The sequence below is a fragment of the Coregonus clupeaformis genome, chromosome 1 (genome assembly GCF_020615455.1).
Source record: "Coregonus clupeaformis isolate EN_2021a chromosome 1, ASM2061545v1, whole genome shotgun sequence".
Lineage (NCBI taxonomy): Eukaryota > Metazoa > Chordata > Actinopteri > Salmoniformes > Salmonidae > Coregonus > Coregonus clupeaformis.
In genome coordinates, this window is record NC_059192.1 from 77,079,123 (window position 1) to 77,201,628 (window position 122,506).

The 122,506-nt window shown below is 43.0% G+C and overlaps 2 protein-coding genes, 1 non-coding gene and 1 pseudogene across 3 annotated transcripts; all 4 read right to left on the reverse strand.

Moving 5' to 3' along the window:
* Window positions 1–3,394: 3,394 nt before the first annotated feature.
* Window positions 3,395–26,155, reverse strand: LOC121576016 (tripartite motif-containing protein 16-like). Its single transcript, XM_041889317.2, has 7 exons — window positions 25,109–26,155; window positions 14,418–14,513; window positions 11,202–11,282; window positions 10,883–11,035; window positions 10,007–10,178; window positions 4,308–4,397; window positions 3,395–4,116 (listed from the first exon to the last, which is right to left on the reverse strand). Exons 1-7 carry the CDS (start codon window positions 26,075–26,077, stop codon window positions 3,476–3,478), a joined length of 2,202 nt encoding a protein of 733 aa, XP_041745251.2. The 5' UTR covers window positions 26,078–26,155; the 3' UTR covers window positions 3,395–3,475.
* A 426-nt stretch (window positions 26,156–26,581) lies between these two features.
* On the reverse strand, window positions 26,582–26,634 carry LOC121585138. The gene has a single exon (XR_006003801.1). It is a non-coding gene; the product is annotated as a U7 small nuclear RNA (small nuclear RNA).
* Window positions 26,635–34,720: 8,086 nt separating this feature from the next.
* On the reverse strand, window positions 34,721–58,602 carry LOC121576025 (fatty acid desaturase 6). The gene is made up of 6 exons (XM_041889325.2): window positions 58,097–58,602; window positions 54,669–54,835; window positions 53,915–54,095; window positions 47,336–47,523; window positions 46,563–46,742; window positions 34,721–35,318 (listed from the first exon to the last, which is right to left on the reverse strand). The coding sequence occupies exons 1-6, from the start codon at window positions 58,428–58,430 to the stop codon at window positions 35,169–35,171; spliced, it is 1,200 nt and encodes a 399-aa protein (XP_041745259.1). The 5' UTR covers window positions 58,431–58,602; the 3' UTR covers window positions 34,721–35,168.
* Window positions 58,603–61,708: 3,106 nt separating this feature from the next.
* Window positions 61,709–85,938, reverse strand: LOC121584362 (annotated as a pseudogene).
* Between the last annotated feature and the right edge of the window lie 36,568 nt (window positions 85,939–122,506).

Sequence of the window (122,506 nt, forward strand, 5' to 3'; positions counted from 1 at the left end):
CGAAAACTAAAGATATTGAATTTGGGACCAATCATTCCCTAAACCCTAAACCTCAACTAAATCTTGTAATAAATCATGTGGAAATTGAGCAAGTTGAGGTGACTGAACTGCTTGGAGTAATCCTGGATTGTAAACTGTCATGGTCAAAACATATTGATACAACAGTAGCTAAGATGGGGAGAAGTCTGTCCATAATAAAGTGCTGCTCTACCTTCTTAACAGCACTATCAACAATGCAGGTCCTACAGGCCCTAGTTTTGTCACACCTGGACTACTGTTCAGTTGTGTGGTCAAGTGCCACAAAGAGGGAGTTAGGAAAATTGCAATTGGCTCAGAACAGGGCAGCATGGCTGCCCAGACCAGAGAATCTTGTTTCTGATGGTCTGAGAGTCTTTAGGTGCCTTTTGGCAAACTCCAAGCTGGCTGTCATGTGCCTTTTACTGAGGAGTGGCTTCCGTCTGGCCACTCTACCATAAAGGCCTTATTGGTGGAGTGCTGCAGAGATGGTTGTCCTTCTGGAAGGTTCTCCCATCTCCACAGAAGAACTATAGAGCTCTGTCAGAGTGACCATCGGGTTCTTGGTCACCTCCCTGACCAAGGCCCTTCTCCCCCGAATGCTCAGTTTGGCCGTGCGGCCAGCTCTAGGAAGAGACTTGGTGGTTCTTGGGGACCTTCAATGCTGCAGCAATTTTTTGGTACCCTTCCCCAGATCTGTGCCTCGACACAATCCTGTCTCGGAGCACTACGGACAACTCCTTCGACCTCATGGCTTGGTTTTTGCTTTGATATGCACTGTCAACTGTGGGACCTTATATATATATATCCCGAGTGGCACAGTGGTCTAAGGCACTGCATCGCAGTGCTAGCTGTGCCACTAGAGATCCTGGTTCGAATCCAGGCTCTGTCGTAGCAGGCCGCGACCGGGAGAACCATGGGGCGGCGCGCAATTGGCCCAGCGTCGTCCAGGGTAGGGGAGGTAATGGCCGGCAGGGATGTAGCTCAGTTGGTAGAGCATGGCGTTTGCAACGCCAGGGTTGTGGGTTTGATTCCCACAGGGGGTATGAAAAATAATAATGTATGCACTAACTGTAAGTCGCTCTGGATATGAGCGTCTGCTAAATGACTAAAATTTAAAATATATACAGGTGTGTGCCTTTCCAAATCATGTCCAATCAATTGAATGTACCACAGATGGACTCCAATCAAGTTGTAGAACCATCTCAAGGATGACCAATGGAAACAGGATGCACCTGAGTTCAATTTCGAGTCTCATAGCAAAGGGTCTGAATACTTACAGTTGAAGTCGGAAGTTTACATACACTGGCGTCATTAAAACTTGTTTTTCAACCACTCCACAAATTTCCTATTAACAAACTATGGTTTTGGCAAGTCGGTTAGGACATCTACTTTGTGCGTGACACAAGTAATGTTTCCAACAATTGTTTACAGATTATTTCACTTATAATTCACTGTATCACAATTCCAGTGGGTCAGAAGTTTACATACACTAAGTTGACTGTGCCTTTAAACAGCTTGGAAAATTCCAGAAAATGATGTCATGGCTTTAGAAGGTTCTGATAGGCTAATTGACATAATTTGAGTCAATTGGAGGTGTACCTGTGGATGTATTTCAAGGCCTACCTTCAAACTCAGTGCCTCTTTGCTTGACATCATGGGAAAATCAAAAGAAATCAGCCAAAACCTCAGAAAAAAAATTGTAGACCTCCACAAGTCTGGTTCATCCTTGGGAGCAATTTCCAAACGCCTGAAGGTACCACGCTCATCTGTACAAACAATAGTACGCAAGTATAAACACCATGGGACCACGCAGCCGTCATACCGCTCAGGAAGGAGATGCGTTCTGTCTCCTAGAGATTAACGTACTTTGGTGCGAAAAGTGCAAATCAATCCCAGAACAACAGCAAAGGACCTTGTGAAGATGCTGGAGCTAACAGGTACAAAGATATCTATATCCACAGTAAAACGAGTCCTATAGCAACATAACCTGAAAGGCCGCTCAGCAAGGAAGAAGCCTCTGCTCCAAAACCACCATAAAAAAGCCAGACTACGGTTTGCAACTGCACATTGGGACAAAGATCATACTTTTTGTAGGAATGTCCTCTTGTCTGATGAAACAAAAATAGAACTGTTTGGCCATAATGACCATCGTTATGTTTGGAGGAAAAAGGGGGTAGCTTGCAAGCCAAAGAACACCATCCCAACCGTGAAGAACGGGGGTGGCAGCATCATGCTGTTTGGGTGCTTTGCTGCAGGAGGGACATCATGAGGAAGGCAATTTATGTGGATATATTGAAGCAACATCAAGACATCAGTCAGGAAGTTAAAGCTTGGTCGCAAATGGGTCTTCCAAATGGACAATGACCCCAAGCATACTTCCAAAGTTGTGGCAAAAGGGCTTAAGGACAACAAAGTCAAGGTATTGGAGTGGTCATCACAAAGCCCTGACCTCAATCCTATAGAAAATATGTAGGCAGAACTGAAAAAGCATGTGGGAGCAAGGAGGCCTACAAACCTGATTCAGTTATACCAGCTCTGTCAGGAGGAATGGGCCAAAGTTCACCCAACTTATTGTGGGAAGCTTGTGGAAAGCTACCCGAAACGTTTGACCCAAGTTTAAACAATTTAAAGGCAATGCTACCAAAAACTAATTGAGTGTATGTAAACTTCTGACCCACTGGGAATGTGATGAAAGAAATAATTCTCTCTACTATTATTCTGACATTTCACATTCTTAAAATAAAGTGGTGATCCTAACTTACCTAAAACAGGGAATTTTTACTAGGATTAAATGTCAGGAATTGTGAGAAAATGATTTTAAATGTATTTGGCTGACGTGTAAACTTCCGACTTCAACTGTATATAGTACCAATCAAAAGTTTGGACACACCTACTCATTCAAGGGTTTTTCTTTATTTTTACTATTTTCTACATTGTAGAATAATAGTGAAGACATCAAAACTATGAAATAACACATGGAATCATGTAGTAACCCAAAACGTGTTAAACAAATCTAAACGTATGTTATATTTGAGATTCTTCAAATAGCCATAGTGGGAACTCCTTCAAGACTGTTGGACAAGCATTCCAGGTGAAGCTGGTTGAGAGAATGCAAAGAGAATGCAAAGAGTGTGCAAAGCTGTCATCAAGGCAAAGGGTGGCTATTTGAAGAATCTCAAATAAAATATATTTTGATTTGTTTAACACTTTTTTGGTTACTACATGATTCCATCGGTGTTATTTCATTGTTTTGATGTCTTCACTATTATTCTACAATGTAGAAAATAGTGAAAAATAAAGAAAAACCGTTGAATGAGTAGGTGTGTCTAAACTTTTGACTGGTAGTGTAAGTATAAGTACACTGTGTGAGGCCGGCCAATGTGTTTCCTTGTCCATTACTTCTTGCATTCTGAAACTTCTTAGACTTGACATGGTAAATGTACTACTGACACATTGATCACTGATCAACAACAGAAGACACTGTGAAACGGCTGGAGGGTGCTACATCGGTGTTTGGGGGTGAGTTAGGGGGAGAGGAGATTTTCGGTGTCAGTGGCTCCCCAGGTCCAACAAGTATTACCACGTTCTCCTTCTTTGACAGCCAGAAGGCTGGGTAGAGGGGCTCTAGAAACTCAGCCTTGTATTTGTGGATGAGGGTCATGCCGACGCCATCATCCACCCCATAGAAGGCCAGTAGGCCACAGCTGTAGTCCACATAGACCCCAATACGTGTGAACTTCTCCACTTTCAGAGGGGTCTCCACATCACTGTGCCAGGCAGAGAAGCTGCGGCCATTCCATTGTAGACACCATGAGAAGTCATTGCCGGTAATGCAGCTGTTGTTCTTTGGGCCCTTGCGATCGATACTCTTGTAGGTGAGTCCGACGTGCGTGCCCTCACCACTCATTTCCACCTCGAAATAGTGTCGACCGACATAGAAGCTCTCTGTGGCCAGTACCTGGCGCCAGTTCTCAAAGCGCTCAAGGACATTGGGGTACGGTTGTTGCCAGGGTGTGGTGTTGGTCACCTTCCTGTTTTCCTCAGTCAGACGCAGGAACTTATGGGCTGTGTCTGCGTCAAAACTCACAGGAGCGGCATCTGCACAGTGTGGAAGAGAATAACAACAACATAACAGTAATGAGAGAGAATAGCAAAACAGGATCAACAACTTACGCAAGGCTAACTTTACAGATCCAAAACAACAATACTGACATAAAATATGAGCGTTCAAGTGATTTGAAGCATTGTTTTGTTTCTGTATGGACCTGACTGTGATAGAAGAGACTTACACTTTAGGAAGTCATCCCGCGTCTTTGGGTCTGGCACAGTCATGTGTTTGTCTGCAATTATTTCATGGACTGTGGTTTTTATAATCTTGTCTGATGAGTAGAGAGAGAGAAATGTAAGATGTTTTAGGGTAAATAATCACATTGGCCTACTTCACTTTTTAACTCCCAGGCAAGAAGTTTCAATTTGAATGTAGCAATTTTTTTTTTGCAAGGACCATTTTTTAAATATTTTTTTTATTTAACCTTTATTTAACCAGGTAAGCCAGTTGAGAACAAGTTCTCATTTACAACTGCGACCTGGCCAAGATAAAGCAAAGCAGTGCGATAAAAACAACAACACAGAGTTACATATGGGGTAAAACAAAACATAAAGTCAAAAATACAACAGAAAATATATATATATACAGTGTGTGCAAATGTAGGAAGTTATGGAGGTAAGGCAATAAATAGGCTATAGTGCAAAATAATTACAATTAGTATTAACACTGGAATGATAGATGTGCAAGAGATTATGTGCAAATAGAGATACTGGGGTGCAAATGAGCAAAATAAATAACAATATGGGGATGAGGTAGTTGGGTGGGCTAATTTCAGATGGGCTGTGTACAGCTGCAGTGATCAGTAAGGTGCTCTGACAACTGATGCTTAAATTTAGTGAGGGAGATAAGAGTCTCCAGCTTCAGAGATTTTTGCAATTTGTTCCAGTCATTGGCAGCAGAGAACTGGAAGGAATGGCGGCCAAAGGAGGAGTTGGCTTTGGGGATGACCAGTGAGATATACCTGCTGGAGCGCATACTACGGGTGGGTGTTGCTATGGTGACCAATGAGCTAAGATAAGGCGGGGATTTGCCTAGCAGTGATTTATAGATGGCCTGGAGCCAGTGGGTTTGGCGACGAATATGTAGTGAGGACCAGCCAACAAGAGCGTACAGGTCACAGTGGTGGGTAGTATATGGGGCTTTGGTGACAAAACGGATGGCACTGTGATAGACTTCATCCAATTTGCTGAGTAGAGTGTTGGGAGGCTATTTTGTAAATGACATCGCCGAAGTCAAGGATCGGTAGGATAGTCAGTTTTACGAGGGCATGTTTGGCAGCATGAGTGAAGGAGGCTTTGTTGCGAAATAGGAAGCCGATTCTAGATTTAACTTTGGATTGGAGATTCTTAATGTGAGTCTGGAAGGAGAGTTTACAGTCTAACCAGACACCTATGTATTTGTAGTTGTCCACATACTCTAGGTCAGACCCATCGAGAGTAGTGATTCTAGTCGGGTGGAAGGGTGCCAGCAGCGTTCGATTGAAGAGCATGCATTTAGTTTTACCAGTGTTTAAGAGCAGTTGGAGGCTACTGAAGGAGTGTTGTATGGCATTGAAGCTCGTTTGGAGGTTTGTTAACACAGTGTCAAATGAAGGGCCAGATGTATACAAAATGGTGTCGTCTGCGTAGAGGTGGATCTGAGTCACCAGCAGCAAGAGCAACATCATTGATATACACGGAGAAAAGAGTCGGCCCAAGAATTTAACCCTGTGGCACCCCCATAGAGACTGCCATAGGTCCAGACAACAGGCCCTCCGATTTGACACATTGAACTCTATCTGAGAAGTAGTTGGTGAACCAGGCGAGGCAGTCATTTGAGAAACCAAGGCTATTTAGTCTGCCAATAAGAATGCGGTGGTTGACAGAGTCTTAAGCCTTCGCCAGGTCGATGAAGACGGCTGCACAGTACTGTCTATTATCGATCGCGGTTATAATATCGTTTAGGACCTTGAGCGTGGCTGAGGTGCACCCATGACCAGCTCGGAAACCGGATTGCATAGCGGAGAAGGTACGGTGGGATTCGAAATGGTCGGTGATCTGTTTGTTAACTTGCCTTTCAAAAACTTTCGAAATGCAGGGCAGGATGGATATAGGTCTGTAACAGTTTGGATCTAGAGTGTCACCCCCTTTGAAGAGGGGGATGACCGCGGCAGCTTTCCAATCTCTGGGGATCTCAGACGTTACGAAAGAGAGGTTGAACAGGCTAGTAATAGGGGTTGCGACAATTTCGGCGGCTAGTTTTAGAAAGAAAGGGTCCAGATTGTCTAGCCCAGATGATTTGTAGGGGTCCAGATTTTGCAGCTCTTTCAGAACATCAGCTGTCTGAATTTGTGTGAAGGAGAAGCGGGGGAGGGGCATGGGCAAGTTGCAGCGGAGGGTGCAGAGCTGGTGGCCGGGGTAGTGGTAGCCAGGTGGAAAGCATGGCCAGCCGTAGCAAAATGCTTGTTGAAATTCTCGATTATTGTAGATTTATCGGTGGTGATAGTGTTTCCTAGCCTCAGTGCAATGGGCAGCTGGGAGGAGGTGCTCTTATTCTCCATGGACTTTACAGTGTCCCAAAACCTTTTGGAGTTAGTGCTACAGGATGCAAATTTCTGTTTGAAAAAGTTAGCCTTTGCTTTCCTAACTGCATTAGCATCAAATAGCCCCCGCGATATGCAACTTTTGGTTCCTAACTTCCCTGAAAAGTTGCATATCGCGGGGGCTATTTGATGCTAATGCAGTACGCCACAGGATGTTTTTGTGCTGGTCAAGGGCAGTAAAGTCTGAGGAGAACCAGGGGCTATATCTGTTCTTAGTTCTGTATTTTTTGAATGGGGCATGTTTATTTAAGATTGAGAGGAAATTACTTTTAAAGAACAACCAGGCATCCTCTACTGACGGAATGAGATCGATATCCATCCAGGATACCTGGACCAGGTCAATTAGGAAAGCCTGCTCGCTAAAGTGTTTTAGGGAGCGTTTGACAGTGATGAGGGGTGGTTGTTTGACCGCGGACCCTTACGGACGCAGGCAATAAGGCAGTGATCGCTGAGATCCTGGTTGAAGACAGCGGAGGTGTATTTAGAGGGTAAATTAGTTAGGATGATATCTATGAGGGTACCCATGTTTACGGATTTAGGGTTGTACCTGGTAGGTTCGTTGATAATTTGTGTGAGATTGAGGGCATCTAGTTTGGATTGTAGGATGGCCGGGGTGTTAAGCCTATCCCAATTTAGGTCACCAAGCAGTACGAACTCTGAGGATAAATGGGGGGCAATCAATTCACATATGGTGTCCAGGGCACAGCTGGGGGCTGAGGGGGGTCTGTAGCAAGCGGTAACAGTGAGAGACTTATTTCTGGAAAGGTGGATTTTTAGAAGTAGAAGCTCAAACTGTTTGGGCACAGACCTGGATAGTATGATAGAGCTCTGCAGGCTATCTCTACAGTAGATTGCAACTCCACCCCCTTTGGCAGTTCTATCTAGACAGAAAATGTTGTAGTTGGGGAGGGAAATTTCAGAATTTTTGGTGGCCTTCCTAAGCCAGGATTCAGACACTGCTAGAACATCAGGGTTGGCGGAGTGTGCTAACACAGTGAATAACTCAAACTTAGGAAGGAGACTTCTGATGTTAACGTGCAGAAAACCAAGGCTTTTACGGTTACAGAAGTCAACAAATGATAGCTCCTGAGGAGTATGAGTGATACTGGGGGCTGCAGGGCCTGGGTTAGCCTCTACATCACCAGAGGAACAGAGGAGGACTAGAATAAGGATATGGCTAAAGGCTTTAAGAACTGGTCTTCTAGTGCGTTGGGTACAGAGAATTAAGGGGGCAGATTTCCGGGCGTTGTAGAAAAGATTCAGGGCATTATGTACAGATAAGGATATGGAAGGATATGAGTACAGTGGAGGTAAACCTAAGCGTTGGGTATCAATGAAAGAGATAGCATCACTGGAGGCACTGATTGAGCCGGTCTCGGCGTGTATGGGGGGTGGAACAAAGGAACTATTTGAGGCAGTTTGAGAGGGACTTGGGGTTCTACAGTGAAATTGTATAATAAGAACTAACTGGAACAGCAATAGGCAAGGCATATTGACATGGGAGAGAGGCATAAAGCAATCACAGGTGTTATTAGAGAGAGCTAAGACAACAACTGGTAATGGCGATAAAGTTTGGGCTGAAGCTAAACAGAATAAACAGGACAGGGTACCGTGTAAATGAACAGTCCAGCAGGCATCAGCTGTGCAGCTGAGTGATCATAAGGTCCAGTGAACAGCAATATGTGAGTCCGAGAGCAGTTCAAATTGGTGCTTCAGCACAGCGAGCAGGAAGCACGGTTGTAGTTTGTGTGTGCTAGCGGGCCGGGGCTAGCAGATGGATCTTCGTGGTCGTCGCAACAGGAAGCCTGTTGAAACCACAGACGATTACGTCGGCAGACCAGTCGTGATGGATCGGCAGGGCTCCGTGTCGACTCTAGGAGGTCCCGTCCGTTTGACAGAGAGGTAGATAGCCGGGAGATGTGCTTGACTCAAGGCTAGCTCAAGGCTGATTAGCCAACAACAGCGTTCATTTGGTTGCAGCTAGCTAGTTGCGATTATCCAGTGTTAAAGGTCCAGTGATTCAGTGATTCCGGCAGAAAATCTGATAGGTTCTGGGTCGATAACTCGCTGTGCAGACAGTGCAGACTGGCCGATAATAGTCCAGGCTAGAGCTGGCTGGTAGGTAGTGCAGGCCACGGACAATGGAGAAAAAGCCGCTAACGGTGGCTAATAGCAAGTAGCTAGTTAGCTGGTTAGCTGGCTACTCCCGTCCAGTAGACAGAGAGGTAGATAGCCGGGGCTAGCTCAAGGCTAACTGGTGCTACGGGGACAGTGGTGATTAGCCTACAGCAACATCCATTCGACATCCATTCGGTTGCGGCTAGCTAGATCCGGTGTTAAGGTCCAGTGATTCAGTTATTCCGGCAGAAAATCCGATGTTCTGGGTGAAAACCGCTAACAGTGGCTAATAGCAAGTAGCTAGTTAGCTGGCTGGCTAGTTTCAACTGGAGATTCTAGATAAAGGTGAGTAAATAATAGAATCCGTTCCACATTGAGTGAGGCGGGTTGCAGGAAAGTATATTTAGTAGAAGGATGAAAAGTGTGATAGGGAAATATATACGTAAAATACAAAAAAAATACAAAAAACAGGCTATTTACATGGACACACAAGAAAACACGACCGCACTGCTACGCTATCTTGGTTACATCTATATGACATTGGGCAAGAAAGAACACATTGCTACATATTCACTGTAATACTCATCTCTTTCAGGCGACATTTTTTGTCCTTATGATGTGGTGACTCACACAGCTCACAGCTGGGCTTCACTCTAGCGATGGACAGTCCCAGATTAGACACTCTCAACTGTTTTTATCTTTCTGAGACTTCAGTCTACCTGTTGTTACCAGAGCTCTACACCTATGACACACTGTCTGAAGTATTCCTCAGGTCTGTAGACAAGTATGAACACATACGATGTCCCTGGCTATCTGGAGCGCAAAGCTGAAGTGTTATTCTTCCTCTTGTAACACTGTCACTTCCTGTTTACTTACTCCTGTCTGTATGACCAGGGTGAGGGATGCCGTGGTGTGTTGACCACAGGAGGTTGGTGGTACCTTAACTAGGGAGAGCGGGCTCGTGGTAATGAATGGAGCAGAATCAGTGGAATGGTATCAAATAAATCAAACCCATGGTTTCCAGGTGTTTGATGCCATTCCATTTGCTCCGTTCTGGCCATTATTATGAGCCGTTCTCCCCTCAGCAGCCTCCTGTGGTGTTGACCCTTCCCAGCAAACAAGCATAGATCGGGACTTGCAGAGGCTTGCCACCAGCCGCCATGGCAGTTTTTTCCACTCACCATTGTTGCAGCTCTCTTTGAGTGTTTCTATGTAGTTGGACAGCAGCTTCTCACACAGCTCCTGTGTGGAGGTAACAATCACTCTGCTGAAGGAGTTGAGCTGGTCCATGAGGCCGATGTAGACCCCAGGTAGGGTCATGTCAGGGCTGTCCTTCTTCCACTCAGAGTACTCCTGTAAAACACACAACACAGCTCCGTTCACTATTTTGTACCTCGTTGGCAATTAATTATGAAGTGTCATTAATGGCGCCCTGTCCATGGGATATACATCAAGCTGCCTCGCACTACAGAAACAGGAGATTTGCGCCTGTCCCTATGGGCCATTCTGGCTTGTCCAAGGCTTACATATTTACTTATCGTTAATGGCAGCCCGAGTGAAAACGAATGATGAAACATGGCTCGGGTAAAACTTTAGATTAGTCATGTTTCATGATTAAGTTAATACGTAAGATAGCAGCGCTTACGCAGCACATACGACAGTTCAGGTTTGTGAATGAATACGGAGTCATTTGGCATTGTCTACACAACCATCTCAGAATCCACCAGACCGGAGGGAACCACCTTACCTGTAGGAAGTCATGTTTCATGATTAAAGTGTATACGTATGATAGCGGCACTGTGGCTTGAGTTAAGGTTAGTGAATAACACTGCTGAGTCACTTGGCAGTGGCACCACAACCTTCTCAGAGTTCATGATTAACCACCAAAGAGCTCTTGGCCCCTGCGAGTAACTGTATGTGCAGCCACTACTTCAAAGCTAACCACCATGAGAACCATGAATGAGTGAATAACACTACCGACTCCCTTGACACCACCTCCATCTCAGTCTCCATCATAAATCATCATAAACCCCCAGACCAGGTGAGAACCACCTTACCTGTAGGAGGTCCACGTCGTTCTTGTTCTTCGAGAGCTTTTTCAACTGCTCTTGTGTCTTCTTCAGCTCAGTGCACTTCTTCTCCAGGTGTACCTTGATCCCCTCGGCCTGTCTGAGAGCCTGCTTCTTCTCTCCCTCCAGGATCTCTGTCACCTTTAAGTTTAGGTTCAGGTTTAGGTTTATTTGAAAATCTTGGTTCATATGCAAAAACATACATAAAGTGTTATGTCATACAATATATATTTTTAAAGCAGGTAAAAAGAGTAGATCAAATGCATTCAACAGATAAGCATACCACTTAATCAATAAATAGGGTTACCTCTCTCTTGGCCCGCTCCACCGCAGCCTGCAGCTCCGTAAACTGGCAGTCAATCACTTCACGGACCTCCGTCACCGAATTCTAGATGGGGAGATGCCAAAGATGTTTTCGGGTCAGTTTCATAATTGCGTATGTATTATCAGGTATATGGGCGTAAGGGATGAGGTGACGGCTGATTAGTGTTAGATAGATAGAGGTAATAGATTCAATCATAGCCGTGGGAGGAAGGGGTGCTGAGGGTGCTACAGCACCCCTGAAAAATCAGAATAAAAAAATGTATTATTATTAGAAAATATTGTTTTTCACAAAAGTATTGCACTGACCTTTACTAGAATTAGCGGACGATATAGACATCTGTAGCACGAGCCAAAAACATTTTTCAACATCTTCACTTTGGCAAAAAAGATAGTTGTATGATTAAGAACAGTATCTTGCAGGATTCAACAGTTGGAATTGTAAGAGTTGTTGCCCTGTCTCTTTCTCTGCTATTGTCATTCTAATGGAATCCAGAAAGAACAAAACCCTGTCCTCAAATATTTACATCAAAAGGTGCGAAGTTATGGGCAAAGACACAAAACATCCACATCGTTAAATATTTTATTGATCAAATAACATGGAAAACTACCCCTTTTTGTGCAGTATTAATTTACCATCCATACAAACCACTTAATGTAAATGTACATTACTGTATTGTACATAGGCTGGTCATCTAGGTTTGTACCTGTAGACTTTCCATCACCATGAAGAAAAACAATGCACAATACAGTAATTGAGTACATTGAGACATCAAGTGGTTTGTGATGATGTGGCTCAGTTGGTAGAGCATGGCACTTGCAATGCTAGAGTTGTGGGTTCGATTCCCATGGGGGATCAATATAAAAATGTATGCACTCACTACTGTACATTGCACTGTATAAGAGTGTCTACTAAATTGGAAAAGGAATGAATAGACCATTTCAGTTTTTACATAGAAATAAGTTGCATTTGGAAAAGTATTCAACAAACTGGAAAACATATATCAAGCAAGTATTTTTATATTCCACAAGTATTATCAGATTAACTGTTTTGTACAGATAATTATCAGACTCAAATTACAAATGCTGGTAAACACTCAAATACATTTAGTTAAAAATTTTCACTAAAGTAGTGCACTGGGCCTTTACTAGTCCTGTATTAGCGGACCAATATAGACATCTTCAGCGCAGGCTAACATTCTTTTCTAGCAGCACCCCAACCCCAAACTACTTCCTACGGCTATGGATTCAATTGGCTTTGTCTGTTCTTGTAATTATTTTTCTATGCTTCAGGTATGTACTGTCCGCTTACACAATCAATCCCTGGGGACAAGAAATGTTACTCTGCATGACTTGAGTTTCAAGTTTTATTAGTCATATGTACGGGATAGGCATGGTATACAGTACATCATCCAACAAAATGCTTACTTGCAGGTTCCTTCTCGACAGTGCAACAACAATAAGAAATAATAAAAGATAAGAATAGGAACATAAAGTAAATGGCTCAGTAGAATAGAATAAACATGTTAGCATCAGTATAATACAGGAAGGCACAATTTATTGTATCGTCCAATATTTACACTTGTATTGGGTAAGGGGGGAATGGGGAGCTGTGTATCAACTGAGCAGTATAATAAGAGTCTGGTAGCAGCAGCTGTGATGTGTGTGTAGCATGAATGTATATGTGTGTGTGTGTATATCTGTGTGGGTGTGTGCATCAGTGAGTGCACATGTACTAAGGTGTGGAGAATCAGAGCAGGTGGTGTCAGTCCAGTTCAAGTGTTCAGCAGTCTGATGGCTTGTAGATAGAAATGGTCTCTGAGCCTGTTGGTATCAGACCTCATGCTCTGATACCGTCTGCCCGACGGTAAGGGAGTGAACAGCTCGTGGCTGGGGTGTGAGGGATCCTTGATACTGCGTGCCTTCCTCAGGCACCGTTTCGAGTAGATGTCCTGGATGGGTGGGAGTACGGTCTCAGTGATGTACTGGGTCGTCTTCACCACCCACTGGGAGGGCCTTGCGGTCGTGGACAGAGCAATTCCCTTACCAGGCCGTGATACAACCGGTCAGGATGCTCTCGATGGTGCAGCGGTAGTATTTAGAGAGGACACGGGCGGCTTACCGAATTTCTTCAGCCACCTTAGGAAGTAGAGACGCTGTTGCGCCCTCTTGACAAGAGTGGTTGTGTTCTTGGTCCATGTCAAGTCCTCTGTGATGTGGACACTGAGGAACTTAAAACTCGTGACACTCTCTACTGCAGTCCCATTGATGTGGATTGGGGCATGTTCCCTCCTCTGCTTCCTGAAGTCAATAATCAACTCCTTTGTTTTGCTGACGTTGAGGGGGAGGTTGATGTCATGACACCACAATGCCAGTTCACTTACCTCCTCCCTATAGGCTGACCCGTCGTTGTTGGTTCTCAGGCCTACAACCGTGGTGTCATCAGCAAACTTGATGATGGAGTTGGTGTCGTGCAAAGCCACGCAGTCGTGGGTGAACAGCAGAGGACTGAGGACACTCCCCTGGGGGGCCCCTGTGTTAAGAGTCAGTGTGGAGGAGGTGTTGTTGCCAATCCATACAGCCTGTGGTCTGCCCGTCAGGAAGTCTAGGATCCGGTTGCAGAGGGTGGTGTCCAGACCCAGATCTCTGAGCTTGGTGTTGAGCTTGGAGGGAACAATAGTGTTGAATGCTGAAAAGTAGTCAATGAACAGCATTCTCACATAGGTGTTCCTCATGTCCAGATGTGTTACGGCTGTGTGAATAGTGATGGAAATGGCATATTCTGTGGATCTGTTGGAGCGGTGGGCAAATTGGAGTGGGTCCAGTGTACCTGGCATGCTAGCCTTGATGTGGGCCACACAAAGCAGTGGATTTCCTTTACCACGCCTGGGTAAACCTGTTGGGTTGGGGTGGGTGGTTCCGATACCTGGGGACTTATAGATCAGAGGTTTTTCTCTTTCTCGTTCATCAGTGTTGTTTACTGCCTGTGAGACATTGTGACATGCCTCTGTTTGTGTGTCACACACTGTGTGGGTTACCTGGAATCTGCAAACACTCTGATGAAGCAATGCTACATAGCACTTTGTTGACAAGACAACAGTCAACAGACACATCTATCAGCAGGATTGTCAGGGGTCGACATAGTCTTAGCATTTGACATCATCCTTTAAACAGGTAACAAGGACACTGCAGCATACTGTACCTCAAAGAAGACAGTGTTGACTTGGAGTTGGTTGATGGCATTCTCTGCTGCTGCCACTGTTTTCACCATCTCTGTTTGTTTATCTCGTAGTTCCCTCTGCCAGAAAAAAGAAGGACAGGAAGAAGGAGAGGAAGACAAAGAGAGGAAAATTCAGTAACTCATTCAGCACAAATATGTCAAATTGTTATGTGACTCTTATCAGCACCTCACAATCCTTTTAAGTTGCACCCTCCACTCGCCATCCCCCAGAAGCGATGCTTGAGAGTCTACGGCAGGGGTCGGCAACAGGCATGTACAGTGGGGAAAAAAAGTATTTAGTCAGCCACCAATTTTGCAAGTTCTCCCACTTAAAAAGATGAGAGAGGCCTGTAATTTTCATCATAGGTACACGTCAACTATGACAGACAAATTGAGGAAAAAAAATCCATAAAATTACATTGTAGGATTTGTAATGAATTTATTTGCAAATTAAGGTGGAAAATAAGTATTTGGTCACCTACAAACAAGCAAGATTTCTGGCTCTCACAGACCTGTAACTTCTTCTTTAAGAGGCTCCTCTGTCCTCCACTCATTACCTGTATTAATGGCACCTGTTTGAACTTGTTATCAGTATAAAAGACACCTGTCCACAACCTCAAACAGTCACACTCCAAACTCCACTATGGCCAAGACCAAAGAGATGTCAAAGGACACCAGAAACAAAAGTGTAGACCTGCACCAGGCTGGGAAGACTGAATCTGCAATAGGTAAGCAGCTTGGTTTGAAGAAATCAACTGTGGGAGCAATTATTAGGAAATGGAAGACATACAAGACCACTGATAATCTCCCTCGATCTGGGGCTCCACGCAAGATCTCACCCCGTGGGGTCAAAATGATCACAAGAACGGTGAGCAAAAATCCCAGAACCACACGGGGGGACCTAGTGAATGACCTGCAGAGAGCTGGGACCAAAGTAACAAAGCCTACCATCAGTAACACACTACGCCGCCAGGGACTCAAATCCTGCAGTGCAAGACGTGTCCCCCCTGCTTAAGCCAGTACATGTCCAGGCCCGTCTGAAGATTGCTAGAGTGCATTTGGATGATCCAGAAGAGGATTGGGAGAATGTCATATGGTCAGATGAAACCAAAATATAACTTTTTTGGTAAAAACTCAACTCGTCGTGTTTGGAGGACAAAGAATGCTGAGTTGCATCCAAAGAACACCATACCTACTGTGAAGCATGGGGGTGGAAACATCATGCTTTGGGGCTGTTTTTCTGCAAAGGGACCAGGACGACTGATCCGTGTAAAGGAAAGAATGAATGGGGCCATATATCGTGAGATTTTGAGTGAAAACCTCCTTCCATCAGCAAGGGCATTGAAGATGGAACGTGGCTGGGTCTTTCAGCATGACAATGATCCCAAACACACCGCCCGGGCAATGAAGGAGTGGCTTCGTAAGAAGCATTTCAAGGTCCTGGAGTGGCCTAGCCAGTCTCCAGATCTCAACCCCATAGAAAATATTTGGAGGGAGTTGAAAGTCCGTGTTGCCCAGCGACAGCCCCAAAACATCACTGCCCTAGAGGAGATCTGCATGGAGGAATGGGCCAAAATACCAGCAACAGTGTGTGAAAACTTTGTGAAGACTTACAAAAACGTTTGACCTTTGTCATTGCCAACAAAGGGTATATAACAAAGTATTGAGAAACTTTTGTTATTGACCAAATACTTATTTTCCACCATCATTTCAAAATAAATTCATTAAAAATCCTACAATGTGATTTTCTGGATATTTTTTTCTCATTTTGTCTGTCATAGTTGACGTGTACCTATGATGAAAATTACAGGCCTCTCTCATCTTTTTAAGTGGGAGAACTTGCACAATTGGTGGCTGACTAAATAATTTTTTTCCCCACTGTATGTCTTTCCTTATCATATGTAAGACTCAATTATTTTTGTAATTTGTTTTGGTGCAGATATGCGTTTAATATACTATCAGGGTAAAAAAGTGTCTGATCACAGAAAATTCCATAGAATTATAGAAAAGTACCATCAGTCACTAAAACAGCTGTTCATTCTTTAGGAAGTATCAGAATAGAAATGCATTTTACTGTGAGTTATAATTTCCAGAGCTTGCGTTGTAAAACAATAACTTCAAAAGATGCCATGATTTTGACTTTCATTATAATCTTGTTTACGATCTGTTTATTATGTTATGTAAATAAGTGACGAGAAATTATGAAGAACGACCACAACCTTTCATTTCATCTGGTTTCTGTATTTACATTCAACAGAAAACATTCCAAAATGTGTAATTCAAGAGTGTTCACTCATTAGAAAAATTTAAATGAGTTATACGTTTGCAAAATGATGAAATATACTTTGTGATGATACTGAAGATTATACCATGGGCCTCTAAGTCTCGGAGGCCTAACACAGCTTAGTATTACTTACTGTGTTTGGCCTCTGAGACGCAGAGGCCTATAGTCTGCCCTGTAGATAATCATGGCATTCTGCAACGAATAGACAAGGTATAGGCCAGGATTGTCCACCATGCTAACAGGCTGTTCTTGCCATGCATCTTCTGGTGACCTATTGAAAACAGTACAATGATATACCAAATTAAGATGTGTGATGTATGCCTTTTGTTTTGATGATAAAACAAAAGTAACCTACACACCTGTGGAAGTTTGTTGCTTTCAGGGTCCAGCTCCAACTAACAGGTTGAATACCATGTGCCTTTGTTGTTGTTTTTTTGAATGGGTAAGGGGCTCTAGATGATTCTAACAGCCAATCAGGGCTGTATGTAAATATATTCAAATTTCTATCCCCATGCCCACACAGTCAGACTGAGCATTTCAGTGGCTCAAGACGGCTCAGGGAAATAAATTATAAAAAATATACAGTGATTTATTGGACATAAAGTGATGATTTAAAAATGAAATTAGAAAGACTGCATGGAGGCTTTAATACCTTAGTTGCTCTACTTGTGCTAGTGGTTATTGTATTGTGTACAGTCAATTCATTACCTCTTTTTCGGTCCATTACAGAACCACTACCATTCTACGTCTCCGTGCATCCTTTCGTGTGTGAATAAAGACTCCCTGACCAGCAAAACACGTAAAGCCGTGTCTCTCTCTTTCATGGTCGTTTGAGACGGGTTTGTGACTTTGCTGACACCACTACACTCTGGCGGCCCACAGAGACCACACAGGATACTTGCCACACAGCCCACCTGCGGTCCTGTGGAGTATGGCTCCGGGGTACGCAGTGGACTACCACCATTTGTATTATGCCCCCGCCATGGAGCCTGTGGGAGCCCCACACCTGACAACAGCGCAGCATGGACTATTTCCCACGGGGGGCCAGTATGAAAAATAAAAAAATAATGTATACACTCACTAACTGTAAGTCGCTCTGGATAAGAGCGTCTGCTAAATGACTAAAATGTAAATGTAAAATGTATATAGCCCCTCTCCTTTATGTGGCTGATTGTGGGACTCAGACGTCGATCGGCTGCTGCAGGAGTTTCGGGTGTTTCTTCTCCACACCGAACCGTGGAGGCGGAAGCCATTATGCATTTTCCGCCTGCCGTAATCTTGCAGGAGTTCCTGCTACGTTACCATCCTGAATTGTTGGACTTTTCCCCATCCCTGTTACACAAGTGTGTGGCCCAATGTTGGGGGAGCCAGTGGCAGCCTGCAGAGACTTGCAGCCACCCAGGCTCTGCATTGCAGAGCAGCATGCTCTTCCACCCCTCCCAGCTCTAGAGGTGGCCCTGCAGTTCTACTGCCAGCCTGCAGAGCAGTGGTCACCCACGCAGGAGCTAGCTCAGCCAGCACCGGTACCAGCTCCTCTGCCATGGCCCCTGTTGGCAGCACCAAGGCCTGTCCAGCGACCCCCAGGACTACAGACAGTCCAGTCGCCTGGGCTGGATCATCGGCCCCCGGGACTACAGCCAGTTCTTTCGTCCTTGGTGCTCCAGCCAACACTGCAGCCGCCGAGAGAGATGGTACTCCAGCCACTGCCGCAGCCAGAAACCCAACCTGTCCCTGATATATGGGCCCTCCAGCAGCACCTGCCCTGCCTGCTGCTTCCTCCGATGACCGGTCACACCACTGTCACCAGCTACTGACAGCACAGCTCCACCAGACCCAGCCACAGCCCTGGGTCCCATCCGGGATATCCAGGATACCCCTGCCCAGCACAGCTCCACCAGACCCAGCCACAGCCCTGGGTCCCATCTGGGATGTCCAGGATACCCCTGCCCAGCATGCACCACCTGACCCAGCTCCAGCCCTGCTCAGGCCGCCGCTTGACTTTTTGGACATACCACCACTGAGTCCTGACCCGGCCTTAACATTGGGTCTACCACCAGGGCCTGCTCCAGACCATCCTCCGGTTCCTGCACTGCCTCTGTTGGGGAACCACCGCCACCGTGCCTGGGTGTGTAACTTCTGTGAAGCTGACTTATTCCACTCTAACCGGGGGCGGTGTCAGTGGGTCACAGATCAGCAAAACACGTAGAACAGGTCTCTCTCTTTCACCAATCTTAATAATTCATTTCAATGTATTTATTTGACCAATTTATCTAAACATTTACTATGCTGCTGCGTCACATGAACAATGTGTTTTCCTCTCTGTTTCTCTACTATCAGATTATGATCCGATTTCTGTGATGTTTTATAGAAATGGAGCTTCCAGACATTTACGAACATTTATCTACAATTGCTTACAGCCATGAGAAGTATTGTGAGATCTCTAGACAACTTACAGAGGCAATTATTAGGCCATTATCAGACCATAGATGGGCTAAATGCACATTTCAGGTGGATGTGTTTGTGTCAATGCACATTTTCATGAGACTCGCGTCTCATCATTCTAGAAACCTGTGCTGCTGTGCAGTAGGCAGGGTTGGGTAGGTTACTTTCTAAATGTAATCCGTTACAGTTAGTAGTTACCTGTCCAAAATTGTAATCAGTAACGTAACTTTTGGATTACCCAAACTCAGTAACCTAATGTGATTACTTTCAGTTACTTTTAGATTACTTTCCCCTTCAGAGGCATTAGAAGAAGACAAAAATGTATATTACCAATTGAAAGACATCTATTGCAGGATAAATCAATGTTAGAGTTTACATAGCTGGCCATAAATGGATGTTACATTTTACTTTATGGGTTGGTTATGTAGGCTTCTTCTAACCAATTGCTTAATACTACATAATAATATGATTAGGCTATATCTTTACATTAAAAACCAAAGTCTGTCAGATTTCCAGTCATTACAATTAATTTAATACCCCTTGATCTTCAGGAATAGGACTTGGATTATGGAAATATAGATTAGCCAAATTGTGTTCTTAAATTAAACTAGTTTTTGACAATATGAAACACAATACCACAGAGGAGTTTAGAAGGGAACTCCCTCAAACTTTTATTCAATAGGCTGGGATCCGCACTATGCAGCTGTTGTAAGGGCACATTTTTCACTGGTCGCAAAAACAATGATTGATAGGCAGCTTAAGCTTCTTCAATTCAACCATTATTGGGTTAAAATATAGGTCTACATACAGTGCATTCGGAAAGTATTCAAACCCCTTCCCTTTTTCAAAACATTTTTATATTACAGGCTTATTCTAAAATTGATTAAATTGTTTTTTTTCCCTCATCAATTTACACACAATACCCCATAATGACAAAGCAAAAACAGGTTAAATTTCTGCAAATGTATCACATTTACATAAGTATTCAGACCTTTTGCTATGAGACTTGAAATTGAGCTCAGATGCATCCTGTTTCCATTGATCATCCTTGAGATGTTTCTACAACTTCATTGGAGTCCACCTGTGGTAAATTGATTTGAGTTAGACATGAGTTGAAAGGCATACACCTGTCTATATAAGGTCCCACAGTTGATGAGGTCGAAGGAATTGTCCGTAGAGCTCCGAGACAGGATTGTTTCGAGGCACAGATCTGGGGAAGGGTACCAAAAAATGTTTGCAGCATTGAAGATCCCCAAGAACACAGTGGCCTCCATCATTCTTAAATGGAAGAAGTTAGGAACTACCGAGACTCCTCCTAGAGCTGGCCGCCTTGCCAAACTGAGCAATTGGGGGAGAAGGGCCTTGGTCAGGGAGATGACCAAGAACCCGATGGTCACTCTGACAGAGCTCCAGAGTTCCTCTGTGGAGATGGGAGAACCTTCCAGAAGGACAACCATCTCTGCAGCACTGCACCAATCAGGCCTTTATGGTAGAGTAGCCAGACGGAAGCCACTCCTCAGTAAAAGGCACATGACAGTCCGCTTGGAGTTTGCCAAAAGGCACCTAAAGATTCTCTGGTCTGATGAAACCAAGATTGAACTCTTTCGCCTGAATGCCAAGCATCACATCTGGAGGAAACCTGGCACCATCCCTATGGTGAAGCATGGTGGTGGCATCATCATGCTGTAGGGATGTTTCTCAGCGGCAGAGACTGGGAGACTAAACATTTATAAAACCTGTTTTTGCTTTGTTATTATGGGGTATTGTGTGTAGATTGATGAGGATTATTATTTTTAAATCCTTTTTAGAATAAGGCTGTAACGTAACAAAATGTAAAAAACGTCAAGGGGTCTGAATACTTTCCGAATGCACTGTACATTTGTGAACAGCCATCCACAACAACCACAATCTGTAATGCGCAAATATTTAAATGAGAGAGCAGCAATGGATTCACATCAATGCGCTATGTAGATATCAATAATAAGTGATATCCATATCGCCTGTAGGCTACACCACTGCTGTCGTCCTTACCTCCAAGTTGGATAATTGTGGGATGCCGACAGCAGTCACATTATTGGAAGACATAGCTTGGACTGTAGCCTACAAAAGCTTATTCCTGCTCTTCTTTTATTTTTCAAATATTTTTTTGCTATTTTCCCGCGATCCATCAAACGCATTTGGTGTGTCATCATAGTGGTCTCTAACTTGCGGTCAGACTCGCTCAGGTGGAACAAACTTAAACTTGCAGCTTTTTTCAATGCTGATTTGAATGTCATTGAGAAAACAGAAATGTGTCAAATAATCATCCTTTCTGAATTTAAAAGTAGTCCTAGAAGTAATCTAGTTTTCAAAAGTATCTAATCTGATTACACTATCTTTGCTGGTAATGTAACTAAAGCTAGTTTTTTGTAATCCGTTACTTCCCAACCCTGGCTGTAGATATGATGTGTTATCATTATGAGCACCCTTTTGAAAGGCAACATTTTGAAAAAAAACCAGGCAGCCCAGTGTGTGATTGTTAATTTTGCATGTCCCTATTCCTGCCTCAGTCACTCAAGAGCTAGCCTGGTGCCAGATCTGTTGTGCTGTCTTGCCAATGACCTATGGTCATTGTCAATGATGGAGTTAGCAAAACAGCACAAACAGATCTGGGACCAGGTTACTCAACATCTGCTCTTGTGTCTTTCCCTCAACCTTCCCCTCAGTAGATTCCTGTTCAGGTCTGAACAGGCTCTCATTGCTCTGAAAAGACACCATATCTTGTTCTAAAGATAGGAACAGCAAAGCCACTCAACCTCTTTGGGCTTAAACCATTTGTAGATTATGCGTGAATTTGAATTATGTCAAAGACAGGGCCATGGTTCAGTCCAGAATGTTGACACCTTTTCCTGAAGGGATTTCCATTGTCCTACATTATCTCATCATTTGGCACAGAGACGCATATCTCATTTCACAAAACATTACTTACAGCTATTCATCTTTTGTGTCTTGTCATGTTGCGAGACAACAGTTAGAACCCTTGAAGGGAATCTGAGTCCAAAATCGTGTGTCTCAAATGTCAACCGAATGATCTTGTTTTGATGTTCCCTGAGCCAGCATTAAACAGTAACTCAACAAAGATAGTCAGATACAACTAGATAAATGGCACATACTGTTGTAGAATATCAGCACAGACAAACGACTCTGCCTCCTATTCCATAGTGTGTAAAATCAAACAATTCCACCCTTATTCCATTGAGTTATGTAATTCCTCAAAAATAGGTATTTGCTCATGAACACACAAGAAGAACATGAGGAATGAGCTGTAGACGAAGAGGAGCTTTTTTGTTTTGCAACAACAACAACAACAACTCACTGTGCAAATAACAGGTGTGAGCTACACTGTCAAGCCCAATGTGCTGTCATTACTTAAAACTTTTGAGGAAATCCATTGCACCTACTATGCAGTATCTGAGTACAGTTAATTAAAGTGATTTTGTATTTTTACTCAAATCTATAGAGTTACTGTTTTGAGTTGTATCAGCTTGACATTTTTGAGTAACGCACCCACTTGCAGGTAAGGTTGCAAAATTCCCAGGTTTTCCAGAAATCCTGGTTGGAAGTTTCCTGGAAAAGGAAGCAGAACATCTTGGAATTTTGTGAAAGTTACTGGAATTTTGCAACCCTAGTTCCAGGCCTGATGTGGCCTGAGGTATGAACTGGGGTACAATTATGCACTTATAACTAAAGGTACAAAGGATGACCTTACAGGGTACCACTACAGTGATAAGTGTTTGTACCCCTTCAGGAACAAATCTAAACCCATTTTTCTTAGAGTGTAATACAATAGCCTGAAACTCATGGTTTACAGGCCACATCAGGCCTGCCTGTCATATTATGCTGTCTTGCAATTTGATGTGTAATTTCTATTGGAATCCAGCCAGTGTGGTGATGTCCAACTTTTGGAATGTATATGCACAAACATAGATATTGAAACAAAACAATTCTAAAAAATCAACCTGCAATAGAGCATGCTGGGAAATATAATGATGTTGTGTGGTTTTGGTTCAAAGTTATGGGTATGAGTTTCAGGCCTCCTGTATTTGAGGGCCTACTAAAACTAGGCCCTCAAAATAAGGCCTTATGAAATACGTATGTCATTGTGTTAATGATAACATATTCACTTAGGATCTCACTTGGTGAAGTCCATAGTACTGAAAATGGATGAATGCAACAATGACTCTGCCACTGACAAATACAGTCATGGATGGTAACTCTAGAATTTACTCAAAAGTCAAGGCACTGGGAAATATTTTAATAATGCTTTACACTAAGCAGTTTAGAAGGTTTAGGTAGTCTCATATCTTAGTCTTCCCAACCCTGCCAGTCAGTCTGAATGCAGGTTGCGGGTGAATAAAAATTCACAATGTTGGATATCCCCACTCTGAATTACACATTACTTTGCAAGCCAGCATAATGTGACTTACTGGCCTGATGTGGACTGTAAACCAGGAGTTTCAGGCCACTGTATTAGGGTAAAACTAGGCCCTCAAAATAAGGCCTCATGAAATATGTATCCTATTGTCTTAAAAATATACATTTTAATGATAATATAGTTGCTTTGGATCTCACTTGGTGAAGGCCATAGGGCAAAATATGTATGAATGCAACAACCATGTCTCTGTCATTAATCAATACAGTCATGGATGGTAACTCTACAATTCACTCGAAATGCAAGACAACCTGGGAAATATGCAAATAAGGCTTTACACAATGTGTTAATTTAACACTGAAAAGTGTGGACCCGTATAGACATTGGAACAGTGTTAATTTTAACACTCTGTGTTGATTCAACACTGGAGAATTTGCTGTGTTGTACCAGCAGGGGTTGAAGCTCTCTCTGTGACAGAATGCACTAAGAATGTCAGTCCATATACAATTTTAGTCCAATTTTCCATTCTGTTTTGTTGATATGCTGTCTCCTTGTGTTAGCTTTTATTGTTGCTTGTTGTTTTTGTTTGAGTCCTGGACTATATATGTTAGTCCAGAGTTTCCTGAATGTACTACTGTACTGTGAAACCTAGACAATAATCACACAGTGATATAGGACAACCTTTATATGGGAATATCCCAGTGGACAATATCCCTGTAACTGAATTAAAAGTAATCCTGTCTTCATTGCAGTTGATATGAAAAGTAAACTTTTAAAAAGGCAGTGCGTCCTTACAGTGACTATAGACTGAGACCAAAATGACAGAGTTGGACTCCATCCTTCTCCCTGTCCTGGCTGACAGAAGTGCTGACATAACCCCTACTGTTAAGACCTACAACCAGTCAGACACTACTATATATAGCCTAGCTGTTGGCAAATGTGTGAAGGCTCTAGTTGATCCAAGTTCATTATTAATTAAGAGCAGCTGCCATTGATGCAGGCCAAATTCATTACGGCATAAGACTTGGGTAAGATATTGTGGACTGATGAATGACATCTTCTTTATATACCATGGATAAATCATGAAGTTCGTCATATTCTCATTAAGGATACTAATACAAGCTCAGTGCAGGCTACCATGACACTGGCCAATTTATTACTACACGTGCTCGTGCTGGTGAAATGTTCCTGGATGTTTTAAACTTCCACACCTGTTGTAGTGCTTTGGATGAGTTTGTGAACAAAACATCTAGAAACTTAGGTGAACCTTTACTTACAAACATGAGGTGGCCAATTTACATATATAACAACACCACACAATTGATATGGTGTTCTGTAATTTGAGAATGGTGTGGTCCTATGCACAAGGTGTTTCCTTTAGATATCAAATCTATGCAAATGTTTGTTTGTGAATGTTTATCAAAGAAAGTGAGAGAAAGGGGGAGGAGTGAGTGAGAGACAGAGAGAGGGAGAGAGAAATAAACTGAGAATATGAGAGAGGGTGAAAGTATGCACACACGAGAGAAAGTGCAATACCTCTATGGTTCTGCGCGCCTCTACCACAGGCACAGTGTTGTGTCCCCTGTGGTCTTCTGTCACACAGTCCTGACAGACACACACAGCATCAGCACAGCAGAACAGCTCCAGGGGCCACTTGTGGCTCTCACAGGTCCGTCTCTCGATGTCCCTCAGCGGCTCCACCAGACGGTGGTTCTGGAACTTGGGGTTCTCCAGGTGGGGCCTGAGGTGGGCCTCGCAGTAGGACACAAGGCAGGTGTGGCACGACTTTAGGGCCCTGCACGGGCTCGTCTCCATACACGAGTCACACACAACATCATCGGACCCCAAAGGCTCTACTTTCACCTCTTCTTCCTTTGCGTTCTCCTCTTTTGATTTCTCTTCCTTTGATTTCTCGTTCACCCCATTCTTCACATCCTCTTTCAATTCCTCTGCAGGCTGTGGAGGGTCACCCTCTTTCCTTTTCTCTTCCTCTGTTTTTTTAGGGTCCTCTGCTTCCTTCAGGTCTTCCTGTATCATTGTCTCCTCTGTTTTTTTAGGGTGTTCTGCTTCCTTCAGGTCTTCCTGTATCATTGTCTCCTCTGTTTTTTTAGGGTCCTCTGCTTCCTTCAGGTCTTCCTGTATCATTGACTCCTCTGGTTTTTTAGGGTCCTCTGCTTCCTTCAGGTCTTCCTGTATCATTGTCTCCCCTGCGGTCTTTGAATCCTGGGCTTCTATGTCCTTTTCCTTTTCCTCTTTGGTTTTGATCACCGGTGGAGACTCGGCCACTATTCCATTCATCGTTCCATTCTGTTCCACAGGTGCAGTTTCAGGCTTGCCAGAGCTCTGTAGACACTGAGGACAGCCTTTACCTTTCTCCCCCAAGCAGGAAGCACAGACTGAGTGGCCACAGGTAGCGGGCTTGTCCTTCTTGAGAACACTGGAACACACAGTGCAGCAGAGTTTCTGGACTGGTTTGGATTTTGACTTGGATTCTGTGTCTGCCATGTCTCTCTCTCTACAGTAGTTTCCTCCCCTCTCTTACTCTCTCTCTCTCTGACGAACTCCCTCAGCCGCTCCTGTTCCGTTCTGTTCTGCATCTGTCTCTGGATAAACTGAGTTAGTTTCTTCCTGGATCCCTCTGGAGAGTCTCCCAAGCCACACCTTAATTATGGGAGCGTCAGCCACCTCTCTAATAGTTTCAGCCAACTACACACACGAACACACTATCCACACACACACACACACCTACATGAAAAAATACTATAGGTATACTATGGTACAAATCCTATAGTATTCACTGTAGTATTTTTGCAGACTAATGTTGTATATACTGTAGTATTTACAGTTAACTAACGTATAAATACTGTAGTAAAAGAAAACTACAGTATATACTATAGTATTTACTGTAGTGTTTTTGTGGACTGTACTAAATTGTAGTATTTACTGAAGTGTTTTTCCGGCATTACTGTAGTGTTTACTATAGTGTTTTATTATCTTTGACATAGAAGTGGTGGTTTTCTCCTTCAGGAAACCTACTGGAGAAATACTAAAAGAGCACATTTTCCATAACCTGTAGGTAGGTACAGTGGCCTGTAATTTTCATCATAGGTACACGTCAACTATGACAGACAAAATGAGAAAAAAAAATCCAGAAAATCACATTGTAGGATTTTTTATGAATTTATTTGCAAATTATGGTGGAAAATAAGTATTTGGTCAATAACAAAAGTTTCTCAATACTTTGTTATATACGCTTTGTTGGCAATGACACAGGTCAAACGTTTTCTGTAAGTCTTCACAAGGTTTTCACACACTGTTGCTGGTATTTTGGCCCATTCCTCCATGCAGATCTCCTCTAGAGCAGTGATGCTTTGGGGCTGTCGCTGGGCAACACGGAGTTTCAACTCCCTCCAAAGATTTTCTATGGCGTTGAGATCTGGAGACTGGCTAGGCCACTCCAGGACCTTGAAATGCTTCTTACGAAGCCACTCCTTCGTTGCCCGGGCGGTGTGTTTGGGATCATTGTCATGCTGAAAGACCCAACCACGTTTCATCTTCAATGCCCTTGCTGATGGAAGGAGGTTTTCACTCAAAATCTCACGATACATGGCCCCATTCATTCTTTCCTTTACCCTTTGCAGAAAAACAGCCCCAAAGCATGATGTTTCCACCCCCATGCTTCACAGTAGGTATGGTGTTCTTTGGATGCAACTCAGCATTCTTTTGTCCTCCAAACACGACGAGTTGAGTTTTTACCAAAAAGTTCTATTTTGGTTTCATCTGACCATATGACATTCTCCCAATCCTCTTCTGGATCATCCAAATGCACTCTAGCAAACTTCAGACGGGCCTGGACATGTACTGGCTTAAGCAGGGGGACACGTCTGGCACTGCAGGATTTGAGTCCCTGGCGGCGTAGTGTGTTACTGATGGTAGGCTTTGTTACTTTGGTCCCAGCTCTCTGCAGGTCGTTCACTAGGTCCCCCCATGTGGTTCTGGGATTTTTGCTCACTGTTTTGACCCCACGGGGTGAGATCTTGCGTGGAGCCGCAGATTGAGGGAGATTATCAGTGGTCTTGTATGTCTTCCATTTCCTAATAATTGCTCCCACAGTTGATTTCTTCAAACCAAGCTGCTTACCTATTGCAGATTCAGTCTTCCCAGCCTGGTGCAGGTCTACAATTTTGTTTCTGGTGTCCTTTGACAGCTCTTTGGTCTTGGCCATAGTGGAGTTTGGAGTGTGACTGTTTGAGGTTGTGGACAGGTGTCTTTTATACTGATAACAAGTTAAAACAGGTGCCATTAATACAGGTAACGAGTGGAGGACAGAGGAGCCTCTTAAAGAAGAAGTTACAGGTCTGTGAGAGCCAGAAATCTTGCTTGTTTGTTGGTGACCAAATACTTATTTTCCACCATAATTTGCAAATAAATTCATGAAAAATCCTACAATGTGATTTTCTGGATTTTTTTCTCTCAATTTGTCTGTCATAGTTGACGTGTACCTATGATGAAAATTACAGGCCTCTCTCATCTTTTTAAGTGGGAGAACTTGCACAATTGGTGGCTGACTAAATACTTTTTTTCCCCCACTGTAGGTAGGTAGGTAGGTCTGGAGTCTGAACTAATAGTTCAGCACCTCTGCTCTTTTCTACAATCTGTAGGGAACACAATATGGTCTATACTTGGCATTCAGTACATTCAATACTGTACAATCGTGGTCAAAAGTTTTGAGAATGACACAAGTATTGGTCTTCACAAAGTTTGCTGCTTCAGTGTTTTTAGATATTTTTGTCAGATGTTACTATGGTATACTGAAGTATAATTACAAGCATTCCATAAGTGTCAAAGGCTTTTATTGACAATTACATTAAGTTTATGCAAAGAGTCAATATTTGCAGTGTTGATCCTTCTTTTTCAAGACCTCTGCAATCCGCCTTGGCATGCTGTCAATTAACTTCTGGGCCACATCCTGACTGATGGCAGCCCATTCTTGCACAATCAATGCTTGGAGTTTGTCAGAATTTGTGGGTTTTGTTTGTCCACCCGCCTCTTGAGGATTGACCACAAGTTCTCAATGGGATTAAGGTCTGGGGAGTTTCCTGGCCATGGACCCAAAATGTCGATGTTTTGTTCACCGAGCCACTTAGTTATCACTTTTGCCTTATGGCAAGGTGCTCCATCATGCTGGAAAATGCATTATTCTTCACCAAACTGTTCTTGGATGGTTGGGATAAGTTGCTCTCGGAGGATGTGAAGCCCTTTTTGTGCAAAGCAATGATGACGGCACGTGTTTCCTTGCAGGTAACCATGGTTAACAGAGGAAGAACAACGATTTCAAGCACCACCCTCCTTTTAAAGCTTCCAGTCTGTTATTCTAACTCAATCAGCATGACAGAGTGATCTCCAGCCTTGTCCTCGTCAACTCTCTCACCTGTGTCAACGAGAGAATCACTGACATGATGTCAGCTGGTCCTTTTGTGGCAGGACTGAAATGCAGTGGAAATGTTTTTGGGGGATTAAGTTCATTTTCAGGGCAAATCATCTGATCACTCTTCATAACGTTCTGGAGTATATGCAAATTGCCATCATAAAAACTGAGGCAGCAGACTTTGTGAAAATTAATATTTGTGTCATTCTCAAAACTTTTGACCACGATTGTAGGTTTCTCACTTATAGGTGGCACAAATTGCGATATGGGGGAAGGGAATGGGCAACATATATGCAAATTAAATACTGTAGTATTTACTATACTTTAAAAAGTGTAGTGTTTTTGCGGACTGTAGTGTTTTTGCAGACATTACTGTAGTATTTAAGACAGTGTTTTTTGGGGGGATAATACTGAAGTATTTACTGTAGTATACTACAACATTACACTGAGTATACAAACCATGAGAAACACCTTCCTAACATCGAGTTGCACCCCCTTTTGCCCTCAGAACAGCCTCAATTCGTCGGGGCATGGACTGTACAAGGTGTCGAAAGAGTTCCACAGAGATGCTGGCCAATGTTGACTCCAATGCTTCACACAGTTGTGTCAAGTTGGCTGGATGTCCTTTGGGTGATGGACCATTCATGATACACACGGGAAACTGTTGAGCGTGAAAAACCCAGCAGCGTTGCAGTTCTTGACACACTCAAACCGGTGCACCTGGCACCTACTACCATAACCCATTCAAAGGCACTTAAATCTTTTGTCTTGACCATTCACCCTCTGAATGGCACACATACACAATCCATGTCTCAATTGTCTCAAGGCTTAAAAATCCTTCTTTAACCTGTCTCCTCCCCTTCATCTACACTGATTGAAGTGGATTTAACAAGTGACATCAATAAGAGATCATAGCTTTCATCTGGATTCACCTGGTCAGTCTATGTCATGGAAATATGTTTTGTACACTCAGTGTATATAGCAAGTACTACACATGATCGAGGGATACTACAGAGTATATTATAGTATTCTACAGTATACACCAGTTTACTATAGAATTCTATAGTAAGTAGGGTTGTAATCTATAGTAAACTGTAATATTTTTTAATGTGGGTCGCCCTCCCCTTTCACTTCCTTGTGTGTCAGGTCACAGGGGAAAAGAAGCAACATGGGTGGAACTCTTGTTACAGATTGGTCACAGAGGAAAAGAAGCAACATGGGTGGAACTCTTGTTACAGATTGGACACAGAGGTGTAGTATTGCTCTCGTCTGTGTGTAATATTTTTCATGCTGGAGTTGATCATGACTTGATAATTGATGATAACACTATCAGATAATTATACAAAGGTATCAATCAAGCATTTAATTATTAATTCATTCCCCATGTATTTTCTGATAAGAAAAACTAGGGTATCCTACAAGAAGGATAGGCTTGTCCTTCATATTTTAAAGCGGTTGGTCAATTTCCAAATTCCAAAGTGCAGGGAAGTTCAATTCAAAGGCAAGTATTGATTGAATCTTTGGCCAGGGCCCGTACCCACAAAGCGTCTCAGAGTAGAACATTGGTCATAAGTGCTGAGAATAGAGACATTTTACTCCTACTCCTATGGGTCAAAATAAAAGCTATGCATGAAGCCTCTTTAGTCATAAGAGTCCGACTTCTTTTATTTAATTCCAGTTTGTTAGTCCGTCAGTCAGTCAGTCAGTCAGTCAGTCAGTCAGTCAGTTAGTTAGTTAGTTAGGTTGATAACCTTTAAAGGCAAAACACAAAAATAAATATACATTACTTCAAGTAAGGTCATTTCAAATTAAATATATAATCTCAATGTAGTCATATTATCTAAATTATACTATATATACACTAAATTAGACAATTGGTCTCAATTCTCAACACAAATAAACACCTAACTGGCAACAATTTTACACAACAATGTCCATGTGCCTACCGGTTGAGTCTCCAGAATCCTAAATGAGCTGAATGTGTATGAATGAGTGTCTCCTCTTCCATGAAGGAATTCCAGTGAAATGCTTTTTCACCAAACATTTCACCACCTGCTATCACAAAGGTGCACCAGTATATATGTTCCCCAGGGAAACACAAGCTAATGATGGGTTCCACAATGCATACACTTTTTTGCCCCCTGCTAGTGTTTTATCTTTGAAATAAGTTGAACATGTGAATGCCTTGAATGTGAATACCTGTCTTTTGACGCAACACTATATGATCAACCCATAAATTATAGACCCACATGCAACAATATCTCTTGCGCTTTTGACAATGATTTCACATTAGGCCAAATTCACGATATGCCTAAATACTTATAACGACTAGGCTAATAAATAATCACATTTTTATTTAGATGCGTGATGTATTGTTGTCTCTACCTTCTTGCCCTTTGTGCTGTTGTCTGTGCCCAATAATGTGTGTACCATGTTTTGTGCTGCTACCATGTCGTGCTGCTGCCATGTTGTGTTGCTACCATGTTGTTGTCATGTGTTGCTACCATGCTGTGTTGTCGTGTTGCTGCCATGATGTGTTGTTGTCTTCGGTCTCTCTTTGTGTAGTGTTGTCTCTCTTGTGTTTTGTCCTATATTATTTTTTAACCCAGCCCCCGTCCCCGCAGGAGGCCTTTTGGTAGGCCGTCATTTTAAATAAGAATTTGTTCTTAACTGACTTACCTAGTAAAATAAAGGTAAAATAAAAATAAATCATATCAAGTTATCCCTTCTGAGCGCAATATCACGTTGTTAAAACATAATCCTAAACGTATATATAACTGGGCAATTGAAAGCATCTACGGCCTATGTTAACTTTGATTGTGTTCTTTAAAAATGATAGACCTTTCAAACATTTTATGCAACATTATCGGCAAGTGACCTGATGCCTACTGTGCCAAAGATAATTAAAGTTGTTGAACAGGACTGACGAGTGTGTTGATACAATGGTAATATTATAAAAATTCAGCTTTTCACAACCATTATAGGGGAGAGTGGTGTAAGTTGAGACATTTTTTACATTCAGCATCACTCCGTCAAGGGAAATATAGTATTCTTTCTAACAAAGATATCTACATATAATTCAGGATGTTGTGTATCCCTGGAACTAATCAGAATTCATGTAAACATAACAGTTTTGAAAACATAGCTTGTCCATAAAAAGTGGTCTCTTGGCACAACTTACACTGGGTATACGGTAAATTGAGCATAGGGACAGGGTAAGTTGAGCAGACTTGGGGTAGGTGGGTGATGGTAGGTCAAAGTGTAATTCATGGAATGGGTGTGTGGTATATTGTATCTCTTAAATGTATGCCTACATTCAGATCGCTCTGTTCAATATCACTTACCCTTCCATTTCTTGACCAGCTGTCTGGGACAGGGATGTTGTTTCGATGTGCCAATTCGTAGTCAAGTTCCCTGCATTTAAGGCTACTAAGCCTATGAAACTGGTCCGCGAGATTCTTGATATGTTTAGCAAGCTCAGACTCCATGTCATCAGATAAGACCTTGTGTGCCTCTGCTACTCTATCATTGCCTCTCTTTAGCACAGGTACCCCAGCTAGCATGTGTTTCTTAGAGCTTGGTGAGAGCGTGGTTGTCCTATGGTTATTTTGCATACAACCTTCCCACAACATTCTGGGAATGGGGTACAGGATACCCAGCTAGCACATAACGTTCTGCGAACCATATGTTTCTTAGGTGGGAATTTCAGTACTTAAGCATAACGTTTTCTACAGATTTTCTCATGGTTCTATATAAAGTCATGTTCACAGAACATTAAGGAAACTTTCCATGAAAACCACAAGAAAACATTAGTAACATTCTAAGAATGTTATTTAAAAACATTCTGCTCTCAGCGTCGTCAAAACTCTCTTAATCCTCTATCTTGTTAAGTGTGTTCAGGTATATTGGCCATGCCCATTAATTGGCCACACCTGATCTTAATGAGTGCTTGTTTCCTTTGAAATGGGGTCTGTTTGAAGAGACTAAAAGGAACGGCTTTGTATGATGGCGCAGTGGACTAATTCCATGGATAGAGAACAGAAGATCATACGTTCAAATCTCACTGATGCCACAATAAAAAAGAAAGAAATGTGTTTGCATGGTTAATGCCTAAGCAAATGAATTTTTCCATGTGTCCTATCTGTGCTTGAATTTCAAAACAGTTAACCTAAGCTAGCAGTGTTTTTAAAAGTCTTATTGAAACATGTACTCAGAACGTTATTTAATTACCTTCAAACAACCTACAATTTCCGTTCTTCGAACGTTAATTAAAAAAAACCAGGAAAACATTCAGGGAACCATAGTAAAACGTTCTCAGAACTTCACTGCAACCTACAAATTAACGTTCCCAGAACAGGCTACATTTTCATTTCTGTTCTCAGAACGTTTAAAAAACATTTTAGTTTTACCGGTCAGGAAACGTATGGCTTCATTCCCAGATTAATGGGAAACCAAAAATGTATTGTTCCCACAACTTCTGCTAGCTGGGACATGTGCATTGACAAAAAAGAAAACGAACCTCTTCAGTGTCATTCAGTCTCTTTTTTTCATCCCTTGCTGCTGCTCGAATGTACTTCTACGTTTGTATACACAGTGCATAATGATGTCTGCTCTGTAAACAAAAATGAATTACTTTTAGTTCATATGCATGACATTTTGCAACAATAATATGCATATTATGCATAAAATATTTGTATGGTGGCTATTGGCTCAACTTACCCCAAGGCGAACACTTGGACTATATTAGCCCACACAGCTACAAGGATGCACTTTCATGCTAGGTTTAGGACCTCATATTGTAGCTTAGAGACCCCAACGGATGTATAAAACAATCTACTTTGGTTTAGATACACCCATATCTTCACAGACTGACTCCATTCAATTATGACCTCTTCCTAAATATTTGGTCACATTATTAATTTTGTGTTTCCTAGAAATAACTAACCCTTGGGGTCAATATACCCCACTCTATATAATAACCATCACATCAAAGTAAACTTGGAGTCACGCGATATTGGCCTACCACCACGTTGTGGAAAAGCATGAAAAGTTTATAGGCAGATAAATAAGTAATGATGAACTTCACATGGTGGTTAAGTTCACGGTGATCATGCAAAAATATCAAGGGAAGGCTATTATTTGAATGCTGGTGACATGATCGGTTCTTGGCTGCCAATTATCAAATAAAATGATCTTGCACTTATCCATATCTCATCATAGAACCCCCTGTCCACTTCATCAGCGAAGTCTTGTCTAGAGAGCATGCGCCAAAACCAGATTGTGCAAGAGTTTTTGTAACAAAACCATCGGTAGAGTTGAAATTGCGATGGAAACCCATTGAACTTGTGTTTTTTATTTGGTACATGGGAACTTAACTTAACTTTTATCCGCAACTGGTCCGTTTGACGGAAACACACCTCTGGTGGTAAAATACAGCATATAATTTTTTATGCGGATTTTAGAATATTTGCATGGAAATCTGTCACTAATTGGATGGAAACCTAGCTTATGTTATGTTTTATTGCTATGTTAGATCGTAAACTGGCCTGTATTATAGTGTGAAGAGCTGGTCCCGTGTGGCTCAGTTGGTAGAGCATGGTGCTTGCAACGGGTTTGATTCCCACGGGGGAACAGTACGAAGAAAAAGTATGAACATTTATGCACTCACTACTGTAAGACACTCTGGATAAGAGCGTCTGCTATAATGTAATGAAAATATGTATCCCATAAAGTGCTTTATTATTGTTCCCAATGGGCACAGACATCAATTAGTCTATTCCACGTTGGTTCAACATAATGTCATTAAAATGACGTGTAATCAACATTGATTCAACCAGTATGTGCCCAGTGGATTGTTAGTTTAACTATACACATTGTCTTGAGTAGAGATCATTGGTATAGCTATCATGTTATAGTGTTAGATCGTGCAGATAAATTGACATTGTATTTGTTACAATTCATGTAATAGTTTTTCCACATAAATAATTTATTCATATTGCAGCTATGTTAATGCCAGTTAGTTGGCGTTTGTGTACTAAGGAATTATCCTCCTAGATAGGACCGTGGCAGCAGTCTCTTAATCCAGTGACAGCACACAGCAGCGTGGGTTAGTAGTAGGTATAGTCCCTGTTTCCTGACCTCCGCCTCATCCTCCACCTCTCTCCTCCATCACTGCACCCCCACCAGCTCTGTGATGGGTGGGGCGAAAACCATGAGCTCCTGGTACTTGTGAAAGAAGAGCTGCAGACGGGAGAGGTAGCTATCCTCCTGGTATGGGAGCTCCTTCTCCTTCAGATACTGGGACACGATGGGCTTTACCTGAGACAAGGAAGAAAGGAAAAGGGGTCATATTAATCAATGACATTTATTTTATAAAGCCATTTTTTTACATCAGCAGTTGTCACAAAGTTCTACATAGTTTACAGGTAAAAGTGAATGTCATTTTCTTGAAAGAAGCTTCTGTAACCAGGTTAAAACATTTTTTCACAACAGGCCTGATGGAAACAACACGTCTGTAAACTTACCAAATGTCGACAAAACAAAATACGCTACACAAGGTGGGATCTTTTTGTGTCTGTAAAATGAATTATGCGAGAAATGTCAGTGGAAATGCTTTTTATGCGCAAATATTGATTTAATAACCATCATATTGAAGTAAACTTGGAGTCATGTGATGACATGTTGTGTGGTCCTCCCACTATGACTCGTCGGGAAAGCATGCAGTTTATTAGGCTACAGATTAAATAAATTATGATGAACTTCACAGGGTGGTGAAAGTGCAAGGTGATGAGCTTGATGCTCCATTCCAATAAATATCGAAGGTCTTATTCTGGTGACATGATAATCAATGCTTGATATGATTTGATTTATTAGGATCCCCATTAGCCGACGCCAATGGTGACAGCTAGTCTTACTGGGGTCCGACACATAACGAAAAATACATTTAAAAGACTTTACAATTTACATACAGTACATTTAAAAACATTAATGTGTGTGTGTGCATCTATCAGTTACAAGTACATGTCAGTACATAAACACCACAAGTAGGTCACATGGGGGAGAGGCGTTGTGCCGTGAGGTGTTGCTTTATTCGTTTTTTAAAACCAGGTTTGCTGTTCACTTGCGCTATATAAGATGGAAGGGAGTTCCATGCACTAATGGAGCTGTATAATACTGTATGTTTCCTTGAATTTGTTCTGGACCTGGGGACTGTGAAAAGACCCCTGGTAGCATGTCTGGTGGGGTAAGTGTGTGTCAGTGCTGTGTGTAAATTGACTATGCAAACAATTTGGAATTTCCAACATTAATGTTTCTTATAAAAACAAGAAGTTACGCAGTCAGTCTTTCCACAACTCTCAGCCAAGAGAGACTGGCATGCATAGTATTAATATTAGCCCTCTGATTATAATGAAGAGCAAGACGTGCTGCTCTGTTCTGGGCCAGCTGCAGCTTAACTAGGTATTTCTTTGCAGCACTTGACCATATGACTGGACAATAATCAAGATAAGATAAAACTAGAGCCTGCAGGACATGCATTGTGGCGTGTGGTGTCAAAAAAGCAGAGCATCTCTTTATTATGGACAGACCTCTCCCAATCTTTACAACCATTGAATCTATATGTTTTGACCATGACAGTTTACACCAAGTTATTTAGTCTCCTCAACTTGTTCAACAGCCACACCATTCATTACCAGATTCAGCTGAGGTCTAGAACATAGGGAATGCTCTTAGTTTTAGAGATGTTCAGGACCAGTTTATTACTGACCACCCATTCTAAAACAGACTGCAACTCTTTGTTAAGGGTTTCAGTGAGTTCATTAGCTGTGGTTGCTGATGCGTATATGGTTGAATCATCAGCATACATGGACAAACATGCTTTGTTTAATGCCAGTGGCAGGTCATTGGTAAAAATTAGGGGGCTTAGAGAGCTTCCCTGTGGTACACCACACTTTACATGTTTGACATTAGAGAAGCTTCCATTAAAGAAAACCCTCTGAGTTCTATTAGATAGCCCTGAATCCACGATATGGCAGAGGATGAAAAGCCATAACACACCATTTTTCTCAACAACAGGTTATGGTCAAAAATATCAAAGGCTGCACTGAACAATACAGCTCCCACAATCTTCTTATCAATTTCTTTCAACCAACCATCAGTCATTTGTGTAAGTGCAGTACATGTTGAGTGTCCTTCTCTATAAGCATGCTGAAAGTCTGTTAATTTGTTTACAGAGAAATAGCATTGTATTTGGTCAAACACAATTCTTTCCTACAGTTTGCTAAGAGCTGTCAGCAAGCTGATAGGTCTGCTGTTAGAACCAGTAAAGGCCGCTTTACCACTCTTGGGTAGCGGAATGACTTTGGCTTCCCTCCAGGCCTGAGGACAGAGACTTTCCTCTAGGCTCAGATTAAAGATGTGACCGATAGGAGTGGCGATAGAGTCAGCCATCATCCTCAGTAGCTTTCCATCTAAGTTATCAATGCCAGGAGGTTTGTTATTATTAATCGCAACAAAAAAAATCTGCCTCCCCACACTAACTTTATACAGAAATCTGCCTTTTGGCAATAAAAAATAATCTAGCTCTTTTGTCCATAATAATCTCATAATGTAGGCTATACCCGCACTGTATGTGCGAGCTGTTGGCTAGAGCACGTGCCAATACCAGAGAGGGCACACTCGCTATTTAACGCAACATTTTTGGTGAGAAAACCATCAGTAGAGTTGAAAATGCAATGGAAACCCATTTAACTTGTATGTTTTGTTCAGTACACGGGACTTTAATCGCAAAAGTTATTTTTATGTGCACTACGTCTTCACGCACAGCCTTTTATCCGCAAAAAGTCAATTTGATGGAAACGTCTCTGGTGGGAAAATGCGCATATTGTTTTTTTGCGGATTTTAGAATATTCACATGAAAATCTGTCACAAATTGGATGGAAACCTAGCTAGTGATTAACTTATATTTGACAGAGGTACTGTTATTTCAACCTTCAGCAAGGTTGGGGGCAATTCCATTTCAATTTATTCAATTCCTCATAGCTTTCCAATTAGCAATGTGAAATGAAATTGACCCCAACCCTGACCTTCTGACACATATTTGGCAGACACACTGCTTGTGTCCCAAATAGCACCCTATCCCTATATAGTGTTCTACTTTTGACCAGAGCGTTATGGGAATAGGGTGCCATTTGGGACGCTTTGGGATGCAGACACTTTATAGTACCTTGAGACGCACGTTGTCTGTATCATACCTTGAGACATGTCTGTAGGGTTGGCGTCTATTCCAGTTCAATTCCCTCTCCCTATAAATTCCATCTATTCAATAAAAAATTCCAGCAGGGTTGGTGTCAATTCCACAAATTCAATTCCAATGCAATTCCCTCTCCCTATAAATTCCAGTTCTTCAACTCATCTCGAATTCCAATTCTAAGTCTATTCAAAACTACAATTCCTAATTCAATATTCTGCCACAACATTTCACATAATTCAATTCCCTCTCTAGACCAATTCCATGAATTTGAATTCCTTCACTTCTTTCAACTCAAGCCAAATTCAACCCAACTACCTCAACTCATGGCAGATTTTAAAGACCAATTTAACCTCAACGAACTAAGAGGGAATTTTCCTGGTAAACATCAAGATGTCCCCTGAACTCTGAAAACCTTCTGGAATTGTGTTATGTTGTTTCTGTCTTTTGACAGTTTTATTTTTTCAAAATTTAAATAATAAAGCATTTGATTCTTCCATTCTCTTAACGTTGAAGTATCATTCGACTTCCAGTATTTAATTAATAGCTTCTTCAAAATAAGTGACAAAAATAATATTGTCCAATCCATTGGGTATCTCGCCGCAAACCCAAATGTAATGTCTTGAAATATCCAGATAGACGGATTCAAAGTACATTTACATTGTAAAAGTCCTGTATAGCTCAGTTGGTAGAGCATGGCGTTTGCAACGCCAGGGTTGTGGGTTCATTTCCCATGGGGGACCAGTATGATTTTTTTTTTTTAAAGATGTATGCACTCACTAACTGTAAGTCGCTCTGGATAAGAGCGTCTGCTAAATGACTAAAATGTAAATGTAACATTTCTGACAGCCAGCTTTCTAACTCTGCCCATAACTTTTGGACTTTATCACACTCCCAGAAGGCATTCATTATTGAGTCATTGTTAGTTTTACACTTAAGACATGTGCTGTAAAATGTGTGAATTTTGTCTCTTGTATCATACATTCTATACATTAGTTTATACTGAATTAAGCTTACATTTTCGTTAACTGTAATTTCACTTGTTATGTTCTAACACTCCCTCCATCTTGTGCCAATATCAGTTATTTTTCAAGTCTTGGTTCCAATAGATTATATTCTTTTCTAAGAGATTGTCAGTTGGATAGGCTGTCTGCAAGGTTTGGTATATCTTACCTATCATACGAGTATATTTTTCGGACTCAAATAGGATTCCCTCAACATTGCTCTGATGTCCAAAAGCTTTCGTGATATAAAATGTTTAAGTTGCATATACAGTGGGGAGAACAAGTATTTGATACACTGCCAATTTTGCAGGTTTTCCTACTTACAAAGCATGTAGAGGTCTGTAATTTTTATCATAGGTACACTTCAACTGTGAGAGACGGAATCTAAAACAAAAATCCAGAAAATCACATTGTATGATTTTTAAGTAATTAATTTGCATTTTATTGCATGACATAAGTATTTGATACATCAGAAAAGCAGAACTAAATATTTGGTACTGAAACCTTTGTTTGCAATTACAGAGATCATACGTTTCCTGTAGGTCTTGACCAGGTTTGCACACACTGCAGCAGGGATTTTGGCCCACTCCTCCATACAGACCTTCTCCAGATCCTTCAGGTTTCGGGGCTACACGGACTTTCAGCTCCCTCCAAAGATTTTCTATTGGGTTCAGGTCTGGAGACTGGCTAGGCCACTCCAGGACCTTGAGATGCTTCTTACGGAGCCACTCCTTAGTTGCCCTGGCTGTGTGTTTCGGGTCGTTGTCATGCTGGAAGACCCAGCCACGACCCATCTTCAATGCTCTTACTGAGGGAAGGAGGTTGTTGGCCAAGATCTCGCAATACATGGCCCCATCCATCCTCCCCTCAATACGGTGCAGTCGTCCTGTCCCCTTTGCAGAAAAGCATCCCCAAAGAATGATGTTTCCACCTCCATGCATCACGGTTGGGATGGTGTTCTTGGGGTTGTACTCATCCTTCTTCTTCCTCCAAACATGGCGAGTGGAGTTTAGACCAAAAAGCTCTATTTTTGTCTCATCAGACCACATGACCTTCTCCCATTCCTCCTCACAGTGTGTTACTAATGGTTTTCTTTGAGACTGTGGTCCCAGCTCTCTTCAGGTCATTGACCAGGTCCTGCCGTGTAGTTCTGGGCTGATCCCTCACCTTCCTCATGATCATTGATGCCCCACGAGGTGAGATCTTGCATGGAGCCCCAGACCAAGGGTGATTGACCGTCATCTTGAACCTCTTCCATTTTCTAATAATTGCGCCAACAGTTGTTGCCTTCTCACCAAGCTGCTTGCCTTTTGTCCTGTAGCCCATCCCAACCTTGTGCAGGTCTACAATTTTATCCCTGATGTCCTTACACAGCTCTCTGGTCTTGGCCATTGTGGAGAGGTTGGAGTCTGTTTGATTGAGTGTGTGGACAGGTGTCTTTTATACAGGTAACGAGTTCAAACAGGTGCAGTTAATACAGGTAATGAGTGGAGAACTTCATTCTTAAAGAAAAACGAACAGGTCTGTGAGAGCCGGAATTCTTACTGGTTGATAGGTGATCAAATACTTATGTCCTGCAATAAAATGAATTACTTAAAAATCATACAATGTGATTTTCTGGATTTTTGTTTTAGATTCCGTCTCTCACAGTTGAAGTGTACCTATGATAAAAATTACAGACCTCTACATGCTTTGTAAGTAGGAAAACCTGCAAAATCGGCAGTGTATCAAATACTTGTTCTCCCCACTGCATTTGAAAATGTCTACATTGGTCAGTCCAAAATTGCTTTTTAATTCTGTAATGTAAATAATTGTATTTCCTATTACCACATCATTTACGGTTTCTATGCCTTTAGATTTCCATGTGGACCAATTTATCAGTGAATTCTGAAAAGCTCCATAGGGGTGTTTTTTTAGGGAGTGATATTGGTTCTTGTAGAATCCATTAAATGTTCTTCCATGTTCTTGACTACACTGAACAAAAATATAAAGCAACATGTAAAGTGTTGGTCCCATGTTTCATGAGCTGAAATAAAAAATCCCAGAAATGTCGTGTGGGCGAGCAGTTTGCTGATGTCAACGTTGTGAACAGAGTGCTCCATGGTGGCGGTGGGGTTATGGTATGGGCAGGCATAAACTACGGACAAATACAATTGCATTTTATCGATGGCAATTTGTTGATTGCTCAACACAGAATAGCCGCATGTGCGCACTCCCTCAAATCTTTTGGAGAAAATATCCTTTCTATTTTATTCAGCTATGTTCAATTTTATTCTTCATACTATAAAATAATGCCACGGAATTCTAAGAAAATCTTGTCTGCTAAATGAACTAGTGTAGGCCACAGCCATAATTATGGCATAGCCTGATCAGGGCCTAACATATGGACAACTCAGAATATGCTATTATGTTCTTCTGAAATAGACTACATTTTCTTCATATCATGTTTCTTTAGACCTGTCTAAAATAAATAATGGATTTATTGTGATGGTGTAGGCTATATTGCATGGATTTATTAGACTTTTTTAAATGTAGATGCTCCAAAGGTCTGCATCAGTTGCTTGTAGGCTATGCGTGGAAGCCAGTAGATGCTAAATGTGTTGGTAATTAATGGTGAATTACTTGAGTCCTGCAGTTATTTGCTTGACAATCACCAGCTGACAAGATTACATGACCACCACAGCTCTACCCGCGACCCAAATTGATCACATAAAATGTATATGCCATATCTCACAATCGATTGGACTTCCGGAATTTACACTAAACCAAAATATAAAGTGTTGGTCCCATGTTTCATGAGCTGAAATAAAAGATCCCAGACATTTTCCATACGTACAAAAAGCTTATTTCTCTCAAATTTGTTTACATCCCTGTTAGTGAGCATTTCTCTTTTGCCAAGATAATCCATCCACCTGACAGGTGTGGCATATCAAGAAGCTGATTAAACAGCACGATCATTACACAGGTACACCTTGTGCTGGGGACAATAAAAGGCCACTCTAAAATGTGCAGTTTTGTCACACAACACAATGCCACAGATGTCTCAAGTTTTGAGGGAGTGTGCAATTGGCATGCTGACTACAGGAATGTCCACCATAGCTGTTGCCAGAGAATGTAATGTTCATTTCTCTACCATAAGCCGCCTCCAACATCGTTTTTGAGAATTTGGCAGTACGTCCAACCCGCCTCACAACCGCAGACCACGTGTATGGCGTCATTTGGGCAAGCGGTTTGCTGATTTCAACATTGTGAACAGAGTACTCCATGGTGGCGGTGGTGTTATGGTATGGCCAGGCATAAGCTACAGACAACGAACACAATTGCGTTTTATCAATGGCAATTTGAATGTACAGAAATACTGTGACGAGATCCTGAGGCCCATTGTCGTGCCAGTCATCTGCTGCCATCACCTCATCTTTCAGCATGATAATGCACAGCCCCATGTCGCAAGGATCTGTACACAAATCCTGGAAGCTGACATGTCTGATGAGCATGCCTTGCATACTCACCAGACGTCACCTATTAAGCATGTTTGGGATGCTCTGGATCGACGCGTACCACAGTGTGTTCCAGTTCCCGCCAATATCCAGCAACTTCTCACAGCCATTGAAGAGGAGTGGGATAATATTCCACAGGCCACAATCAACAGCCTGATCAACTCTATGTGAAGGAGATGTGTCGCGCTGCATGATGCAAATGCTGGTCACACCAGATACTGATTGGTTTTCTGATCCACGCCCCTACTTTTTTTTGTAAGGTATCTGTGACCAGTCATGTGAAATCCATAGATTAAGGTCCAATTAGTTCATTTCAATTGACTGATTTCCTTATATAAACTGTAATTCAGTAAAATCTTTGAAATTGTTGCATGTTGCATTTATGTTTTTGTTCAGGATAGTATTTTTGCTGTGACAGAACGTTTATATTTATCGTAGATTTGCGTTATTCCACAAAGTTCTATCTAGCACTGCAGGGGTTGTATAACCCTGTGACGTAGCTCTCGCTCTAGCCTTACCTCGCTCTCGCTCTTCCTGTGAGAGAGGTGCGCACTTTGACAGACAGTCCAACAACGAGTCAGATGGGTTTAGGAACACAGACACATTTTCAGTAGAGTGCAAATGCAGCCCGCAATTCGGGGGCGTTCCTGCATGTGGGCTTTCCTTCATCTACAGGAACGCCCCCCCCTCGAGCATCCCATTGGTTCCATCATGAATAACCACCCCTCGAGCATCCCCCCCCCACACACACACACTTTTACAGTGGGGAAAATAAGTATTTAGTCAGCCACCAATTGTGCAAGTTCTCCCACTTAAAAAGATGAGAGAGGCCTGTAATTTTCATCATAGGTACACATCAACTATGACAGACAAATTGAGAAAAAAAAATCCAGAAAATCACATTGTAGGATTTGTAATGAATTTATTTGCAAATTATGGTGGAAAATAAGTATTTGGTCACCTACAAACAAGCAAGATTTCTGGCTCTCACAGACCTGTAACAACTTCTTTAAGAGGCTCCTCTGTCCTCCACTCGTTACCTGTATTAATGGCACCTGTTTGAACTTGTTATCAGTATAAAAGACACCTGTCCACAACCTCAAACAGTCTCACTCCAAACTCCACTATGGCCAAGACCAAAGAGCTGTCAAAGGACACCAGAAACAAAATTGTAGACCTGCACCAGGCTGGGAAGACTGAATCTGCAATAGGTAAGCAGCTTGGTTTGAAGAAATCAACTGTGGGAGCAATTATTAGGAAATGGAAGACATACAATACCACTGATAATCTCCCTCGATCTGGGGCTCCACGCAAGAGCTCACCCCGTGGGGTCAAAATGATCACAAGAACGGTGAGCAAAAATCCCAGAACCACACGGGGGACCTAGTGAATGACCTGCAGAGAGCTGGGACCAAAGTAACAAAGCCTACCATCAGTAACACACTACACCGCCAGGGACTCAAATCCTGCAGTGCCAGACGTGTCCCCCTGCTTAAGCCAGTACATGTCCAGGCCCGTCTGAAGTTTGCTAGAGTGCATTTGGATGATCCAGAAGAGGATTGGGAGAATGTCATATGGTCAGATGAAACCAAAATATAACTTTTTGGTAAAAACTCAACTCGTCGTGTTTGGAGGACAAAGAATGCTGAGTTGCATCCAAAGAACACCATACCTACTGTGAAGCATGGGAGTGGAAACATCATGCTTTGGGGTTGTTTTTCTGCAAAGGGACCAGGACGACTGATCCGTGTAAAGGAAAGAATGAATGGGGCCATGTATCGTGAGATTTTGAGTGAAAACCTCCTTCCATCAGCAAAGGCATTGAAGATTAAACGTGGCTGGGTCTTTCAGCATGACAATGATCCCAAACACACCGCCCGGGCAACGAAGGAGTGGCTTCGTAAGAAGCATTTCAAGGTCCTGGAGGGGCCTAGCCAGTCTCCAGATCTCAACCCCATAGAAAATCTTTGGAGGGAGTTGAAAGTCTGTGTTGCCCAGCGACAGCCCCAAAACATCACTGCTCTAGAGGAGATCTGCATAAAGGAATGGGCCAAAATACCAGCAACAGTGTGTGAAAACCTTGTGAAGACTTACAGAAAACGTTTGACCTGTGTCATTGCCAACAAAGGGTATTTAACAAAGTATTGAGAAACTTTTGTTATTGACCAAATACTTATTTTCCACCATAATTTGCAAATAAATTCATAAAAAATCCTACAATGTGATTTTCTGGAAAAAAAATTCTAATTTTGTCCGTCAAAGTTGACGTGTACCTATGATGAAAATTACAGGCCTCTCTCATCTTTTTAAGTGGGAGAACTTGCACAATTGGTGGCTGACTAAATACTTTTTTTCCCCACTGTTTATGTGGGTCAAAAGGGAAATAAAAGTATTATCTGAGTTTTTTCGCCCACGCCTTTTGGAGTCCTCCTTGCTAGCTAACCGCTAGCACAGCAGGTGGAAGGACACCATGTGCTAGCTACCTTGCTAGTTAGCGACCCTGTGTGCTAGCTTGCTAGTTAGCTAGCACACGGTGTCGCCCCTGACTACTGCCTGCTGTGTACCAGAGAAAACCGTGACGGACAGGTGGGGGCGAAGGACACAGTCTACCGGTCGCCTCCGCCTCCCGCTGGCACAGCAGGCGGGAGGATGGGGCAACACCATGTGTTAGCTAACTAACTAGCTTGCTAGTTAAGGACACCGTGTGCTAGCAAGCACATTTTTTAAATTTGCTGTTATTCCCCTTTAAGAGATACACCCAAATTACAAAATTACAATGTCATAATTCATAGACTGCTTAAGGGTAAGGAAACCAATATGTAAATTGGGTAATCTATTCCTTTAAATAACCTAACCAGAAATATATTGTATGTCAACTCCTCATTAGTAAACATTTAAAAAATGGGGTATATAATTATATAGATATAATTATGTATATATTAGTAATGTATACAATTATAATTACTTGATCGATTGAAAACAAAGTTTGCATTCAATTTCAATGCTAAATGCATCACCTCCAGTAACTGGGATTTGAACAATTACAACATGATTCCAGTTTTAAAATTCTAAATTCCAATTCCATTCTGAGGATATTTTTATTTTCCAATTCAAATTCAACACAGTCTAAATTCCAATTCAATTTCAATTCCATTCCAAGGATGGTTTTCTTCTTCAATTCCAATTCAATTAATATTCAGACAGTCTAAATTCCAATTCCATTCCAAGGATGGTTCTTGTTCAATTAAAATGTACAAATTTAATTCAAATTAAGACAGTCTAAATTTCCAATTAAATTCCAATAACAAAAATGTAGATTGCTGCAATTCCAATTCAATTCCAATAAAATGTTCCACTTCCTGCTTGAATTCGAGAATTGAATTTGGAATTAAATTGGACTTGATCCCAACCCTGGTTGTCTGTACTGAACCTTAAGACACATGTTGTATTGTACGTTGAGATACATTTACATTACATTTTACATTTTAGTCATTTAGCAGTCGCTCTTATCCAGAGCGACTTACAGTTAGTGAATACATATTTTTTTATACTGGCCCCCCGTGGGAAACGAACCCACAACCCTGGCGTTGCAAACGCCATGCTCTATCAACTGAGCTACATCCCTGCCGGCCATTCCCTCCCCTACCCTGGACGACGCTGGGCCAATTGTGCGCCGCCCATGAGTCTCCCGGTCGCGGCCGGCTGCGACAGAGCCTGGATTCGAACCAGGATCTCTAGTGGCACAGTTAGCACTGCAATGCAGTGCCTTAGACCACTGCGCCACTCAGGAGTACACGTTGATACTGCATTGTACCTTGAGACACATGTTGTCGGAGAGGAAGGGGAACAGGTGGTGTTCCACGTGACAGTTGATGAGGGAGTGTCCAAAGGTCCAGTCCAGCAGGGGGTTTCGAGGAAGGTTCAGAACCCCGTGGGTCATCTGGTAAATCCTCTTGGGCCGACGGGTCGGGGAGAACATAGGCAGGCCGATGTGCTGTACGGAACAGGAGAGGACGGTTTAATGGAAAGGTGTGTGTGTGTGCCCCCTCTGATTCACTTAAAGGGAAAAAGACCCAGAGAGAAACTGTTGGCATGATTCTGCTGCCCTGGACACATTTGCAATGTAGTAGAAGATGAGATGCAGAGTCTAGTGTGATCTGTCTGCTGGAGGTCTACCCATAGACAGATGCTATTCTATCTCTATGGGCCCACCATTCAGTTACATGCCTCTACAATGGTCTTAACAGTACAGGGTCAAATTCACACGTGTATTAATATACACTTGTACATGTGTGAAATAGGACAAATATAAGCGCCCACCCACAGTGGGAGTACCGGGGAGGATGGAGACAAGACTGCTGCCATCAATAGCAACACAAACGGAGAAACAACATATTGGAGGAGATGTTTTTCCTTCATAACTGGTGCTCCACCCTGAATAACATGTACCCCGTCATTGTTTCTCTGCAACAGTTTGACCAAATACTAGCCCAAATAATACTGGCCAAATCGGCAGTTACCCATTGATTCTATACTTTGCTGAGGGTGCGTGCTTGCCTATATCAATGTGTGTACATGCTTTCTCACCTGGAAGATGTTAACGTGTATGTAGGGCAGGGAGAACATGGCCCTGCAGAGCAGCATACAGAGGAGGGTGCTGTAAAGAAACTGGAACCCAGAGACATGAATCAACAGCCAGTACTGAGCGTACAACCCCAGGAACACCATCAGGACTGTCCTCAGGGCCTGGCCTACTGAGTGCTCCTTCAGCTGACCTACAACAGACCGACACAGACAACTCAGTTAGATACAGTCACAGTCAGGGACAGACACAATCAGTTACAACACACCACAGGAGGTTGGTGGCACCTTAATTGGGGAGAACGGGCTCGTGGTAATGACTGGAGCGGAATCAGTGGAATGGTATCAAATACATCAAACACTTGGTTTCCAGGTGTTTGATGCCATTCTATTTGCTCCGTTCCGGCTATTCCAGGTAGCCTCCTGTGCAACACACAAACACTCTAAAAGTGGGATGGTACTGTTGCTCAGCTGAAGGGCTTTTTCTGATTGGTATGATCCAAAAATCACGCTTTGGTTCATACAACATATTCTATTAGTCTGAAATAAAAAAAAATGAATTTGACAGATCAATGTGATTTTATTAATTGAATGAAAGCTTCTAAATTGCTTTCAACACGTCATGCACATTCGCATTGCATAGTGGTGGGTGCAATGTAGCAGCGGCAGCCTATCAGAAGAGTTGGAGGCGTGGTCTATTGGGGGCGTGCCATCCGTGAGAGTGAACGTCATTGCAGGTAATGTGTTAGGTTTTTTGTGTGTTTTTTTAATGATTATATGTTCAGTTCACTTCCGGCACTCAATCTTAAATGATAGCTGCATAAGTACTGTGATACTAAAGAGCTTGTAATCTCTGATGAGAGAGTCACCATTTGGATACAATTAGGGATGGGGAAACGAAGTAATTCCAAAGTGAAAAAAATCTACTTGGTACAACATGAAAAAATGGGTTGCATATACACTGTGTACAAAACATTAAGAACACCTGCTCTTTCCATGACATAGACTGACCAGGTGAATAAAGGTGAAAGCTATGATCCCTTATTGATGTCACTTGTTAAATACACTTAAATCAGTGTAGATGAAGGGGAGAAGGCAGGTTAAAGAAGGATTTTTAAGCCTTGAGACAATTGAGACATGGATTGTGTATGCGTGCCATTCAGAGGGTGAATGGCAAGACAAAAGATTTAAGTGCCTTTGAACGGGGTATGGTAGTAGGTGCCAGGCGCACCGGTTTGTGTCAAAAACTGCAACACTGTTGGGTTTTTCACACTCAACAATTTCCGTTATGTATCAAGAATAGTCCACCACCCAAAGGGCATCCAGCCAACTTAACACAACTCTGGGAAGCATTGGAGTCAACATGCGCGAGCATCCTTGTGGAACGCTTTCAACACCTTGTAGAGTTCATGCCCCGATGAATTAAGGCTGTTCTGAGGGCAAAAGAGGGGCGTGCAACTCCGTATTAGGAAGGTGTTCCCAATGTTTTGTACACTCAGTGTATTAGTTTGTATTTATGTTTTTTGTTAGGTTTAACCAAAAGGGAAAAGTAAGTTGAGTGTTTAAAGAAATATGGGTTGCAACTTGAAATATACAGGTAACTGCCAAAATAATGAAACCCCTTGAGTAAATGAGGGATACAAAGTATATTGAATGCAGATGCTTCCAAAAAGGTTTGGATCCTGAATTAATTAAGCAATTAACATCCCATTATGCTCCATGTCATGTATAAAAATGCTGGGCACACCATTATTTGGGCCATTCATTTTGCTACCATAGCTAAGCTCCCATAGGATGACAATGCCCCCCATCCACAGGGCACGAGTGGTCACTGAATGGTTTGATGAGCATGAAAACGATGTAAGCCGTATGCCAAGGCCGTCTCAGTCACCAGATCTCAACCCAATTGAGCACTTACAGGTATTGATGGGGAAACAAAGCTTCCTGAAGCATTGAGTGTTTCCAGCCAATTGTGTCTAAAATAGGTTCATTACTCCAGGCTTTGATCAACACGTTGTACACTAGTGGCACCTGCTGGTGAAAATAATTTCGAACAGACAGATTATTATAGATGACGTTGCACACGCCGTAGCACGTGCGCAGGGTAGCCTTTTTGTCTTCTACCAAAACCAATACCAAACCAATCAGGTGAAAAACTGCTTACACCTCGATCACACCAACAGCATCATTGCGTTTTGGTACACCAGAAGTACATTCATTTCCAATGGAACGCTGCGTTTGCCTTGCAGCATTGTGTTGCAGAGGCAGTTGCAGTGCGTTCTGTGCAGTGGCGTGTATTCATGGATGCTAAGGGAAGCCAGGCTTCCCCAAAACATTTACAAAGAAAAAAAGAAAAATGTATTTAATCTCTGAATGTATCTCGTAATGTATCTCACCGGAGAAAGCATACGAGTGAGCGGAACAGCGCTCCTCTGTCTCTGGATGTGTAGGCCATCTATCTGATGCGGTCTGGTCATAAAGAGTATGACATTGTTGCCGCCGTAGTAATGAATGCAAGGAAAACCAGAGAGCATTTGGCCTCCCTTGATATATATATATATATATATATATATATATATATTTTAAATAATAGCCAATCTGCGTTGAGCTAAACTGAGTGAGCTCAACTGTGAATGGTCCTGGCGCACCAAAACCAAAAAAAAGTGTCAAGGGAAGCCAGTTTGGATTTGGCTTCAGAGAAATACGTCATTGATAGAAACAACTTGAATTGTTGCATCTCATTGTTTTGTTGTCCTCCAGTAGCTAGCTAGCTAAAATTGGCCCTTTCCTAAATTAACCATGGATGTAGGTAGGGATTTGGACTTGTGGTTTTACTTAATTCTCCATACTGGCCAATGATTATAATGGCGATTCTGATCCAACCATAAAATACATTGTGCCCCTGGACTGAGAGGATGGAAGTTCAATATGTAGCTAGATGTAGAAGGCTATTGTTAACTAGCTAACGTTGCCCATGAAAGGAAGTTAGGCTAGCGAGCAAGCATTTTAGCCAGGTAGCCTAGGACAACAAAAAATAAAAGCGTGTACTGTATGACAGAGTAATAGACCGTTTCATCAACAAGAACGAGAGGAGGATGGCATTGGCGTTTCTCTACAAGTAGGGTGAGTCAACATGTTTTTTTCTACTTGCACAAATGCACACACACACACACACAAATTAGAGCAATTAAATACATTTCCTGTTAATCAATATATTAATTAAGTTCGTTCCATAACATGAAATAATGATTCCAAACACTTTCTTTACATACGACTTTGACATAAACTGGTTACAATATTGATACCGGAGCTCCGGGGCATGTGTCGAAATCGCTAGCAGTTTATTTCGAAGCAGTGTACCGATGCTTGAATCGCATTATCAGAAGAATGTGATCAAAGCTGGCTGGTGTGTTCATGGACATATTCAATCTCTCCCTTTCCCAGTCTGCTGTTCCCACATTCTTCAAGAGGGCCACCATCATTCCTGTACCCAAGAAAGCAAAGGTAACTGAACTGTAGCACTCACCTCTGTCATCATGAAGTGCTTTGAGAGACTAGTCAAGGATCATATCACCTCTACCTTACCTGTCACCCTAGACCCACTTCAATTTGCTTACCGCCCCAATAGATCCACAGACGATGCAATTGCCATCACACTGCACACTGCCCTATCCCATCTGGACAAGAGGAATACCTATGTAAGAATGCTGTTCATTGACTATAGCTCAGCATTCAACATCATAGTACCCTCCAAGCTCATCATTAAGCTCAAGACCCTGGGTCTGAAACCCCGCCCTGTGCAACTGGGTCCTGGACTTCCTGACGGGCCGCCCCCAGGTGGTGAAGGTAGGAAACCACATCTCCACTTCGCTGATCCTCAACACTGGGGCCCCACTGCGTGGCCAAGCACGCCTCCAACTCAATCATCAAGTTTGCAGACGACAGAACAGTAGTAGGCTTGATTACCAACAATGACGAGACCGCCTACAGGGAGGAGGTGAGGGCTCTGGAAGTGTGGTGCCAGGAAAATAACCTCTCACTCAACATCAACAAAACAAAGGAGATGATCGTGGACTTCAGGAAACAGCAGAGGGTGCACCCCCCTATCCACATCGACGGGACCGCAGTGGAGAAGCTGGAAAGCTTCAAGTTCCTTGGCGTACACATCACCGACAAACTGAAATGGTCCACCCACGCAGACAGTGTGGTGAAGAAGGCGCAATAGAGCTTCTTCAACCTCAGGAGGCTGAAGAAATGTGGCTTATCACCTAAAACCCTCACAAACTTTTAATGATGCACAATTGAGAGCATCCTGTCGGGCTGTATCACCGCCTGGTACGGCAACTGCACCGCCCACAACCGCAGGGCTCTCCAGAGGGTGGTGCGGTCTGCAGAACACATTATCGGGGGCAAACTACCCGCCCTCCAAGACACATACAGAACCCGATGTCACAGGAAGGCCAAAAAGATCATCAAGGACATCAACCACCCGAGCCACTGCCTGTTCACCCCGCTATCATCCAGAAGGCGAGGTCAGTACAGGTGCATCAAAGCTGGAACCGAGAGAATGAAAAACAGCTTCTATCTCAAGGCCATCAGACTGTTAAATAGCCATCACTAGCACATTAGAGGCTGCTGCTGCCTATTGAAATCACTGGCCACTTTAAGAAATGGAACACTAGTCACTTTAATAATGTTTACATATCTTGCACTACTCATCTCATATGTATATACTGCATTCTATTCTATAATATTCTTCTGTATCTTAGTCCATGCTGCTCTGTCATTGCTTGTCCATATATGTATATATTCTTAAATCCCAATCCTTACCTTTTTTGTGTGTTGGGTATATGTTGTGAAATTGTTAGATATTACTGCACTGTCGGAGCTAGAAGCACAAGCATTTCGCTACACCCGCTATAACATCTGCTAAACACGTGTATGTGACAAATACAATTTGATTTGATTTGATTTGAATGACGTCCAAAGCTTCGTTGTCGAGACAGAGACAGTTACGGACAGGGACAGATACAGTTACGGACAGAGACAGGGACAGATACAGTTACGGACAGAGACAAGGACAGAGACAGAGACAGAGACAGAGACAGATACAGTTACGGACAGGGACAGGGACAGGGACAGGGACAGGGACAGGGACAGGGACAGGGACAGGGACAGTTACGGACAGAGACAGGGACAGATACAGTTACGGACAGAGACAAGGACAGAGACAGATACAGTTACGGACAGGGACAGAGACAGAGACAGAGACAGAGACAGAGACAGAGACGGAGACGGAGACGGAGACGGAGACGGAGACGGAGACGGAGACGGAGACGGAGACAGAGACAGGGACAGATACAGTTACAGACAGAGACAGTTACGGACAGGGACAGAGACAGATACAGTTACGGACAGAGACAGGGACAGAGACACAGTTACGGACAGGGACAGGGACAGAGACACAGTTACAGACAGGGACAGGGACAGAGACAGATACAGTTATGGACAGGGACAGAGACAGGGACAGAGACACTTACGGAGCAGGACAGAGACAGGGATAGAGACAGTTACAGATAGGGACAGAGACAGGGACAGAGACAGATACAGTTACGGACAGAGACAGAGACAGATACAGATATGGACAGGGACAGAGACCGTTACGGACAGGGACAGAGACAGAGACAGAGAGAGATACAGTTATGGACAGGGACAGCGACAGGGACAGAGACAGTTACGGACAGGGACAGAGACAGAGAGAGATACAGTTACGGACAGGGACAGAGACAAAGAGAGATACAGTTAAGGACAGGGACAGAGACAGTTACGGACAGGGACAGAGACAGAGAGAGATACAGTTACGGACAGGGACAGAGACAGAGACAGTTAAGGACAGGGACAGAGACAGTTACGGACAGGGACAGAGACAGAGAGAGATACAGTTAAGGACAGAGACAGAGACAGTTAAGGACAGGGACAGAGACAGTTACGGACAGGGACAGGGACAGAGACAGGGACAGAGACCGTTACGGACAGGGACAGAGACAGAGACAGTTACGGACAGGGACAGAGACAGAGACAGAGAGAGATACAGTTACGGACAGGGACAGAGACAGGGACAGGGACAGGGACAGGGACAGGGACAGGGACAGGGACAGGGACAGAGACAGAGACAGCGACAGAGACAGAGACAGAGACAGAGACAGAGACAGGGACAGAGACAGGGACAGATGCAGGGACAGAGAACAAAGACAGGGACAGAGAAACACAAAAATATAAACAGAAACAGAAACAGGCAGAGACCAGAGAGAGACAGAAAGAGGGACAGATACAGACAGACAGTTACACCATCACAGCCTGGAGTGAAGATATCAATGTAAATTAGAAGGTGCCAAAGGTCTGAACAACAACCACGTTATTTTGTCAGCCTTGTAAACATGATTCGCTTACGTAAGCACAGGTATATACTGTATCCCGTTTCAAAACAACAGCGATATAACAGCGACAGAGCATTAAGCATCTTAGATAGTGAACAGGTAGACACTACACCTGGAAAAACACACACAGACCCTGGCTGTGCCTCACCTAGTGCCACCAGAGGAGTGATAACAGGTACAGCCAGGGGGGCGATGAACAGGTAGACACTCCGGGGCAGGCAGGGTATCTTCCAGGTGCTGGAGTCACCCAGGCCGATCACGTTGGTATGGGCATGGTGTATCTTAATGTGGCCTGTTACACCTGCCCTCGCTGTGAACGACCCACACACCTGTACACACACACACACACAAACACACACACACACGCACACAGACAGACAGACACACTTGTGATCAAGTTGTGTGATGAAACAACACTAGAAAATGTAGACAAACATGTTTATATTTTCATAGAGTGCTATGGAAGAGAACGGCAGACATGGGGATTGATATCTAGACAAGCTTGTCATGAACATAGATACTTGACACGTTGAAAAAAAACAGGACAAATTAAGGACAAGGTCCAGCAGTTATGTTATTACATTTTAGTAGACACTCTTATCCAGAGCAATTTACAGGAGCAATCAGAGTTAAGATTTTTCACGTAGTCGGCTTGGGGATTCAATCCAGCGACCTTTCCGTTACTGCCTCCCCCATCTGTACTATAATGTCTGCTTAGAAGATAAAATGTAGGGTCAAAAAGGTAAATGAACAAAAGTAACCCAAGTTCAATAGAGATCAACAATCCAGCTTGGTTTGTCTACTGTGGCTGAATTTATTGATGTAACACTTTGGCTAACAGGAAGTTCTCTCTCTCGCTCTCTCTCTCGCTCTCTCTCTCGCTCTCTCGCTTTCTCTCTCACCTCTATGAAGAACACAGCCCAGACTTCGGCCCAGGCTTGGGACTCGCTCAGCGATCCGTGACTGGCCAGATGGGTCCCCTTGATGGTGATGACAGCATGGGACACACCCATCAGCACCATGCCCAGGACAAACACCAGGGCCTGGGATGAACCCAGCAGCAGGAAGGCTGGAGGAGATAGGGAGAGGGGGAGATGGGGTTAAGGAGATGGGGTTGAGGAGCGTGGGAGATGGGAGATGGGGTTGAGGAGACAAAGCAATGAGGCGAGAGGGGGAGATGGGGAAGGGGAGGGAATAGGGGTCAAACGTTGTTCTAAATGCAAATATTCCACAATATGAAGAGTAGCTTAGATCTGTAGAATACATATGGTAAGCATCTATCCATTAGCATTAGCCTAGTCCCAGATCTGTTTGTGCTGTCTTGCCAACTCTTATGGTCATTGTCATGCCAAACAGCTCTGGGACCAGGTTACATAAGCATAAGATAGACAATAGACAATGTTGCCACACATTTCCACTCTACTCTACACCTGCTATTTGAAACACATTCTAGAACAGCTTCCTTGAACATTCTGTTCTGCAGTCAAGCATGTGGTCTCCGTGGATGTTCCTGATCCTTCTCCTGTGGTGGACCTTGTTTGGCCAGATGACTGACATCCGGGATTCATTTACAGCCATAATCCTTCATGTTTTAGTACAGTGGTTTTCTCACTCTCCTTCCTGTGTTTGTATGTGCATGCGGAGAACTCATGCTGGTCTAGGGAGGGGAAGTTAATGCAGCAAGGTCACCCATGATACGAGTCAGTATTCGATGTCCATCCATGTCTGAGGACATCAGGAGATAACATGGAAACCAGCCACTAGGGGCAACAGTGTGCGCTGTTATCTTCAAGTAAGTTTTGGTTTTGCTAGGGAGTTGAGGACGAGGTTGGCAGATGGGCATAAACATCTGCCACTGACTCCAAAGGTTGTAAGTTTGAATCCAGTGTTAGAAAGTTTTTTTTTAAGCCTATCCCAAATGTTAACGCCTAAACTTATCCTTACAACACTTCGATATTTGACTTTGGAACAACTTCGAAATGTGATGAGAAGTTGTTTGAGAAACATGGCTGAACGTCTAATTCTGACATGAGACTGTGAGAGCTGGTAGGTTTTACGGCTGTGTGTTCACAGTGTCGGATGACCTCCCTCTCCCTCTCTCTCTCTCTCTCTCTCTCCTACCACCCAAGGTATACAGTATAATATATACAGTAGGTTGCTCCTGCAAGAAAGAAAGAACTAGAACCAAGATCTAAATGATGGACTTAAAAGACTACGAAGTGACTTACACTAAAATGACTACAGTGCCTTCGGAAAGTATTCAGACCCCTTTACTTTTTCCACATTACAGCCTTATTCTAAAATTGATTTTTTTTAAATAAATCCTCTGCAATGTACACACAATACCCCATAATGACAAAGTGAAAAAAGGTTTCTAAATAATTGTGCATAAAAATAGAAAAAAATAAACGTATTACTTATTTACATAAGTATTCAGACCCTTTGCTATGATACTCGAAATTGAGCTCAGGTGCATCCTGTTTCCATTGATCCTCCTTGAGATGTTTCTACAACTTGATTGGAGTCCACCTGTGGTAATTGTAATTGATTGGACATGATTTGGAAAGGCACACACTCAATTACCTCGACTAACCAGTGCCCCCGCACATTGACTCTGTACCGGTACCCCCTGTATATAGCCTCCCTACTGTTATTTTATTTTACTGCTGCTTTTTAATTATTTGCTATTTGTATTTTTTACTTATCTATTTTTTACTTAACACTTTTTTTTTTAAACTGCATTGTTGGTTAAGGGCTTGTAAGTAAGCATTTCACTGTAAGGTCTACACCTGTTGTATTCGGCGCATGTGGCAAATAAAAATTGATTTGATTTGATTGCCGTTCTATTCCTAACACAGCAAAATCTGTCTGCCGCTAATGTTCCACTTTTCCCCACCTCCTATTTCAAAGAGCCTCATTGGGAGGCGTTAAGTCACAAGGTCAGTAATACACGATGTTGACAGTAATACTCCCCCATGGCAGTATTGGACTTTCCAGTGTGCACAGAGAAGAGTGCTACTAAAATACGATGTGCCAGAGTAAATAGTAGAAACAGAAATGTGGCCCTTTACTGGCTGATCAATGTGTTTAGATGTATGTGTTTTTATTGAGCTTCTCTCTTGGCCAGGTCTCCCTTGTAAAATAGGTATTGGAGAGCATGTAAAGCAATTTTCGAATCCTAAATATAACAGCATTTAGAATCTTAAGACTTTAATTTCCAAAGATAATTAAACCATGAGCCTAGATGAGTGTGTTATCAAGCTGTCAAATTAAGCATAGCCTCTGGTGACATACCAGTCACACTGACCTAGAGAGAGGTCACAGATCCAGATAGGACCAGGGAGTATCAGATATCAAGCATGTGTGTGGTGTGTGTGCAGACTTATTGAAATCAGTATTTAATTGAGGCCATGTACTGGTCTACTTAGAACACGTATATTTCTACTCCCTGTCCCTGTCTCAACATCAAGTTCCAGGTTAGTGCTCAAGATCTAATATTAGCACAATGGATTAATAACATAATGTCCTGTGTATTTTGAACAAATCTGCATGTTACACAAGATGTGGTAAAACTATGCAAACATATTCTTACCTTTTATAAAGACGTTAGCCGATTAAATCAGACTGAATGCTGCTCTCATTATTGATCCTATCGTTCAATCTGGTTTAACCAGGCTAATACCCAGTGAGAAAAACTGTTTGAAAATACTTCATTTCAACCAATTTTTGGCGTTGTTAGACAGGTGTCTTACCTGGGGGTAGGGTGAACTGAATGTGTTAAAACCTCACTTTATAAACATATAATAACATACATGCTATATGTTTACCTTTAAACAATAATATAATAATAATATTATGCCATTTAGCAGACACTTTTATCAAAAGCGACTTAGTTATGCATGCATATATTTTTCATATGGGCGGCCCCAGCGGCAATCGAACCCATGAGCCTGGCATTGCAAGCGCCATGCTCTACCATCTGAGCTACAGAGGACCACTATAAAGTGTGAGACAGGTGTATGTATTGTGGTGTGCAGGTAGATGTCTTACCTGGAGGTAGGATGAACTGAATGTGGTAAACCTACACTATATAAACATATGATAGCATACCATATGTTGACCTTGATAAGGACTATAAGGTGTGTGAGACGGGTGTATGAAGTGTGTGAGAGGGGTGTATGAAGTATGTGAGACGGGTGTATGAAGTGTGTGAGATGGGTGTATGAAGTGTGTGAGACGGGTGTATGAAGTGTGTGAGACGGCTGTATGAAGTGTGTGAGACAGGTGTGTGAGACAGGTGTATGAAGTGTGAGACAGGTGTATAGATTACCTGGGGGTAGCAGGAGAAAGGCGAGGGCCAGGATAGTGATGTCGATGCCTCTCCTCTCCCACCAGCTACTCTCCTTCACTGTCTTCTGAACCAGACGGGTCAGCTCCATCATCAGCGACTCTTTATCCGTCCCTTCCGTCCCCTTTCCCCCTCCGTTCATCATCTCTCCATTCTCCTTCTCACCGTTCTCTTTCCCTTTGTCCATGTCCTGTTTGGAGTTACCGGTGTTCCTTTGGAACAAGGCCTTTCTACCCTCCCATGGTTTAACATGTTTCTCTCTTTCTCCTCCTCCCACGCTCCGTTCTTCCCTCCACTCCTCCGGTACATTCTGCATGACAGCTCCTTTTGTGCTTCCCTCCTGACCGACAACAAACTAAAGTAAAAGCGACAGTGCTCGGTGTGTCTAGTGGCTGTACGGACAGACTCATAGGCAGCGTCCAGACTCTGAGGAAAGCAGCCTGCACATTGTACCCTGAACACAAAGGGTCCGGACTGATGTTAGCATAGCAGGGTACAAAGTTTTATTGGCAGTTTTATCCAGCTGCTCAGGGCCAGGTGCCGTGTTGGCTGCAGTGTTCTTAATGAGGTAGGCGAAATAGGAGGACTGGCTGTATCCTGAGTGGACCGGACTACCACTACAACTGTTCAGCCGAGTTGCAGGGTAGTGTTCAGTGGGGCACACTGTAGCAAAACTCTTTGTAATGGAAAATTAAAATATCTGTTTTCTAATTGGACAGGTATTACCTCCCCATTTCAAAATGTTTTCACTCTAATAGAACACGACCCACGGGACATAAGAACACTAGGCTATCAGACAGACCTTCATTCGTCCCTCTAGTCTACATCAACTCTGTCTTGTTCTATTCCTAACAGGAGCTGTCAGTCATGTTATCACACTGTAACACTAGTGACAGAAACAGCAGGGAAGACCTATCCAGCTGAACCATCGTTGCGGTTGCATTTGCAATTACCAAGATATTAACAATCAGTGTCAAAAAAGTAACTTTCATTAATTGTAATAAAGGTTTTATTATAACTGTTGTGTGTGAGAATACATCCAAACATGACTTATTTTGTTTCCCAAAGGTGGTATTCATACATAATCATTGAAGTTACATACAAACACATTCATGAACAGTCATACACACCAGTCCACAGGCAGACCTCTTGTGAAACACTATACCCCGGGGCTGGAGGCCCTCAGCAAAACCAGATAACAGTTACCTTAGCACAGACAGAATGATTCCAAATGGCATCCTTTTCCCTATATAGTGCATAGGGGACCCTAAGGGCACTGGTCAAAATAAGTGCACTACATAGTGGATAGGATGCTTTTTGGGATGAAGACACAGACAGATAGACTGACTGACTGACTGATAACCTCACAGAACCATGTTCCAGTATCTGCATTAAAACACAAACTATCCTTAAAAACAGAACGTGTATATGTCCCAAATGGCACCCTATTCCCTACATAGTGCATTACATTTGACCAGGGCCCATAGGTATCTGGTCAAAAGTAGTGCACTATATTGGGAATAGGGTGCCATTTGGGACATTGTAGTCTCCTTTTTTTAAATTAAGGACATGGGCAGCCTAGTGTCTTAGCTAACTGTAGTACCACTATTATACATACTAAAGTAACAAAACTGTACAATAATGTCTGTAATAAACAAAACATTTTCTATAAATAATAAATAAATAACATTACACATTTGCACAAATATACAGACAAAAACATTATGAAATGCTTGCTTGCAAATGGAATACAGCATTACATATGGGCAACGTGTGTGCGCATCGGTGAGTGGGGAGAATAATTCCTAATCACAAGGTTGTGTGCCAGTGTTAGTATGTGTGTGGGCACAGTCCCATGGCACCAGCGGCCCTGCCAGACCATCTGGGCGTGTAACTAAAGATGTCCTCTCAGGCACGGCACCAGGACACTGGGGACTCTACCAGACCCAGTGTAATCTTCTCTGTGTCCCCAGGCAGGGAGCAACGTCCCTGGGTAGAGAGGCATCAGAGCCAGGCTCTGTGGATCATAACACCATCTCATAACTAGAGCTGATCCAGACAGCGCAGGACCACATTCACTGCCAAGTCTAGGCCTCCTGTGTCATCTTGAATGACCATAAAGGATCTTTGCTCTGTGACTGAAACAAAATAAAACACGTACAGTATTATATGATCTATGTCCCATCTAGAAATCTACTATAATAGGGTATGCTTATTTCAATAGTAACACAGCTGAAGTCCTGAATGATGTAATCTTGTCATGCTGTGGTGTAGTTATACTGCTCTCCACTAGATGGCCCCATTCATCTACAACCACACACATAGGTAGGAAGTCTGCTAGTACTGGCTCAGAGTTAAAAATAGATAAAAATGATTTCACTCACTGTACTGTCAGTCTGTAGTGTCTGCTAAGTGGCCTATATTATATTATTATAATGTGTTCTATATGTATATTTCCACACTATGAGGTTGGAATGATACTGTGAAACTGTGAAAATGTCCTTTTACATTTAGCAGACGCTCTTATCCAGAACGACTTACAGTTAGTGAGTGCATAATTTTTTTTTTTCATACAGGCCCCCCGTGGGAATCGAACCCACAACCCTGGCGTTGCAAGCGCCATGCTCTACCAACTGAGCTACACGGGACTACAGTGTAAAGTTGTCTGCATACTAGGTTCGGTTTGCTCCTCGCAGAACTCGGCTAGGCGAAGTTAAAATACCTTTTCTTGAAAAACGAGAAAAAAGCGGCAATAGTACTATTTGTTCATCTTGAAACGCCGTAGCCAGTATACACTTCCTCAAAACAGTCAGAATTAATCTACGATAACTCAAGAAATCTGTCATTAATTTTGCCGTTTTTGCCGAGGAGATCTTTTACATTTTACATCTAACTAAGATCTTCTAGTATTTCTCAAGTGAAAAAATGTGCAGGAAAACTAGTCGTCTCTCATTGAATGACAACATACACTTAATTGAAGAATCCCTACTGTTGATCAATCACCGACGAAGGGGTGTAGACTTTGGCTACCAAACTTCAGCTTGCCTTGAGAAAATGTTTTGTGTGCACGAACAGCCGAAAAAAACCTTGCCGAAGACGAAAACCAACAAAAAAGTCACAAAATGTCGTCATAATATATGAATGAACGGTTTTGTCTGGGAAGCATGCGGACACCTTAAGAGCAAATGTCAGCCTGTTTCGGTAGGATGTAGTTTTGGCCTGCCTGGTGGCATCACCAAGCAGTAAATTTGCTAATAGACCAATAAGAAAGAGAGTTCCAAACCTCTGCCAATAACAGCTCGTTTTCAGATTTCCCCTCCCCACTCCCAGACAGTCCTAGAAAAATTGTTCCTAAGAAGCTATTTGTTTTCTTTTTGACCATTTTGATTGAAAATAATCACAGTAAGGTACTTAATTGTTACCCAGAAATGATTTGATATTGAGATTTAAAAAAAGGCATTTGGCCTTTAAAGAGTCTACTGTACTGACCCTCAGAGCTCAGTGTTCTTTATTCCCTCTACTGTTTGAGGCATGTGTAGGCTATCAAAGTAAAGTGCTTTGCCTGTCATAGAATTCATATAGTAATACTGACCTTCAGAGCTCAGTGTCCTCGATGCCCTCTGGTTCCTTCAGGGTGTCCAACCGTCTCTTTCAGGCCTCTAGCAGCCTCTTCCTGGGTCCCAGGGGGATGCGTATGGAGGTCAGATCCTGGTCCGAGTGTAGCCGGCGCGGTCTGCTCGTTGCCGACTACTGCGTTGTGTTCCGGTGCACTGAAGACAAGACACTGGCGTACTTGAAGGCACTTTATTGTGTACAACTCTCTCAATCTGTTCAACATCAAGGAGAGAAAATGTTCAAAACTCTACCCTCGACCAGAATCCGCCTCTCTCAGTCGAGTAGAATGCAGACTCAGTATAATCACATTCAAAAATCCAAGGAATAAAATACAACATAATTGGAAAATAAACATCGCATCTGGTGTATATCTTATGTATGTGTCATATAGCATGTTATCTCTGCCAAAAACTCTGAGCTTTTAGCCTTTACATTAATACTGTGCAACATGACATAAACCATCTTTCAAATAGGTAATACATACAGTAATATGCACGAAGCAACATGTAATCCTTCACATTTTAGCTTTTCAGTGCCATTAAACACTAATCAATAGATGAAAACATTTTAAATGAACACATATTTTTAACCTGATATAGGGAATACATACCTGTTCAACATCAAGGAGAGAAAATGTTCAAAACTCTACCCTCGACCAGAATCCGCCTAACATAAAAAAACTACTGAAACGTGGGCTTCAACACAAGAGGATAGAATGACAATCGCTAACTTACAGCTAAACAAAACACGAGGTTAGCTAAGTTAGCAATTTCTCAAACTCTCAAAAATAGCTAAATTCACGACACAGCTTGATTAAATGTATGTACACTCATCATATAATATACATACAAGTTACTATGTGCACTGAAACGTTTTAGTTTTAACAGGTATATCAAGTTTATATCACGCCGAAGTGAACACATACCTCTCTCAGTCGAGTAGAATGCAGACTGAGAAAAGCATGAGACAACTCCGCATATAACCAAACCAACACTCTAGAGGGCGCACTTACACAACTAACTCTCCCAATATCTGTAAACTACACGAAATGCTGAACAATACAATATTTTGGTGAAATCAACTCACAAAATAAAATAAAAAATAGAAAATGAACGGTTGCAAAAATCTGTAATTCTTTGACCTGTTACATTCACCCCTCTTTCATTTCACCAAAATCCTTCGCACGTCGAGGGTGGAAAATAACCAAAAACATATAGAATAAAACTCTTGTCCACTTGGTCCAAGATAGCCCTGGGACTCCATTTCCCATATACAGCGCATAAAGCTACTTACAAAGTAAGTTAAAAGAAAACAGCAGTTGATCAGGCTACTGCCCCTTCTAGTGAATATGATGCCTTATACACCATATGAGATCTTGGAACACTTTCCCTCCAATATGAACATCTCATGACCCAGGTCATACTACTGGTAATAAAGAAAAATATCTTAATCTCAAAAATGTATCTAAAATAAAGAACGGAAAGACAGTGACCTTCTGACTCCTGTAACAAAACCCTTGGTGAGTGGTTTTTGCACCATGTTCTCTATCAAGCGATCGACTGCCTTAACAACCCTGCCAGTACGTGTTCTGACAACCTGACTTTCAAACCCTTGTACTTGGGAGGGTATCTGACTATCAGTCAGTGTAACAGGTGAATTGACGTCCGAAGACCCTGTCTCATCTAAGTCAGGAACATCAATTGGGGCAACAGAGTCAGTGTCAGTCATGTGCAAATCAGGGGGTCACTGGAATCCGACAAGTCTCTCACAGGTGAGTATTCATTTTCCCCTTGGCCTCTGACCTCTTTAGACTGGGCTCTCGTGGGTGTCAGTTGAACAGACTTCCTGGACAGAGAGTGGGGCATCTCATTCTCCATCTCAGACTCATCAGCTTCTCCAATAGACTCAGAGTCAGAGGATGCGTTTAACCACGAACATGTACGGTCCTCAGAAGCATCTACTGCTAGGCCACTCAAAGCATCAACAGAAGGAGGCTGAAACTCACTGGCCACATCCGAGGCAGCTCCATTCGTCTCTTCATCGCTTAGTTCTGGCATGGGCAAGAAGCTCATGTCCAACATCAAATTCCGATGAACAACTTTTGTTTTCCCACTTTCGTCTCTGACTTTGTAAACGTGAGTCTGAGGGTTCCGGTCTATGATGGTATGCATAGTGGCTTCCCACTTATCCGCTAACTTCCTCTTCCCTCTCTCTGCTTTATTAGCTAACAAAACTTGGTCGCCAACGTTCAAGTGGGTTCCACGAACTCTCTTGTTGTAGCCATCAGCTTGATGTTGCTGTCCTTTCCTCGCATGCTGCTGAGCTATGTCGGCAGCCACATGGAGGTTCGCCATCAGTTTCTCTGCATAGGTCTTATAATTCACCACGACTGGATCCCTCAAGACTTGTTTGAAGACCATGTCTACTGGGAGTCTGGGGACTCGACCATACATCAAATAGAATGGAGGATATCCAGTTGTTTCATGAGTGGTGGCATTATACGCAAAAGTCAAAGTCTGTATCTGTTGGACCCAGTGTTGCTTAGCTGTCAGGGGTAGGGCACGCAACATACTGCCAAGTGTCCTATTGAACCTTTCGGTTTGCCCATTTCCCATGGGATGGTATGCTGTTGTGTGTGTTTTCATAATCCCTGTGAGGCTGAGGAGTTCAGCTATGAGTTTGCTTTCAAAATTGGCCCCTTGATCAGAATGTATTCGCTCTGGGAAACCGTAGATGCAGAATACGTTATCCCATAACTTCTTTGCTATTTGCTTTGCAGTTTGGTTTATGCAGTGAAAGGCATGAGCCAATTTTGTAAAGTGGTCTGTTATGACTAACACATCGACAGATCTTTGCTTACAGTCCTCAGCACTCCAAAAATCAATGCACACCAGCTCCATGGGTGCCGAAGTGCGAATGCTCTCCAAGGGAGCTCGGTCAGCTGGTTCAGGGGTCTTTGCAAGGATACAACGTTGGCAGCATTTCACATATTCCTTGATGTCTCTTCCCATTTGCGGCCAGAAGAAACGCTGTCGGGCGAGGTGTGCTGTTCTAGCCTGCCCTTGATGCCCAGCGAAATCATGCACACCAGCGAGAGCTTTGGCCTTCAAGCTAGCAGGCAGCACAAACTGATACCTCTTCTCTCTGCTTAATGGGTCTTTGGTTACCCTATATAGGACTCCGTCCTGGACTTTTAGATGATGCCACTGCTTGCACAGTGTCTGGGTCGTAAGAGCTAACCTCCTCCTCCCTCGCCTAGGTGGTGGCTCACCCCTCTGAATGAGTGGCAGGACTTCCCTGATAACTGGATCTATTTCCTGGCTGTGCCTCAGCTCGCCGATGGAGAGGGCTGGAAGTGTGTCTTGTTCTGAGGGCACCGCCTGGGGAAGAACATTGAGAAACTGTGTTGCTCTTATCTCTGCTCCCCTTTCCCACTCTACATGAGCTTCACAAGCAGATTTCACATGAGAGGGTTCTTGACTGCCGGCCAGCCTGTCTTGAGTGGGGTCCATAGTTACACAGCACCCTGCATCATGTGCCTGGAGACACTGGGTCTTATTCCGGAAGAGATCTTGGACTTTCTCCTCTTTGGTTCCCTCCGCCTCGGCCAAAAGACTTTCATAGGGCTCACTGATCAACCTTTGGCTCACTGATTTAGCAAACGGATCTCTACTCAGGGCATCTGCCACAATGTTCTTTACCCCAGGAATGTGTTTGATACTGAAGGTGTATGGGGAAAGCTTTGCCACCCACCTCTGTTCGCAAGCGTCAAGTTTTGGTTTGGTCATTATATAGGTCAAAGGATTATTGTTGGTCCACACTGTAAAAGTGTGGCCTTTCAACCAGTGGCTGAATTTTTCACAAACACTCCATTTGAGCGCCAAGAACTCCAGTCGGTGAGCAGGATACCTCTTTTGTGAGCCAGTGAGGGTCTTGCTGGCAAAGGCGATCGGGCGTGCCTTCGTTTCTCCTTCTGGTATCTGGGACAGAACTGCCCCAAGGCCATCAAGAGACGCATCAATGGACAGAACCAAGGGCTTAGTAAAGTCTGGATGGCTAAGGACCACACAATTCAGGAGCTTCCCCTTAAGGCCGGCGAAAGCGGAATCGCAGTCAAGGGTCCAATCCGCAGGTTTGAGCTTTCTGTAGACTCCCGCATTCTGACTGTACTTCCCGGCCTTTCCTCTCCGTTTCTGGCCAGCTGTGAGAGCAAACAGGGGTTTTGCGATGGAGGAGCAATTTGGTATACATTTACATTTACATTTTAGTCATTTAGCAGACGCTCTTATCCAGAGCGACTTACAGGAGCAATTAGGGTTAAGTGCCTTGCTCAAGGGCACATTTACGTCATTTAGCAGACGCTCTAGTCCAGAGCGACTCACAAATTGATGCATTCACCCTATAGCCAGTGGGATAACCACTTTACAATTATTATATATATATATATATATATTTTTTTTTTGGGGGTAGAAGGATTACTTTATCCTATCCCAGGTATTCCTTAAAGAGGTGGGGTTTCAAATGTCTCCGGAAGGTGGTGAGCGACTCCGCTGTGTGTGTGGGGGGGTAGAAGGATTACTTTATGGTATGTAGTGTTGGTAATAAAATACCATCCCCAGGAACGACTTCACTCTGTGAACTGAAGGAGTGCAGCCATCATCTTCCATCAAGTCCCTCTTTGACATTTTGGTGATGACCTCGACCTTCTCTGGGTCAACAGCAACACCGTCACTGTCAACGATGTGTCCGAGAAACTTCACAGATCTCCGCAACAGATGGCATTTTTTTGGACTCAACTTTAGATTGTGCTCCCGTAACCTCTGGAAAACAACCTCTAATCTGCTGAGGGCCTGCTGTTCATTGGGGGCAAATATCAAGAGATCATCTAGGTAGCACAAGAGACTGATGAAGTTAAGATCGCCAAAGATACTCAGCATCATCCTCATGAAGGACGCTGGACTGTTGCAAAGCCCCTGTGGCATTCTGTTATACTCGTGCAGGCCTAATGGTGTTGTGAAGGCGGTATACTTTTTGTCCTCCTCATGCATGGGCAAGTTATAAAATCCAGACGTGAGGTCCATGGTGCTGAAGACAGCATTACCACCAAGGGCAGCCAAGCAGTCCGATTGATGGGGCAAAGGATGAGCATCCTTGATAGTTCTTGCATTCAGCCATCGAAAGTGTGCATATCCGGAGGTCGCCATTTTTCTTCCAAACCATCACGAGTGGAGAAGCATATTCACTCATTGATTTCCGTATGATTTCCTGTTCCTCCATCTCGGTGAGAACTTGGCGCAGCTTTTGATAGTGGGCTGGCGGCACTCTGCGATATAGAAGATGGAAGGGACGGTCGTCAGTGAGGCGGATCCTATGGGCAAAGCCCTTGGCTTCTCCACAGTCAAGATGATGCTTTGAAAATATATCCTGATATTTCTCCAGCAATGTCACAAGTTGGAGCTTGGTGGAGGGGCTCGCTTCACAATGATCAATGTCGACATTTCCTAGACCAGACTTCTGCAGTCTGTCTTTCAGGTCACCGTTGTCGTCCTGTTTCACATGAGTCACTCTAACAGAGCCAGCATCACTCTGACAGGAACCCTGGAACAGTGTGAGATCTTCAGCTGCAACACAAGTAGAGACGTCCGCAAGCTTGCTGTTCCTTTTCAGTGTGAGTGGTTTGTCTGAGATATTAGTGATTTTCATGGGAGTCCAGCCATCTCCCCATAGCGGTGTTACCACTCTCCCCACCATAATGCCCTGAGGCACACACCTGGAGGTTGTAGGCTCCACCATAACTGTACTCCCAGGTGACTTGGGCATATTACTTGGCAGTCTTCCCCACAGCAGGTACTCTTGTTTGGGAAGGAGAGTCACCGCCTGAGTTAGCTTCACTGTCCCTACTTTTCCTGGGACATCTTCACCCCTCCATCTTGTGAGACTGGTCATCATTTCTAGAAACTGTTCGCCATCTGGAGACCCTTTTGTGTTGCTCGAGATAAGTGTCCAATAACTGTTCTCGTTTTTCAGCTGATGCAGTACATGTTTCAACATGTTGGTGCCTACTATTATGTCGTCTTTCTGACCAGTGATCACCAGAACTGGGACCATGCACTTTACCCCATACAGACTTAGTTCCATGTCATACATGCACTTGGGGCGCACTTGTACACCTCCACAGCCAACAAGGATGATATGCTGTGAGAGTTCTTGATGTGGGGTCAAGACGCTATCCGATAGTAGTCTCTGCTCTGCCTCTTCACTTATCGTGCAGGCCATTGAGCCTGTATCGAGGAGCCCTTGCAACTGAGCACAGCCATTAACTGTCACCTTTGCGTGAAATAACTCACTGAACGTCTCAACTCTGTGAATATTCTGAACAATTACCGTGCAATTATCAGACATTGCTTTACAGACATTGACATACATCTCCTTCAATTATTCACTTTCTTCAAGGGTTGAATCTTCAACGCTCACACATCCCCTTTCCGTATGTGAGGTATCTAGTTTAAACTGGCTCCACCTTGCTCAGAGTTAGGTGGTGTGTGCGCTAACTGTGGCTGAGCGTTAATTCTTGGCCGGCGCTGTTGGCATTCTCTCTTCCAGTGGCCGGGCTTGTAACAGCCCATACAGAGGTTTGCCTGTCTACAGTGTGCAGTAGTTGAGTGTTCGGCAGACTGACAGACTTTACATCTACTCTGAACAATGGCTGCTGGCCCCCTGCTTGGTGGCACGACTGCTGTTGTGTGTGCCGTCTGCTCTAGCACACGGTTCAGCAAGCCAATGAGAGACTGCATGCAGATGCTCTCTGTCTGAGGAGAGGATGGAAGCCCCATTGCCTTTGGGTAACCAGTAAGGTCTGTTGGGTTTTCAGCAGCGACTGTCTCTGTGGTTAATGCCTGAGCATGTGCACCAATGTTCTTTGGCCGATAAGATTTGGCTTGACACATTGTTCTAGCCTCTCTCTGATGTTCAACGAGGTGTTCCTGAATCTCATTTGCTGTCCACTTTTCAGCTGTTTTGCACTTTAGGACACTTGCAAGAGCGGGGTCGGGACAGTGTTTCACCAGCATCATTGTGACTTCGTGAGAGGGGTCCTCAATGTTTCGCCCCTGCCTTCTCAGACACTCATCTGCGACATCCACAGCCTTGTTCAAGCGTATCCAATAGTCCATGGGACTTTCTCCGGCCAGAGGAAGTGTGTTATAGAAATCTGCTAAAGGCATAGAGGAGTAGGTTAACTCACTGAAATGTTGTTTCAGAATATCAAAGACGAGCTTGGAGTTCTCAGCTGGCTGCAGCGATGGCATACTGCGCAGGGTAACTTTAACAATGTCTCTAGCCTTTCCCATTAGTCTTGACATTATCTCCTGGGAGTGCTCTTGCGGGTGTACACCCCTCTTATTCAGGTAAACGCTCATAATCTCTTCCCACTCATGCACTGTGTGTTTGTCTGTTCCATCACCCCTGAAGTATGGCGGCTCTTTGACATCTGTCTTCATGACTAACTTTACTCCTGTCATGTTCAAATCAGACTGTCCATATCCTAAGTTCAGGCTAGGCGTAGGAGTGGTTTGGTTATCTGCACTACCAACAGATCTCTGTAATTGGCTAGCAATGTTCTCTCCTATTTCATGAGCTAACTGTGTGATGAGACTCCCTAGGTCTGCAGAACTCACATGTGAACTAGACACTGGCTGACGTGGAGAATGTTCATCTGTTTGGGTGTGAGTGTATGAAAATGCAAGACGGCCCACTGAACTAACGCTGCTTGCAATGTCTGGAGCATCTCTTAAGCTACGCATGTGTGGTGCGGGGGAATATTCATCAGTGCGTAAGCGTGTGGACGAGAGTACAGGTCTGCCTAGTATACCAGCACCCCTAACCGGCGTGCTCTCCACCCTACTCATAAACCTGCCCCTCCCCAGGCTTACCCCTGCAGCATCTCCAACACTAAATGGTGTCTGCGCATCCTTACCATCAGTCTTTTTTTTTTTTAAATAGAAAGTTGTAATAGACTATGGTAATGATATGTGAATCACCAGAACATGTGAATATGAAAAAAAAATTGTCAAATGATAGAAGTAGCTGAGGTAGGCAATTAAGAGCTACAATTTACACATTAATGTTTGCCCTTATACTTGTCAACGTTCCGAAGAGGTTCCTACTCGTCACAGCAACCACCGGCGATCACCCTGGCGATGATCTGAAGCGAAGATATCCGGGTCACGGCACCAATGTAGCCGGGCGCGGTCTGCTCGTTGCCGACTACTGCGTTGTGTTCCGGTGCACTGAAGACAAGACACTGGCGTACTTGAAGGCACTTTATTGTGTACAACTCTCTCAATCTGTTCAACATCAAGGAGAGAAAATGTTCAAAACTCTACCCTCGACCAGAATCCGCCTCTCTCAGTCGAGTAGAATGCAGACTCAGTATAATCACATTCAAAAATCCAAGGAATAAAATACAACATAATTGGAAAATAAACATCGCATCTGGTGTATATCTTATGTATGTGTCATATTGCATGTTATCTCTGCCAAAAACTCTGAGCTTTTAGCCTTTACATTAATACTGTGCAACATGACATAAACCATCTTTCAAATAGGTAATACATACAGTAATATGCACGAAGCAACATGTAATCCTTCACATTTGAGCTTTTCAGTGCCATTAAACACTAATCAATAGATGAAACATTTTTAAATGAACACATATTTTTAACCTGATATAGGGAATACATACCTGTTCAACATCAAGGAGAGAAAATGTTCAAAACTCTACCCTCGACCAGAATCCGCCTAACATTAAAAAAAAAACTGAAACGTGGGCTTCAACACAAGAGGATAGAATGACAATCGCTAACTTACAGCTAAACAAAACACGAGGTTAGCTAAGTTAGCAATTTCTCAAACTCTCAAAAATAGCTAAATTCACGACACAGCTTGATTAAATGTATGTACACTCATCATATAATATACATACAAGTTACTATGTGCACTGAAACGTTTTAGTTTTAACAGGTATATCAAGTTTATATCACGCCGAAGTGAACACATACCTCTCTCAGTCGAGTAGAATGCAGACTGAGAAAAGCATGAGACAACTCCGCATATAACCAAACCAACACTCTAGAGGGCGCACTTACACAACTAACTCTCCCAATATCTGTAAACTACACGAAATGCTGAACAATACAATATTTTGGTGAAATCAACTCACAAAATAAAATAAAAAATAGAAAATGAACGGTTGCAAAAATCTGTAATTCTTTGACCTGTTACACGAGCAGAGCAGCAGGGCCTCCAGGTCGATTTTCTTCCTCCTGAAGATGGGCATGAACTCCTCCAGGCTCTGGGAGGCCAGGAAGGTCTCCAGTGGTCCGTTCTCAGGCTCCAGCTCCTCGTCCAGGCCCACGTCAGCCTCATCCCAGGGCAGCTCCTGTAGGTTCCTATCTCTATTGCATCGTCCAGGCTGGGCTGGCGACGTGGGAGGTGGCCACGGAGACGAACGTTAGGGGCACGGCCTATGGGTTCACTGCCAGCCACGGAACAGTCGTCCCGGGCTCCGATGCCGAAGAGACCGCCGGATATATAGTTCCGTTGGAACACCATGGTTCCGAGACCTGGCCGGGTGAACAGAGAGTCGCGGCCCGATTCGGCGCTGATCTCGGAGTAGGCGGCCTTGTGGAGGCCTGGGTCGCTGATGGCACGGGAGATGTGGGAGATGGTGTCGGCACGGTCGTCGTCATAATCGTCGTGGCCATCGTCATGGTGATCGTGGATGTCGCCGTGGTGAGGGAACATGTCCCGGATGTTGAGGCGCGAGCGGTCCTTGGAGTTGGCATAGGTGCCCTGTTGAAGGAACATCAATGAATAGGAATCCATTTTAATGGAGCGAACCCAGGTTTCCCACTAAGCCTGTGGGAAATGTAATGGGTTCTCCATTTAATGTTTGGGAGTATAGAGTGTGTTTATTTTTCTAAAGTTTACTTTCCATTAGTCAGAACCTCACCAACTGTTTTGGGTGTTGCGTCTCTGCCTAGCAAATTATTTTACCTGCTTGAGGAACATGACGTCCTGGCCTAGCTGAAGGCCAGACAGCGAGCGCACACTCTTCCTCCCATCCTCGTAGATCTTGAAGGTGCCGTCCACCTGTTTCTTCTTCTCTAGCTTCTTCTGAATCTTCGTCCTACCCTTGGCTGTGGAGTGTAGAGTGGCCTATAGAGAGAGAGGATTGCACAGATCGAAACGTGGACTCAGAGGACATTAACAGATAATTTACTAAATTAATGCAAGACATAGAATTTGACATTTGAATAATGCTGACATTTCCTGAGCTTACTCATGAATTCATTCATCAGGGTACATAAAACAATATCAAATGATTTACTCAAACTGCCATTGACTATCAAAATAATAGGAAATGCATTCATGAGAAATTGACAGTGAAGTAGCAGGGAAGAAATGCTTTTGACCTGTGAGTATGGCATATTGGAAGTGACTGTGTTGAACTGAGGAAGCTTGCGGTTTAGCGTGCTGCTGCTGTTATAACTAGTGAAGCTCATGGCGTCTGAGTTATCCGACGCTACACTCTCCTTCAGGAACTTCCTCTCCATCCGCTGGTGGTGTTTCTGCTGCATCTTCACACAGTCCTTTATCCTCCTTTCTGCCGCGCGGAATGCTCTGTCTTTCAGCTTGCTCACCAGCTTATAGGAGAGGTAGATTTATTTATTCACAATAAAAAATTACACAAATACCAACATAGCAGTTTAGGCTATATGACGCGTCAAACTGAATTGCATGCAGGCTGTGGAATTGACTACAATTTAAAAACCAATTTAAATATAATATATTCTTTAACAACCTACTGGTTCAAAATGTGCATTTAGTAGTCTCAATAAAGATGACATAGGACTCTTCCTGCATATGTTCCTTCACAGCTAATTCTCCAGTGTTAAAATAAACAAAATGAACAGTGTTAAATCAACACTGAAAGTGTTGAGTCTGTGGATCCATATAGACACCGTAAGAGTGTTCAGTGTTTAACACTGCTTAGTGTAAAGCCTTATTCAAATATTTCCCATAGTCCCTTGCCTTTCAAGTAAATTGTAGAGTTACCACCCATGACTGTATTTGTCAGCGTCTGGGTGAAGTGGTGAAACGGAATCAGGCGCAGGACACAGAATTGATAAGTGTATGGCTTTACTGAACACAAAGTAAACCATAGCAAACCCTCCACGCAGGGAAGAGCAAAACAAACAGCTCAACAGACGACGTAACAATGAACAATCACGCACACACCCTGGAGGGACAACAGAGGTAATATAGGGAAACCAATTAGCCTAATGAGTAACAGGTGTGAATAATAAAGACAGGACTAGTGTGACACAGAAACATCGATCGGTGGAAGCTAGTACTCCGGTGACGACGAACGTCGAAGCCTGCCAGAGCAAGGAGGAGGGGCAGCCTCGGCTGTATCCGTGACAGTACCCCCTCGGGGACGGCCAGGAGGACGCGGAGCAGGGTGAGTCGGATGACGACGATGGAACTCCCTTAACAAGGAGGGATCGAGGATGTCCCTCCTGGAAACCCAGCTCCGTTCCTCCGGACCGTACCCCTCCCACTCCACGAGATACTGCAGGCCTCCAACCCGACGCCTCGAATCCAGGATGGAACGGACCGAGTACACCGGTGCCCCCTCAATGTCCAATGGGGGCGGAGGAACCTCCCGCACCTCATTCTCCTGGAGCGGACCAGCTACCACCGGCCTGAGGAGAGACATATGGAACGAGGGGTTAATACGGTAATCAGGGGGAGCTGTAACCTATAACAAACCTTGTTCAACCTCCTCAGGATTTAAATGGCCCCACAAACCGCCGACCCAGCTTCCGGCAGGGCAGGCGAAGGGGCAGGTTTCGGGTCGAGAGCCAGACCCGGTCCCCCGGTGCATAAACCGGAGCCTCACTGCGGTGGCGGTCGGCACTCGCCTTCTGTCTCCTAATAGCCCTTTGCAGGCGTATATGGGCAGCGTTCCATGTCTCCTCCGAGCGCCGAAACCATTCATCCACCGCAGGTGCCTCGATCTGGCTCTGATGCCACGGTGCCAGGACCGGCTGGTAACCTAGTACACACTGAAAGGGAGACAGGTCAGTGGAGGAGGGAATTTTATGCCATCTCTGCCCAGGGGATGTAAACTGACCAATCCCCCTGCCAGTCCTGGAAATATGACCTCAGAAACCTACCCACATCCTGGTTTACTCTCTCCACCTGCCCATTACTCTCGGGGTGAAACCCTGAGGTCAGGCTGACCGAGACCCCCAGATGGTCCATAAACGCCTTCCAGACCCTCGATGTAAACTGGGGACCCCGATCAGACACTATATCCTCAGGTACCCCGTAGTGCCAGAAGACGTGTGTAAACAGGAACTCTGCGGTCTGTAGGGCAGTAGGAAGACCGGGCAAAGGAATGAGACGACAGGACTTAGAAAACCGATCCACAACAACCAGGATCGTGGTGTTACCTTGTGATGGAGGAAGATCCGTAACAAAGTCCACCGATAGGTGTGACCACGGCCGTTGTGGAACGGGGAGAGGTTGTAATTTACCTCTGGGCAGGTGTCTAGGTGCCTTGCACTGGGCGCACACCGAACAGGAAGAAACATAAACCCTCACGTCCTGAGCTAAGGTAGGCCACCAGTACTTCCCACTAAGACAGCGCACTGTCCGACCGATGCCAGGATGGCCAGAAGAGGGTGACGTGTGAGCCCAATAGATCAAACGATCGCGAACCTCAGACGAAACGTACACACGACCCACTGGACACTGGGGGGGGAGTGGGCCCGTGCGTAACGCCCGCTCGATGTCCGCGTCAACCTCCCATACCACCGGTGCCACCAGACAAGAAGCCGGAAGTATGGGAGTGGGCTTCCTGGTCCGCTCCTCTGAGTCATACAGCCGGGACAGAGCGTCTGCCTTAGCATTCTGGGAACCTGGTCTATATGATAAGGTGAACACAAAACGCGTGAAAAACATTGCCCACCTTGCCTGACGAGGATTCAGTCTCCCTGCTTCCGTATGTACTCCAGATTGCGGGGGTCAGTCAAAATGAAAAAAGGGTGTTTAGCCCCCTCAAGCCAATGTCTCCACACCTTAAGAGCTTTCACAACAGCTAACAGCTCCCGATCCCCATGTTATAGTTTTGACCGCCGGGCTGAGCTTCTTCGAAAATAAAGCACAGGGGCGGAGTTTGGGAGGCGTGCCCGAGTGCTGAGACAGTACAGCTCCTATCCCAGCCTCGGACGCGTCCACCTCGACTGTGAATTGCAAGGAAGGATCCGGATGAGCCAGCACGGGAGCCGAGGTGAACAGCGCCTTCAGCTGACCAAAAGCCCTGTTCGCCTCAGCTGACCACTGCAGGCGCACCGGTCCGCCCTTTAGCAAAGAGGTTATGGGAGCTGCTACCTGGCCAAAGCCCCGGATAAATCTCTGGTAGTAGTTGGCAAAACCCAAAAATCGCTGCACCTCCTTTACCGTGGTAGGAGTCGGCCAATTACTCACGGCTGAAATGCGGTCACACTCCATCTCGACCCCTGACTCTGACAAGCTGTATCCTAAGAAAGAGACGGACTGTTTGAAGAACAGACATTTCTCAGCCTTAACGTACATGTCATGCTCCAACAGTCTACCAAGCACCTTGCGCACCAGGGACACATGCTCGTCGCATGTAGCGGAGTAGATGAGAATATCATCTATATACACCACTACACCCTGTCCGTGCAGATCCCTGAAAATCTCATCGACAAAGAATTGAAAGACTGAGGGAGCATTCATCAAACCGTACGGCATGACGAGGTACTCATAGTGACCAGAGGTGGTACTAAATGCCGTCTTCCACTCGTCCCCTTCCCGAGCACTGAGGTGACCATCCCTTAAGAGCCCTCTGTTGCCACGAAATACTGGGGTCATGGGTAGTTAGCCAGGGAAGCCCCAGCACCACAGGAAACGCAGGAGAATCAATAAGGAAGAGACTAATTCTCTCCTCATGACCCCCCTGCGTCTCCATCCGGAGTGGAACTGTGACCTCCCTAACCATACCCGACTCTAAAGGGCGACTATCTAGGGCACGTATGGGGAAGGGCACATCTAAAGGCAATATAGGCATCCCTAATCTATGCGCAACTAGCCTATCCATGAAATTCCCAGCTGCGCCAGAATCTACGAGCGCCCTATGCTGGGAATGTGGGGAAAACTCAGGGAAAATAGCATTTACCATCATGTGAGCAACAGGGAGCTCTGGGTGAGTTGGGTGCCTACTCACCTGGGATGGTCCACCAGAACCCTGCCTGCTGCCTCGATTCCATGAGGGTCCTCTCCTGCACCGGCCCGCAGTGTGTCCTCTGCAACCACAGTTGGTGCAGGAGACCACCCCCTTGCTCGTTCTCTCCACCTCAGCACCTCCAAGCTCCATAGGTGTGGAGTCGGAAGTGCTGGGGGATGGACTGGAAGGACCCTGATCTGGACGTCCACGGTTGGCCAACAGGTTATCCAGCCGGATCGATAAATCTACCAGCTGGTCCAGGTTAAGATTAGTGTCATGCTGCTGCCATTCCTGAGCAAGCTCTGCACTGGTGGTGCTGGACTTTCTTGGGCGCCCTGAAGCCTTCTTCACAACAATTGAACCTCTCTCCTTGAAGTTCTTGATGATCCGATAAATGGTTGATTTAGGTGCTTACTAGCAGCAATATCCTTGCCTGTGAAGCCCTTTTTGTGCAAAGCAAAGATGACGGCACTTGTTTCCTTGCAGGTAACCATGGTTAACAGAGGAAGAACAATGATTTCAAGCACAACCCTCCTTTTAAAGCTTCCAGTCTGATATTCTAACTCAATCAGCATGACAGAGTGATCTCCAGCCTTGTCCTCATCAACACTCTCACCTGTGTTAACGAGAGAATCACTGACATGATGTCAGCTGGTCCTTTTGTGGCAGGGCTGAAATGCAGTGGAAATGTTTTTGGGGGATTAAGTTCATTTTCATGGCAAAGAGGGACTTTGCAATTAATTGCAATTCATCTGATCACTCTTCATAACATTCTGGAGTATATGCAAATTGCCATCATAAAAACTGAGGCAGCAGACTTTGTGAAAATTTAACTTTTGACCACGACTGTATATGGATCCACAGACTCAGAATTTGCTGTGTTGTCATTGCTCCTGACACCTCACCTTGGGGTTAAGGGCCGACTGCTTGGCGGCGATGGAGTCCAGGTACCGGACACAGTCCATGTGGCTCTTGGTGGCGGCCATGTCGAGGGGCGTGTGGTAGTCGTTGTCCAGGCACCACACGTTGGCACCGAACAACACCAGGAAGGACAGGCAGTTGTGGTGGCCGTTGGCGGCGGCCAGGTGGAGCGGCGTGTTCCCCCAGATATCACACTTGTCCGGGTCACCTCTGGGAGAGGGAGAGTATGGTATTTATGCTGCAGTAGTTTATGTGTCGGGGGGCTGGGGTTAGTTGGTTATACCTGGAGTACTTCTCCTGTCTTATCCAGTGTCCTGTGTGAATTTAAGTATGCTCTCTCTAATTCTCTCGTTCTCTCTTTCTCTCTGAGAACCTGAGCCCTAGGACCATACGTCAGGACTACCGGGCATGCTGACACCTTGCTGTCCCCAGTCCGCCTGGCCTTGCTGCTATTCCAGTTTCAACTGTTCTGCCTGCGGTTACGAAACCCCTACCTGTCCCAGACCTGCTGTTTTCAACTCTTAATGATCGGCTATGAAAAGCCAACTGAGAGACCTGAGCCCTAGGACCATACGTCGGGACTACCGGCCGTGGTGACTCCTTGCTGTCCCCAGTCCGCCTGGCCTTGCTGCTATTCCAGTTTCAACTGTTCTGCCTGCGGTTATGGAACCCCTACCTGTCCCAGACCTGCTGTTTTCAACTCTTAATGATCGGCTATGAAAAGCCAACTGAGATTTATTCCTGATTATTATTTGACCATGCTTGTCACTTATGAACATTTTTGAACATCTTGGCATGGTTCTGTTATAATCTCCACCCGGCACAGCCAGAAGAGGACTGGCCACCCCTCATAGCCTGGTTCCTCTCTAGGTTTCTTCCTAGGTTTTGGCCTTTCTAGGGAGTTTTTCCTAGCCACCGTGCTTCTACACCTGCATTACTAGCTGTTTGGGGTTTTAGGCTGGGTTTCTGTACAGCACTTCGAGATATTAGCTGATGTACGAAGGGCTATATAAAATAAAATTGATTGATTGATTGATATGGTAATAATATGGTACAGAGTACACAATAAAACGTACTTAGGCCTTTTACTCCTACTGCAACATCGGCCATCAATAACAGCTGTCGACAGAATAAGGACTCAAAATATTGGGTGCCAGTGTTTATGCCTAGGCTACTCCTAGACAAAAAATCATGCTCGATGGAGAACCATTTAATTATAGGAATAGGTGTAATCTGCTTCCGGGAAACTGGGCCACAGTGTACTTATGTGTGTGACACAGGGATTGCACAGATAATTATATTTCACTTCCTGCTTTGCGGGTCAGGGTCCCTCCCCTTCCTATGTTCCCCCCGTTGTGGTGTGATCAATAATTGACGGGGTGCAGGTGAAACATTACAGCGGTGTTACCAAGTATTATTCAACACATGGACCAAGAGTCTTTTTTCTCACAGACACCTAGAGAAGCTGTGACCACACAGAGCCACAAGGTCAACACCAGTGCCATGTCCAGTTGCCAATAGTTGTCGAACGTGATTCCTTATTCTACATGCCAGAGAGGCATGTTTGTTTTACATAGCATACAGTGCCTTCGGAAAGTATTCAGACCCCTTGAATTTTTCCACATTTTGTTACGTTACAGCCTTACTCTAAAATTGATTAAATTGTTTTTTTCCTCGTCAATCTACACACAATACCCCATTATGACAAAGCAAAAACTGGTTTTTAGAAATGTGTGCAAATGTATTACAAATAAAAAATGGAAATATCACATTTACATAAGTATTCAGAGCCTTTACTCAGTACTTTGTTGAAGCACCTTTGGCAGCGATTACAGCATCAAGTCTTCTTGGATATGATGCTACAAGCTTGGCACACCTGTATTTGGGGAGTTTCTCCCATTCTTCTCTGCAGATCCTCTCAAGCCCTGTCAGGTTGGATGGGGAGCGTAGATGCACAATTATTTTTAGGTCTCCCCAGAGATGTTCGATCGGGTTCAAGTCCAGGCTCTGGCTGGGCCACTCAAGGACATTCAGAGACTTGTCCCAAAGCCACTCCTGCGTTGTCTTGGCTGTGTGTTTAGGGTCGTTGTCCTGTTGGAAGGTGAAGCTTTGCCCCAGTCTGAGGTCCTGAGCAGGTTTTCATCAAGGATCTCTCTGTACTTTGCTCCATTCATCTTTGCCTCGATCCTGACTAGTCTCCCAGTCCCTGCCACTGAAAAACATCCCCACAGCATCATGCTGCCACCACCATGCTTCACCGTAGGGATGGTGCCAGGTTCCTCCAGACATGACGCTTGGCATTCAGGCCAAAGAGTTCAATTTTGGTTTCATCAGACCAGAGAATCTAGTTTCTCATGGTCTGAGAGTCTTTAGGTGCCTTTTGGCAAACTCCAACTGTCATGTGCCTTTTACTGAGGAGTGGCTTCCGTCTGGCCACTCTACCATGAAGGCCTGATTGGTGGAGTGCTGTAGAGATGGTTGTCCTTCTTGAAGATTCTCCCATCTCCACAGCGGACCTATAGAGCTCTGTCAAAGTGACCATCGGGTACTTGGTCCCCTCCTCTGATTGCTCTGTTTGGCTGGACAGACAGCTCTAGGAAGAGTCTCGGTGGTTCCAAACTTCTTCCATTTAAGAATGATGGAGGCCACTGTGTTCTTGGGGACCTTCAATGCTGCAGAAATGTTTTGGTACCCTTCCCCAGATCTGTGCCTCGACACAATCCTGTCTCGGAGCTCTACGGACAATTCCTTCGACCTCATGGCTCTGACATGCACTGTCAACTGTGGGACCTTATATAGACAGGTGTGTGCCTTTCCAAATCATGTCCAATCAACTGAATTTACCACAGGTGGACTCCAATCAAGTTGTAGAAACATCTCAAGGATGAGTGGCGCAGTGGTCCAAGGCACTGCATCGCAGTGCTAACTGTGCCACTAGAGATCCTGGTTCGAATCCAGGCTCTGTCGCAGCCGGCCGCGACAGGGAGACTCATGGGCGGCGCACAATTGGCCCAGCGTCGTCCAGGGTAGGGGAGGGAATGGCCGGCAGGGATGTAGCTCAGTTGATAGAGCATGGCGTTTGCAACGCCAGGGTTGTGGGTTCGATTCCCACGGGGGGGCAGTATAAAAAAATATATATGTATTCACTAACTGTAAGTCGCTCTGGATAAGAGCGTCTGCTAAATGACTAAAATGTAAAAAATGTAAATGTAATGATCAATGGAAACAGGATGCACCTGAGCTCAATTTCGAGTCTCATAGCAAAGGGTCTGAATACTTATGTAAATAAGGTATTTCTGTTTTTATTTTTTATAAATGTGCAAAAATGTCTAAAAACCTGTCATGATTGGGTATTGTGTGTAGATTGATGAGGAAATGTTTTTATTCAATCAATTTTAGAATAAGGCTGTAACGTAACAAAATGTGGAAAAAGTCAAGGGGTCTGAATACTTTCCGAAGGCACTGTATATCTATCTGAACATTCCAAAACGTTCCGTCCTGCTGAACGCGCCCTCCCTGGCTGCTTTTCTTTACCCTGATTTCTACTTCCTGCCTGTTTGTAAAAACGGATCTATGATCAGGTCCCCCTCTGTCCATATAATCGTATTCATTATGATCTAAAAGGCCAAACTGATCCTGAATTAGCACTCCTACTCTGAAAATCTACATACAGGCCCAGATCCTGGCATAAGGTAGTCAATACAGTATCTGTCTTGTTTTACTAATTGTGAATATTCTGACCACTCCTACTAACACATTTGATCCTTCATGCATTTACAGGTTGAATGTGCATCGTCATCAATGTGCATCGTCATGTTTTGACTCTCCACCTACAGATTACATCTGATGGTCAATTATGCTTATAATAAAACACTTAGGAACGGCAACGAAATGCAGCACCCCATCAAGAAGGAATCACAGATCACACCTTGATTTCCCAAAACAGGTAATCTGACTATCAACAGGGCAACCAAGGGATCTGACCCAACAGTCAGCTAACCCTACTCTATGGCCCAGTTACAGACCAAAACAACGGTGGTTGTTACATAATTAAAACACAGCCTCATCACTTTTTTGTTTTATGTATAATTTATTGGAAAATAGGCTACAGCTACTGATATCAAATATGCTCAATCTCTAATCTCTGTGGAATAGACACGGCTTGAATGTAGTTTTAACCAATCAGCATTCAGGATTAGACCCACCCGTTGTATAACGAAAATAATAATACACAAATAGAAAAAGCATAATTTGTATGAAATACATTACACAGAGCATCTCCATTCAGTGTTTATTAGTCCAAGATTATGTTAAATAATCTGGATCTGGTAAACCACCCAGACCTAGATGTTCAGCCTCATTCTTTTCCTCTTACCTTCTAGCAGGCCCTCTGACCTCCACCACAGCTCTGGTCCTGTCCATCCTTAGCTCATCCACCTCCAGCCTGGCCCTGTGGTGTAGCATCAGTCCCCTGGGAGTGTCGTTAGAGGACCAGTCTGCCCGATTAGTCCTATCCATCACCCTGACCTTTCCTCTACAGCTAATATCTATGCTGTTAATAGCCACTGCCGCTTCTCTCAGGCATCAGCCTCTACTGCGCTCTCCACACTTAATTACCACCATGCCTTATAAACCTGTCACTAAGGTCTTGACATATCCCTCGAGTCTCGACCATATCATCCACTACTCCTCCCCTTATACTCCTCTACTCTCTCTCCTCTGCATCTTTATCCCTTGAGTCTCGACTCTACCCTCCTCCTCTACTCTCTCTCCTCTGCATCTCTATCACTTGAGTCTCGACCCTACCCTCCTCCTCATCTCTCCTGCTCTCCTGGGTGCTGTCTCAACCATTGTGGGTTGTCATAGGACAGGGCTCTCTTAAATAGGGAGTAAATACTATACCCCTTCCAGCCAAACCTGCTTTGTCCAGCACTTAAAGCTTCAACAAAAGGGAGGGCTTTTTGCCTGTACTGTACACAAAGGAGCTTTCGGTAGCTGAAAGAGTAGCTGACTTATCAAACGATAATATAGCCTTACTCCTAAATCCTGAGTCTCTCTTGTTTCCCATTGAAAGTCAGAAAGCACCATTGATAGATCACTGAGGGTGTACAGTGACATACAGTATACTGTAGGTCCTAATTAAGTGACGTATGCCTAGTGGTTTATGTGGGACACAAAGAGTATAGCTGTTATCTGGCTAGTACCCTGCTACTGTAGCTCACAAGTATAGTCCGTGGTAGCCTGCTAGCGAACAATGTGGTAAAAGTAGTGGGCCCTTTCAAAAGTTGATCTGATTGAAAACAGCATTTTCTTATGTAATTCAACTGGATTTATTACCTAGGGAGGGAGGCCCTGTGATACAGAATGTGATAAATTCATTCATCTCATTATCAAAGCTACCACCAATGAATGGGGGTCCACTCCACCCCTTCACCACTACTACTACTCATAGCCACAGGAAGTAGGGGTGCTGAGGGTGCTGCAGCAACCCCTGAAAAATCGAAATTAAATGTAAAAAAATATATATATACACACTACCGGTCAAAAGTTTTAGAACCTACTCATTCAATGGGTTTTCTTTATTTGTACTATTTTCTACATTGTAGAATTGTCACGCCCTGGCCTAGAGAGGCCGGTTGTCTTTACTTGGTTTGGTCCGGGCGTGAGGATATATGTTAGAATTTCTATGTTTAGGATCTAGATGTGTATTTCTCGGTTTGGCGGGGTGTGATTCCCAATCAGAGGCAGCTGTCGCTCGTTGTCTCTGATTGGGGATCATACTTAGGTAGCTCATTGCCGACTGTGTTTGTGGGATCTTGTTCCGTGTTTAAGCTTATATGTGTATAGCCTGAGGACTTCACGTTACGTTGTTTTTTGTTTTGTTTAATAAACATGTTTGCATACCATGCTGCACCTTGGTCTGACCCGTCTCTCAACGAACGTGTGAGTAAAAAATGTAGTAACCAAAAAAGTGTTAAACAAATCAAAATATATTTTATAATTGAGATTCTTCAAATAGCCACCCTTTGCTTTGATGACAGCTTTGCACACTCTTGGCATTCTATCAACCAGCTTCATGAGGTAGTCACCTGGAATGCATTTCAATTAACAGGTGTGCCTTCTTAAAAGTTAATTTGTGGAATTTCTTTCCTTCTTAATGCGTTTGAGCCAATCAGTTGTGTTGTGACAAGGTAGGGGTGGTATACAGAAGATAGCACTATTTGGTAAAAGACCAAGTCCATATGATGGCAAGAACAGCTCAAATAAGCAAAGAGAAATGACAGTCCATCATTACTTTAGGACATGAAGGTCAGTCAACACAGAACATTTCCAGAACTTTGAAAGTTTCTTCAAGTGCAGTCGCAAAAACCATCAAGCGCTATGATGAAACTGGCTCTCATGAGGACCGCAACAGGAAGACCCAGAGTTACCTCTGCTGCAGAGGATAAGTTCATTAGAGTTACCAGCCTCAGAAATTGCAGCCCAAATAAATGCTTCACATAGTTCAAGTAACAGACACATTTCAACATCAACTGTTCAGAGGAGACTGTGTGAATCAGGCCTTCATTGTCAAATTGCGGCAAAGAAACCACTACTAAAGGACACCAATAGGAAGAAGAAGAGACTTGCTTGGGCCAAAAAACACGAGCAATGGACATTAGACCGGTGGAAATGTGTCCTTTGGTCTGGAGTCCAAATTTGAGATTTCTGGTTCCAACCGCCGTGTCTTTGTAAGACGCGGTGTGGGTGAACGGATGATCTCCGCATGTGTATTTCCCACCGTAAAGCATGGAGGAGGAGGTGTTATGGTGTGGGGGTGCTTTGCTGGTGACACTGTCTGTGATTTATTAAGAATTCAAGGCACACTTAACCAGCATGGCTACCACAGAATTCTGCAGCGATACGCCATCCCATCTGGTTTGGGCTTATTGGGACTATCATTTGTTTTTCAACAGGACAATGACCCAACACACCTCCAGGCTGTGTAAGGGCTATTTTACATTGAAAATGGGTCGTGGATGGGTATTCCAGCATGACAATGACCCAAAACACACGGCCAAGGCAACAAAGGAGTGGCTCAAGAAGAAGCACATTAAGGTCCTGGAGTGGCCTAGCCAGTCTCCAGACCTTAATCCCATAGAAAATCTGTGGAGGGAGCTGAAGGTTCGAGTTGCCAAACGTCAGCCTCGAAACCTTAATGACTTGGAGAAGATTGGGGTGGGACAAAATCCCTCCTGAGATGTGTGCAAACCTGGTGGCCAACTACAAGAAACGTCTGACCTCTGTGAATGCCAACAAGGGTTTTGCCACCAAGTACTAAGTCATGTTTTGCAGAGGGGTCAAATACTTATTTCCCTCATTAAAATGCAAATCAATTTATAACATTTTTGACATGCGTTTTTCTTAATTTTTTTGTTGTTATTCTGCCTCTCACTGTTCAAATAAACCTACCATTCAAATTATAGACTGATCATTTCTTTGTCAGTGGGCAAACGTACAAAATCAGCAGGGGATCAAATACTTTTTCCCCCTCACTGTATATATATATATATATATAAGTGTTTTTAACGGGTGCAATAAATCTAACTAACTGATTGGCTTAGTTTAGGATAATGTATATTTATCTTTGTGAAGCATAATTTATCTTTGTCAATCAATCAATGTACAAACACAGATATATATTAAAAATAAAAATAAATCAACCTGCAGTAGAGCATGCTGGGAAATATGATAATAATGAGTGTGGTTTGGATGGGACTGTTTTACTCTCCACAGTGTAAAACAATAACTTTGGTTATTAACACCAACGCTGGGGGTTATTTTACAACACTAAGTGTTAGCGTCACTCTTACAGAGTGAATTTAACTCCTGAATCAACACTATAAATGTTACACTGAAATCAACACTGGCCAATTTGCTCTGTGGGAAATATAGAAATAAGGCTGAATACATTCTCAAGTTGAATTGTATGTTCACTAAACCTAAAATTGTAAGTTCAGTGAACATACAATTCAACTTGAGAATGTATGTTGGTTCAGATATTCCCAAATGTTGAGCAAACTCACAATCCTATTGCAGCTGGTTGCCTTACAATTGTAAGTTGAATCAACATACTTTTTTTCATTGTGTGTGTGTGAACGTGCTTGCGTGTGTGAGTGCATGTATAAGTATTCACGCCCCATGGTTGTGAATGTGTGTGTGAGAGAGTGATGGGTAGGCCATCCATCTGCCAGTGACCTTTGCTTTTAATTAGGCTGTTAAAATGGAGACAAAGAGCTGTCCATCACATCAACAGCACTGTTGGATGGGGTGAGGAGGGTCAAACCAGCATACATAAATCCTGAGCTGGCATTAACAGTCATTTGAATGTACATTTTGTTCCTAGATAGTAATCAGGGCTTGAACCAGCTGACTGGAGGTTTTAGTAGTCTTTTGTAGCTCAACGTCAGGATTGTGGGTTCGATTCCCGGGTCCACCTATAGATAAAATTAGCCAAATATCAAAGATAAGATCTTATATATACATAATAGTCACATCTCTAGCCTAGGCTATATATGGCACTGACTACTGCCTTTTCAGATGGAAGGGAGATATGCACATTGCCAAGTTGCCTCTGCGCGCACCGCACTACCATGCGACAGTGACACCTCCACACCTGTTTGTTGATAGTTCAACAGGTAGACCAATTTGCAAAGGGGACAGCTGAGCAACATTTTAAGTTAGTTGCCTTGGTGCTGAGTTGCGAGAGAAGCTATTGTATGTGCTATAGGCTCTATCGGCTGCTTAGGAAACTTAACGAAACTTACCCTCTTCCCACAATGAGCCGGAGCGCGTCAAGGTTGCCGTGGTATGCAGCCCATAACGTTGGTGTCATTCCATCTTCATCCGGCGCGTTCAGCTCCTTCCGAGTAGCCTCTCTGAGTAGGTCCAGGTAGCCATCCCGGGCCGCCCGGTGGTACTTGTCGTTCATGGTGCCTATGGCTCCGGTAGCCTGGCTCACGGTCGCTTATTTGGCATCAAGGCGAAGCGCTTGCCCTCCGAAGGGGCAAGTTTGTCCTAAAAGCGCGGGTTCCGTTGGGTCTTCGGTTGTTGCTTCCCTCGGGAAGGAGGTAATGACTACCGGGGACTGTGGAGAGAGAGAAGCCGGAGCGGTTGCCAGGGTCAAAAACTAGGCAGTTGTCGAACAGGGAGGGGTTGACGCCTCCTAGACCTGTGCAGATCCTCGAGATCTCGCTGTAACCATTTGTTTTTGTTTGAACCTACTTAGCATAATTAATTGTGAATGCATCTTAATCCATTAAACATATTCAACTCAGTCTTGAATACTAGCCTAACCTTTGAATCATTACTGCTTCATTGCATTTTTATAACACGGGCCACTGTATACTACAATACTAGCTCTGAACACGCAAAAGGGAATTATTCGACAGTTGCCTGATGAGCTCGCCGTAAACATTTTTTACAGTAAATTATTGGCAGCATGGTAGGAAGTAGGTTAAGAGCGGCGGGTAGCCTAGCTGTTAAGAGCATTGGGCAAGTAACTAAAAGGTTGCTGGTTCGATTCCCTGAGCCGGCAAGGTTGAAAAGAATCTGCCATTCTGTCCTTGAGTAAAGCAGTTAACCCACAACAACAACTAATCTCGGGCGCCAATGATATCATTAAGTGTGTTTTGGGTCATTATCCTGTTGAAAAACAAATGATAGTCCCACTAAGCACAAACCAGATGGGATGGTGTATTGCTGCAGAATGCTGTGGTAGCCATGCTGGTTAAGTGTGCCTTGAATTGTAGATAAATCACTGACAGTGTCACCAGCAAAGCACCATCACACCTCCTCCTCTATGCTTCACGGTGGGAACCATGCAGAGATCATCCGTTCACCTACTCTGAGTCTCACAAAGACACGGTGGTTGGAACCAAAAATCTCAAATTTGGACTCATTAGACCAAAGGACAGATTTCCACCGGTCTAACGTCCATTGCTCGTGTTTCTTGGCCCAAGCAAGTCTCTTGTTATTATTATTGGTGTCCTTTAGTAGTGGTTTCTTTGCAGCAATTCGACCATGAAGGCCTGAATCACGCAGTCTCCTCTGAACAGTTGATGTTGAGATGTGTCTGTTACTTGAACTCTGTGAAGCATTTATTTGGGCTGCAATCTGAGGTGCAGTTAACTCTAATGAACTTATCCTCTGCAGCAGAGGTAACTCTGGGTCTTCCATTCCTGTGGCGGTCCTCATGAGAGCCAGTTTCATCATAGCGCTTGATGGTTTTTGCGACTGCACTTGAAGAAACTTTCAAAGTTCTGGAAATTTTCCGGATTGACTGACCTTCATGTCTTAAACTAATGATGGACTGTCATTTCTCTTTGCTTATTTGAGCTGTTCTTGCCATAATATGGACTTGGTCTTTTACCAAATAGTGCTATCTTCTGTATACCACCTTTACCTTGTCACAACACAACTGATTGGCTCAAACGCATTAAGAAGGAAGGAAATTCCACAATTAACTTTAACAAGGCACACCTGTTAATTGAAATGCATTCCAGGTGACTACCTCATGAAGCTGGTTGAGATAATGCCAAGAGTGTGCAAAGCTGTCATCAAGGCAAAGGGTGGCTACTTTGAAGAATCTCAAATGTAAAATATAATTTGATTTGTTTAACACCTTTTTGGTTACTACATGATTCCATATGTGTTATTTCATAGTTTTGATGTCTTCACTATTATTCTACAATGTAGAAAATTGTAAAAAAATTAAGAAAAACCCTTGAATGAGTAGGTGTGTCCAAACTTTTGACTGGTACTGTAGGTATTTCATTAGTTTCAATACCTATTCCGTCATTTGTATTTCACTAGCCTGAACTACAATTCATTTACATTTTGGTCATTTAGCAGATGCTCTTGTCCAGTGCGACTTACAGGCAGCAAGTAAAACGTTTCTGTACCCATTACTGAGAATGTTGATGTAGTTAAGGATAAATTGGGCTTCAAGGTATTTTGTATTTGTAACAAGATATTGTCGTATCTTGTCGCTGCTGGTGCTCATTGCTGTCAAACAAAGGAGTCCGCTCATACTGAACCTTTGATCATAAGTTTATTCATATCACAAGATTCCAGCATAAGTGACGGATGTCATGACACCCGGAGAGCGACTTCCCAGATTGCAATGGTCGCTCTAACCTCTTCTTCCTCCAGCATATACTTATAAACAATGTAAAAATATGGGTTGCTCCCTCTGCTGTCCAATCACCTGTCTCCCCTGGGGCGTCACCCTACAAATGGCTACTTTTGAACTAAGATAAACATCCCCTCTGGTTCCATTAAGAATAGTCATAATCTTCATATACGACATTCCCCCCTTCGAGACTAAACAGTCTCGAAAACAAACAGAATAGGATTATGACTTTCTTATTGAGAATCTTTAACATTAAACCAAAAAACATTATTCTCTAGAGTGTAAATACCTTTCTATGAAATATGAATAACTGTTTATGAAGTGTGAATACATTACTATGAAATATTAACAAATCTTTATGGAGTGTGAGAGCGAAAAACTGTCTGGCAACCTTCGTTCCAAATATCCATCCATCAATCAAGACAGTAAAATTCTCTCACGGTCCCTCTGCCCCAGGCAACCACCTAGGTACTCCCGATGAATTCATAAATCCTTATCAATGCATTTGAAACTATGATGCAATTAAATACACATGTAAGCCCCTGCAAACAAAATACTATCCAAAATGTCCACACCAAGGCTGGTCAACCCATCGGACCCTATAGTGGACCTCTATCCCTGCCTAGACTCCCTGTCCCTAAGCATTCACGAAATAAACAAAAACATCTAAGTTCCCCACATGTATTCAATAACATCAAATATCATTCTACAAAAATTAATACCTAAGACTATGACACAAATTATGTATTACACATGCAAATATGTCTATATTTCATTGCAGACACTGGAATGTAGTCCACTACACTTCATCTCCTCCGTAGTCTCCTCTTCCAATGCATTGTTGATGATGGAATCGGAATCTTTCCACACCTTCCTTGTTCCATCTCCTCCAGTCATTGTCCTTTCATATTGTCCCTTCATATTGTCCTTGTTTGAGTATTTCAATCTCCACATATTCCCCCAAATGCTTCTGGAAGAAAAGAAAAGACCAAACAGTATCTTTTGCAAAACAACACTTTCAAATTAAACATCAATATCAACTAAGAATATAAAAATTATATATAAATGATGTATGAATCACTATAAATGATAGAATAATGAAATAGGATAATGTTATTCATTCATACACTTCCCCCCTTTGATTCATAACATCATACTAAAATCACACTAATATTGAAAAAAAAATTGAAAAATGATCCAAAAAAAATCAAAAAGGATATTTATCATCAATACTCCATCCAGTCCCACTTGTCCCTCTTCATCCAGATCAGGAACAGTCAACAACGGCATCTGAGCGTTGTCTCCAGGCATCCCAACTCCAACCTATCTCAATATCATAGCTTTCGCAAAGGTCAGCAACAAATCACAAACATCACACACAGTGCTATCAAAGCTGCCATTAAAATCTAATCCATCACTGCTCCTACTGGGCCTAACTGATCTTGCAACCAAGTCTTTGCTGACCATCCAGCTCCTTCAGATCTACCAAACGCATCCCTTATATTCTTCAACGCATAGTGATACTATCTGAACTATCTGGAATCAAAGTATAGCTAATATTATCAATATGATCTGCCAAAAATGTTACACCATACCATGGAAAAAGTCCCCCCTTCTCTCTTAGAATTATCCTCCAATGATAGGCTTCAAGACTATGACATGTCGCCATGTCCCTTTCCACCCTACTTCCAAACCTAGATTCAGATTTATCTGTGTCCGGTGCTACCCCTCTTTTAATGGTAGAAACCTCATATGGAAGCTTCAACGTTGACATGTAACAACATCCTGTCCATCCATAGGGTAAGAATATATATGCTCCATCACCACAAACCCTCCAAATATCTCTAAAATTCCCAATAGTCACATTGTCAGGCAAAAGCTAATCTTTCACCATCAAAGTCTTGCTGTTCTTACTACCTGGAACATAAAAAGTAACATTATATTTCTCATTACTACCCTTAAGGTCATGCTTACCCAAAGTCATCATATAATCCTCACAATCTGATATTCCCATAAACATACCCCTTACATCATATGTTTTATTAGAACAAAAACAACTTTTAGCCCTCACTGGTTTCACCTCCAATGCTTCAGGGTTCGCTGTTAACTGATTTTCCTTCCCATCTAACAAATTCACACAAGTTAATTCACTTAACCCAATAACACTTAAACCTAGGCTTAAACAAATGTTTTGACAACGACATTATTTTATCTGTTACTGATTGTTGCTGATACAACAGCCATGACAAAGCATAAGATTGACACATACTTGATAGAGGTCGAGCGACCGTCTAAAATGTTTGGTGCTGGAATTCTCAACAGACATGGAACCAAAGATTCCTACCTGCCCATCCATCTTTAATTTTCACAACAGAAGAATCAAACCACATGCCTCCCATTTAGTTTCTCTCTTCCCTAACGAGCGGTACTGATCAGATACCTCTCCTTGTTTGTCATTAAAATCAAAGACCTCATCCTGTACCTCCATGATAGTATCCTTCACTATTTCAGATGAATCTATATTGTTCTCTACCACTATCTGCTCTCCTATTTTAACCCTATCCTTACTATCATTGACAGCACTCTCTATCCGTACCATAAACCCCTGAGTACTTCTTGCTACCCCCTTTAATTTCAGAAAAGTTGTTGTCGGTGTCGGTGTCATACTTCCTACATTTGTTATTGCCGTCGCATCATTAATCCCTTCCAAAGTTACCATTAAAGTAGTTGATTTAGTTGATGTATTACACCCTTGACTACTTCTAGTGGGAAAGCTACCAATATCCTCTGTGTATTATTTACTGTTGGAGTGACTACTGTAATATACTCCTCCTGAACTCCTTCGGTGACTGTGGAAGCTTCAACAGACTTCAACTCTTCCATTATAAGCGTCACTTTACGAATTACATAGCCTTTTAACCAATAATTCTTAACCGGAACAAATTTTAATGCTTGCACTAGATAAGTACACATATATTCTCCCTGATCTTTCTCTGTAACATTACGCAAAATAAATGAACAATCACTCATAACCCTCTTCCACTTCATATCGTTGTACAAAATATACTTCCTTTGACTAGGTGCAACAGCTTCTACTTCTGGTCCTGATAACAATACTTCTTCTCCATAATTATCTCTCCATGTGGGAGGAACGTCCCCTCTCCACTCCATCTCTCACATCTACAATGAAGATGAGCTGGATCACTCATCCTAACCCTAATAACAGTCTTTTCCTCTAAAATTGGTGCTGGAGCTATTGGTTCCGTTATAATCAAATGTGATATATTTATGGCTTTAATAACTATCAATGTTGAAAGAGTTAAATTGCTCACTGTTGTTTTAATAGACTGACGTGTTAATGTCCTTATTGTTACTTCATCTAGTTTCCCCAAAGCTTTGAACTCTTTGCTTGTACTTCCATCTATCACCACTAGTGTCAAATGACGTAAATGTAACTTACATTCACTCCCTCTTCCTACTCTAAACCCTCACTTTCAAACTTTTGATTATAAAAAATACACCTACAATTACCTTGATCTTCCTGCTGGGAATTGTAAATATAGATACTCAATCACCCTCAATCTTCTCTTATCATTCAGCAACGCATACTTTCTCAATGCATCTGCTCCTAACAGATCTAAACTCCTACCATATCTATCTTCCCACTAAACTCTAAAATGTCCTTCACCACTGTTCTCTCTCTCTTACTACTAACTTTGAAACTTAGTTTACTGTCTTAGAGTTCCTTTAACCCTAGTTCTCCTAACTTTTTTTAATCTAATCTTTTCTCCTAACCTTTAAAAACCTTTTCCACTGATTTATTCACAAAATCCTTTACCACCAAATTTTTAGAATATGTGATTGGGAAGTCCCCACCTGCTTCTGACTTCTTTACACACAGACTTGGCAAACGACTAAACACCTTTTAGCCTAGTTTGAAATCTCTTGGTGTAGGAATGTAACCCAGAATAACAGTCACCCCTTTTAACTTTATTCTTCAGACAGATTGTCTAATAGGCAGTCTAATAGATTATCATCCTTCCTATGATATTATCTTTTTAAGCAAATATGATTCCCAAAAACTCTACTTTTTTAAAAATCCTCTACCAGACAGTCGTCTAGTGTACATCTTATTGTACAGTTCAATTTACACAATGCATCTCTTTCCAACAATGCAATAGGTATATGTTCTAATATTAGTATGTCTATTTTAATTTATCTTTGATTTTTATAGAAGAGCTCAATTGGTTCCTTAAGCTGTTTTACTCCCTCAAATCCCTATCCTAATTAGTTAATTTTACATAGTGAGATGTTTAACCTCTTTAGGCTGAACACAGATAAAAGCTTTTCCCCTATTCACCTCTCCTAGTCCTTTGTTTTTACTTCAATTGTTAGATATTTTCTCTTCTTCTCTAATCGGTGCTATCAGCTGACACCCCCCTTCGTATCTTCTAGGCACTCTAGAATCCTTGAAGGGTTCACCTAGAGAACAGGTGATCTTCACTTGCTCCTTTATCTTCCTCAGAAGTTCCTCTGTTGTTTCCTCCTGGTGCATTGCATTAACAGGTAAAGTAACCAACCTGTCCACAATTATAACACTCTTCTAAAAGTTGCTGGAAGTGTGGCTGAAATCTTCCTCCTCTTCTAAGCCTTCTCGTCCTTTTCCTCTCCAATTCTGTATCTGTCCAGAAACTGGCTGTGGATATGAAACAACGGGTACCCCCATTGGTGGCTGGTACCATTGCGGTTGGAACTGGTCCTGTTGAAGCTGTGGCAGTGATTGTTGATTTGGTGCACTCTGATTCTTCATAACCAAAGCTTCTCTTCTCCTTCTTCTTCTCCACCAGTTGTAAGTTGTATTTGATTGAGTTTTCTGAGAGTTTCTTCGCCCTGTTCTTTCTTGTTGTTGACATATCATTATTCTTCAACAGCTTATATTCTAAGTTCTGTCCCCGAAATATCATCTTCCATCATCTCCTTACTAGTGGCCTTTTTCCTTGGCCTCACTGTATTCTTCTCTTAGTTTCCAGACATCTCGGTTTTTCTTACTTCTGGAGTTTTGGATTCATCTTTCTGGTCGTTTCTGCTTGTCCTCTATCTATTATTCGTTCATCTTCATCTCTGATGCAATAATCACCCTCCTGGATGATCACTGGAAGCTGAGGATAAACATCCCTAAGCTCTACTTCCTTCTCATAAGGTGGGGGTCTTTTTGCTGAATCCGTATGTGAGAAAGGTGTACTAACTTCTGCCATTAGTTTTTCTGTCGCCTTCTCTTCCTTTAGCCTTTTCTCTATACCTTTGTTTATCTTATCGCTGGAATCTTTTATCAGTTTTTGTTTGAGAATGAAGGGCAACTTTTGTTTCATTTGCCGGATAACCTAGCAATACTTTAGTTAAAGGATTACTATTTTGTACAATATCAACAGGTGTAATTACCTTCATAGCCTTGCTGTCCTTTCTCCCCATTGTAACAACCCTTTTATATTCCTTTATTGTGAATTATTTTATTTTAGACTATATAGCCTATGGCTTCCCCCCTTTAATTATTAATATAACCCAAACAACCAAAATATTAATATTAAAAATGCAATTAAATTTTTTATTAAAAAAATATTTTTAATTAAAATTAAAAAATCAATTAAAAAATCAATAAAAAATTATGAATAATTAAAACCAATTTTTTATTTCTATATCCTATCTTACCAATTTATCAATTAGTGGCTATCTTATCAATCCTAAAAACAAAGCCCTCTACCCCTACAATCACTACAATACCCATAAACCCCTTGCTCTATAAGCACCTAATTATCTTAATTTTACAGAATAATGTCAGTACTCGATTTCCAACATAACTGCAATCAAACCCAAGTGATGCACAGAGACTCCAAAATGCAAATTGTATTCAAATGATCAGTCTGTTGCCAAGCCTCTGTGAAATTGTCATAACATTAAATATCCTGTAGGGGAAGATTTTGCAAACAGAACCAGCTTCAAAACCTTTTGACTCGATCCTCCCCTTGTCACGTGATGTCACGTCAGCACCTCTCTTTCTTTCTCCCTCTCTCTCCTCTCGTTCCTCTCATATGACAAAAGAGCATAGAAACAGAAAAAGAATTTAGCAGTCATGCAATCACTGAGTTATCCACATTCAATATTCCTTCGTTCACATTCGCTCTAAGAATCAACTCAGGAATAATTATGGATCGCTCAAAAACATTTTTATTTTATTTATTTATTTAATTATTTTTATTTTTAATCCGTCAACATATCTCTCTCATTTATCAATTCAATAGGTCACAAAAACAGTTTCATCTTTAACCAACAGCCGATGTAACAACCAAAATACACCATTAGACTCTAAATGTCTAATTCTTTGTTCCTTTTTGTTTGTCTCAGCCTCCCCGCAACACAGTGTAACAGAGGAGTGACCTATTTACCCACAATCCCCCTTGTTGTAGTTTTAGTAAACAACGTGTTGTAGTTTAGTACCGTAAACTCAAACGTGTCATAATCTCGTGCCATAAACTCCCACGTTTTGTAGTGTAGTGTCGTAAAATTAAACGTGTTGTAGTTTAGTAAAATCACACGCATGCGCATTACATTTAACCATACGATTTCACCGTGGAAGGGGGATTCTTAGCTCTCTCCCCAACCCAAATAGACAGTTAACAGTCCTGCTGTACCTCCGTTTTCCCCTCATAGTCAAACAACATTTAACAGCGCTCACAAAACATAGAACTTGAATTCCACACACACACAAACATAATTTAAGAGGCTTTATTCCATCGCAATGGCCCCCTAAGGTCACACGTTAGCATGTAGCACGCAACACAATTAGCATTTAGCATTAGCATTTAGCATTAGCCTTTATGTACAATGTGGCATGAAACACAACCAGCATTTAGCATCAGCATTAGCATTAGCCTTTAGCTAACCTGTGGCTTGCAACACGTAACAGGTACCCTGCACTGCCCTTTCCTTTGTCTTATTCTCTACCGTTTGTGATGCCGTGAGTTCAATGACCATCTACTGAGAGATTACCCCAAGCAGACACCCCGTCGGATGAAAGATGAGCAATAATCACAATCAGATAAATTCCATCAACCCGAGTTTTTTAGAACACACCAAATGCACATCTAACGCGCAAACGGAAATTCGGCCCATCCTGGATGGCCCACCCCGGGGTCTTACGCGGTGCAGTGCCCTAATGTATACTTATATCTGCCTTTATTCACTACCAATCAATTGTTCTAGACTTCCTATTATTTGCGCCGTTTACCAATGCAACCAAATTTTTGAATAATTATTACAGACCCCTAGTCGACAGCAATAACACCACCTCAGCACAAACCCAAGTAATTTACACGGTACATACTATCCAATGCCCCCCACTGAGCCAGCGGAACAACTAATGCCCAAATTTTGTGAGAAATCTCACCTTAGCCGGCTTGAGCAGTAGTCACCTCGCGACTCAGGAACGGGACAAAGAACGATGCAGTCAGATCCCGGACGAGCCCCCATTGTGTCGTATCTTGTCGCTGCTGGTACTCATTGCTGTCAAACAAAGGAGTCCGCTCATACTGAACCTTTGATCATACGTTTATTCATATCACAAGATTCCAGCATAAGTGACGGATGTCATGACACCCGGAGAGCGACTTCCCAGATTGCAATGGTCGCTCTAACCTCTTCTTCCTCCAGCATATACTTATAAACAATGTAAAAATATGGGTTGCTCCCTCTGCTGTCCAATCACCTGTCTCCCCTGGGGCGTCACCCTACAAATGGCTACTTTTGAACTAAGATAAACATCCCCTCTGGTTCCATTAAGAATAGTCATAATCTTCATATACGACATTCCCCCCTTCGAGACTAAACAGTCTCGAAAACAAACAGAATAGGATTATGACTTTCTTATTGAGAATCTTTAACATTAAACCAAAAAACATTATTCTCTAGAGTGTAAATACCTTTCTATGAAATATGAATAACTGTTTATGAAGTGTGAATACATTACTATGAAATATGAACAAATCTTTATGGAGTGTGAGAGCGAAAAACTGTCTGGCAACCTTCGTTCCAAATATCCATCCATCAATCAAGACAGTAAAATTCTCTCACGGTCCCTCTGCCCCAGGCAACCACCTAGGTACTCCAGATGAATTCATAAATCCTTATCAATGCATTTGAAACTATGATGCAATTAAATACACATGTAAGCCCCTGCAAACAAAATACTATCCAAAATGTCCACACCAAGGCTGGTCAACCCATCGGACCCTATAGTGGACCTCTATCCCTGCCTAGACTCCCTGTCCCTAAACATTCACGAAATAAACAAAAACATCTAAGTTCCCCACATGTATTCAATAACATCAAATATCATTCTACAAAAATTAATACCTAAGACTATGACACAAATTATGTATTACACATGCAAATATGTCTATATTTCATTGCAGACACTGGAATGTAGTCCACTACACTTCATCTCCTCCGTAGTCTCCTCTTCCAATGCATTGTTGATGATGGAATCGGAATCTTTCCACACCTTCCTTGTTCCATCTCCTCCAGTCATTGTCCTTTCATATTGTCCCTTCATATTGTCCTTGTTTGAGTATTTCAATCTCCACATATTCCCCCAAATGCTTCTGGAAGAAAAGAAAAGACCAAACAGTATCTTTTGCAAAACAACACTTTCAAATTAAACATCAATATCAACTAAGAATATAAAAATTATATAAAAATGATGTATGAATCACTATAAATGATAGAATAATGAAATAGGATAATGTTATTCATTCATACACTTCCCCCCTTTGATTCATAACATCATACTAAAATCACACTAATATTGAATTTTTTTTTGAAAAATGATCACCTGTCTCCCCTGGGGCGTCACCCTACAAATGGCTACTTTTGAACTAAGATAAACATCCCCTCTGGTTCCATTAAGAATAGTCATAATCTTCATATACGACAATATATTTTGATGAATCTTCGCCCATCTCTGAATAGTGCAAAGTACGTTACTGTAATATTCACATTTACTTGCCACCAGCTTCCTATAAGTTACTGTAATATCAGAGCAACAATACAGTACATTACTGTAAAATTAGCCTACTATACTGTAAGAAAGTAAATGCTACTTTAATGGTAATAATGGTTTTTAACATTATTTTACTGCGATTACATGGGATTGGTGAAAGCAGGTTGGCATTTGTATATTACAGAATATTTATAAATATTTGGTGTTTTATATCACTTGACTTCTAGAGGCCTAAACAAAGGCTTCCAAACTGGCTGTGATTACAGGGCAAAAATATAAACGCAACATGTAAAGTGTTAGTCCCATGTTTCATGAGCTGAAATAACAAATCCCAGAAATGTTCCATACGCACACAACATTCTCTCAAATGTTGTGCACAAATTTGTTTACATCCCTGTTAGTGAGCATTTCTTCTTTGCCAAGATAATCCATCCACCTGACAGGTGTGGCATATCAAGAAGCTGATTAAACAGCATGATCATTACACAGGTGCACCTTGTGCTGGGGACAATACAAGGCCACTCTAAAATGTGCAGGTTTGTCACACAACACAATGCCACAGATGTTTAAAGTTTTAAGGGAGTGTGCAATTGGCTTGCTGACTGCAGGAATGTCCACCAGAGCTGTTGCCACAGACTTGAATGTTAATTTCTCTACCATAAGCCGACCTCCAACGTCGTTTTAGAGAAATTGGCAGTATGTCCAACCGGCCTCAGAACTGCAGACCACGTGTAACCACACCAGCCCAGGACCTCCACATCCGGCTTCTTCAACTGCGGGATCGTCTGAGACCAGCCACCCTGACAGCTGATGAAACTGTGGGTTTGCACAACCTAAGAATTTCTGCACAAACCGTCAGAAACCGTCTCAGCGAAGCTCATCTGTGTGCTCGTCGTCCTCACCAGGGTCTTGACCTGACTGCAGTTCGGCATTGTAACCGACTTCAGTGGGCAAATGCTCACCTTCGATGGCCACTTGCACACTGGAGAAGTGTGCTTTTCACAGATTAATCCCGGTTTCAACTTTACCTGGCAGATGGCAGACAGCCTGTATGGCGTCGTGTGGGCGAGTGTTTTGCTGATGTCACTGTTGTGAACAGAGTGCCCCATGGTGGCAGTTATGGTATGGGCAGGCATAAGCTATTGCATTTTATCGATGGCAATTTGAATGCACAGAGATACCGTGACGAGATCCTGAGGCCCGTTGTCGTACCGTTCATCTGCCGCCATCACCTCATGTTTCAGCATGATAATGCACGGCCCCATGTCGCAGGGATCTGTACACAATTCCTGGAAGCTGAAAATGTCCCAGTTCATTCATCCATGGCCAGCATACTCACCAGACATGTCACCCAATGAGCATGCTCTGGATGCTCTTAATCGACGTGTATGACAATGTGTTCCAGTTTCCGCCAATATCCAGTAACTTCGCACAGCCATTGAAGAGGAGTGGGACAACATTCAACAATCAACAGCCTGCTCAACTTTATGCAAAGGAGATGTGTCGCACTGCATGAGGCAAATGGTGGTCACACCAGATACTGACTAGTTTTCTGATCCACGCCCCTACCTTTTAAAAAAAGATATCTGTGACCAACAGATGCATATCTGTATTCCCAGTCATGTGAAATCGATAGACTAGGGCCTAATGAATTTATTTCAATTGAATTATTTCCTTATATGAACTGTAACTCAGTAAAATCTTTGAAATTGTTGCATGTTGCATTTATATTTTTGTTCAGTGTATATACGGAGCAACACCTCCCCCATAAGCATTCCTGTCTCTTCCATAGATGTTATATCCTTGTATTGCTACTGCTGTATCAAAGGAATTATCTAAGTGAGTCTCGGCTAATATATGAATGTTATCGGATGTTAGCAAGTTATTGATTTCAAGAACCTTATTTCTAAGGCTACATATATTAATATGGGCTATTTTCAGCCCTTTCCTGGGTAGCTTCTCAGTGATAGACATAATATGGAAAAGAACAAACAAAGCAAGAAAAAAAAAAAAAAACATTCAGCAGTCCATTGGTGTGTGGAAGTGTGTGTGTGTGTGTGTGCTGCTGCGGGGTTGAAGCTACGAACCCATAGGCTTTGCTCTCTCATCCCTTCCAGGCTTTTGTGAGGGAGGGTGGACAATGAGCCTGTCATAGGGGATGTAAGCAATGTCCCCACCCGCTCTGGCAGCTTTCATGGCCGGGATAAGTTATTTTCTCTTCTGGCCCAAAGCTTCAGGATAGCCCTCGTTGAGAAAGATGTACATTCCTCTCAAGTTCCTGGCTCTTTCCAGAACAGCTACCTTGTCCTTGAACCTGAGGAACTTGACCACTATCAGCATGGGCCTGTCACCTGGGCCAGTGGTGGGCGTGCTCCACCTCAATCTTCCTGTGGTCCATCTTCAGTTTCTCCGAGATCATTTCTCTCCCATTGTCCTCAGACTCCGTCCAGGTCAATGTGGAGATTCTGCAATTTCGTCCACAACAATGTTGTTCCGCCTTGATTGTCCCTCAAGATAATCAGATTTCTCCATCATTGATATCATGTACTGGTACTCCCACCGGCTTTGGTCTTTGTCATGGTAGCAACATAGGCTACGCTGTTACTCCTCGCAGTTCCAGACAGAGCAGGATCGCAGGGAAGATGGAATCAGCAACAAACAGCAGGGATCCAAACAGCAGGATCCCTGAACAGATAGTAACGGTCCCAGCAACTGATGCCAACCGCGTCACGGGATCCAAACTCAAAAGGTGGCTAGCTAGCTAGCTAGTTACCAAACTTTTTCAATAGAACACTTTTTCTGAGACTTTAAAAACTTTCTAAGGACAGGAAAAAAAATGAGAAAAGTGGACAAGCCTTCTGGAAGATCTGATTAAGCAGAAGATGGCAGACAGGAAATACATGTGAAAGGTGAAGCATGTTTTGAGCGAATATGGAGTGGTGGATCACGCAGAACTTTTGGAAGAGCTACAGGAGGAAATTGAACATGACGAGAGTGAGGATGAATTATCTGCGGTGGCAGGTGCGGTGAAGACAGCCGAGTTTGAGCCTTGTCCTGATGATGACAAAGATAATTCTGGCCCAGTGGGAGTGACATTTTTGGAGAGAATGGATCCTTGCCTTCAGGCAGATTAATTTGTGGTGCCAGGTTGGGTGGAGAAGAGGTTAGGGAATGTTGGGTCAGTGAAAGTGACTCGAAGTGGAATCTTGTTAATTTATTGCATTTCTGCCATCCAGAGGGAGCATGCACTGCATGTCACAAGACTGTGTTAGCCCACTTAGATAATGCCCATAGAGATTAGTTCAGGAAGCTAACACAAGTCTTCAAGTCTCCAGCAAGGTTCATCGAACCACCTCAGTTAACTTTCACCCCCCTTTGACCTCCTACTCAGAGATCACAGCTCCATTATAACTGACTGGGTTTGAAATCAGGCATACTGCACCCCATTTAATGATAGTGCAACAGAGTCGGTTTGGTGATCCATCCATGTGATGAGAAGCCTCGTAATTACCAGACTGATTACCGCTTGTAGCAAACCATTCATGTTAGCTTGTGGGATCAGGCCGCTCACAAGGTCATGAGCAACCTTGGCTGAGAAATAAAGACAAGGTCTCCTGTGCACCAGACAATGAAACTTTTTCCAGTTACTCATCACACGAGCGTGGTCACCAAACCACCTGTGGTACACTTCATCCCCCTTTGTCCTCATCCTTGACGAAACCCATCCAAGTCACAGGACCAATACCTAGGCTTTAGCTCAACAGGCTAACTCATTCCTAACCCAGTCAGTCACATGTTAACCTTATAATGACTACCCTTGCTGGAGACTTGAAACCAGGGGCGGACTGGGACCAAAAAGAAGCCATGGCATTTCTAACACACCGGCCCATTCTTTTCTTTGAGGCCTGTCATGCCAAATAGTGTCCCCCTGCCAAAAAGTGTATCCCCCCCTGCATCACAATGGAATTCAATGAGTTATAGCTTCTGTTGCTAGGGCTGTTGTTAGAACTTGCAAAATTCTGACCAGGTTACGTAATGAACCAAAGCGTCCATTGCTATGCTGGTTGCTTGGCTCTATTTTACCTCGTAGCGGTCGCAAAGGACGAAGGACGCAGGCAGTTCTAGTTCTATTTCACCTCATAAGTGCTCGCTCAATCCGCACAAAATTATTACCTCAGAATTGCTCTCCAAGGATGGTGTTTTTGACAGTTACTACCTGCTGACTACCTACTGCTTCAGAGGACCGAAAAGACTGGAAAGAGAACACTCTTCTTTACCATATATTTGTCTTTATATAAGAACATATTGTTAAATAGAAATAAATAATTTAAGCTGTTTTTAGATTGATGTTGCTAGCTACTGTACTTATTTACCTCAGCCTGCCTTGTCAGCTAGCCAGCTACTGTAGCTAGCCAGACCGTTTTATTTAGCTAACATTAGCTAGCTACTGTAACTGTTATTGTAGATTTCTGTTTGTATGTAGCTTGCACTTCAATGGCATCCCTCGATGAGATTTTATTTTATCTTTCCAACCAGGCGAAGTACTATGAAGGCACCACTGATCTCGACAAGAGCACAACAGTCAGAGAAATTCACAATTCAGGGTAACATTAAGCAGTTAACTTCTATTAGATAACTGGACGGATTTAGCTATGTACAACCATTTTTCATTTAGCTAGTTGGTTGTCTACATGTTGCTAGCTATACATATAGTTTTTTTAACAAAAAAATCCAGAAAAACGCATTTCAAAAATTTTATAAATTGATTTGCATTTTAATGAGGGAAATAAGTATTTGACCCCCTCTCAATCAGAAAGATGTCTGGCTCCCAGGTGTCTTTTATACAGGTAACGAGCTGAGATTAGGAGCACACTCTTAAAGGGAGTGCTCCTAATCTCAGTTTGTTACCTGTATAAAAGACACCTGACCACAGAAGCAATCAATCAGCTCTCCAAGGATGTCAGGGACAAGATTATAGACCTGCACAAGGCTGGAATGGGCTACAAGACCATCGCCAAGCATCTTGGTGAGAAAGTGACAACAGTTGGTGCGATTATTCGTAAATGGAAGAAACACAAAAGAACTGTCAATCTCCCTCGGCCTGGGGCTCCATGCAAGATCTCACCTCGTGGAGTTGCAATGATCATGAGAACGGTGAGGAATCATCCCAGAACTACACAGGAGGATCTTGTCAATGATCTCAAGGCAGCTGGGACCATAGTCACCAAGAAAACAATTGGTAACACACTACGCCGTGAAGGACTGAAATCCTGCAGCACCCGCAAGGTCCCCCTGCTCAAGAAAGCACATATACAGGGCCGTCTGAAGTTTGCCAATGAACATCTGAATGATTCAGAGGAGAACTAGGTGGTCCTCTATAGCTCAGCTGGTAGAGCATGGCGCTTGTTAACGCCAAGGTAGTGGGTTCGATCCCCGGGACCACCCATACACAAAAAAAAAAAATGTATGCACCCATGACTGTAAGTCGCTTTGGATAAAAGCGTCTGCTAAATGGCATATTATTATTATTTAGGTGAAAGTGTTGAGGTCAGATGAGACCAAAATCGAGCTCTTTGGCATCAACTCAACTCGCCGTGTTTGGAGGAGGAGGAATGCTGCCTATGACCCCAAGAACACCATCCCCACCATCAAACATGGAGGTGGAAACATTATGCTTTGGGGGTGTTTTTCTGCTAAAGGGACAGGACAACTTCACCGCATCAAAGGGACGATGGACGGGGCCATGTACCGTAAAATCTTGGGTGAGAACCTCCTTCCCTCAGCCAGGGCATTGAAAATGGGTCGTAGATGGGTATTCCAGCATGACAATGACCCAAAACACACGGCCAAGGCAAGAAAGGAGTGGCTCAAGAAGAAGCACATTAAGGTCCTGGAGTGGCCTAGCCAATCTCCAGACCTTAATCCCATAGAAAATCTGTGGAGGGAGCTGAAGGTTCGAGTTGCCAAACGTCAGCCTCGAAACCTTAATGACTTGGAGAAGATCTGCAAAGAGGAGTGGAACAAAATCCCTCCTGAGATGTGTGCAAACCTGGTGGCCAACTACAAGAAACGTCTGACCTCTGTGATTGCCAACAAGGGTTTTGCCACCAAGTACTAAGTCATGTTTTGCAGAGGGGTCAAATACTTATTTCCCTCATTAAAATGCAAATCAATTTATAACATTTTTGACATGCGTTTTTCTGGATTTTTATGTTGTTATTCTGTCTCTCACTGTTCAAATAAACCTACCATTAAAATTATAGACTGATCATGTCTTTGTCAGTCGGCAAACGTACAAAATCAGCAGGGGATCAAATACTTTTTTCCCTCACTGTAGGTGTCTTCTCTAGTGAGACACAGAGAGAGAGAGGGGGGAGAGAGAGGAAGAAAGTGAGAAAGAAAGGATGAAAGTGAGAGAGGGAGAGAGAGGTGGGAAGAGAGTGGAAGACAGAGAGAGAGAGACAGCAGTGCAAATGTACTTAGACTCCGTATTTCAACAACTCGTCTCTTCCAACTTGTTAGGTTGCTTTATTTGACCACAGCAGAGTTCAATATTATAGAATGTGTGTGTGTCAGTATCCTTACAAATATGAAAATCTGCATACTGTATGACACAGATACGGGTAATAATAAAGTAATCTTCTCTCTAACACTTTAAATGTTAGGGGTGGACCCCATCGGACCCTTCACGAAATCCAGGAATGGCAACAGCTGGTGTCTGACGGTGACCAATCACTTTACCAATTGGGTGGAGGCAATACCCATTAAGGTCAGTAAAGGAAGAGAACGTGTTTAACTCTGAATTCCCTTCTGTAACCCATTAAAAAAGGGTGCTGGAACCAAAAATAGATTTTTGTTTTGTATGATACCCATCAAAGACGAGACTGGCAAGGCCACCTCCAAGGCGATGATGGACATCTTCAACACCCACGGTTCTCCTTGTGTAGCTCAGTGGATAGAGCATGGCGTTTGCAACGCCAGGGTTGTGGGTTCGATTCCCACAGGGGGCCAGTATGAAAATGTATGCACTCACTAACTGTAACTCGCTCTGGATAAGAGCGTCTGCAAAAAATGACAAAAATGTTTAAAAAATCTTGAGTGACCGAGGTCATGAACGCTGGAACAAGGTACGGATGTTCTAGGTTATATTCTGTCACCAATGGTTTGTTTTATTTCATTTTTTACAATTCTTTCCCCCATTTTCCATGGTACATAATCAGACATATTTCAATATCTTACAGCGTCAATAGATATCGCTTTCCTTTACCCCCTCCTCCAGGTTTGGTGAATGGACCAACCAGACCCTCAAGACTGCCATGGGCAAGTCCCTTGACGGGTACCATGAACGGTGGGAGAACAACCTGAAGGTAATTCTCTTTGCAAGTTTTGCTAGTTTTAGTTTCCCTAACACTGATATTTTTCTCTTTGTCTTCCCAGGGTTACCTCGGTGGAAGCCAAAAATCTTCTCCAGTTGGAGCAGTTGGACAGTCGACCACTGAAAGCCCTGACACCCTACACTTCGGTGAAGCCCAATAGACAAAGTACGTTAAGCTTTGACATTTGACAAAAAAAGGATTGGTAGTTATGCTGAGTTTATAAAAATGTACCTCTTCAATTTACCTCTCCAAATGACTTTAGGACCATTGACTGTCCGAGCCCCCCAGGAGGTATCCCATCCACCAGAGCCAGTGAGTTTGGATAGGTCTGATTCTCTGTGTTCTGAGTCGGAAGGGGACCAGCTTGAGGTAGGCTATACCTTCCAAAACGGCTGAAAAGTACATATCTCCCATTTATAACACTGCACTAATCCATCAAATTTTCTCACAGTAAAGTGTAACCTGTGTGTTTGCTTGTTTACGTCTCTGTCTCCTCCCCTGTTCCCTTTAACTCTGCTCCTGTTCTCCAGGACCAAGGGGTTCTGCCTAACACCCAGACATGGATCCACCTGATGTCCTCCATTTCCAACCACCCTCCAACTTTTCATGACATAATCTACAGCTACTGTTATTGTCATGTTGTCATTATCTGATAAGAAAGTTTTATTGCTCTATCATACTCTATCATACTAAAAAATCATTAACTAAAAACACTAGCGCTGCAAACACTCAGAACAAAGAGAGCAGCAGTGCCTGGACTTTGCAGTCTCCCTCTTCAAGTCCTCCTTCCGAGACCGGCTGCCTGTTGAGAACAAGTGACAGGCAGAACCTCCCACCCACACAGCACCCACCTCCTCTATATTCCACACACCAGAATTCAGTATTTCAGTCTATGATTGCCATGTGAGTGTACAAAAAATCTGTGAAAATAAATTCATGACACAACTGTACCAAAAAAAATCTAAGTTTATGTATTAAAATCTTAAATATTGCCAGGTTGGTTTTCACAGCTGTTTCACAAGGTGTTCATTATTGTAAGTTGTAAGGTATCCTTTGATGGTATTTATTTGTTCCACATTATTCATTGTTGTATCCTAGGACCGACAATAGATACATATATATTCAACCACAAGGGTGTACTAATGAGCTATGCGAGATTAAAAAAAAAGAATCATGACAGAGGACTACTGAAATTATATTATTTCAGTGTAGATAAGGGAAGGGCAGGTTAAAATAAAAACATGACAGCCAGACATGCCAGTGTATGAATCAAATGGATTTGCATATGAATGGAGTGGAAATGAACTGACTTTGTGATCTGTAAGGTAAGTAACTTTAATGTGTCAAGCAGATTACATGTTTTCTTTGCTATTTCCGAAACGTTTAAGACATGGATTTCATGTTGTAATGTTAACAAGGTACCCAAAAGTAGTTTGAAATAATGTTTTCATTATATTAGCTAAACAAAACTTGTTTAAACAGCGAAATTGTCACGGAAATCAGCCTTGTTTGAATAGTGATGATGAAAAGAACGTCATTTAGGCTGTAATGATCTCCAAAATTCTAATCATTAGGTAATCACACCGTTGATATAGTAACAGACGCTAATAGTTTATCGAATCCCATTGTGACGCTGGGGGGGACACTTTTAGGCTGGGGGACATTATTTGGCATGACAGGCCCCCACACTGGCCCATTTTTTCCCCCTCCAGGCCCCCACACTGGCCCATTATTTTCCTTGAGGCCACCATTATTAGCCAGATAATTATAATTTTGCTTTAAAAAAAAAGGTTAGACAGGCCCACTGGGCTAAAAATGGACAAGCCTAACTGGCATTTGCCCAAAATGCCAGATTGCTAGTCCGCCCCTGCTTGAAATGACATGATGTCTAACACAAACTAACACATGTTCAGGTCTCAGACAAGGTTCTCATCACATAAGCATGAATCACCAAACCATGCGAGTAACCTTGCTGGATCTTGAAGACTTGTATTGGAGTAGCAGATGGGGATCTGTAAAACTCAGTCCTCAGCCTGAAGTGTCGCCCCTTGTACAATTGAAGAAGGCTTTTTTTAATAGCATGATGGGTTGGAATGCTTCAGGAGGGTGGTTAAGTGTGTTTTGGAGGCAGAAGTCCTGAGTTCGAGTCTCCATAATGAGCTGAATCAGGGGGAAGCGGTCTGAATTCACAGGTTTTACGCACCACCCAAGCTTCTGGGAGAGTGCGATGGTCCCCTTTTGATAAACTGTGGTGGTGCGTCAAATAGACTACAAGTCATGTTTGTAGTCTATTGCATAGTTACAATGTGTAACCATTGATGTCCCAGGACCAGGATTGGTAAATACTGTTGAAGTGTATAATTGTAATACATACATGCAGACAAAGTGTTAATTAAAAGACTGGAGTTTGATACTCCTGGTATTGGATATGACTGAAAAAGAATGTCTCACAGACATTCATACCTGATCAGTGAATATATTCAATGTACAGGCTACAATGCAGGGATCTCATGCATGGTAATAACTACATGTATACATGACTTGTATCCTTGGCACAAAGTTATATTATATTCTACTCAATCCATAGGCTTCATTAATGTCATTCAGACTGTTTTGAAGTTGATACAACCGGCTATGATAGCTGATAACTAATATTTATACCAAACGTTTTAGGGTCCATACACAGATCGGCTACATAGCTAGCTGCACATCCATAAGCATACAGGTATTTTTATCCTCCACTGCACAATAGGCAAGAAAATAGTTAGCTAGTCTCACTAAGGTGCATGACAGATATTTGCTTTGTTCTTTGTAGACAATTCCGCCTACAGGCTGTGCCTGAAGGAGTGGGCCCTGCGAGGTGAGCAGCTGGGACCAGAGAAACCCAGTTGTGCTGCTGGCGTGAGTCGTCTGCTCCACAAGGAGCAAATTCCCCTTTTCTGATGGGTGCTACATGGGGTTACTGGAGGATAAGGAGTTTCAAGATATATTAAATGTTTAAATAAACAAAAGTATAAAAACATCTTACTGCACATCCTTGTCATTATGCTATGCATAACTTGAGTCAACTTGCAGTTGAACCAGTTTAGAGCAGGGTTAATACATCACATGCCACAAACGTAAAATGCATGCTTTATTCAGATACATGGTTGTCTCCAACTTTGTGCTGTGCACTGCAGGTAGCCACTATTAGTAAAGGGCAGGATAACCACAGGGTAACCCTTACCCTACTGTGAAGACCAGGGGGACCTACAGGGAAGAAAATAGACGCGTGGTAATAAATTCAACATTAGTCTTACCAGGTACCATGGGTCTCAAAATCCATTCTCTCCTCATCTCTGTGACCAGGAAATCAATACCTTGACGCAATATGTAACCTAATCTAAATGATTGTATTTTTCACAACAAAGGTTTCTTTTCTTTGTCAATAGTATAGAGCAGTGGTTCTCAATCATGGTCCTGAAGACCCAAAGGGGTGCACATTTGTTTTTGCCTTAGCACTACACCCCTGATTCAAATCAAAGCTTGATGAGTTGAGCATTTTAATCAGCTGTGCAGTGCCAAGGCAAAAACAAACATGCACCCCTTTGGGTCCCTAGGACCAGGATTGAAAACCACTGGTAATGAGTTTTGTATCAATTCAGAATGGTTAAAAAAGCATCAAGAAGAGGACACATGAAATGGGAGATTGTAGAAAAACAGTAAAGTAAATATACACCCATTGAATTGCAATAGGAACAAGGGATCCTCCATCTTATCTGAGCTATCTTTAGGTAGAGCTTATACCAGCACATCTCTGTCAGTATCAGCCCCATCATATCATGGTACTGTTGAGGGTACTTGAGGACTGAGTTGGGGAACACTGGTGTAGAGTTCTGAAACAGAGGCATAACACGCAGGATATCCCAAAATCAACAGAATTATAAGACCTACAGCAGTACGTCCCAACCCTCTCCTTGGGGACCACATATTTGTGGTAGCCCTGAATTGGCACACTTGATTCAATTAGTCAAGGGCTTGGTGATAGTTGACTAATTGAATCAGTTGTGCCAGTTTAGGGCTACTACAAATACTGTATGTGAAATGTCTGGTGGTCCCTGAAGTACCCCCAACAGTACCCCATTTATTTTAACCCTGGACAAGCACACCTAATTTAACAATGAGTTGAATCAGGTGTGCTTGTCCAGGTGTCACGATCGTTATAATGAGTGGACCAAGGCGCAGCGTGATATGCGTACATCTTCTTTAATAGAGTACTTAGCAACACAATAACACAACAAAAACAACAAACGATACGTGAAGTCCTCGGTTAACAAAACACAAACCTACACGGAACAAGATCCCACGAATCACAAGTGCACAAAAGGCTGCCTAAGTATGGTTCCCAATCAGAGACAACAAGCAACAGCTGATTCTCGTTGCCTCTGATTGAGAACCACCCCGGCCAACATAGAAACACATAACCTAGAACAGAACATAGGAAACGAAACATAGACACTACACAAAGAAACTAACACCCTGGCTCAACATACAAGAGTCCCCAGAGCCAGGGCGTGACACCAGGGCTACAACAAACCTAGACTGTCACTATGAACTACTGTATATTGCCAAATCCAGCTACCAACATCATTATTTATAGTAACAGAAATATGGGAGGGTGTGCTCAAAAACAAGTAGATACCTGCAACTAGGTGTGGGAAGCAAAGACAGTTGGCAAGAACAGGTCAGCGCAGGAACAAAGCGCCCAGTGTACAGGTATTCCAGCACAGCCCTCCTACACTCTAAAAATGAGGGGTTCAACAAGGGTTCTTCTAAGATCCTCAAAGTTCTTTGAAGAACCTTAGGGTTCTTGGCAATGAAAATTGCCCCCAAATGGTTCTTCCAAGAACCCCATAGGAGGTGGGGTTCATTGAGGAACCTCCTTAGTTGGTGGGGGTTCTTGCAGGAACCTAACTGCCCAACTGAAACATTTGGATTTTAATGTGAAAGGACAGCAGGTGCAGGCACTTAACTGAAATGTAAAGATCTCCTCAATTTAAGGTAAGATTTGTCCCTTGTATGATCTAAATTCATATTGTTTTATGATGATACCATCTATCTTTTCATATTTGTGCATATCTTTCTAAAACAGAAAATGGACACAATTCAATAGATATCAATCAACAAAGAGGTAAGAATATGTAGGCAATAAGAATATGTTGAAGGCTAGCTATATTGGGTGCAGATGACTGAACTGCTCACTTTTGTGTCTGTGTCTGCAGGTATACAGACGAGGAGGCATACAAAGGTATGTCAATTGGTATTGGTATGTTATGCAGATCACATGTACCATCCTCCCTTAGCCTTTATCCTCCTCCCTGACCTCTTCAATGAAAATCCCATAGGCCTCTACATTATGGACAAGGTACAGTGGGGAAAAAAAGTATTTAGTCAGCCACCAATTGTGCAAGTTCTCCCACTTAAAAAGATGAGAGAGGCCTGTAATTTTCATCATAGGTACATGTCAACTATGACAGACAAAATGAGAAAAAAATTCCAGAAAATCACATTGTAGGATTTTTTATGAATTTATTTGCAAATTATGGTGGAAAATAAGTATTTGGTCAATAACAAAAGTTTCTCAATACTTTGTTATATACCCCTTGTTGGCAATGACACAGGTCAAACGTTTTCTGTAAGTCTTCACAAGGTTTTCACACACTGTTGCTGGTATTTTGGCCCATTCCTCCATGCAGATCTCCTCTAGAGCAGTGATGTTTTGGGGCTGTCGCTGGGCAACACAGACTTTCAACTCCCTCCAAAGATTTTCTATGGGGTTGAGATCTGGAGACTGGCTAGGCCACTCCAGGACCTTGAAATGCTTCTTACGAAGCCACTCCTTCGTTGCCCGGGAGGTGTATTTGGGATCATTGTCATGCTAAAAGACCCAGCCACGTTTCATCTTCAATGCCCTTGCTGATGGAAGGAGGTTTTCACTCAAAATCTCACGATACATGGCCCCATTCATTCTTTCCTTTACACGGATCAGTCGTCCTGGTCCCTTTGCAGAAAAAACAGCCCCAAAGCATGAAGTATCCACCCCCATGCTTCACAGTAGGTATGGTGTTCTTTGGATGCAACTCAGCATTCTTTGTCCTCCAAACACGATGAGTTGAGTTTTTACCAAAAAGTTCTATTTTGGTTTCATCTGACCATATGACATTCTCCCAATCCTCTTCTGGATCATCCAAATGCACTCTAGCAAACTTCAGACGGGCCTGGACATGTACTGGCTTAAGCAGGGGGACACGTCTGGCAATGCAGGATTTGAGTCCCTGGCGGAGTAGTGTGTTACTGATGGTAGGCTTTGTTACTTTGGTCCCAGCTCTCTGCAGGTCATTCACTAGGTCCCCCCGTGTGGTTCTGGGATTTTTGCTCACCGTTCTTGTGATCATTTTGACCCCACGGGGTGAGATCTTGCGTGGAGCCCCAGATCGAGGGAGATTGTATGTCTTCCATTTCATAATAATTGCTCCCACAGTTGATTTCTTCAAACCAAGCTGCTTACCTATTGCAGATTCAGTCTTCCCAGCCTGGTGCAGGTCTACAATTTTGTTTCTGGTGTCATTTGACAGCTCTTTGGTCTTGACCATAGTGGAGTTTGGAGTGTGACTGTTTGAGGTTGTGGACAGGTGTCTTTTATACTGATAAATAGTTCAAACAGGTGCCATTAATACAGGTAACGAGTGGAGGACAGAGGAGCCTCTTAAAGAAGAAGTTACAGGTCTGTGAGAGCCAGAAATCTTGCTTGTTTGTAGGTGACCAAATACTTATTTTCCACCATAATTTGCAAATAAATTCATTAAAAATCCTACAATGTGATTTTCTGAATTTTTTTTTCTCAATTTGTCTATCATAGTTGACGTGTACCTATGATGAAAATGACAGGCCTCTCTCATCTTTTTAAGTGGGAGAACTTGCACAATTGGTGGCTGACTAAATACTTTTTTTCCCCACTGTATGTGTATGAAACCATTATCAAAACAGTTTTCATTCACATTTACCACAAAAAACAAGATATAAATACTGTTGTGTCCATGATTTGTTAATCATCTGTATACTTACTATTTTTTGGATTCACAGACTTCACCCTCCCTACACCTCTGATGAATATAACAGGAAACTTGTTCGATAACCATGCACTGCAAAATCATTCTGGCTATGGATACGGAGAACATCAACACATTAACATCAACACGCCAGACGATATACCCATTGGACTCGGGGCTCTGCTGGGAGTTCACCTCATATTTGGATTTCTTAATTCTGCTTTGCCACTAAAATCATAATAGCACTGACAACAAAAATATTGTGTTATTATTAAAAATAAATATAGGGTAGGGGGCGTAGTTCAAAAATTAACCCCAAAAGGTTATTCAAAAGGTTATTCGAGGATCCATTAAAAGGGGTTCTTTGAAGAACCCTTTTAAAGGTTTCTTCAAAGAACTTATAGGGGTTCCCCCACAGTTTCAATTTGAAGAACCCCGCCTAAAGGATACTTCAGGAACCTTTTCTTTTTAGTGTGTACAGCTGTGAGTCATGTTAGGAAACAGCACCTGAGACAACAGGCACATATCGACATGTTTTTCTTCCGTATTGAATAGTGAATTTAATGTGATCCTGTGTGTTTATGTTAAATTGACTTTTTTCCCACCTAATTTCTCCATCAAACCTTCATTTCCCTAATGTGCATACCAGCGAAGAGTACCAGCTACTCTCCTTTAGGTTTTCATTCCAACTCCAGTTGTAACTAACCTGATCCAGCTTATCAACCAGCTAATTATTAGAATCAGATGCACTAGATCTAACTACGGTCCTCGAGTACCCTCAGCAGTACAAATGTTTATTGTAGGCCCGGACAAGCACACCTGATTCAACTAATCATCAGACCCTCAATCAGCTGAATCAGGTATGCTTGTCGGGGCTACAACAAATGTGTGCTGTTGGGAGGACCGGAGTTGGGAACCATTTCACTAGATTATGGTTGGACCCACAGGACTGTAGCTCTCCAGGAACCATGGGATGGTGTACAGCAGGGGCTTCCCAAACTCGGTCCTGGGGTCCCCCTGGGTGCCCTAGCACTACACAGCTGATTCAAATAATCAGTGTTTGATGATGAGTTGGTTATTCAAATCAGATGTGTAGTTAGGGCAAAAACCAAAACATGCACCCTGTGCTTCGACTACTCAGCCCCCAAACATGTCTGGGCAGTGCTTTCCGCTTGCCTCATGGCCGCCATCCAACTTGTAACATGGCTCATATAATGAGGATAGCTACAATATTTTCCTGTGGATATTTTGTCTCTTGTTTACACCTGTCAAATAGGTAGCTAGTGCACTGTAGAAGAAAACACAGGGGGAAATAGCCAACTTTGTCATCCAGTTTATGAAAACAAATAGCCAACTAGCTAGCTACTATTTTACCCCAGGTCTGACTTGGGCACAACCTCTCTGGCCTTGTGATGTTGCTATCATACTTACGAAGTCGATGTAATCGAATCCACACTGCCACGACAGGGTTAGTTATAAAAATCTTTGCTGCCACTGTTGCGCAAAATGGCTCTCCTATTTTAGCTAGCTAGAGAACTCTGTAACTAATGCCCCGTTTACATTGTGACGTTTTAATTACGCCATACGTCATATTCATGCAATCTGGTTCCGCTACTGGACAGAGAGCATAGCGTTTCACAACGCAAAACAAGGTGGAGGAAAGCCTGGTGGATATTGCAAAATATGACCTTTTCATTCAAGACCGGAGAAACCTATTGTTTCAGGTGATAATGAAACATGTTTAGTTACTTTTTCCTCAACTTGTATCTCTAACTTTCTAGAAAGTCAAACTAGCTTAAAGAGCAGCTAGCTAGCTAAAAGCTAGGCTAGGATGAAGATGCTGTAGCTTGCGACCTCCACCTAATAATCATCACAATAAACTCAAACTGAAGGCAACAGTCATAATATAGATGGCTTAATAGCCAATGTGTATTATTTAACATTACTATTAAAATAGTACTCACTTATAGGAATGGGTATTGTTTGCAAGTTGCTAGCTATCCTGTCATAAAGCCATCACCAAAAACCACATTTCCATCTTGTTCTGTGGTTTGGTAACTTCCTGTTCCAATAACGGACTCTGGCTGCACTAAAGACGACACAAAGTTGGAAAAAATGTGAAGTATGCGGCATCCGTCTCGCAACGGAGTCTTCAACCGCAAGGGGGTGTTGCGATTCCACTCTGTTGCGGAGGTCCCAATTGGAAATTAATGACATCCAATGCAATGGACTGCTCAGATTTGAATGTGAATGGGGCAAAATGCCCCGTACACATCGTAATGTATTTAATTACGCCGTACATCATCTTCACAGAGTCTTGCCCCGCTACTGAATGGACAAGTGTAGTGTTTGTAATGCAAGATGGAGGAGAGCCTGTCTCACATCATAGATTGCATTTATTTTGGGACATTGAAAAATATGACCTCATTCAAGACAGGATAAATATATTGTTTCAGGTGGTAATAAAACATGTTTTGTTTAGTTACTTTTTCCTCAACTTGTTTCTCTAACTTTACAGCAAGTCAAGCTATCTTGCACTGCAGAGCAGTTAGCTAGCTAAAACTCTTCTGGGAAGGCTTTCCACTAGATGTTGGAACATTGCTGCGGGAACTTGCTTCCATTCAGCCACAAGAGCATTAGTGAGGTCGGGGTCTGATGTTGGGTGATTAGGCCTGGCTCGCAGTCGGCGTTCCAATTAATCCCAAAGGTGTTCGAAGGGGTTGAGGTCAGGGCTCTGTGCAGGCCAGTCAAGTTCTTCCACGCCGATCTCGACAAACCATTTCTGTATGGACCTTGCATTGTGCACGGGGGCATTGTCATGCTAAAACAGGAAAGGGCCTTCCCCAAACTGTTGCCACAAAGTTGGAAGCACAGAATCGTCTAGAATGTCATTGTAGGCAGTAGCGTTAAGATTTCCCTTCACTGGAACTAAGGGGCCTAGCCTGAACCATGAAAATTGGCCCCAGACCATTATTCCTCCTCTACCAAACTTTACAGCTGGCAAAATGCATTGGGGCAGGTAGCGTTCTCCTGGCATCCGCCAAACCCAGATTCGTCCGTCGGACTGCCAGATGGTGAAGCGTGATTCATCACTCCAAAGAACTCCACTGCTCCAGAGTCCAATGGCGGTGAGCTTTACATCACTCCAGCCAACGCTTGGCATTGCGCATGATGATGTTAGGCTTATGTGCGGCTGATCGGCCATGGAAACCCATTTCATGAAGCTCCCAACGAACAGCTCTTGTGCTGACGTTGTTTACAGAGGCAATTTGGAACTCGGTAGTGAGGGTCGCAACCGAGGACAGACTATTTTTACGAACTTCAGCACTCTGCGGTCCCGTTCTGTGAGCTTGTGTGGCCTACCACTTCGTGGCTGACTCGTTGTTGATCCAAGACATTTCCACTTCACAATAACAGCACTTACAGTTGACCGGGGCAGCTCTAGAAGGGCAGAAATTTGACAAACTGACTTGTTGGAAAGGTGGCATCCTATGACGGTGCCACATTGAAAGTCCTGAGCTCTTCAGTAAGGCCATTCTACTGCCAATGTTTGTCTATGGAGATTGCATGGCTGTGTGCTCGATTTTATACACCTTTCAGCAACAGGTGTGGCTGAAATAGCCGAATCCACTAATTTGAAGGGGTGTCCAAATTATTTTGCATATAAAGTGTATCTTTGATACAGGCATCCATCCTAACTCAGTTGGAAGGAAACAGCTCAGGGATTTCAATATGAGGCCAATGGTGACTTTAAGACAGTTCCAATACTAACCTAATTGACAGAGTGAAATGGCATGGCTGTGTGTTTCTATTTTATACACCTATTAGCCACGTGTGTGGCCGAAATGGCCGAATCCACTAATTTGAAGGGGTGTCCACATACTTTTGTGTGTAAGTGTGTGTGTGTGTACATACAGTACCAGTCAAATGTTTGGACACACCTACTCATTCAAGGGTATTTCTTTATTTTTTACTATTTTCTACATTGTAGAATAATAGTGTAGACATCAAAACTATGAAATAACACATATGGAATCATGTAGTAACCAAAAAAGTTTTAAACAAATCAAAATATATTTTAGATTTAGGATTCTTCAAAGTAGCCACCCTTTGCCTTGATGACAGCTTTGCACACTCGTGGCATTCTCTCAACCAGCTTCATGAGGAATGCTTTTCCAACAGTATTGAAGGAGTTCCCACATATGCTGAGCACTTGTTGGCTGCTTTTCCTTCACTCTGCAGTCCAACTCATCCCAAACCATCTCAATTGGGTTGAGGTCGGGTGATTGTGGAGGCCAGGTCATCTGATGCAGCACTCCATTACTCTTCTTCTTGGTCAAATAGCCCTTACACAGCCTGGAGGTGTGTTTAGGGTCATTGTCCTGTTGAAAAACAAATGATAGTCTCACTAAGCGCAAACCAGATGGGATGGCGTATCGCTGCAAAAGGCTGTGGTGGCCATGATGGTTAAGTGTGCCTTGAATTCTAAATAAATCACAGACAGTGTCACCAGCAAAGCACCCCCACACCTCCATGCTTCATGGTGGAAACCACACATGCGGAGACCATCCGTTCACCTACTCTGCGTCTCACAAAGACACGGCGGTTGGAACTAAAAATCTCAAATTTGGACTCATTAGACCAACGGACAGATTTCCAACGGTCTAATGTCCATTGCTTGTGTTTCTTGGCCCAATAAAGTATCTTCTTATTATTGGTGTCCTTTAGTAGTGGTTTCTTTGCAGCAATTCGACCATGAAGGCCTGATTCACGCAGTCTCCTCTGAACAGATGTTGATATGTGTCTGTTACTTGAACGCTGTGAAGCATTTATTGGGGCTGCAATCTGAGGTGCAGTTAACTCTAATAAACTTATCCTCTGCAGCAGAGGTAACACTGGGTCTTCCTTTCCTGTGGCGGTCCTCATGAGAGCCAGTTTCATCATAGAGCTTGATGGTTTTTGTGACTGCACTCGAAGAAACTTTCAATGTTCTTGAAATGTTCCGTATTGACTGACCTTGTTATGAACCCCGTGGCTTTAAAAGTCTAGGGTGGATGGAACAGAGACCCGTAACATAATTCATGCAAATTAGAATCATGACATGGAAACAGTGAGAACAAAAAATACACCGACAATCATAAACTACCATCAAACACAAGATGTTTATTTTGAACACACGGTAAAGGTTTGGGAAAAAGGGCTGAGCAGGACCCAAGAAATGAAACAATAATGTAAGAAAACCCTAAACTGATTTTGCCTGCCTCAAGAACCGCTAAGCTACTGCTAATCATACAAAAATTACAGTGGGTGGTCCGCTCAGGTCTAACTAGTGTTTTTAGACAATTTTCTTCCTACGGGTAATGTATGCCCAAGGGCAACTTGCTTAAATCCCCCTTTTCCCAATGGGAGGTGTAAGTGAAAAAACAGAAACAGGTGGTGCAATACAGAGGAATGTCCACTGATTGGACCACCTCAGCAATCAGCAGCCAAACGGATGTCGGACAGGTGAGACACCCCAACGACCACCAATCAGGAACATAAAGGACACCTGTGATTAGGGCAGAAGGAGAGGAAAAACACAAAAACACACACAGGATACCTGTATCCGTAACAGACCTTCAATGTCTTAAAGTAATGATGGACTGTCATTTCTCTTTGCTTATTTGAGCTGTTCTTGCCATAATTCTATGGACTTGGTCTTTCACCCATGTACTGTCTTCTTGGTAAGCAACTCCAGTGTAGATTTGGCCTTCTGTTTTAGGATATTGTTCTGCTGAAAGGTGAATTTGTCTCCCAGTATATTCTGTATACCACCCCTACCTTGTCACAACAAAACTGATTGGCTCAAACGCATTAAGAAGGAAAGAAATTCCACAAATTAATTTTTTACAAGGCACACCTGTTAATTGAAATGCATTCCAGGTGACTACCTCATGAAGCTGGTTGAGAGAATGCCAAGCGTGTGCAAAGCTGCCATCAAGGCAAAGGGTGGCTATATGATTTGTTTAACACTTTTGGTTACTACATGATTCCATATGTGTTATTGCATAGTTTTGATGTCTTCACTATTATTCTACAATGTAGAAAATAGTACAAATAAAGAAAAACCCTGGAATGAGAAGGTGTGTCCAAACTTTTGACTGGTACTGTATATACAGTACCAGTCAAAAGTTTGGACACACCTACTCATTCAAGAATCAATGGGTGTGTGTAAATAATTTAAAAGTCAAAACAATTAAAGTAGCAATCGCAGATTGACCCCTTAAATAAGAGCCTATAACTGATAAATGTTTCAAGAGCGTAGCGCACCTGTCTTACCTTGTCATTACCCACAATATAAAGTTGCATTACGCCATTGTTTACAAGAGGAACATAAACCATGTATATCTTCAAGATATGTTCAAAAGCAGTCAACTACAGCGAGGGAAAAAAGTATTTGATCCCCTGCTGATTTTGTATGTTTGCCCACTGACAAAGAAATGATCAGTCTATAATTTTAATGGTAGGTTTATTTGAACAGTGAGAGACAGAATAACAACAAAAAAATCCAGAAAAACGCATGTCAAAAATATTATAAATGTATTTGCATTTTAATGAGGGAAATAAGTATTTGATCCCCTCTCAATCAGAAAGATTTCTGGCTCCCAGGTGTCTTTTATACAGGTAACGAGCTGAGATTAGGAGCACACTCTTAAAGGGAGTGCTCCTAATCTCAGCTTGTTCCCTGTATAAAAGACACCTGTCCACAGAAGCAATCAATCAATCATATTCCAAACTCTCCACCATGGCCAAGACCAAAGAGCTCTCCAAGGATGTCAGTGACAAGATTGTAGACCTACACAAGGCTGGAATGGGCTACAAGACCATCGCCAAGCAGCTTGGTGAGAAGGTGACAACAGTTGGTGCGATTATTCGCAAATGGAAGAAACACAAAAGAACTGTCAATCTCCCTCGGCCTGAGGCTCCATGCAAGATCTCACCTCGTGCAGTTGCAATGATCATGAGAACGGTGAGGAATCAGCCCAGAACTACACAGGAGGATCTTGTCAATGATCTCAAGGCAGCTGGGACCATAGTCACCAAGAAAACAATTGGTAACACACTGAAGTTTGCCAATGAACATCTGAATGATTCAGAGGAGAACTGGGTGAAAGTGTTGTGGTCAGATGAGACCAAAATCGAGCTCTTTGGCATCAACTCAACTCGCCGTGTTTGGAGGAGGAGGAATGCTGCCTATGACCCCAAGAACACCATCCCCACCGTCAACCATGGAGGTGGAAACATTATGCTTTGGGGGTGTTTTTCTGCTAAGGGGACAGGACAACTTCCCCGCATCAAAGGGATGATGGACGGGGCCATGTACCGTCAAATCTTGGGTGAGAACTTCCTTCCCTCAGCCAGGACATTGAAAATGGGTCGTGGATGGGTATTCCAGCATGACAATGACCCAAAACACACGGCCAAGGCAACAAAGGACTCTACACACAAATCAAAAAACACACACACAATGGGCAAAACCCCTCAATTCTCCAGCAAAATGAAACTTTACATTCAAAACAATGTTATTTCTTATCAAAATTGTATTTTGTTTTCAAATGACACACACAAACCATCATATGAATAGACATTTATAAGAACCAGTTGAATACTGATGTGCTCAATGTAAAACACTATGATGAATGGAAAACACTTCTTCATCATAATGACTTAGGCCTTTTTTTGGTTCAGTGTTGCCATTACTACAGACAGTACATACATAAGTGTGTTGTAAAATATTTGAGAATATTGTTTTTATACTCAGAACACACAAATACACGGTAACAAATATATTTCATTTTTCCCACAAAAACAATGTACACAGTGTACATCCCATTCCCAACCAACACAAAGTTGCACATACAGTGGTCTACATACAAAACAGAAGAATTTAATGTATACTCTTCTGTTGCGGTCTGGCCACAGCACCTCATCCACATCACAAGCAATGTTTTCCCTGGCCAAGCAGCGGGGGAAATATCGCCTAGCATGGCGATTCCAGCCATGAAAAGCATCAGCTGCTATATCTCCACATGCGTCTTCCATAGCTTGGAGAAGAGGTATACGCGTTTGTGGATTTCGGTCATACACTTTCCATCTCCAGGCAGAAAAAAATTCCTCAATAGGATTGAGGAATGTAGAATATGGAGGGAGATAAACAACTAAAAAGCGTGGGTGGGCAGTGAACCAGAGCAGCCCTGTGGAAACTTACGTTGTCCCAAATGACAATGTACCTGAGCTGCTCTGGGCCATCTACCTGATCTGGTGGAATGAGTGTGTTGTGTAGGGTGTCCAGGAATGTGATCAGATGGGCGGTGTTGTAGGAGCCAAGGGTAGCATGGTGATGGATGACGCCGTGGTGGGTAATCGCTGCACACATTGTGATGTTCCCTCCGCGCTGGCCAGGGACTTGAACAATGGCACGCTGGCCGATGATATTCCTTCCCCTCTTTCGTCTTTTTGTGAGGTTGAATCCAACCTCATCAATGAAGATTCACTGGTGCTCCACTGCAGCCACCTCTAGCTCAAGGACTCTCTGAAAAACACATGGCAATATCAGAAATAGACATGGAGTGGTCACTATTGTGAAGCACAATCATTATGATTACAATACTGAAATATGTATAATTTATACAGTGTTGAGAGTATGCATCAATTGTGGGATTGTATAGGACTCACTTGCACATAGTTATATCGCAATTATTTGACTCTTTCTGAATTGCATTCAAATGGCACCCTGTAGACCTGCTTCATCCTGAGATTATTTCTGCGCAAGACACGGTCCAGTGTTGATAAGCTTACCCTATCAATATTTTGAAATATCTCATTGTTTTCTATTATTTTTCTTTGTATTTGCCGTAATGTTATGGCGTTATTTTCTAGGACCATGTTCATGATTTCAGTTTCCTGTTCAGGAGACAGAACACGTTCCCGACCACCTTGTGTTGGTAATCTTTCAGTTCTGCCAAACAAATAGTAAAATGCTGTAAATACAAAGTAGAAATACATTTCCCAAATACTTGAAATATACTTTATTTTTACAGTCCTACAGAACAGTCCCACAGGCAATACTGTACTACTGTACTCATTGAGTACTGCATTGATACGCAGTACTGCAATTTTCTAGTGAGAGTAGATTTCTTACCTGTTCTCATTTCGGAATGTCCGGATGATGGATGCTACAGTGTAACTGCTCAAATTTGGCTGTACTCTTTGCCCAGCCTCCCTCATTGTTAGACCATGGTTGACCACATGATCAACCAAAGTGGCTCGGATCTCATCAGAGCAAGGCAGTTAACCCCCAACAACAGCTGCTCCCCGGGCGCCGATGACGTTGATTAAGGCAGCCCCCTGCACCTCTCTGATTCAAGAAGGGTTCAATGCGGAAAACACATTTTGGTTGAACACATTCAGTTGTGCACATAACTATAGTTACACACTGATAATGTGACCCCTCTCTTGTCCCAGAGCAGAAGACGAAGACCATAGAGAAATGGAAAGACATGGATAAAGCCAGAGGAGGTATAGCTCTACTGGAGACAGGAAAGGCAGCATCTGCACCACCTGGTGACCATGTAGGGGATGGTAAAACGACCTGGTACAAGAGAGCCACACAGGAGATCTGTGCCTGCCTCATTCTCTCTAATATCATGGTGAGTAGTGCTGAGGCTATTATTTATGTGGGCTTATAGTGTTACACAGTATTTACCTAGCCTAGTCCCAGATCTGTTTGTGCTTTCTTGCCAACTCCTATGCTTTCTCTTTGGCATAGGAATTGACAAGAAAGCGCATGCAGATCTGGGGTCAGGCTCTATCCCTTTTCCAATTGAATGTCATTTAATTTGTACACCTATCTTTTCTCTCCCCACCTCAGCTGCGGGTGATCCCAGCGTTTGGAGCCCACTCCCAGTTTGAGAACGGTCTGTGGAAGCAGTTCTTTGGCTTCTCAGCCTGGTTTGTCCTAGTCAACCTGGGTCAGCCTCTGGGAGTCTTCTACAGGATGCACTCTGTGGGAGCCCTAATGGAGCTACTCATCACAGCATGATGGATAGGGCTAACTACAGTGCCATTTTCCCCTCTCCTCTCTTCCTCTGTTCTCTCTTCTACTGGAACAAACTGACTTACTTTTCATCACCTCTGGGCCATAATGAGATCCCTCCACCTTTTCATATCCTTGGTGAAAAGTTGTGCAGACTGACTACTAGGGACTAGCTAAATATCAGTTAACTGTAAAGATGAGATGTAAACATTTCCATTACGGAATGACTTCGATTTTAAAACTGACAATGTTTAAAATACTTTACCCACTATATATGTTTTGACATTAATTACACGTGAACTTTGATTCATAATTTTATATAATTATATATTACATATATCTCCGGTACTTTATGAATATATTGACATTATGAAATCAGACACAGAATACAACAGTATCTTCACCAGCAATGCAATTTGCATGCAGTTCAAAAGCCAATACATTTCATAGAGATATCCCTCCCTGTCTCCGTCAGTCAGTTCACCGAGGTCCCGGTCAGTGCACATATGGTGAATTGCAAACCAGCCCCTCGCCCCTACCAACTCGCTTGGAGGGCCCTCCGTTGTCATGTGTTTCTGATGAAACAGAGGGTGACTTCAAGAGTGGTGAGGGGACCGAAGAAACCCATCAATTTCAGGACACGTGTGACTTCAATGATGCAATTCATGTTCAACATTTCAATAATTTAAAAAAGCATTAAATTCAAATGAGAAAATTCCCCGTCATTTCACAAGATATAAACATTGGTAACAAACATTTAATGTGGGAAGTATTT

Excerpts from the sequence above, each read along its gene's own strand:
- LOC121576016 (XM_041889317.2), bottom strand. The coding sequence starts at position 26,077 with ATGGCAGACACAGAATCCAAGTCAAAATCCAAACCAGTCCAGAAACTC. Across the intron at positions 14,514-25,108 it reads AGGCGCGCAGAACCATAGAG|AGGGAACTACGAGATAAACA; the intron begins GTATTGCACTTT and ends TTTTTCTGGCAG. Across the intron at positions 10,179-10,882 it reads ACGACGTGGACCTCCTACAG|GAGTACTCTGAGTGGAAGAA; the intron begins GTAAGGTGGTTC and ends TGTGTTTTACAG.
- LOC121576025 (XM_041889325.2), bottom strand. The coding sequence starts at position 58,430 with ATGCAGAATGTACCGGAGGAGTGGAGGGAAGAACGGAGCGTGGGAGGA. Across the intron at positions 54,836-58,096 it reads CTTTCTCCTGCTACCCCCAG|CCTTCCTGCTGCTGGGTTCA; the intron begins GTAATCTATACA and ends TATCTCCTCCAG. Across the intron at positions 54,096-54,668 it reads GGGCTGTGTTCTTCATAGAG|GTGTGTGGGTCGTTCACAGC; the intron begins GTGAGAGAGAAA and ends GTGTGTGTACAG.